The sequence below is a fragment of the Lepidothrix coronata genome, unplaced genomic scaffold, assembly GCF_001604755.1.
Source record: "Lepidothrix coronata isolate B3197 unplaced genomic scaffold, Lepidothrix_coronata-1.0 Scaffold1, whole genome shotgun sequence".
NCBI classification, from domain to species: Eukaryota; Metazoa; Chordata; class Aves; order Passeriformes; family Pipridae; genus Lepidothrix; species Lepidothrix coronata.
The window spans coordinates 395,937-539,285 of NW_016690181.1; the positions used below are offsets into that span (position 1 = coordinate 395,937).

General features: G+C 40.2%; 4 protein-coding genes across 15 annotated transcripts in view; 3 read left to right on the top strand and 1 right to left on the bottom strand.

Annotated features, from left to right (window-relative positions):
- ZFYVE1 (zinc finger FYVE-type containing 1) overlaps positions 1–26,117 on the bottom strand; it is a 28,032-nt gene extending 1,915 nt beyond the window's left edge. The window contains exons 1-12 of the mRNA XM_017808284.1: positions 26,047–26,117; positions 25,196–25,424; positions 24,521–25,057; positions 10,259–10,763; positions 7,030–7,244; positions 4,889–4,995; positions 3,811–3,919; positions 3,143–3,240; positions 2,909–3,026; positions 2,377–2,547; positions 1,413–1,593; positions 810–923 (exon numbers count right to left, since the gene is read on the bottom strand). Coding sequence (XP_017663773.1) covers positions 810–923; positions 1,413–1,593; positions 2,377–2,547; positions 2,909–3,026; positions 3,143–3,240; positions 3,811–3,919; positions 4,889–4,995; positions 7,030–7,244; positions 10,259–10,763; positions 24,521–25,018 — 2,116 coding nt within the window. The 5' untranslated portion in view covers positions 25,019–25,057; positions 25,196–25,424; positions 26,047–26,117. The remainder of the gene's footprint in view (positions 1–809; positions 924–1,412; positions 1,594–2,376; positions 2,548–2,908; positions 3,027–3,142; positions 3,241–3,810; positions 3,920–4,888; positions 4,996–7,029; positions 7,245–10,258; positions 10,764–24,520; positions 25,058–25,195; positions 25,425–26,046) is intronic.
- Positions 26,118–32,120: 6,003 nt separating this feature from the next.
- RBM25 (RNA binding motif protein 25) lies at positions 32,121–66,149 on the top strand. Of its 2 annotated transcripts, XM_017808261.1 has the most exons (19): positions 32,121–32,231; positions 39,177–39,297; positions 43,372–43,421; positions 44,866–45,036; positions 45,334–45,391; positions 46,560–46,720; positions 49,320–49,502; positions 51,688–51,741; positions 51,995–52,078; positions 55,613–55,890; positions 56,805–57,027; positions 57,317–57,406; positions 58,789–58,862; positions 59,571–59,721; positions 60,081–60,405; positions 61,421–61,695; positions 62,143–62,241; positions 63,521–63,568; positions 64,622–66,149. In XM_017808261.1, the coding sequence occupies exons 2-19, from the start codon at positions 39,192–39,194 to the stop codon at positions 64,712–64,714; spliced, it is 2,523 nt and encodes an 840-aa protein (XP_017663750.1). In that variant the 5' UTR covers positions 32,121–32,231; positions 39,177–39,191; the 3' UTR covers positions 64,715–66,149. The 2 variants fall into 2 exon arrangements, with proteins under 2 accessions (XP_017663750.1, XP_017663760.1); XM_017808271.1 differs by lacking the exon at positions 51,688–51,741.
- Positions 66,150–69,069: 2,920 nt separating this feature from the next.
- Positions 69,070–94,007, top strand: PSEN1 (presenilin 1). Of its 7 annotated transcripts, none has more exons than XM_017811635.1 (12): positions 69,070–69,128; positions 71,768–71,911; positions 73,632–73,756; positions 76,528–76,784; positions 78,097–78,238; positions 81,851–81,918; positions 83,297–83,517; positions 85,386–85,484; positions 86,778–86,864; positions 87,712–87,885; positions 89,362–89,480; positions 89,798–89,953. In XM_017811635.1, the coding sequence occupies exons 3-12, from the start codon at positions 73,673–73,675 to the stop codon at positions 89,951–89,953; spliced, it is 1,407 nt and encodes a 468-aa protein (XP_017667124.1). In that variant the 5' UTR covers positions 69,070–69,128; positions 71,768–71,911; positions 73,632–73,672. The 7 variants fall into 7 exon arrangements, 6 of the variants coding, with proteins under 6 accessions (XP_017667124.1, XP_017667166.1, XP_017667131.1 ...); XM_017811677.1 differs by having other exon boundaries at positions 69,072–69,128; positions 73,718–73,756; positions 89,798–94,007; XM_017811642.1 differs by lacking the exon at positions 73,632–73,756 and having other exon boundaries at positions 69,072–69,128; positions 89,798–90,468.
- Positions 94,008–108,385: 14,378 nt separating this feature from the next.
- The window catches only part of PAPLN (papilin, proteoglycan like sulfated glycoprotein), a 56,870-nt gene continuing 21,906 nt past the window's right edge, over positions 108,386–143,349 (top strand). For 2 of the 5 annotated variants that reach the window (XM_017808804.1, XM_017808819.1), the window contains exons 1-11: positions 111,907–112,250; positions 124,396–124,458; positions 134,718–134,833; positions 136,493–136,553; positions 136,842–136,944; positions 137,816–137,946; positions 138,285–138,408; positions 139,143–139,223; positions 140,199–140,371; positions 140,959–141,082; positions 142,176–142,302. In XM_017808804.1, coding sequence (XP_017664293.1) covers positions 112,242–112,250; positions 124,396–124,458; positions 134,718–134,833; positions 136,493–136,553; positions 136,842–136,944; positions 137,816–137,946; positions 138,285–138,408; positions 139,143–139,223; positions 140,199–140,371; positions 140,959–141,082; positions 142,176–142,302 — 1,112 coding nt within the window. In that variant the 5' untranslated portion in view covers positions 111,907–112,241. Of the gene's footprint in view, positions 108,705–111,905; positions 112,251–124,395; positions 124,459–134,717; positions 134,834–136,492; positions 136,554–136,841; positions 136,945–137,815; positions 137,947–138,284; positions 138,409–139,142; positions 139,224–140,198; positions 140,372–140,958; positions 141,083–142,175; positions 142,303–143,004; positions 143,071–143,349 lie in introns of those variants that run through there. The other 3 variants (XM_017808791.1, XR_001873827.1, XM_017808796.1) reach the window with 3 other exon arrangements.

Below are 143,349 nucleotides of genomic sequence, written 5' to 3' on the forward strand. Positions count from 1 at the left end.
GGCATCTTCCCTTATTCAGACTCTTCCAGAGGTTGAGACACTTGCTTTTCCCTATCTTCAGTTTCATGTGTGGCCAGAAAACCCCACAGAAACGCATGTACTGTCTAAACTGAGAAAGGGATTTATTCTGCCCTTCATGGACTCTGAGAGGAAACACCCATAAAAGTGATAGCAGGACATGCTGCAGGCAAAGCAGTTGAATGATGATCTGCATAATGAGCAGGAAATCAGGTCCAACAACAGAAGATTCAAATATGAAATGTTTGCTGACATACCTAACCACCACCCAGCACATGAAAGAACAGCAAACGTTCACTGTACAAGCTCACCATTAAAGATCACATTACTGATTACTTCCCCATCATTACCAACCTGGACAGCTTCAAATTCTCAGCCCTCCCCTACAGAAGTACCAAGTGCCAGCAGTATCTGAACACACTTAAAAGGCACTCAGCATCTCTGGAAGAAAACCAAACCTGATAAAATGTTTCCTAATTGGTCAGTCTTTAGGAGCTCCAAATGGCAGGTCACTGCAGTGAATGCATCAGGGGGGCATGAATTACTCACAGCTTGGTGCACACAGATTTGCACAATAGGGAGAAGAGAAAGTGTGAAAGTGTGCAGAAAAAACGCGTTGAAAACTAAGAGGAAACATTAGGCAGAAGAGGCAGAGAGGGCTGTAGAACTCTCACCCAACAGTGATAGCATAGCAGAGGTGCCAGCCTGTCACACAAACTCTTGAAGTTTAATCAGTTTGAGCACAAAAATGCCTTTAGGCAAAAAATCCATCAGAACAGAACAGAGCTCACCTAAGGGAATGTCCATGGCTGTCACCACTGCTCCAAGTGTGTTTTGCACAGCTTCCCCCACCTTCCTGGCAATAAGTGTCCCTCCTTCCTCATCTGAAGGCAGTTCAGCCACATCTGCACGACACAAGAGTGAAGGGCTCAACACCTACAACCACCACAATTTCTGCCTTACATTAACAAAAAACAGCAGCAAACCCAAAAAGGCATGTTGGAGTCCCTCCTCAGTCTTTATTTCCCACATCCCCAGTCTTGAATTGCAGAGTTTTCATTTTAGCAATAATGGACAAAATACTAGTCTGCTGAAACAGCAGCATCCCTGCTCTGATGTTAGTGCCAGACCATCAGCAGCTGCTGGAAAAACAAAGTAAAGATACAATTAGAAAGTAATTTTGTCAGGGGGTCAAATACCCGGTAGCTCTTTGAAAGGGTCATCTTTCTTCCAAAAGCATTGAGCTCTTGAGCTTCTCAACCAAAAACTGTATGGAAGCCCAGTTTGAACAACACTGTCTACACTCAGTGGGAATGGCTGTGATCCAGAAATCAGGGGCAAAGACTGCAGGCTGTTGCCCAGGGATAATTCTGTCACAATCCAGTCAAAATTACCTAACTGGATGCCCCTGTTTTCGTAGCAGTTGTCACACACACGCACTGGTGCTGGTCCCCAGCCTCGCTCAGGCACTGGACGGGTCTTGGAAGAACAGCCATCACAGAAGCCCTCTCCGCAGGCCCGGCAGTGATGCTTAGTGTCGTTATCTTTAAAAGGCGTGTTGCACTTATTACAACTCTAATCAGAACAACACAGAGAGGAAAACTGTTAGGTTCATGTTCCTTAAGTCAAAAATAGAGAGCAGAAGCCCAGGATGCCAAGTCTCAGATAAACTGTGAAAAATATAGTTACACACAAGACTTGGGTCCTACCAGCCCCATAACTTTACCCTGGGGAAGTGATTCAGACAGGTAGGTGTACAGTGGTTAAGCAAATATATTGCTATGATCCCTTCATTCACAATCACAAATAAACACAGCCACATGATGCAGGGCTGAATGGTGGTTGCTTGACCTTTGTGGGGGGTAAGAATTCAGAAGGCAGTTTTCACTGAAGATGAGTGAAAATGAGTCTGTTTCCTGCTAGACACAGAGAACCTTCTCCTATTTGAACTGCTTGATGCTTTTTGCATCTGGTATGAAACCAGAGTTTAACATCTGCACCCACAAAAATAGTACTATCAACTGCAATAGTCAGATTTAATATGTTCTTTCTTTGCTTTGAAAAGAAAGTTCATGCAAGCCAGGGGTTTCTGTGATATTGCTGGGAGAGGAGCTCACAAAGAGTAGGGAGAAACAGTCTCTCTAGCAGGGCTGGGCCAACTCTCTGTTCATACTTTCTCTGGATAAGTCAAGAATGGGAAGAGGAGAAAACATTTCAGTTTTCTCAGAATTGTAGAAGAAGGGATTGTTGCAGTAAAAGAAGAAGCATTTGGAATCTGCAAAGTCCTGTATTACTTAAAGGGTAAGGAAAAGGGGTTTTAGTTATACGAAGCCTTTCTCTATAGCAGCTGCTATTTACCAGGATCTGAGAATTGGGTCTCCAGTAAGCTGGGGCAATCTGGTCTGTCAACCAGGAGGTCACAGCTTTTGTGGGTCCCAGGCTAAGTTCAGATACTGATTGAGCCATGAAATTCATGCCATCCAACAAACGCTGAGCTGCATTGTTGTTGTCTTTCAGAAATCCATCAGTCTGGAAAGAAACGGATATTTACTTGAGAATAAAAAAAGGAAATCATTGGGGTTTTTTAGATGCAGATGGCTCTGCAACCCATTGCTCCTCTTAAACTGGAGGGCAATCAGAAGAAAAAAATTCACCAGCCATGCTTTGAAACAGTGGGGTAGGTCCATAAACACAAAGTGTTCATACAGTGGCATCTTAGGCATTTCAAGATAGCCAAAAGATGACTGGAGGCCTTGCAAAGGTTCTTTTGAAGAGCAGAGACAGGGAACAGCTGTAATGAAAGCCAATCCATTTTCTCCATCAACGTCCAGAAGAACCAAATTAACACGGCTGCCCACATGCACAAAGACTACCCAGCAACCAGACTTACCCCTGGCCAGACGTGCTCAATTTCTGTCCTCACCACAGTGTTCACAGGATCTTGGTTGCCAAACCAGTACTGCCGGCTGCGGTACACCACCCCACAGTTGGGGCACTCAATCACATATCTGCAGAAGAGGAAGACAGGTTACCTCAGTGGTAACCTGAAAGCACTGGAGGTCCAGTGTACCAGGTAGCTTAGAGGCAACAGGGAGCAGAGAGATATCTCAGCTGCAGTACTCACCCTGACCAGGCATACTTGGCAAGGCCCAGCCAAGGAGAGTCTGTGGAAGCAGAGGTTTTTGGCACCACACTGACCTCCATCCCTCGTTCATAACAGGCCTGTAAAATAAAGGCTCAACTAAAACTGCATTCTTGAGAATCCAAATGTGGATCTGGCAGCTGTTTGGACACCTAAAGCATATAATTAAGATACAGGGGTCTCCACAGCAAAGGAGCACTCATCATAACTGATTTATAACAAAGCAAAACTACAGTTAATAATGACATCAGGGAAATATTTCTATATCAATAAAGACCATGATGGTAGACAAAAATTTCCCTGTCTCCTGCACATATCCTTCAGAAAAATTGGCTAATACCAAGCAATGGGCATAAGGAAATAGGAAGAGTAGCCACATCAAATATGTAGAAGGTCAGCATTACCCAAGTTAAGAGCAGCTGGCTTCACGGTTTAGCTAGAAAAATGAGACACAGCACACAGAAGTGATAACCTCTCCCAGCAAACATACAAGTTGAATGAGGATCAATTTTTCTTGTCAAGGCCATGAGCACCTCTGACATTTTGAAAAAAAATGGAAGAAAACAGGTACATGCCTATGATATTCCTCATATACTGGGTCATACTTTCCTTTCTCACTCTTCAGATCTTGTCCTTGTATCGCTACTCACCTTGCAAGTGTAGACTCTGTTATCATACTGGTGAGAATATCTGCATCGACTTTTGGATTCATGAGGGACTCCTTCCTTTGCATGGTTCATGCTCCTCTTACAGCCACACCTGAGTATGCAAAAGCAAACCCTGAGTTGTCACTGTTAGATACAGGACAGATGTCACCAAGATTTCATTTCTATTACTATTCTTGCATTTATACAGATGCTGTACCCTCAAACCATTTCCACAACTGTACATACAGCAATGACAACATTTATCATTGAAAGGCAGGCTTTTCAGAAGGAGGTGTAGCAACTGTTTCACATACAAAGCAGCACTAACAACAGTTCACTGCAGAAAATGATCACTGTAGCAAATTTAAATTTCAGAGAGTATTTTGGGAAGGACTAAACAAGTTTGGAAATTGACCACAATGGACTTAACAGTGCAGCCTTTGCAAGGAATTGCTGGAAATTCTCTAATGGACATAAGAGAGCAGAAACATAGCACTATATCACATTTGAGAGGAAATGCTTCCAGAAGCATAACCAACCATAACGTCATGCTGCTATACACCTCACAGACTCAGACCACTGACTGCCATCTACTGCCCTTCCAGGTTCAATCTTAGGGCTCTTCCCAGAGAGCTACAAGCCAAGGTCTAATCAAATCTGGAGCTCCACTTAGACATGGTCACTGAACACAGTGGCCAGCCATGATGTATGCTTTAGGACTGTTTATACCATTTAGGTAACAAAAATGTCAGGAAAAAAACACAGGAAATTTTCAAGGGATTTATTTAGGCACTCCTTTCTTCCTGCCCTGCTTGCATTCGGGAAAAGATATGGGCAGCACAGGTTTGTAGCCATGCACAAAAATAGAGTAGGCAAAAACCATGCATCCAGTTGGGATGCAGCAATAACAGTCATCCAATTTACATAAGAGCTGAATTTCAAGATAATTCTGCCTGGAAGGACTAGGTGATGACAGGTGATGTCAGCTGTCAAGATGTCACAGAAACTTTACGTTCTGTGGCTGCAGACCAGAGCAGCACTATCCTCTAGAAGGATGGAGAAGCATTTCTCATCCACCTACCCACAGCTGAGGCACACAGAGGAGCATGTGAAATATTCATCTGGAAAGAAAGAGCTGTGAGCCATCTGGTCATCAGGGATCTCCCCACTGAACCGGTCACTTAGAGCCTGTCAAACAGAAAAGAATGAACTGGTAAGGGATGGAGAGCAACGAAGACATTTTATGCAAGCTTTTGCAAGCAAAAGCATGGATTCCTCTACTGGAGGGAGAGGCAAAGAGAGTACACAGCTAACAAATAATGTCTGTCTTACTAACCTGGAAACCAAGACAAGGATTGAAAACCAACAAAGAAGACAGTCTTGCACTTGTTGGAAAGTGACCTGATTACTTGTAAGATACTCTTCTCCTCTCCTCCTCTCCCTGCTTTGAATTTTGTAGCAGAAATGGGTGAATGAAGATTGCATTCACGTCTGTGCATACAGTCCGTGCCCAAAATAGTAGGGCTCTTGCTAAAAGGGCTTTGCATTCTGGAAATCTCACAAAGGAAACTCAGAGGATCATTTCTCACAGTACATGAGGACACATTCTTTGCCTCTCAGCTCAGAAAGTGCTGCCCTGAGCTTTCCTCTGCCCACTCAACAACTGCTCTTCTCTGGTGAAACTGCAAAACTGAGACAAAGGGATTTGTACCCTTTCCTGGAAACATCTATTCTCAGATTAAATCAGTCCTTAGCGTTGGCATAATTAGCTTTTCCAGTTCTTTTGGGTGTTATGATTAGGAAAAAAAAAAAAAGCAAGCACTGGAACAAAGCAAATGGTTAAAGCTTTTCTTGATGGACATCTCTGAAGGCATGAGGTCTAACTGAAACTCTTACTACAGGTGAGGTTAATATAGTGGCTGTCTGCCTTTCTCTTCCTTCCTCTCCCTCACAGGGTTGGGGGTGGGTGGAGTGGGTGCATCTCTGCTGTCCTAAAAAGGGTTGGCTGCAGCAGACGTGTGTGTATCTCTCTCATCATAACTTCCCTCAGATAAGATCTCTATGTAGACATTTGATTTCACATAATTTCAAGGAAATTGGCTTTACATTCTCTTTCAAGCTTGACTGATACTGGACAATGAATTCAAAAATTAGAGGAAGTGGACATAGATCTCTAGGAAGCCTTATGTCCTCAATAAGTGAAGCAAAAAAAGTTAATTTGTCAGTAGCGATCTGAACACAGCAAACACTCTATTGGACATGAATTTAAGTATATTAGCATCTATATCTGAAACCAGGTTACTTCACTATTGCAATAAAGTCCTAGAAATTAAACTGAAATTAACCACTCCAGCTGTTTTCCCCTTGCTGCCTGTCTGCTCCCTAATGCATACATGCCACCCTGATACTTCCAGTGCTTCAGCTACCACAAATACAGAGCAGACAGAATTATCTGTTCCAACAGCTGTGACTAACATCAGAAAAGACTGCTAGCACTACCTTCTTCTGCAGATATGCCCCAGCTCTGCCTGCCCCTCCCTGATGACAGCTGTGCTCTTCAGGCCAAAGAAAATACGATGTTAATCAGGTAGCGGTAGCAATACAAGTGGAAACTTGTAGAAAGACTGCAAATTTGAAGCCCCCAAAATCCCTCTGACACCCTAGCAAAGTGAACTGTCTAAGAAGATCACTCACTCTGAAGTAATACATCATTTGGCTTTATCCCATCCTGTTCCCTAGCTACCAGCACATCTCCTAGGCCTTGGGTTACGCTAAATTCAGTGCTAGGTTTGGCCAGCTATTAACTCCCTCCAAATATCTTGCATTTTCTCCTGTTGTGCTGAGGCCATCTTTAGGAATTTCATAAAAAAAAAAAACTCCTTCTGAGCCTTCTCTTTGTAAATCACTAAGTGCTTGTTACTCACAGCCCGTTACTTTATTCTTCCCAGCTCAGTTTTTTGATTTTGCTTACTTTTGCTCTACAACTTTTCTTGACCTTTCATGGTCTTTACTAAGGTGCTTGTTAGTTTTCAAGTAAAAAGAACAAAAACTACCCAGCCTCCTTGGCTGTTACACAAAATTATCATCTTCATGGAAGACTTGCTTTATCCAGACACCTGCTATCTGCATCAGTGGTTCATGTGCTCTACCTTTATGAGCTGCAATTGAGTTAGTAGCAACAGTGATACAAATAAAGACTGTGACAAACTCTTCTCCACTTACTTTTAGTGCTTTGTAGATAACCCCAGGCTGCCTAGGTGACCGAGTAGTATTGTTCTCCAGCTGCTGCTCCACAGCTCGCCTAAGCCCAGAGAAATCTGTTGGAGGATTGTATGTCCTTGTTCCCTTGTAGTGAATTGAGCTGAAAGCCTCAGGAAAACAGCTTAGCTTCCGAAACCGATCCTGAATGAGCTTCTCAGGAACCTCAGAAGGATGATCTATACATAAGAGTATCAGCAAGTACATAAACAACTGACTGTTCAAAATAATATTTAAATGGCATAGTGCTTTCATATGCAATATAGTTCTAGTTTCCTTAATCGAATCTTCTAATACATCTGGAATGCAGTTATCATTGTATTTTAAAATAAAGAAAAGAAACAAATTGTTTCCAAAAGCAGCCTCTGCTTTGTGACACAAAGCTTTAGATTCTAAGACCAAGTTCCTCAGGTAAAATCAGAGACATCTAAGTTTCCAGATATCCAGATTAAGGAGCAATTTAGGACATAATACAAGGCAACATCATGTCAGCACACTTATTAGTTCTTCTCACCAGATCATAATTTGGTATAGCCAGTACGAGCACCTGATAAGTGGAGGACATGAACCTTACATGGATTGCTTGTTCTCCATGCCAGTACTGTAGCAAGGAAGACCAAGCCTTTATCAACCATTTGTACGTGGAAAAGCACTTCAGAGCTGGTCACATCAGGTCAGACTCCACAGAGCCAACTGCATTCTTCTGCCTGCTTCCAAGTACCTGCTGTACATTTCAGAATAAGGCAGGCCCTTTCTTCCCTGCCCTAAAACTATATAAACACACTTATCTCAGTTATCCATTGAGACAGATGGTTACAGCTTTCTGCATATCCACATGCTAAGTGGTTTCTTTCCTATTCCTACTGTGACCAGCAGTGATCACAAAAATATAATTTTTTTACTACCCTGACTTTGCATACAGGTGCAAAGTGTCCTCACTAAAGGCTGACCTGTTGAAACAGTAAATGTCAACAACTATATGAAACTCTGAACTGCTAATCAGCAAACTGCTATGTAAGAAAAGGAACTGCCTTGTAAGTAAGTTAAAAGTTATTGAGAGGTTACTCTAATAATAACCAGAAAGAATGTCAAGTTCTTCTGCTAGCTCAAGACCTCACTGGTTAGAAAAGCCCAAATGAGACTGTGGGTCAGCCAGGACTGCTGTGGTATTACACAACAGAAGTCTCCTATATGTTCACAGACAGCAGGACTGAGCCTCAGCTGTTGCAGGCCAATTCATCATGGATCTTGTTTATCAGAACATCAGAAATGGACCAAATTAAGAAAGGTTTCATCATACCTTTTGAAACATGCAAAAAAAGAGAAGAAATTTAGATCCCTGTATAGTCAAAACCAAAACACGCCATGACTTCCACAGGACAGTGCATTTCACTCAGACATACAAATAAAATACAGAATTTAAATACAAATAGTCAAATGTTACATGAGCCAAGTTAAAAGTACTGGTGAAGAACACTGAAATTGGTGGGAATAATAGTGTGCCAGGTCTGCTCCTTTGGCCATATCAGATACCTGCACAGAGAGAAGTGGTGTCAAATCATCAGCTCTGTGCCAACACAAACTCAGTCCCGACCTCACGTCAGCCTCAGAATGATGTTGGTCCACAGAATTAAAAAAAGTAGAGTGACATTCATCGAAGTCATTATTCTTGCTCCTCCTAGTTTCTACACAGAATTTTATCCTTGTTTTATTTGCAACAGGGTAGTACATATCCTTGCCAAAATCCCAGGGTATCTCAGTTGTGCTGGGTTTGTGTGGCCAGGTTTTGGTAGCAAGGGGGCTACGGGGGTGGTTTCTGTGAGAAATTGCTGCCCCATGTCTGGCAGAGCCAATGTCAGGCAACTCCAGGACGGACCTGCTGCTGTCTAAGCCAGACTAATTAGGGATGATATTAACACCTCTGTGATAACATATTTAAGAAGGAAAAAAGTTATTGTGCAGATGTAATTGCAGCCAGAGAAGTGCAGAGTGAGAACATGTGAACAACTCTGCAGACACCAAGGTCAGTGGAGAAGGAGGGGCAGGAGGTGCTCCAGGCACCAGAGCTGAGGTTCCCCTGTAGCCTGTGGTGCAGACCACGGTGAAGCAGCTGTGCCTCTGCAGCCCACAGGGGACCATGGGGATGCAGAGATCTACCTGCAGCCTGTGGAGGAGACCCATGCTGGAGCAGGTGGATGCCTGAAGGAGGGCTGTGAACCTGTGGGAAACCCATGCTAGAGCAGGGTCCTGGCAAGGACCTGCTGACCCATGGACAGAAGAGCCCACACTGGAGCAAGTTTTCCTGGTAGGACTTACAACTCTGTGGGGAACCCATACTGGAGCAGCCTGTGCCTGAAGAACTGCATCCCCTGGAAGAGTGACCCACCCTAGAGCAGTTCATGGAGAACTGTTGCCCATGGGATGGACTCATGTTGGAGAAGTTCATGAAGGACTGTCTCTTACGGGAGGGACAGTCCCACGCTGGAGCAAGGGAAGGACTCTTCTCCCTGAGCAGCAGTGGGAACAACCTGGGATGGACTGACCCTAACCCCCATTCCTCATCTCCTTATGCTGCGGGGTGGGGGGAGAAGGTGGAACTTGGGAAGGAGAGAGGGGTGGGGAGAAGGCGTTTTCAAGATTTATTTTACTTCTCATTATCCTGTTCTAATTTTATTGGTAATAAATGCAATTAATATCTCCAAGCTGAGTCTGTTTTGCCCATGATAGTATTTGGTGAGTGATCTCTCCCTGTCCTTATCTCAACTCACGAACCTTTCATTATATTCTCTCCCCTGTCCAGTTGTGGAGAGGAGTGATAGAGCAGCTTTGGTGGGTGCCTAGAATCCACCCAGGGTCAACCCACCACATCACTTTTCGCCTCCCTCTGCTATATCACCCATATTCATGATTTTGTATGATGTCCCCTCCTATGGCTGGCAGAACTCATGACTAGTCAGTGCTGATGTACAGCTGGCTAAGAGGATTATTCTAGCTGATCTGGAATAGCCAGATCACCAACAGGAAATGCTCTGGTAGTTCCACAGCCTGGTTCCCAGACTTAAACAAGTGAGTGAGAGCAAAACGAAAATCACACCTTTACATGGTAGTAAAGAATGTTGAATATTCAATGCAACCTGATAATTTCTAGACAGTGTTTAGCACATTGTAATTCAGTTTCTTAGTGCCTACTCACCAGAGCCCAGTAGTTTGGTGTACACAGTCTCGTGAAAGATGATGACACCTGGACCCAAAGTTGAGAGAGGAACATCTAGGCCACAACGGGCCGTGGTAGCTTTTAGCTCCTTAGTGAAATGTTTTAAATAAGCCTCCGAGGCATCACCAAGGAATTTGAAGAGATCATTGTGGAGCCTGTCAGCACGAGTACGATAGATGACAAGGTCAGAGATGGCCAGAACCTTCAGCAGCAGCCGTGTTCTCTGGCTCAGGTTCACAGTGGCCCCCAGGAGGCCCTCTGTATCAATTACCACCACTTTGCGGACAGGGTCATAGGCTGCCCAGACACCAACTGTGCAAGACTCTTGGGCTGGAGACGTCTTGAAGACTTCCCGGCCATAGAAGAAAGTGTGGTTAAGGGTGTGAGACTTGCCATCCCCTGTGTTCCCAAAGATGGACACCACCTTTAGATGCTGGTCAGGACTGCAGTCTAGTTTCTTAATAAAGTCTTCTTCATTCCTTACCTTCCAAAACAAAAAGAGAAAAATATTATAACTATGCAATTGGAGTAGACAACACTGAAAACACAGCTGGTTTCAGGATTCACAAGTTTAAAAAGACCAATTATCTCCTCTTCAGATTTCATCATACGTTGCTGAAGCACCAAGAAGTACAAAGCAAAATATTAGAATGCAGTTTTGTAAAACATACACATCAATGTGATTTACTGTTCCATCATGTAGCTGTTTTAGAAGTGATGCCTCACTGTGATTACGTCTGGTCAAACCTCCTGTACTTCACCCCATTCCTTGAGGCAGTCCTTTCAGAGAAGGGAGCACAACTCTCTTCCAAGTCTGACAGAACAGCTACTTGGAGCATGGCAGACTTCTGTAGTAGCACTGGTCTCCTGGCAAGCATCCAAATTCAGGAGAGTGCTTTTGTCACTTTAACTTGCCTCATCCACTGAGGCTGAGCACCTGTTTAGGGAGAAAAATCTCTGCCATGCATCTGTGCTGCAGCCTGTCCTGCTCCCATTGCTCTCCAGCTGATCAATCCTTCAGCTGGAGAGGCAGAAGAGGAACAGAGAAGAAGCAAAGTTGTGCAGTGGAGTCAGGTGCTCAAAGCAAGTCAAACTGGCTCTCACAGAGGTGCCACAGCTATCTCAACAATCCATTTCATAATTTACTGTATTGTACTTCCATAAAAAAAAAAAAAACCCACAAAAGAACATGCAGATACAAAACCAAAAGGGAGTAGACAGCCTTCAGCAGTTAACTTCTCTTTGGCTTTGCATAGATTAAGTGACAAGATCATGCTATCTAGATTAAAGAACAGGGCATTTTTCAGATACTAGAACAACAGACACAGACAAACAAGCAATGAAATGGGGTTAGGGCTCTGTACAAGAGTTTGCCCTGATTTTGTTGCAGAACATGGCCTTGGCTTTCACGGGTTTTATGCTTCTGGCTACAGCTGTTTAGTTGTCCTAGTTAGAGCAGCCGGGAGCAGTTCACCACTGTGTGGGTTTAACTCAAACTGTGTATTCTATACCCCCTATGTCATTTCCCAGGAACTGTTAACAATAGACTATTTGCAGCAGCTGCCCAAAGCACACCTGACCCCCTCAGGCTATAGTTATAGCTGATGTTAACTCCCCTCCAGGGAGTCATTAGCACTTCCACACCCAGCCTGAGGGGTCATGTCTGCTAACTGGCCACCAAGGATTCAAAAAATATCTCGAGACTCAGAGCCAGCCGTTGTGGAACTCCCCGCCCTGGGGGAGGTACTGGGAATTCCCACTTGAACCTGAGTGTATATAATCTTGGGGTCTTGGGACTTCAGGTACCACTCATCGGATCCAGAGGATCCATCAGAACCTCAATTGGACTGCAACCACCACTCTCGACCAGACTGTGACCAGCACTCTCACCAACAGGTTTTCCCCCCTCCTTTTACTTTGGACTCAGGGACCATGTGGGGCTCAGCACGGGGGCCAACGAACACCACTCTGTTCGTGCCCCAGGGTGCTGGGTTATACATCTGGGTTTTGTGGGTTAAAACCAATTGCTTGTCCATTTAATTGTATTATTGTATTATTTTTTATTAAATTGTAATTCTGACTTGTGGTCTCTTTTGAGTTGGGTTCATTTCTCCTGCTGGTTTACCTTTAAACTAGCATACTAGTCCTTGCTTTTTCTTCTTCCAACAGGTTTTATCCATGTATTATGTGACATGGAAGAATATGACAGAAGCACTCTTTGTGAAGGATTGAATTCACTTTCTCCACCCCAATTCCCTCCTCAAGGAATCCCCATCAACTGAAACGACCAGGGCTTCTATCCCGTCTTGCCTACCTCTCAAGTTCTGAAGCTCTTAGCTATTTCCCTCCTGAAAGGACACTTGGAAGGTCTCACAATCCATGATCCAGAGAACCCATGAGGTAATAAATGTTTTCTTTGAACAAGTTCATTCTTAGATCAGTAAATTAGTTTAAAGCCTACCCAGCCTCATTTGCTTTGGTCAAATCTATCAGCAGCAGCTAGACTTTGAAGGAAAATAAAAGCCAGCCAGTGTACCAAAAACATAAAAAGTAATCAGTGTGCCAGATTGTGGCTGGGAACAGCATTCACAAAATAAAACTGTGGGCTGTGGGGCTGCAGTAGCTTCTCATGGACTCAAATCATTCAAGGCAGCCTCATAGAGTAGAAGAAAACAGGAAACAAAGAAATCAAAATGCCCTCAACAGAATATTTCCTGGTGTCTGTGGGAGAACATGAAGATACACTCAAGTTACAGGCGAACCAAAGAAAGGGTCTGCTTTTTTGGTAGCTGTTATTATTATTTTATTATCATTGTTATTATTATATTATTATCATCAGGAAGGTAGTTTAGATGATAGATGCAATTTCTCTTAGTGTCTCTGGAGACGTCTCTGTGGCTGAAAGGAAGCTCTTGGTTCATGAGATAACTCCTAAAAACATTTACAGATTTGACAATATGTTACATGTGCATAAGCAAAAAGGACATGATACTTTCTTCTTCAAAGGGTTTTGTTTTTAACTCCCACCTCCCAAACTTCTAACCATAATGGTGGCAGATCCTTTCTGCCAGAGTCAGTGGCTAGGCACTCCCTGGACAGCACAAGGAAATAGTTTTCAAACAGCTGCTTAAGTATCGGCAGGACAACTAATGACTAAAGTGTTTCAGGCAGCACTGGTTATTATTCTGGGAGCAGTTTGGGAGAGTTTGTGGAAGGGGCTGAGTCAGTAATGTCAGAAGACACAAAGGACAGTAGGGACCACAGGGATAAGGGTAGCTCTGTCATGCATTCCCACCAATAAGAGGCAGGAGTCAACTCATGTGGAAATTGTCCTAAGATGAGCTAATGCAAACATCCACACCAACAGCTTTCTTTTGCATTCAATGTACTTTAAAAACTGCTGATGCCAAGGCAACATATTGTGAAAAAAAAAAGGTGGATTGCTGAGCCAGACAGAAGAAAAGTTGGTTCCAGATCAATAATTCAGATTACTCCAGCAGAAAAAGTTATGCTACATATCAAATCATACATCCAAAGTACTGAATTGTTACCCCCTTCCAAGGTTCTAGGCTCTTTCAGGCCTCCTTTCAGGACAGAACCCAGGAGTGATTCAGACAAGCAAGTTACCCAGGAGCACAAGAATACACCAAAGTCTAGCTAGTCCAATGCTGTGTCCTACAGATCTTGGTAACGACTGAGAAAGAACTTAGACACAAAACAAGTAAATGTTTCCTAGCATGCTTTATCAATTCTCAGAAGTCATATAACAAAGGACTTCCTGAGCAGCAGTTGCATCCAGACACTCATGTTTGGTAGAGAACCAACAGACCTATCCTCTAGGAGGTGATCTAACCCCTTTTAGAACCTAGTCATAGTTTTGGATACTGCAACATCCTTACAATAAATTCCACGTTGGGGGAGAAGAAACAAAACCAAAAAACAAACTAATACAACCAAAAAAACACCTTCCCTTTGAAGTTGCATATCTTGTATGACATTGGGTGCTTCCTGCTCTTGTGCCCTAGTTGACTTTAACCAAGGCTGAACACAGGGATGATGCTCTCAAAAAACCATCCACAACAATCCCCATACCAGCAGTCAAATTTACTTCCCTTGAGCAAGTTTCTTTAAGACATTTAAAGTCAGAGTGGATGTGTACTAATCCCTACTAGGTCTATCAAGTCCCACTTCTCCATTTTGCTTCTCATCTCTAAAGAAATTTGTATGGTACCACCTTCTGCTGTATATGCAAAGGGATCATGTTTCCATAACTGTCCACTCCCACATTGCCCAAGAGCTCCAAATCTCTGATGTTAACAGCAGAGGGTAAATATGAAGCCTTCCTTAAATTGCTCAACAAAGTAAATTAAGAATGAAAACTATATGTCTAACCTAAGACAAGAGTCATATCTCTTCAGCCCCTTCCTATTTTGCCATTTCTAGTATCAGAGACTCATTTACACTTTTGTTACAGCTCTTAGAAGACTCTCTTCTAAAAAGAACAGTTTTTACTCTATCATATGGTAGAATCCTCGTTAGCTTTCTTTTATAGTTTTAGCTACATTGCTTTTAGCAACTGCCATCCAGCTCCCTATGCAGACCCTTTGCTGAGTCCCAAGCTCAGCTGAACTGAAGGTGAAGGTCTTCAACAAGAAAAAACCAGAACTTGATAGCTAAAGTCTTCCATAAGGAGGGCACAAAAACTCATACCATGTGGCTGTGGAGCATTTAGGACTGAAGCTTCTTTAAACACCCATATTTGGAAATCTATTATACCTAACATAACAAGTTTCCTAGATCTGAGCCCTAATAAAAAGTAGAACCATTTAGAAACAGAACTGCTAAAATGAAACAAGAACTGCTAAACAAGAGAGTTCTTGTTAAGAAACAAGAATTGCTAAAGTGACATTCCTGCCTATGAGTTTCTTAGTAACAATGTTATTAAAACAATAAAGTGTTAAAAACCTTAAGAAAAGAAAATCTAAAAAATAGAACAGTTTCCAATGACCTGTACTTGTACAACTTTAAATCTGCCTCTAGGCAAAACAAACACATTAAGAGCATCAGACATTTTTACCACAGTTTTCTCCTCTTAAAACTCTTTATGAACCCTTTAGGGCTTGCTAATATTCATGGAAGTGGTGCACAAAGCCAGAGTTGTGTCACGACACACAATAGCTCAAAACAAAAACCAAGAATGCTTGGCATAGTATTCATCAGAGCGCCTTCATTTGCTAGTCTTACACTGTCATTTTGACTCACATTGGTACTTTTGTTGTTGTGTTTTGAAAACTTACTCTTTGCCTGACCTCATTTTAACAAAGTATTTTTAATAACTAACATACACTTTCTGCAATCGAGAAAGATATCATCATATAAACAATTAAATTTCAGAATCCAGGATTATCAGGCATGGGAACAGGCAGCCCAGGGAAGTGGCAGTGTCACCATCCCTGGAGGTACTTAAAAGGTGTGTAGACATGGTGCTTAGGGACACGGTTTAGTGGTGGACTTGCCAGTGCTGAGTAAATGGTTGGACTCAATGATGTCAAAGTTCTTTTCCAACCTAAATGATTCTAAAATTATACAAGCAGCACATGACAATATCTTCTGATACACAACCATGACATCAATAAAGAGGATATAAATTTAACACTGTTTTCAATGAATGGAAGTATAAACTACAAGATTTGTAACAGCACATCCAAATGTATACCAGCATAAAATTGCAAACATCTGAAACAAATTAGTCTTTAAGTATAAGCAGTCAAAACAATCAAGTGGAAGAAAGTAAATACTATTTCCCCTAAAGGATTACTTAACACTGGCAATACAAGTAATTCTGCTCACAGTTCAGAAAATGCTTTAAAAAGATAATGCTTACAAGAATTCAAACTAACACCTGAAATCAAAGGGAGAAACAGCAAAACAAGCTAAAATAAAATCTGCAACCTTTTAAGCAGCCCTGAGCTTCTAAAACAAAAAACTGAGACAATATTAGGTAACTGATCTTAAGGACAGAGTATTATATCAATCATGAAACCTGGAAACAGAATAGATCTGTCAGATCTGCACAGCTCAGCACAGACCAGTTCTTTAATACGCTGCTTCTAAATCTGTGTTTTAACTTTAAAAAACTGAGCTTTATCCAGAGGTAGACTCACACAACAGTCTTATGGGTGCATACCTAAAGCCCCAGGTCCCACCCTTAGGTCATTAAGTCAAAATTTCAGTGTACATTGAAAACAAGAGAGAAACCTATAAAACAGATTTATTCCTTTAACTACAGCCTGTAAGACTAACCTGAGAAGAATAAGCTCCACCATAATACAGTGCTGCCACCAAAATTCACACCTCTGCAGGGCTCCTCACAATCACTCCTGAAAAGGCAGTGCATGAATGCAAAGAAGTGTAGCTGGCTTACCCCAGCAACTCAAGTGCAACAGGCTATTAAAAAAAGGAACTGGAAGCTCCCTGCTTTTGCCCCAGGAGAAATTTTTGTTGATATTCCCAAGTGTTTCTTGTTATCAAGTGAGAAAAAGAATTGGGTAGCTCCCTGTGAGGAAGAGAAACTCTGCTATGAAACCCATTACACCAATAGAGTTCTGAGACAGGCTCTAAACTATAGTAATTTAAATCCTGTTTCCTATAAGATCATAGACTTATTCCGGTTGAAAGGGACCTGAGGAGGGCATTACTCCCTCTCAGCTTTGAAGATTTTGATCATAAGCAGACGCTCAAGAAGAATCATGGCTGAATTTTAAGTCCAAGCAGCTACAGTTTTCTACCTCAGGTTGCCTCCTATACCTTTTGTTATGGATGACTTCCCCAAAAAAATTCCATAATGGAATTACATAGACATATTTGATACATAAATACATGCCTCTAAATTTCTTAGAAGTTTGATGAAAATAAACAGCAAAGTAGAAAAGAAAGACTCTAATAACGTTCCTGAGGAAACAGCATGTTTCATGTCCACCCCATGCAGCCTCCAAAATAAAACAGTAAGCTAACCAGTCATACCCCTAGTTGCTAGCTAGTAAGCATGCTGGCTGGTAAATGATAGCACACATACTGCTTCTTACCCAAAAGACAGAAAATGTGGATAAGCATTGGATAATGGGAGGCAGACCTCTCAGAAACTAGACTTCATTAATTCTGCGGGTCAAAGAGTTACTTGTTACTATGTAAATGTTTCACAGTAGCTTGGTAAACTTTCCCAAAAGGGCTGTGTCACCAGATTAGTTTATAAAATTGTGTATGTCATACCAGTAGTTACATTCTGGTATTCAGCAGTAAGTTATTAATCATTAATCCGGCAAACACTTAAATATATCAATCATTATTGCCCTCAGTAATCTCCTAGACCTAAGACAAACTGACAGCAGACACATCAGCATTTTCAGGACTGGAGTCCCACAGATTCTCAAGCCCAAACTGAGGGACCTGACGCCCGATGCAAGGAGGGCAAAACAGAGGAGAGGACAGACACACCACAAGGACCTAAGGTTAGATTACAACACCACAGTTCCAGCTGGGTTTGATCTTTTTCCCATGCTGGGTATAGGTCTGGCTCAAGCAAAGGAAAGCATTTGTGTTAGGAGTGTTTCCCAACCTGAAATTTTTTTCCTTCTTATTTGCCTTCACTGGGTTCTGTTGAGATTTGTTATTAGCCTGTGTACATACCCGTGACAATACTGTCCCTGAACAAAATGTCTTTTTCATCTCTTTATCCTGTTCTTTCCCACAGCTCTGGCAAAGGAATTCAGGTTCAGTATTTTCATGGGTTTGTACAGAGCTTAATAGCATGAGTCTCAACAGGACCTACAGGTGCCTGCAATGAAGGATGGAAGATGCCCATGTCTGAAGCCCATGTCTATCTCCTACAGGACTCTTTCAGAGGCAAGGAGAGAACAGTTAAATCCTGCTTAACAACTCTACCCAAAGAGAAAGATCCTATTTCAAAAGTTTTAAGACAGTGGTGGAAAAAAACTTTAGGGGATGGGAGGTAACCCAATTTCATTGGACTCCTTCCTAATCCAAGAGGCAATATTGGCTGAAATATTGCTATTACCAAATAAATTACCCTTGTAGATGATTGCTGAGATATATGATACTGCTGAAAGCAGAAATAAGACTAGAGATCCCACTAAACTGCTTGCTGAAAAACTACTTTTGCAAGAACTCAAAATCAATAGTCTTTGAGGTAAATGCAACTGCTGCTAAAATAACACTAACATAACAGTGTCATCTAACTCTCAGAGAACAGTAAACAATGATGCAGAAATCATTATTTTGTATCCTAAGTACCTTTCAAGTTCCCCATGGATGTTAATTTGGCTACAGAGCTACCAATCATCACCCCAATGTCATATCTGTAGCAGCAGACCACATCTAGGTGAAGAGACTTGTTCACAAGACAGCAAGTCAGTGAGCAAGTTCATTCTATAACTATTAGTCTTCCTCAGTACTAAGAATAGCTAGATTACCTGTGTGGACACTACTTTATACCACTGTCCTTGTTAAGAGGGCCATTTACAAACTTCCTTATATTACAGTTCCACTCTTCCTATAAAATAGGAACTCTGCTTATTTTCCCAGTTTCAGGTTGTTTTGACAGGCAGACCAAAGGACTCAAACTTCTGCCTTTATGTGATCCTACAGCAAGGCATTAACAACCCAGGTAAAAAAATCAAAAGTCTACTGCAACAACATCTGCAACAACTTCTAGTGACCCCTGCAGCAGTGAGAAAGTGGAAGAGAAGGGACAGAAGGGCTGGAGGACAGCAAACTGACAGCTCCCCTCTTCTTTCTTGAATGTACCCCAAAGCACTTACATTCTCCTCCTGGCAGCAACCAGGAGCCCAAAAGGATTCACTGGATAAGCGCAAAGAGGGGTACAGTGCAGGAAGCACTAAAACACACCATTTTCCCCACCAATACTATTTAGTTCAGGAAATGAACTAAGTTCAGGAACTCCTTGAATGAAACACTGCGTAATTCCAGACTAGCTTGTTACCAGCTTCTCTCACCTGTGAGATGCTCTCCTTGGCTTCCACACCTGCACTCATGTCAGCATATGGACAAAAGAGACAGGAAGCAAGCAAAATACTCGACTTTAATTACTGCCCAAGAGTACTGCATCATGAAGAAGGTGTAAGACTGGTTCCAGGGAAAAGCAATATTTGTATGTGGCTATGTTCAAATTAGCAAAGAGCCAGCCGGAAACTATTAAAGGAGCTGTGTATTTGTTAAAAGAATGGCTCCTCTCCTATCTTCTAAAAATACCCTTCAAAATACTGGTATATGTCCAGTGGAAGAAAGAACACTCCTAACCAGCAACTGCTAAGTAGTTTTTCTACTGCTTTATTCCAAGGACAGGAAAACAGTGCACTTTAATGTAAGTGAACTGATAACAGACTGGGATGGGAAGAATACTGAAAAATAACAAAGTATTAAGAGAAAAATTCCTAAAGCGTAGGACAGCAAACTCCCAAAAATACTTTGGGAAGGAAATTTCTCTAAAGCACAAAGAGGAAGAAAACTCATCAATAGCACAGCAACAGTATCAAGAGACAGAAATTACATATCCTGATACAACAGATCACACTGACCTAAAAAATTCAGATCCTTCAACATTTTTTCCTCCTCCTTTATATCCATAGCAAATATACTAGCTGTGACTCCTCAGTTTATAGAACATGGATTAAAATTCCCAGAAACTTACAACTGACTGTGCTACCCCAAAGCACAAAAAAAACCCCACCAAAAAACACAGTCTCCCAAAAACAGATCAGGCTACAAAGTCAGTACCTTTTATTTTTTGTTGAAACCCACAGATTAGGTAATTTCTTGTGACAGAGTTAGTTTCTGGTCAAAGATCTGTAAACTCTAAGGCAGATTGCTAAGAACCACAAGTCTCCTATCTTCTGGGGTAGATGAAAAACTTTCTCTACTTCTGTTAAGTGTATGGGCTGAGTCCTTAATTAGGGCTTTGGACAAAGTGTTATCGTAGAAGCCACTAGTGACACTACAACTAAGTTCTGATCCTGTGGTAAGAACTCCCAACTTCTGTTCCCCAAGATAAAAATATCAAGTTGTTGTTATGCATTGTTAAGCATTTCTCCCCTGCCTCAGAAGTAGTAGTAAATAAAGTTCATTGTACAACAGATACATAACTCTGTGCTTTATGCTAAAGAGCTCTATTGCAAGTGTGTTGTATAAATACAAAGCAAAAATGGATACTGTTCCAGAAACTGCATAAACATAAGTACAAGAGGCAAAGACAGATGCAGGTGACATGGGACAGTGAGACAGTATCAGCACTTGAACCAAGTATCCTAACCTGAGTCATGTTTTTATTGTTGTATTTCACTGTGTTTTTCTTAATAGATCCACAGATACAGGGGAGTTTTAAAAAATATCAGTTAATTGATTCTGTAAGTTCTTAAGGGAAGTGTCTCCTGTGTGCAAGGGGCAGCAATAGTGACAGCTGATAGTTTGAGAATCCAGCAAGTTAGAGACAAGAAAGAAAAGCTGACATCTTGACAGAGCAGATTAGGAGATTCAGTTGGGGGATTTACACACATAAAAAAAGAAGGCACACAGTTTGAGTCTAACAAAGCAAAGAGGAGATGTGGAAGATGTAAGGACAGCAGTGACAATACCAAAGCAATTGACTGAGGAAGTAATCTCCACAATATCATTCTCAGTAGAGTGAGGAAAGAAGATAGACTATGTCAAAGCCCATTAACAAACAGATGCTGCAGTTATCAAGAACAATTTGATTGAAGCCTCAACTTTCAATATGTGATAGATAAGGTCAAAAGTTTAATACTGTGTAAAGAGAAACTGCATAATACAGCTTGAGAAAAAGCACCTAGAATAGGGTCTAAACTGCAGATGATGCCAATTTGTAAAACAGTTTTGTTTTCTGATAGAAGTCAATAGGGTCTTATGAGGGGCAACAACCCCTGGAAGAATGAAGAAAAAATTTGTCACGTATGTCAAGATGACTGCGGTCTAACTCACAAGAGCCACAAAGCACTGCACTCACTGCGTGGTGTGTGAGACAGCTGGGGCAGGACTCCACGAGGAACAACCTCTCTCTCTGTTCTTCCACAGACTTGCAGTGCAAACTTGGATTTAACCCCTAACAGCATTTTCTTACCACGAGATAGTCAACCTCTTTTTGAGGAGCTCAGATATAGTGCTATTATGATGAACATGACAGAGAAGTTTGTATTTCACAGATACAAACTTTAGCTACCATCAGTTCTCTACAAACAAGTGGTGGTCTAAAATGGGACATTTCCTGACTAAATGGATTTGAACAAGCACAAGAAGTCCTCAGTTTTCTGAGCTTATAGTTATGTCTGCAAAGCACAAAAAGCTTTGAGCAGGCCAACACATCTGTGCAACATGGCACAAAGACAGTTATGCAGATCTCAGAATTATCATAGTTGTATCAGTGTAGTGCTGAGCCCAAGCTCAGAATTTCCACCTCTCAGCTAAATGAATTTGCTCAGGTACAACTCCTTATGGATTAATCCACAGTGCTTCTGGATCTAGAACCAGATCAGGTATTTGCTTACATGCTATAAATGTTCTTTGGTTTCAGAGCTACCACCTCCAAGAAGCCAACAGGAACAGTGAGGTGAAACATAACTGCTTGAGCTTAACTCCAAGTTCCAAAGAAAACTAAAAAAGAAATCTTTTGGCCTTTTGTCCCCATCTCACTGAACCACTGTCAAGTTAGAGGTTTGTAAACAAGTATACACCTGTAATTATCTCAATCCATCATGTTTGTTCAGCAGCATAACCAGTTCTGCCTAATTTTGTATTTTTGGTAGCTTTTAACATTGCTATGGCAGAATCTAACACTGATAGCAAATCAGCACTTTCCTCTCTTATTTCCTAACTAATGCAACAATTTTCAAGTTCCAAAGGTCATTACACAAGACAGTTAAAGATAACTAGACTCCATAATTCTGATAAATCCTTAGTTTTCTACTCAAGCTTAAAGAGACACATACCCTCAAACTCTGAACCTCCACATTTCAAGTTATTAATATTTTGGCATTTTTGGACAAAAAGTTGGTTTAAATAAAGAATATTTTAATTATTTCTCCCCAAATAATGACAAGCACAAAATAAGTTTTATATATATATATATGTAATATAGCTAAATTGGCTGATCAGTATTATCAAGAGCAAAAGATGCCACACAAGATGTCTTCAAAGCTAGCTAGTCATCTGACAGGCCTCTCTAAAAAAAGACCTTCATGTTCACTAACAGAAACATTACTATAATAGCAAGCACTCTTCAAATTCCAGCTGCCAGAAAATATTTTAATTGAAAACTCTCAAACTCCTTTGACACTGGCTGTGAGATGTCACATAAGTATTCAGCTGTGAGGAAGAGAAGATCACTCCAGATGGAAGAGCTCAGATTCAACATCTTGATAGTGATACAAGATCATTTTTAGAGGGCTTTTTCAACCCAACCCTGTTCTGACCAAATTGCTATGATCTGATAAAGGACCACTGCTGTCCAAATAAGGAAGTTGGCTTTATTGCCCATGACATTTAAATAGCAAATGCACTTGCTTGCAAGAGGCAGCCAAAGGTCTACCTCAATAAGGCTTACAGATTCATGAGTATAAATATAACTTAAACCGGTACAACCACAGTTGTCACAGTTTGTGAGCAGCTTTCCAAGACAGCCCTGTTCCAAGGCATTTCAGAGCTTTCTCTAGTGGCTAGATAAGGATTATTGAAAAGTCTGCATCTTAGAGTAATAGTTGCATCTGTCATACATTACAAGGAAATGTGTGTTTGCTCAGGGCTTAGAAATACACAAACTTAGGACTGCTACTACACCTAAAACTCAAGCACTCAGTTTACAGTCACTGGTGTCCCTCAAAGTGTGTTTTCTATGTCAGTGCACCACAAGGACTGTCATCCTTTCCTCCCTTCCCCCTTCAAAAGCCATGTGAGTTGGCAATCAGTACACCTGAATGGACAAAAAATGTGACACAAGTATTTTGCAACTATTCTATACTATGGTATAATTACTGTGTGTATATATATATATATACACACACACACATACACACACTATTCTATAGTATAGAATAGCTATGAGATACTTAAGTCATATTTCCTTGCAATGCATGATTGGCACATTGACTAAGATGGATACAAATAACTACAATACCAACAATCACAGTATCATCACAATTCTTTTTACTGATGTTAGCATGAATATGTTAAATTAGAGCAACCAGACATGGAATCTTCAGGTGTCTTCACATTTTCTTTCAGTGTCTCCTCAACAAGGTTTAACATAAAAAAACGCAAACTGGAAGCCAGAAGACAAAGTTGAACTTGTGTAATTAACCTGCTCCATGACTTTCACATGTTGCTGCTTTTATATTTATAAATTATTTTTACCTTGTAAAGTGCTTATGCTCACCAAATGTAGAGGCCAACAGAAGAGTTCTTTAACTGCATATATTGAACTCCAGACACTCTAAAATAGCGCCTCATGAGCAGCTGTTCCTAGTCAAATAGTTTCTATCATTTTTATCAGCAGGTCTATCCCAAATTGCTGGCAATTTCCCCCTCTTTCACCAAAAGGCTAACATGTAACAGTATTTGTGACAATCAATATAGCTTAACCATGTAGGACTTGGATGGCACACTTGGGACACTTATTTCTACATTGTTCTATTTCTAAAAATCAGATAGATTTACTGGTACTAAAGGAGGACAGCAAGGAGCTTTAGTCTTGCATTAGCACTGCTTGGTACAGTGCCCTCTCCTAGTTATACGGTAGGAGATTGGCTGCCAATGGCTGCCTGCCATTTGCAGGATATACTGTCATACTGTCTATACAATTCTGTTCAGGAATGATCAGCATCCTGCACAAACACCTCTTATCTTAATTGTGTGTGTCTCAGTACAGTCAATTCTTCCACCAGCTTTGCTTACCAAGCCTCTTAGAAGAGGCCCTTGCCACACCTAAGGTTAAACGAACTTGACCTTTTGAGGAACTCACGCTCACTCCAAGGTGCTATGTCTTTTTAGCCCAAGATGCTCCAAGGCACTTAACTGGCCATTGTTTTGCTACCACTGCTGCCAGTTACACTTCACATACTAATGATCCATCACAGCAGCCTGTTAGATTAAGATAGAAACTAAAGGATCTTGCCTGTTCAAACAAACCACAGTTCTTACCTGAATCTCCTCAGTTTCATCCACTAAGAGGAAACTCACTACTTTCTCTGTCATCTTCCTTCTCTTGGTCTCCTCATCCATCCCCTCCTCCTCTTCCTGTTCTTGGGCTTTGCCAGCATGGTACACAGTGACAGGGTGCTTCCTTCTGTTCCCCCCAGCATGTGTTCTCTTCTGACACTCCACACAGAGGTTGATTTTGCACACCTGGCACCTCACTGCTGCTACTTGCCTCGAGCCCGTCATACTGGCATGCATTATGTTCCCATTGGCACCTTTACAGGAGTCACAATATGGGACATGGCCGGGTCTTATACGGGTCCGTTCGTGGTTCCGTAACCTTTCTGGCTGATGCAGCTCTTCTTCACAACGCTGGCACTGTAGGCTCCTGCACTCGTCACACTCAAAGATTGCTTCATCTGTCCCACTGCAAACATAGCTTTCCTGGCACAGGAGTGTCGTGTTCTGTCCCTTCTCTGCAGTTTGCGTGTGGGCACTCATCTTCAGACTTCTTTAAAGCAATGTTTTTCCCTCCTGTTTCTGTTTCAAACAACGATATGTGTAAAAGTCAGTTGCAAATTTAGTATTTTCATAAAGGAAAGAAACACAAGAGGAGTGTTGTCTGTACTTAATTTTAAATAATTAATGTATATGTTTCTGTAAGCTTCAAACACTGACCTGCCTCACGGGAAGAGTCTTTTTAAGTGTTAATGAAGTTTTCTTTCTCCAAAATAAACTTAAACAGCATGGCTGGTTTCATGTATTACTATACCCAAATGCCAGTGTACATTCTTTCTCTGCTTAGCTGTCTCACATATTTTCAGCGATGAGAAAAACAAAGCCCAGCCTGGTGCACTTCAGCAGGTACAGCAAGTATTTCCCTGAAGCAGAGATCGGAGGGAAACAGCTGCTGACAGAGACAAAAAAGGCATCAGAAACACACAAGTGCATATACATACACATGTACACACACACGCACAAAAGGACCGTGTCAAGACTAGAAAATTCTCTGCTTTCACTCCACAGCTAAGCTCCTCCTTCAGAGAGTTCACAGTATTTATTTGCTGGGAATTTCCTGATGTGCTTCGCCGGATAAACAAAAATCCGCTCTCTTCGTGCGCTCCTTCTAGTAACGCTGGAGGACGACTGCTACCGCGGCCAGGCTTGTCAGAAGACGGATTTTCTCCCTCTTCCTCAGCGCCCCGAGTTGCCAGAGCCCCGAGCCCAGCGCCCGCCGAGGGCAGCCTGCGCACCCCGCCGCCGCCGCCTTTGTCTAGACCTGCTGCCTCCGGGCCGCGCGGGGCACCGGCCCTGGGCCGCCTCCCCTCCTCCAGCCAGCGCGGACGCCCCTCGCTCCAGGATGACCCCCTCTGCCGGCCGGCCCCGCAGCCCCGGCGCCGGGCGGGCGCTGCCCCGCGGCGGCCGCACTTGTGGCTCGGCCGCCCCCGGGGGCGCCGGGCGGACCCCGCGACCCGCCCGCGGTTACGTAACGGCGGTGCCGGCCGGCGCCTCCCCCCGCCCGCGCCTACCTGGGGCTGCGCTCGGCGCCGCGCCGGCCGGAGGGAGCGAGGGAGCCCCCGGGTTCCTCCCGCCGAGCGGCGGCAGCGGGCGGGGAGCCGCGGCGGGGCTGCGAACAAAGGCGGCGCGGCGCGGGGCGCCGCGAGCCGGGCTATTGTTTACAAGCCGGCGGCCACCTTTCTTCCCCTTCCTCCCGCCGGCACCCGGTGACTAAGGACTCGGGTCCCGGCCGCCGCTTCCTCCTCCCCCCCGTCCCCTCCGCGCCCGGGGGGGGTGTCCCGGTTCTCCTCCCCCAGGGGCCGACCATGCAGTCGGGGCGCCCGGGGGGACTGAGCAGGGCAGGGCCGGGCAGGACCCGCGCCCGCTCCGCCTGCTCCCCTCGTTGTCAGCCGGGATCAGCTGATCGCGGGGAACTTCGGGGTTATTTTCTCACCGCGGAGACGGGAAGGCGGCGGCAGGAGGCGGGGCGGCGCTGGCACGCCGGGAGCTGTAGTCGGGGGGCCGCAGCGCCCCGGCCCCGCCGCGGTTGCCGTCGGTGCAGTGCCCGCGGTGGGCAGGCGGTACCTCCGGCCCTTGCCATGATCCCAGGGTTTTCTGCTCCCCTCGTTTTGTTTTCCATCTCCGCCTCGCACCTGTCTGGGTCCCCCAGAGGACCAGGAGCTGCGCCGGAGGAGTGTAAATAGGCCCCAGCAGGGTTTGAGAGCGAAGCTCTTTACTGCCACTGCATGGAGAACAACCAAGCGGCTGCTCCCAGGCCTCCAGGTTTGGCAGATGAATAGATCACGGTGTCCACTTGGCGCCCAGCTCTCATGGGTTTAAACGAAGTCTTGACAAGGAGAGCCACCGGCCACTGCCATTGCGACCTTTTTTTATATCTTTTCATGACAGTAGCCTCAACCAACGGGTGAACTGCTGCCATTTATTTAGCTGGAAAAGAATGCACATCTGAAATAGAGGCACACACCTGCCAAAAAATGGCGGAATCACAATCACAAACTGGAGCTGTGGGAATGGGTTGTGGATGCCAGACAGAAATGGTCAATAGAACTGCACGGTGCGGAAATAACCTTGGCCAGTAATGGCTCCAGTGAGCTTTTGGCTCATGGTATTGGCTGGAATAGGTATGATGCTACAAGAAAAGGATGAGTTATTTTTTCATTGGCTGTATGTGTATATGAAAGTATATGATTTAGATAATATGCAACAGTATTTTTGTTGTAGTATAGCCAGTGCACAGGGAATTTCTCTTCTAAAGTAGCAGGAATTTTTGGCTGGATGCTTGGATCAAATGCTAATGGTTACCTCACCAGAGGAAGGACACAGGCTGTTTCCCTTCAGTGGACTTTTCATGTTGATAACCACTGACAGGCAGCTATAAAGTGCCCCTTCTTTGGTCCCCTGCTTTGGTTATAGACAAATAATTTCAAGAGGGAGCCAAATTACATAACTGGATATCCATGTAGAAGCCAGTGGTTGCAAGTTTACGTTTTCTAAGTTGAACTACTGTCATTTCACAAAACTAAGTCAGCAGGTCCAATTACCACAAAAATGAGGCATTGGTGAAGTTCCTAACACTGGGAGTGACTGACGCCCTCTCAGAATTCAAGTGTATCACAGAATATTCACAGAATATTCACAGAATATTCACAGAATATTCTGTATTCTGTGAATGTATTCACAGAATATTCTGAGTTGGAAGGGACCCAGAACTATTGAGTCCAACTCTGGCCCATACAGGGACCAAACCCACAACCTTGGCACAACCATATAAGCACCGTGCTCTAAGTACTTTTGTTCTACTAGATTCTACTATATATATTTGTGTAGGCATCTACATGATTTAACTATTTCTCTCCTATGCAGTTTAGTGATGATGAATGAATGAAGGTTGGCACAGTAACTCTCTTCTCTGTTCTCTTCCATACTGTTATGATAATGTATTTTCACTCAGTATTATGCATAAAAAAATAAACAAAAAGATTAACAAAATAGACTGACATCTATGGAATACAGTATTGCTGAACTAAATGTCTTTGGAGTGAAAAAAATCCTAAAAAGTGTATATAATGAATACATATGAGATAGAAACTTTTTAATCTCACAGTGCTATTCACAAGGAGCCAAGGATTGCAATCACTGAGTCTGGCATCTAAGGGATACTCCTCTAAGTGGCTCTATTTAGACTCGTAATGTGATAGAGGGAGTTATTAAAGAGTATGAGGAAGAAAAGAAGAATGTGATTATTAATTTTGTGGTGTTAAAAAAGTACACCTGAAGCCTGCTCTGTTGAAAATATTACAAAATGTACAAAGTAGTTATTACTTTCTGCATAAAGCCTAAACCTTCATCACCCAGTGTTTCCTACTTCTCTCTCTTAGTAAAACTGTGGCACTGCTCCTCCTGAAATAGGAAGAGTAGATTTAATTTCTCTTTTTAATTGCCCTCCTTATAACCATAGATTTGGTTTTGTTATACGTCAAAAATCAACTCAGTCTGTTCCTTGAAAACAAATTTTACTGATTTCCATTAGCGTGACATAGCATATGCTGAAGAGAGAGAAACCTGCACTGATTAAAGCACATAGGCAATAAAGATCCAAGTGATTAGTCACAGTGTTATAAAGACACTACCCTTCTCCACTGTGGCAGATCCTTTTCACACACCATTCTGGAACTGTGAACCGTTCACCCAGAAAACATTTATAATGTTGAAAGGCATATATAAAATGTTTAAAATGCATAGTCTAGAAACAACATGACCCCTGTACCCTGAGGTGCTGCTTACCGTGTTTGGGATGATCTCTGATGCTTGAAATGCAAAACTTTTTTTGTAGACATAAAAAGCACCTCTTTTCATTTTGGCCTCAATACTAAAAGCCATATACTGCACTCTTCTTCATTGGCTTGAGCATGAAACTCTGGAGTTTTGTCCTAGTTAGAACAGCTGGGACCAGTTCATGGGTGTATGGGTGTAACCCAGAACTGTGTATTCTATAGCCTTCCGTGCCATTTCCCAGAAACTGTTATCGATAGAGCATTTACACCCTCTGCCCAGAGCAGCCTGACTCCTCAGGCTATAAACTGGGTGTTAACAGACCTGGGAGAGAGGAGGGTGCCTCCTGTCCTCACACCCTTTGTGGAACTCCCCGCCCTAAGGCAAGTACTGGGCATTCCTGCCTGAACTGGAGAATATATAATCTTGGAGTCTTGGAACTTCTGGAACCACTCTTGGGATCCAGAGGAAGACTGCAGATCACCGCTCTCAACCAAACTGCAGACCACCACTCTTGACTGGACTGCAACCACCACCTTTCAACCAGGCTGCAACCATCACTCTTGACCGGACTGCAATCACCACACTTGACCAGACTGCAACAGCACTCTCACCAACTCCTTTTACTTTGGACTCAGGGGGCCCAAAGAACACCACTCTGTTCATGCCCCAGGATGCTGGGTTATACATTTAGGTTTTGTGTGTTAAAACCAGTTGTTTGTCTGTATAATTGTACTTATTATATTATTTTATTAAATTGTTATTCTGACTTATAATCTCTCTTTTGGGTTGAGTTCATTTCTCCTGCTGGTTTACCTTTAAACCAGCACAAGTTTGCAGCAAGGAACTGAATAAAGTAAAGTGCAGTCAATCTCTGGAAAGGGATCTCAGTTTCATAACTGAAGGGTAAAAAGATAACATGGATAGGTCTAGTGGTAGGTAATTCCAAAATTTTATAGCAGAAAGGGGAGAGATGTGAAAGTAGCTACATTTGGTGGGTGCTTCTGATGCTGTTCTTCCTTGATGAGGAAGGATCCTGGAGGCTATTTGGCTAAACAAAACAGATGAACATGTACACTAGGAAAGCCTTTGCAATGTTTCCTGTAAATACCAGCTTATTACAGCAGTGCAAGTGAGTTTGTGTTTCACATTTCTTTTTCAAGCAGGCAAAAGTTTCAGTCTGAGACAAGAGCATAGAAACAGAAGACTGAAGATTTTCGTTATGCCCTTTCTCTTTTCCTTGGTTTTTCTAGATATGCTTATAAATTATTTTCAATATTAATAGTAGTCAGTATTGCAGTTATTAAGTTTGTGTTAGTTAAAGGGAGATATGCAGGCTGCTTGGAATAAGCTGTAATTAATAGAAAGTAAAAAGGTTGTTTCTGATTGAAGGAAGGAATTGCATTCAAACTTGCAGTATTTCCTAAGTATGCTACTGCTAGAATATTTACCCTTACACATCATCATCTTGTAATGCAAGGTGATGAACAGGACCTCAGTTGTTGACTGTTCAGTAGTATGTATGACAGTAGCCAGATAGTTTTAATCTGCTTTGTACTGAAGAATTCAGTCTGCTTCAAATGTTTTTCTTGCCATTACAGGTGGAAGAGATTTTGTCATTCAACTCTAGTCTTCTGAGCACTTTTGAACAGGGTAAAATGTAATACAGATTTTTAAAAAAGCTTTATGCACATATGTTTATTTCATGGTCTACTTCATAATCATCTGTGAGATTGCCTTCCTTTCATTCACAGTCACTTCCTCTTTCCTTTTGCAAATCCTTGCCATCGTTGGTATGACTCCAGCAATTACTGTCTCACACATAATGTGGAGGGAAATTGTACATTTTAAATTGTCTTTTATTGTAATGCTGGAAGTAGGTCAAGGAAAACAACAGTTGTAGACCATGGCTAGGCCCAACAGCACAGTGACATCTTTCTGATGAGCTTACAGCTGCTTAAGACACTGGTGTTTGCTCCTCTTGCTCTGTAAATCCTTAGCTTTTTTCAGCAGATAGAGCCTTCCATGAAAGCCAACGATATCCTGAGCTGCACCAAAAGCAGTGTGGCCAGCAGGCTGAGGGAGGGGATTCTGCCCCTCTACTCTACTCTGGCTCCACCTGCAGGTCTGCATCCAGCTCTGGGGTCCCAGTACAAGAAAGACATTGACCTGTTGCAGCAAGTCCAGAGGAGGGCCACAAAAATGATCAGAAGGCTGGAGCACTTCTTCTATGAAGAAAGGCTAAGAAAACTGGGGCTGTTCAGCCTGGAGAAGAGAAGGATACAGAGAGAAGTTATTGCAGCCTTCCAGTACCTAAAGGGTGCAAGAAAGATGGGAACATGCTTTTTAGCAAGGCCTGCAGCAATAGGACAATGGTTTTAAAGGAGGGTACCTTTAGACTCATCATGGCTGGGCTTTGGGAACGAAGATTAGGGAAAGGTCTCTACCCACGTTTGTCACAAGCACACTGGTGGCTAAAAAGGCCAATACGAGACAGGCATGTCCGGTTGCAAAAGGCACAGCAGAAAAACTCCTTAGGTGGTAAATTCTGCAAGGCACGATTCTTCCTGCGTTGTCTTTTCACGGTGAGGGTGGTGAGACAGTGACCCAGGTTGTCCAGAGAGGTGGTGGATGCTGCATCCCTGGAAACATTCAAGGTCAGATTGGGATGGGGCTCTGAGTAATGTGATCTAGTTGAAAATGTCCCTGCTCATTGCAGAGGGGCTGGACTAGATGACCTTTAAGGTCCTTTTCAACCCAAGCTATTCTGTCATTCTGTATCTTTACATCTACTAGCTGTAAGACTTCTTTTCGTTGTAGCTTTCTAGGCCCTTAAAATTTGCTGAACGCGGCTAAAACACGTGTTCTCTCCGTATTAACAGCCTGCTTAAAAGCAAGAGGAGTATTTACCACGCGGCTGTGCCTGCGGTGCAGCCCGTCACAATCGGGTCGCAGCTCAGCCTGGCCAAGTGGTCCAGTAGGACGGGCAGAAAGGCGTGGAGTCGGTGACACCCACAGCCGGCGGCTTTCCCGAGGCTTTCCAGGGCCTCCAGCCGCTCCATCCCCGAGTGGCGCCGCTTGACCTCAACATGGATGAGCTCGGGGCCGAGTCACGGCCCCACTCCGCCTGGCCGCACCAAAGATGGCAGCCACCCGCCTGCCCTTTCCCTCCCCCATCCTTTTTTTCTCCGCCGCTCTATGGTCGACCGCGTTACAGCCTGGGCGCGCGGGAGGGCGCTCTGGCACAGCCGCCTCTGTGGTGGCGCGGCGCGGTGCATGCCGGACCGCTGGCGGAAGGGGCGGGTCACATGACCCCGCGCGGCGCGGCGGTAGCGGCTCGGCGCGGTGTGTTCGCGGCCTAGCGGGGCCTCAGCCGGCCCAGCGTCTCCCGCGCCATCCCGCGGATCCCGCTCCGCAGCGAGGGGTAAGAGGCGGCGGGATGCAGGGGCATGAGGGAGGGCCGGAGGGCACGCGGCCGTGGCGCCTCCGCCGCCCAGGGCGGAGGCGCGGCCGGGGCCGCTCGGCCGCGGCGGGCGCTCGCTGGGGAGGCGGCTCGGGCCTGGTCGGGGCGTGGAACGGGCGAGCGGCCTCGGGGCGGTGCCTGCGGGGCCCGTTCATTCCTCTGCCGCTGGGACGCGTGGGAGTTCCTTCCGCCGGCCCGGAGCCCGTCACAGCGGGCGGGGCGGGAGCGGCCCCGCGGGGGCCGGGGGGGAGCCCATCGCAGGCTCGGGATCAGGCCCTGCGCTGAGCTTTGCCGGCGCCCCACGCCGTTCCCTACTCCGGCCGGGCCGCCTTCGGCTGTGAGTGGGATTTTTACTTTTCCGCGGCGGGGAAACGGCTCACGCGATGGAAAGGTTTTCGACGGTATCGCGACAGAGAAGTTATTGTCCTTAGTGTGGACGCGGGGGGTGTTCTTAAAACACGTGTTAGCAGCTCGTGCATAAAGGAATCAATAGTGATTCAGCCATGTCAGTAACATTTGTACGTGCGCACTGCATGTTTTTCTCATTATGTGTTTTTCCACTGTAGAAGACCTTTGTCTACCTGAAGGAAAGTAGGGTTTTGTTTAAACCCGAGGAACGTCCTGAACACAGCTAACTTTTTTTTTTTTCCAATAGTAGTTCTTAAATGGGCTTACAGGAAGTGAAATTTCAAAGTTGGATAGTTCTCAGTCCATTCCAATTAAAATGCAGGCACATGGATTTTTACTGGTTTTTTTTTTTTTTTGTGGCAGAAAATCATTGCTTCAGGTATTGCATTAGCATTTATGGAGGTGGTCCACAGCAAATTAGAAGAAAGAACAGGACTGTTTCTTGCTCTCCCAGTAAAGGAGTGGCATTGTACAGAGTGCTTCCCATTTCTCTGCTTCTCTGCCTCTGAGTGCCCATTCACATAAACGTTGTAATGCCACAGCCGGGTTTGTGTTTTGGGAAGAGTTAATAGCCAAGTTAGAATGGAGAGTCACTTATTTGACTGAATGGGGCTTTATATGGGTGCAGAGACACAGAACTAGGACCTAAATCAAATATCTTAAAGTACTGATGACATACTTAATGGATCCTAGGTAAAGGGCTTTTGGACTGAGCCTTTGGTTTGGATAAACGTGTTGCTTCTTGTGTTGCTTCATAATAACAGTTTGGGATGCTACTATCCCGTGGCAGTTCCTGAATACTTTCTAGATCACCTCTGAAAAATGAGCTTGAGCAAATATAAGAGATTTTTTTTTCAGAAATATATATATACTTAGGAAATCTATGATATGTTTTATCTCTCCCTGTGTCTGTTGTGTTTAACATTTAATCCTTACTTAGCTTGCAGGCAATTTTGGAGAAAACTGTAGGGTCTGACAAAGCAATCATTTTCACTGGGAAAACCAGTTGGCTTGAAATAGATGATTTTTCTTTTAGGGAGCTTTTTTTTGGTGACAAGCAGTAATATAAACAGCACCTTCATTGACTGACAGACTAGGAGACTGTTTTTAAGTGGCTTAAATATCTGCATATCACATAGAGACTGATGCAAAAGTTTATTTGATAGTACCGACTGTAAAAGATTGGTTTATGGCAAATGCCAGTTGCTTCTGAAAATGCTTTTGTTGCTCAGCTGCACCTTTCATGACACAAAATGAGTAAAATACTTTGTCATACATTAGAGGAAGTGATTATTCACTCTCTGTTGCTGTCTGGTATTGACATTAGAATCAAATGTGAAAACATTGTACAATTCTTAATAGCAATTACTCTAATTCTTAAAAAGCATTATAAACATTTTTATGTGTGAAAGCCTTTCTGTAGGGACATTTCAATGAAACATAGTAATATGGACATACCAATCAAATGTCTTGGTGTAACAGCTCTTTAGTGTGTTACATAGTGTTACACAGTTACCATAGATGTGGATTTTAGCAGGCACTCTTGGAATAATGTAAATGTTAATAGCTTAATCAAAGCCGGACTGTAGTTCATTTAAAACAAACAAACAAACAAACAAACAACATTTTAAGTGAGTTTTGCTCTTACTGCTCCCTTATTTGTGGGGCCATCCTGCACAGATATTTTGTGAAAATATTGAAGTAAAATCAGATAAAGTGAAATCAAACTGTGTCAGCCATACTGTCACTGCTCTTATACTTTGTTATGTATTCTTATAACATATGAAGTTTGTTTAGGCATTAAGACTTGAGGGTTTTTACAGTTAATTTTAACTTTGTTTAGTATAACAGCAGTAAGTATTGTAACTGTGTTTCATGGGGAACTTAACTGTTTTGATAATGGTGAATATGTTTTGCAAGTTTTTAAGTAAGAATATCCTTAGAATATTAACCCTGTGACGCTGGTAGAATTATGCTGCCCTGAGATAAAGTTGTCAGTTTAAAATAAATTAGTTAGCAGTGATTTTTATTAAACTTACATTCTGTTTATGACATATCTCTTCACTCCTTTATTTAAAAAGTAAAGTCAGTCAATAAAACAGAAGACTTAAAGAATATTATGGTTTAAGAAGAAATTACTACATTAACAGTGCAGCCAGACCAGTACAATCTCAGTCCCCTTTTATTGGAACTTTTGGGAGTCAGAGATAATAAAGAAGAACAGGGCAGCAATGTCTGAATGATGTTGACCCTTGTTTCATAGTAATTGTGAGTTCTGTGTAGTCTCAGACAGTTGAGTCCAGCACTCAGGGCAGCCCTGCGCACTTGCTTTGCTGCGCGTCAGAGCCAGTGTGCTCCTAGTGGACAGAGCTCTGTCCCAACAGGGATTGCACCAAGACAGAATTAACAAGTCCCAGTGGATTTTACCAAACATTAGAACCATATGGATAGCCCTGTACTCTCTTCAAGTTTCAGAAGATAGGTGCAGCTGACTGCATGGTGCTTGGTTCCTCCAGGACTTATTAACTCAGAAGAGCAGTGTATGAAAGCAACTGAACTCCTTCTGGGGCAAAGTTGAACCTGGAATATTGTAGCTGTATTTATGTGGCACTTGCTTTAGTTAGTAGCTTCGGCTGTTTCTGAGCTGGGTCCATGGAGAGTAAGCTTACAAAAATGGCCCAAGGCTTAATAACATGTGCACCTACTTTACTGTGTTAACTCCGATCAAGGGTGTGCTCTTGAAGGAAGTCTCACAGTCATCATCATCACTTGGGAAACTTTTATTTCACATTGGTTTGCACTACTTCAGTGGATGAGCTAGATTCCTTTTGGAGGAAAATATATTACAAAATGCACCCTTACATGCAAATGGGTGAACCACCCCAAAACATGTAGTGTCGACATTAGGGTCTCAACTCCATTAGTTTTGTTTAACAGACTTGCTCCTGTTGCATTGCTCTGCTTGCTTGCACAGACATAGTCTAAATTGACTACGTGCAGAGACCTGACACAAATCCATCATTTTGGGGGCTAAAGATTTCAGTTTCAGTATTTTCACTGACATCAGGCCAGTTGATCACTGCTTTTCTTTCTCTGGTATTTTCGTGAGCACTGTAATATTCACTCAAATTACACTCTTGCTTAAAGAGCTGCTAGTTAAAATGCAGCTGTCAAGAATGCTGCTTGCATTCAGTTTCACTTGAGATAATACTTCCGCAAGCAACAGAAGTTTTAAAAATATCTCCGGAGTATTTAGTTCCCTACTTACACATTTGAATAAATTGGGGAAATCTGAAGTTCACCATATAGAATACTGAGACAGCAGTGAATGTATCAGACACTGATCAGTGAATTGTACTGCCATAGTAGTAGGACAATCTGTGGAGAAGTTCAAGATACTGTTCCCAAGATGTTTACAAGCATATTCTACCTTGATCCAGCTTAGCATCTTCCAGCTTTTCATGCCTAACCTTTGGTTTCTACTTGTTTAGAAATTGGATGTCAGAGGCCCCTCTGACTGTTGTAAGAGTATCTACATTTCTAGTGTGTTCTTTAGCTCCTGACAGAAAAGAATGTGCTATGCGGTTCCCTTCATTGTAGCATCTTGGGTGCATCTTCCTCTCTCATCCAGATCTCTCACTTCTCCAGTGAGCAGTTTTGGTCTTGGTATCTGTTGATCCTCAGAGCTTTCATAATGGAAATAGAATTAAACTGTTCTCTCTGCTGGTTTCACATTAGTAGTTACATATAGTAGGGAGAAAGAGACCAAGGCTTTCTTTAATTCTGGTGTTGATCTTCAGTGTCACAGAAGTAGAGGTGCGAGGATTGGTCCATGCAAGAATTAAGTTAGTAGCAGGGCAGCTTCCTACATATTTAAAATAAGTGTACAAATATAGGGGGCGGAGGGGAAAGAACAGTGTTTTAAGTGAAATGGATTGTTGAAGCCCTATGGATAATTGTGTTTCACGTCATCTAACTAGGAGATTGAAAGACTAAATTTGTTCTCTTCTTACTGCCTTGTCCCTTTTATGCAGTAAATAATAACTTTGTTGGCTGCTAAATCTTTGCTTTTTAAATTTAAACTAAAAAAACCCAACCAATTTCTCTTGTGTGCATATGTAACATCCACTGAGTACAGTATGTTTCAGCATCTTTTAATTCAATGAATTGTTTCACCTCTTAGTCCCTAGGCTTTTTTTCATTTGCTTCTCCAAAATGGTGGCTCAGATAAAGTGCTTATCAGAGTGAGAGAAGGGAGTGCACCTACAGGCAGCCTGGATAATTACTTCCCCAATTGTTCTTTGTTTTACAGACCACTCCTTAACATCTTGTGTACCTTTGATGGTGTAACACTGTGGTAGCCTATTTAGAACCACCTCGGACCCAGTAGCTTATTGCTGTACCATCTGCCCTAAAACACCTTTGAATCTTGTCTGTCTGTCAGCTTGCAATGTAGATTAGGACTGAGAGCCTTAAATATCTTAATTTTGTGCCTTTTCTGTTGGCTGTTTTTGTGCGTGTGTGTGAAAGTTTCAAATAGTGATACCAAGGCAGATAAGGGAGTTCTGGTCCTTTCCATACCATCCGAATTTCAGATTCTAGATGAATGTCAGCTGATGTGCAGATAGTCTGAAGAGACAATAAATAGTTTTTATAAAAATAAAATGGCATACATCTTTGCTGCCTTTCTTTGCCTATGCAGTTTTAAAAATTCAAGAATGACAGGAAGGAAATGTGTTCTTAGGCATATGGAGTCTAAGAGAAAGGGGAGGTTTTATGTTTATTATATTACATAAAATCTTTATTGAACTGTTGGAAGAATGCTTGCATTCACTCTCTTCTTTCTTCTACCATCTTAGATCTTTTGTCACAGGAGTGTTCATTGTTTTGCCTAATGAGGTGTTGATAAAAGCCCTTTGAGGCCAATTAATGAATGCCATCATCACACACCTCATGTAATGGATGTAGTTGTAAGTGTGGTTTTGAATTAATTATGTGATAGGATTATACATATGTTCTTAGACCAGAATAAATAAGTTCTGATATTCAAAGGTGTTATCAAGTACATTTGGGTTTCTTTTTCATCTTTTCCAGTCCACTATATACATTTATCTCTCATAGTTGTTTCCAGAGTCTGAGGGAATAAAGTTTTCCTACATAATTCTCTTGTAATTTTTTAGCTCTTTCAAAGTACCTACTATTATGGTAGAGTACTGATACTAGCTTTTACTTCTAGTATTTAAGACTGTCATTAGTGGCTTACTCTTGTACATGTATGGAAGGCACATCTGTCTTCTGCAAAACTTTTTTCCAGTTCCTTGTGTGTTCAGTGCTGCCATTGTGTTCATGCCTTGAGGAAAGCATGAACACAGTGATACAGATCTGTTGTACATATCAGAATTTTGCTTACTGTAACTCTCTTTCTCAAGACAGCCTGCTTAGTTTTTGACTCATGGTTGCCTTGTTGGAAAGCGTTTGCGGTGAAGATACAGGACTGTAGGTTGTAAGGTAGTCTGTACAGTCCAATGAGAAATGCAAATATTTGTGTGGACAGCTAACTGGATTCTTGTGATAATGTGTCTTTGTGATTCCTATCCACGTGATCCAGTGTGTTTGCAGTTCCTCTAGTGCTTCCTCACTGCAGTGTGAATGTACATGTATGCTCGGCAGCATTAACAGTAACCGAGTTTGGATTTTTTTTTACGACTGAGGGCCAATCTTTTTTGAAGACTTGACTGTGTAAGGTTGCCAAAATAATACTGGAAACAAGAATGCATGCCTCCTTAGTTACATTAAGGGTGATCTTGAGGTTTTTGCTATTGGGTGATGTCTGTTTCAGGGTCAGTAACATAATAATAACTATCTGAATAGCAAATGATGATGAAATGATCTTTACTCTCCATGGTAGCATGTTGACTTTTAGCTCATGGGCTAATGTCCAAGTTGTGCTCTAGAAGATTTGTGGACTGGGAAGTTAAAAATAGATCACAGAACTCTCTTCCAAGCTTTTAACTCTCTCTGTGCTAGAATTTGGGGAATCTCCCCAATGTCATCATAAATACAATTCCCATTAATGCTGAGCATTGGGATGTCTCAGTTCTCTGTCTCATCTTGTGCTTCAGTTGTATTGTCTGTGATCATTTCTTGTACAATAGCACTACTTCCTTTATTGAAAATATATTACAAGATTAATTTTGCTTTCAAATACTGCAAAGTTAACTTTATTTTAAAGAAACTTTACAAACTGTTAAATGCTCTTTATTGGTATGAGGAATCAGATACAGTTTTGTTTTTCTCTTCATTCTGAAACACTTCTCTAGAAGTGCTGTCTACTACATTTGTAGCTTAATGAATAGTTGGGGGAAAACAAGTTAAAAATTTGGAGTTGAATGTCTTAAAGATTGAAAATAGTTATGGACACTTATCATATGCCCTGCTTTTGTAATTCATGTTTGGGAACTGACTGGTACAAGTTTTCTTTTCTGTCTTTTTTGGCAGATTGTGACTGCAAGAATGTCTTTTCCACCTCATTTGAATCGCCCTCCTATGGGAATCCCAACACTTCCCCCTGGGATCCCCCCTCCACAGTTTCCTGGCTTTCCTCCACCTGTACCTCCTGGTAAGTTATATTAGTGTATGGAAGTGTTGTAGAAATAAATTTCCTTTTATTATTCTGAATTGTTTAAAAAGTTAATGGCTCTTAATGTATTTCAAAACTCTGATTTGTGTATGTTACAGTTGAGTTTCTGGTTTGCCCACTGATCATGTCATGTGAGCAAGCTCCTTTTGGTCTACCAAAAGCTGTTTACTTTTGACCAGAAATGAGACCATTAGAAACAATACTGGACTTTGTCTTGGACCTTCATCCAAGACTGAAGCTAAGTGGTGATTTTGGTTAGCATTAGGTGTTCTAAGAGCCACTGTTTTGGCAGTAGACTGTGATTTTCAATTCCTTTCACTTAAGCCATTGTAATAGCCTTTGGATACTCTTGGGTACGCTGAGTACATGTAATGTGAAAATACAGGAGTAACTTTCAGAGAAGGTCCAACTTGTTGCATTGTTTTTCTTTGCTTTTTTATGTCCCACTTTCTTTTATTCTGTTTCTTACATACTTTCCTCCACACATCTTGCAAACTTGCTGTTGTGTTCTTCATTGCTTCTAGTCTTCACAAAATTATTCCCATCTTTTTGTCTTTGTTCTGTAAGATCAACCTCTGCTTTTTGCATTGAGACTGTAATTTCTTGTTCTGGAACCACTTTTTTTCTGTATGTGGCTTATATGGATGACAGTGACTGGAGGCAGGAGGCCACGGAGCGAGTGGGAGAACGGAATGCATCAGATTTACCTCTTTAAAATTTGTCACAAGGGCTGCAGAAAATATCTTCTGTCTCTGTGGTCTTAAGTTGTGTTGTACACAAGTGTTTTGTAGACAATGAAGGCACTCAAAAACCAAATGGCTGAACTACGAAAAGATTCTGCACATCCATTTATCAAGCTAATCTTTACTTGCATTTATTTTTCTAAACTTTTTTCATCAGATCTATGAGCTGTTATCTATTTTCTGCTAAGGCAGAGTTCTTGTTCAGATAGCATCCTGCCATCAAAAATTTCAGGTTAAATTTTAAAACCATACCTCTTATCTTTATTAGCTCCAGTTTATATATACTAGTCTAAAACACCAGATACTTCAAAAAATAACTTTCTGACAAATATTTTTAAATGCCTGATAAATCCTGAACAGTTTTCTGCTTAACATGTGTGACATAGATCTTTTTGTTCTCTTGCTGTGTTTGACTTTTTATATAAATAGTCTTGTGTTAGGATTAGGAATCTGAAGAGTGGAGAAGCCTGGTATCAGGTGAGAATAAAATTTTTCTCCGCACACTAGAAACATGATTTGCTTACCTGTGCAGACAACATATTTTGACATATAGAGGATATGGATCTCTGTTCTTAGTGCATCAGTAGAGTTGAAAATGCTACAGAGATTTTATGAAAGTCTACTCTGAACTTATTCCATAGACATGATTACAGTTTAAGTGGCTTATAGTATTATTTTTCACTAGCTGTTTGGTCAAAATTTCATGTTTAGCCTATAATTTTTTGAAAAGTTTCAGCTGCAGTAGTTTGCTATTATAAGAATGAATTTAGGGAAGGTGTTTTGTTTTGCTTAAAAATATTGTTAAAAACAAGAAGTTCTAGCATTTCCACATCTCAGTGTGGAAGATTTGATAAGAAGCAGATCCTGACAACTCTTGTCATCTCTGAAGATTATTGAATACCATTAAGATGTAAAAAATTCCAGTTTGTATGTCAGAAATGCTGTAGTGGGTCAGACCTGCAGTCCGTATAGACTGATGCATTGTCTGGGCAGTGGGACTACAAAATGGTATTTTGGATGGGTTTGTAGACCTATCTGCTTTCTCAGTCTGTTCCCTCATACAACTGTAGCATGAAGGATCTTAGAATATGATCTTTCATTTGACCTTTATCTTTTTCTAGGCCTGTCATTCACAAACACTTTGGTGTTTTTTGACCTTGCTAATACTGTCCATTTCCACTATCACCTCTTACACCAAATTTGAGAAGTTCCTTAACTGCTGTGTAAAGTGCTACTCTATTAGTTTTGTCTTTAAACTCATTACCTACTTAGTGTCCCTCTCCTGCCCCAGTTCTGATGTGGGAGTTAGATGAACTGTGGTTTGTGCTTTTGTACACCTTAGCCACGTTCCATGTCTTGCTTCCAAACCTCCACACTTGAAGAGTCCCAGAGTGTACAGTGTTTCATAGTAAAGCAGCTGCTTTACCAGTTAATTTATGTAGTTGCTCTTCTCAGCCTAAGGCTGGGTGGTGTTCTTGTGTTGCACAGACCGGGTCTGTAGACTGTTGTCAAAGGTGTAGGTGCACCAAGCTTTTGTGTAGCAGTTAAATTATGCCTGTGGTCAGTATGTTTGGTGATGATGCCCAATATTTCAGTGGATTTTTTTGGCTTGTGCTGAGCATTGGGCTGATAGTTTCATAGAATTGTCAGTCGTAACACAAGTATCTTTACTAAGATGTAACTTTAAAATCATTGTGATAATCATAGTTGTAATAGTTATAGGGCTGTGGGGTCCCCTGGTGGTCTAGTGGTTAGGATGCAGCACTCTCACCGCTGCGGCCCGGGTTCGTATCCCAGTCAGGGAAAAAGACCCCCGGGCAGATGGAGCTCGTCAGCCCTGTGAGGCAATCCATCTAAGAGAAGGTCACTCTAAACAAACCTACGTCCTGGGGACCTCACTGCCACTGTCCAAGCTTGCTCGGCCCCGGCAGATGAACCTCAGGATTAAAGGGTGGGCTCAGTTCAGCGCACGCTGTGTCTCACCTAAAAAATCCATTGCGCAGGCTCGAAGGGTTAATGACCTTTCCCAAATCTTCGCTCGTGAAGACTGGCCATACTAGTTATAGGGCTGCACAATTAGTCTTGTCTGGGAGCAGTTGTTACCATCTGTGAGATGCCATGGTGCATTAAAACTGAGAGCATGAGAGAGCAATACACTTTTGATTCTCTGAGTGGCTTGGAGGGATAAGAGGTAGTATGATTTTCATATGAAGGGACTGAGGAAGAGGATTGAGTGCTAGAGACAATAAATTTAAAAAAAATAACATAAATAAAACAAAACAGGAGTGGATGAGAAAGCTGAAGAGGGAGGAGACTTCTCCTGTCTGAGGAGAAGTGCTGTTTCAGGACTACACATGAGAAAAAGTGGGGGAACAAGTCCAGGAACAGTAGGTTGCAGAAGTTTAGTTAGATATGAACAAATGGAGAAAGGAAGGATCAAAGGGAAGGATTGAGAGGGGAAAAAAGATGAAAGCTTTTTATAGAATAAAAAAAAAAAGATAGGATCTCTACAGGCTATTTTCTGTGAAGGACATGAGATTGACTTCATTGTTCTTGAGTCCCAGTGTCTTTACTGGCCAAAAAATAGTTTTGATGAAATCCATTCACTTAATATATTTAACCTCCTCTGGCAGCTGGCATGGAAAGATGAACAGCCTTTCTTACAATCAAGTATTGCCTCACATAATAGTACTTAGAGCTGCCATTGAACTTGGTGCTGTGAAAGAGGGGTATCACATGGTTTCATCTGATTATATATTGTTTTAAATTAAGTGTTAGAGACTGCCAGTCAAGTATTCAGCAGGTAGGGAGTTTCTCAGTGGAGGTTTTTTATGCTGCCTTAATTAAGCTATTCCATAAATAGTAGCATGAAGCTTGATGCCATTCTCTAGAGGACCTCATCCTTAAGCTATATGCAGAATTGACTGTGCTGTGTGAATTGTGTAAGTCAGGAATGGAATTATCATCTGTAGGATATCAACTGCTTTTGCTCTCTATTTATGGAATTCCCTGCCGGGTTCATTACACCGCTACCTTCTAGAACAATATTGTGGTTCGAATGTACTCTGAAAATAGATTTGTTTGTGACAAAGTTGAAATGGTATTATGAGAAAGCGACCTGGATGCCTGTGGTATGTCAGTGTACCTAGATGTTCTTTGAATGCTTAAGGAATTACTGGTGGTCAGTACTGTGAAATTCTCATTTGACCAAAATTGCTCTCTAGTTTGAGATTATATCTGCAATCAGTTAATTTGTATTCATTAGTTATCTCAACAGGGCAGACTAAAATTAATGTCTTGTCTTTCTCAGGGACCCCTATGATTCCTGTACCAATGGGCATTATGGCTCCTGCTCCAACTGTAAGTATTACAGTGGGGATGAGATTATAGCAAAATCAAATGGAGAATAAAACTTAGTAGATGTCAACAGTATTTTTGTTTTGCTCTGTTTCATCAGAATACTACTATGAAAGAAAATGCTTCATTTTAAATACAATTATAATGCAAATTTTATGCTAATTTCTGACCTAGACAAAGTTTGAAGTAATGTCTGAAGCTGCTAACTGCAAAGGTGAAGCGATTGTTGTTCTTGCAAGAAGGTGTACTTCTCTCAAATACATTCGTTGAGGCTTCGCCTTTGGATCATGTGTGTACGTGCAGTACAGCTAAATCAGTGACATTCCAGGTCTCTTGCCCTTGAGTTTGTTGCCCTAACATAGTACCCTGGGGCTATCACCTCATCCAGGTTTATAAGGCCATCACACAGCACTGCTGAGTTGCCCAAAAGTATGTGCTTTGACAAGCTTACACATAAGCTTGCTTTCTCCTTGTTGCAGGGAAGGAATAATTGCATGTTATACTCATCTATGGAAGAGCATAATGAAAGGTCTCCGTGTGTCTTAGTAATTTCTAGTTGGAAGGTTTTTGATTTTGGGGCGGAAAAAAGCACTCTCTAAAATTTGAAGGTTACTTCTTGGCTTCAAGGTAGATTACCATTTCTGCAGTTTTGCAGAATTGAAATCTCCCCAAAATACAGATTGTTTTGGGGTGTTTTTTGATAGCTTGTATTATCTCCTACTGGAGGATATATTCATGGTAACCAGTCTATATAAGACAAGGATACTGGAACAAATGAATTATTTAGTTTTGTGAATAGAGTAATTTTTATTAAGTGACACTTCTAGAAGGATATTTTGAGAAGAGAGACTCAGTGCATATGTACCGTTAAATCCTAGGGGAAAGGAGAGAAGCGCAGCAAAATGGAGCAGATGACATGCCTGTCTCTGTACAGTTATTTTACAGATGTTTGCTTCTTAACCCAAAGAGGCTTTGGGTAGAGTATTGATTAAATAAAGCAGTAGTGTTTATTCACTGTGTGAAAGCTTGAAGACCTGTTCCATGTCCATTGAAGCCTTTGAGTCAGAACTACTTTTATATTGGTAGCTTGCTTTTTACACAGTTAGGTAAGGTAATTCAACTTCCCAGTGACTCAAATGTTGCAAATTAGTTATTTGTATAAGAAATAATACCTAACATTACTGTATGCTCATCTTGAGACCTTCCAGTAGCCATGTTCAGGTACACCTTTTGTTTTCTGTCTTTGCCAGAAAATGGCAATCTTTTTTTGTGTTGTTTAAAGGCTGGAACTGCTTATTGGTGTCTTACTCTGTAAGCCTAACTAAGGTTCATATGAAAATTTAATTTTGAAATAAAGGTACATGCCCAAGTCTTTTGTGTTATGGATTTAAATAAAGAAACAAAGCAATCCAATGCATTAATTTACAACCTTTTCTCCTCTTTTTAGGTATTAGTTCCTACCACAGTGTCCATGGTTGGAAAGCATTTGGGAGTCAGAAAAGACCATCCTGGCTTAAAGAACAAAGAAAATGATGAAAACTGTGGTCCCACTACCACCGTTTTTGTAGGCAACATTTCTGAGAAGGCCTCAGACATGCTCATACGGCAGCTTCTAGCAGTAAGTACAGTGGACTGCTTGTTAGGCTGATGAATGAAGTAATGATCCTCAAGCAGTGTGTTGTATATGTACTAAAAGCAGAGCTATTCCCAGTCACTGGAATAGCAATCCACTATGCTCGAGTTGAAAGTCAGTAAGCGAAGAGTACAGATTTTTTATGCTGTAGATGTCTTTGAATATAGACCTTTTATATTTTTGGTAGTGTTTACCCTTTTTAATTTTGCCATATTTTGCAAAAAAGCTTTTGCGATGTTTTGAATATAAAATAATATTTAATAATATTTATCTTTAACGCAGAAATGTGGCTTGGTTTTGAGTTGGAAGAGAGTGCAAGGGGCATCTGGAAAACTTCAAGGTAACTGTTCATACTTTTCAAAATCTTTAGACAGACAGACTCTTGTTTTTACTACCTAGTGGCATTTTAAATATCTTGACACATTGCTATCCTTAATAATTTTACATTTTAAGATACTGTATATGATAGATAACTGCTAAATACTTTCTGTTAGTGAACTAGCATTTTCTGGAATTGAGAGAGAATGAAAAAAATAAAATTGAGAAAGATTAAATGGGAAAATGTTGAGAGCCTAATTTTGCTCACCTTTCTGTTCTGAGACTAAATGAGGAGGTTGTAAACCATCCCTGAAGGCTCGCCACTTTTGGCTTTGGAGGCTACTGTTGCAGCACTGTTACTAGTCACTTCCAATAATGTGTATTGTCCTTCTCTCTTAAGGAGGTTTTCCTGATGTAAAACTAACCTTCCCTCTTGTCAATTGAACTGATTTATTTTTTCTTGTGGCCTTTCTCCAGTGGATACAGGAAACAATTTTGGTTACTGTTTTTTGCTGTTAGTGTTTTAATATCTTCCTAGGGGTTTTTATTTTCCTTTTAAGGGTGTAATTCAGTTCCTTCAGCTTTTTTTAGTATATCAAACTTAGTTTATTTTGCTCTCATAAAATGCTTTTCTGATTTAAAATTTTCTGTAACTGTTGTGAAAAACCTAGTTTGAAATACCTGTCCCTCTAGGTTAGCAGTGAGCTGTTGATTAATGCCCTTGGTCTTCAGACAGTTGCAAATCCATCTAAAGTGCCTTATGTACATTATGTAAAATGCATTTCTGTGTCAAAGGACAATTGTATTTGATGTACAAACACAATCATAGAATAGTTTGAGTTGGAAGGGACCTTTCAAAGTTCATCTAGTCCAACTCCCCTTCAGTGAGCAAGAAGATCATCAACTACATCAGATTGCTCAGAGCCCCATCCAGCCTGACCTTGGAAGTTTCCAGGGACAAGGCATCTACAATGTGTGTATCATTTTCACCTTATTTACTGCACCATTAGTTACATCAAAGATTAATGCAGTAAGTGAACTTTCTGAGTTTTTATGATGTGTACTCCTGGCTTTTAAAAAGGGAGTGCCGATGTTCCAAGTTTATTATTTCAAAACACTTTTTTTTACACAGAGTAAATTACCTGAAGAGCTTTAACGCTTTTACTTTTCATTTTAATGATCCATTTCAGCCTTTGGATTTTGTGAGTACAAAGAACCAGATTCCACACTGCGAGCATTGAGACTACTCCATGACCTCCAGATTGGAGAGAAGAAGCTGCTAGTCAAAGTTGATGCAAAGACAAAGGCTCAGCTAGATGAATGGAAAGCAAAGAAAAAGGCATCTAATGGCGTATGTATATAAATGTGTGATTTGCATTCTTTTGGTGGAGTGTCAATGTAACATACTCACTGGATCAGATTTCAAGCATGTTTTTTAGTTTCTGCTCTTGTCTCTGCCCTTAATACATTTTAGGATTTTACCAGAATCACATTAATGAGTCTGAAGATATGTTGAAAGGCAGAGAAGTGTAAGCTCTTAATTCCACAGTATTCAGACTTATCCATAAGCTACAACTGCATCTCCAGAATTAATTCTGAAGTTCATTCCAAAGTGCTGTACCTTATGATTCCATTGCTTCATTTTTGTTTAGAAACTCTTGAAAGTGTATAAACTCTAGAAGTGATTGTTACTGTGTCAGTCTGTAAATTGGATGTCTGAAGAGAATTGAAGTTTCTTTTCCCCTTCACTGATGATCTTATAGAACAAATCATCGAAAAGGAAAAGAAGTAGATCATTCAGTTGAAGATGCAGTTATCAGACAGCATGTTTCAGACATTTAGTAGATGGAGAAATTGCTTTTGTACCATTCCTTTTTAGAGCTAAGGATCTCTCGGAATAATTACAGGTATTTGGTATTTTGAATTCTTGTAAGATACAAAGATAGTTAATTGACAAATTTGCATTAAAATTAATTATGTCTGTTTCTTTGCTAGAATAATACATTTCACACCACAATCAAGTTGTTGAATTTGGTCTATAACAGTTTTAAAATTTTGCATGTGCCTTAAGATAGCTCTTAAAACAATTTCTGCAAAATGAAAGTGAGAAGAGGCTCTTGTTTAGAAAACTTAAAAATACTAATCACACTATAGCAGGTAAAGTTTTAAAATTCCAGTTTGGAATATTTCTTAAATGTGTGTAGAATATAGTGGAAACACAAGTACTTTTATTTCATGTTACTTAACCAGAACTAGAGGCATAATGATGACTTGAGGTACCTGATGTATCTTTGACTGCATACCCAGTGTGTGGGATTGAATGCAGTGGCTTAGAAAAGCAGAGCGTGAACTTCATGGGCTTTGAATGGAGTACCGTACTAGCTGTTAGCCTGGGTCTGATTTGATTGCCCCTTTCATTCCATACTTCCTTGTTTCATGTTGGCATCACCTGTGATACTGTGCTTCACAGCTGATGTTGTAAACAAGCTTAAAATATCTGTGGAGTTCTTGTACATCTCCTTTGAATTTTGTTTTCTGTGAGCCCCCCTGTGGGTTACAATCAGTTCTGGGGATTGATTGTAATGAAGTGGAGGGTACTGTTTATGGCTTTTCTGAAGACAATGGTATGAACCCATTCTGTTGTAACTGTAGAATGAGATTAGCTCCATGTTTTTTGTTAGGTTTTGTTCAGTTTGTTCGGTTTTTTGCGCTTTTTTTTTTTGTGGTGGTGCAAAGAAAGTCTGTGAATTGCTGAGGAATACTGATGCAGTGTATTGTAATTGAACTGCTTGCAATACCTGCTTCATACCATCATTGCTGTGCTGGTGCCACTTGGATCCAAAAGTTGCAACTTTTTTCTTTAGTATTTTTAAGCAAGAAATCAAACATGTACACTACAACACAATTTCATGTAGACACACCCCAAGCAAACCTTTATCTAATTAGCTCCTCTCCCTGATCACTTCTTCTCCCTGGACCTCTTCAATTCCACTCCCTGTCACTGCCTTCTAGCTCTTTTCAGCCTGCTCCTCCTTGGCCTTGCAGCTTCTTCAGCTCCAACTGAATCCTCCCTTCCCCCTCATTCTTAGCTGCTGCTCCATCAGACCCTTCCCTCCCCCTCACTCCACCCACCACCTATCGCTTGACGGGATACGCAGCTGGATTCTCAGGTGAGATTCCATTTTTCTAAAAGATTCAGGGGATCAAGAGGCGGGCTACCTTGCTCAGTGTGCAGATCATCGTTCTACCGTTTCATGTAACGTTTAGTGAAAGGCACTTCTTTGTGTTCCTTTTCCTCCCTGCAAGGTTGAAAGGGGCAAAAAGATGAGGAACCACAAAGTACTTGATCAACAATAATTTAAAGAAAGAGTTTGCTGTGCAAGGAATGTTTTCCCTAATGATGTTTCTTTAATATAGTTCTGTTATAGGTTGTAGCTTGAAAGTTGTAGGTAGGCATTTGTATTGCATGGCACTTAAGTAGAAGGCTTTGAGGAACTGCTGTTGAAATGACGTGAAGTTCTAGAATATACAAGGCAAAACTTTTGATCAAGAGCTGCAACTATAGTGATTACCTTTCTGGGAGTGTGCGTGCTCACTCTTTTCCTGTCTATTGCCTTAATCACCATTTTTCTGTTCCGTTTTATTATGCGATCCTACACTCGCTCTCTGCAGCCATCCCACATGTAACACTGTGTGGTAAATATGGTATTCACACAGTCAGTGTGAAAAGATCTGACTGAAATTATGCAATTGACAACTACTTGTAGGTGGTTTGATTTTCGTATGGTGGTTTGTTTGGGGTTGTTTGTCTTTTTTTTGTTTGGGATTTTGTTTTTTTATAGTAAATACTGTAGGGGCGGCATGAATGTTGATGATCAAAGGTGAACTTCTGATAAAACTACTTTTATTCTTAGTTTCTTGATTCCTGTTACTTTGCCATTTTTCCTTAGAACTCCAGACCAGAGACGACAAATGACGATGATGAAGCACTGGATGAGGAAACAAAGAGAAGAGATCAGATAATTAAAGGGGCCATTGAAGTCTTAATACGAGAATATTCCAGCGAGCTCAATGCCCCCTCCCAGGAATCTGACTCTCACCCCAGGAAGAAGAAAAAGGAAAAGAAGGAGGACGTATGTGTTTTGATTTTGGACAAAACAGATTTTTTTTTTTCTTCAACTCACCTTTATATAATGGCCAAACCTTGTGCAAATACTTTAAACCTAAACTTCTGATGAGAAAACACATCAACAACCATTGATGTCAGCAGCAGTTTTTTGGTTTTGTTTTTTTTTTTTTGAGCTGAAAGCTAGTCAGTTATAGACACCATCCACTCAGGATGGTTTAGGCATCTAAGCACCTAGACTTCTTGGAACAACAGGTTTGAATCTGGGCAGGACTGAACCAACCTTTCATCCCTCTGAAGGTGGAAATACTGAATTTAGTGCAGCTTAATCTGTATGTGCATGTAGACGTTCAGATGAGAACTTTAAAAACAACTGTAAAGAGTTTCTGCATACCATCCATTTCCAATGAAAGATGCCAGGAATTTGGTAGTTTTTGACAAAATTCTTCTCTCTGCTTATATAGTATGCATTCTTGTAGTGTGCCTTGATCCAGCTGGTTGCAACTGTCTACCCAGGTGTGGAAGCACTTCATTAGTTGTATATGTGTATACCTTACAAACCTTGAAGGGATCCTTCAGGGATGAAAGGCACATTATAGTCTTCCTGCCTTACAAAATCACACATCTCAATTTGGCTGCATTTGATCAGCTGGCTTTCATATCTTGTGCAATGCAAAAAAAACCATGTTAAGCAGGAATGAATGTTCTGGTTTAGACCTGCCTCTGTCAATGACCTTTTTATGGATTAAAACAAACTGGAGAAGGGGGAACAAGAATAAGCAAACTCAGACTTAGCTTTTCCAGCAAAGTTTCTAACCATGGGAAAATGGGCTTTCACACCTACCATTTGGCACCTAATGTGAAAGAGATTGGAAGATGGTTTGACCAAGATTTTTATACATTTCAGTCTTCTGCAAAGTACCTATTCCAAGGCAATAAAGCAGTAATGCTTATGGAGTTTAAGCATGGTGCAAGAAGTAACATCTCCCACAGGGAGCAAGTATATCTTCCCACAACATTGTTAGTCATGGCCAACCTGAGGTATAAAAGTGCTGAGCTGAGAATTTGTTTTTCTTTCCTCTCCCTCCCTTTGGGAGAAGATGTTTTTTTGGATGAGAATTTGCAAATGAGTAATGAGTCATTGTTTAATGCTATCAGCTGTATTTTTTTGTTACAAGCACTGTTACAATGTCTGTTGTCCTGTGGGTAAATATATATATATGGCCATGAATAATGCCAGGCAGTTAAACATTGTAAGGGACCATTGCAGTTGTTGAAGAGCTGGATGCTGACTATGTCCCTGGGACAGAGTGATATTCTAGCTCTGTGTTGTGTAGAATTTTACCAATCTGAGCTAGTCAAGTAGGCAAATAAGTTCTTTTAAAATACACAGCACTTGTGGGTTGAAATGCATCCCATCATACCTCCCATATTGGGAAGGAGGAAAAGAAACTTGGAAATTGCCATCTTTGGCCTGTGTGGATAGAGGTGGGAGTGAAGAGACGGTACTAGCTTGTTGCTCTTGTCTTTAAAGGAGAGTGGAGAGAAAGACTGTTGAGGGGGGGGGGAAAGGGAAGATGGATGCAGATATATTGGGGGGGCAGAGGGAGGGTGTGGAAACTTGCCAGCCTTGGGGCTGTTGTCCCCTGAAGAACTTGGTATGAAGAAGATTGTGCTATTAATCCGCTGGTGTTAGCAGCAGAGGCTGTTAGTTCTCCTGGATGAAGGCATGACTGATGTGGGGGAGTTGAAAATGTGTGTGGGGAACTGAGAGTGAGTGGAATCTGGTTTTCAATTTCAAGCACGGGGGAACCTCGCTAATTCGCACTAATTATAAGTTAGCAGGTGCAATCTACCAAATTTTGCGAATTAGCGAGTAAATAAAATCAAGATATACAACATTTATTTTGGCAAGTGTAGCTTAGCCTTGTTTATGATGCTACCATAGCGTACTAATATCCTGTAGTACACTTGTAATTCAGTGAAGTCTTACTAACATGAGACATCACTACGTTTTAAAGTAGTTCAGCGAAGGGAGAATTAGCGAGGTTCTTCTGTAACTTTGTTGAATCAAAGAAATGAGATCACAGCAATACAATATTGCTTTGTAGTACAAACATACAAAACATTGTTTTTCAGAGTAGTGTGCAATCTATTTTTAAAAAAAAAAATCTCCGTGGATTTTTCCGCAGATTTTCCGCAGATTTCCAGTGGCCCCACTGATACCTTATCCACTCATCACCAAGGTTCGTTTACATTGTAGGCTTTGACAATGACTATGTTTACTGCTAGTTGCCAGATTTGTGACTCTTGTCCATCTGATTTTTTTTTTTTTTTTCACTCATTAACATCAGACTGTCAGGTTTGGTACTGCAGAAGGACTTTATTTATCTCTTGCAAGACTGGTTGAAAACTTCTAACCTGCGGCTTTTCTCTTTTTCTCCTGTGTCTGTACAGATGGCTCTTAATGCTTTTACTCCTGTCCCCCTTGTTTTTTAGGAGGATATAAATGCTATAGAAATGGAGGAAGACAAAAGAGACCTGATATCAAGAGAGATCAGTAAATTCAGAGATACACACAAGGTAGTATTCTTGTTTTTGCACTTGATAAAAATTAGGCTTTTTCAAAATCCAAAAAACCACTATTATAAAATTTAGCAGTACATTGCATTATCACTTAAAATGATGTTTATATTAGGTTTAATATACATATAGTTCTTTACAAGTCAAAAAAAGACAACGGCCACGTTAAAGTGGCCCTTGACATCTTTATGCTAAGACTTTGATTGCTACTGAGTATTTTGCAGTCTTCTCACTTTACCATGAATAAAGGCAGCTTAAGTTGCTACACATACATTAAGTCAAGATATTTATAACTAAGGCTAAACGGGGCTGCAGCGTAAGACATACACTTGAGTGTGTTTCTGTAGGTAGATTTGTAACATTATCCAAGATTTTATGAAGAGTTGAAACTTGAATTAAATTTAAGTCTTTTATTTTAATAGTTCTAAGTTAAGAGTGGGGGAAGATAAAAATAGGTCAGTGGTTACCAGACTTACCAAACTTTAGATGCATGGAAGAACTGTAAATTCCCATAAAGCTAATCTATTCATTGACCCCCACCATTATGATAGAGATCATATGGTGACTAATGCAAGATGAAACTCACAGCTTGGAAAGTAACATGGAATAGGATGTAAGTATGAGCTTCTGTTTTTATTATACTTATGGATGCCCCCTCAGAAAAATATGCAAAGGGGTAACTGGCTTGGAAATGTTTGTGCACATCAAGTCCCACCTCAGGGTTCCCACTTACAGAAGTTTCCACTAATGCTAGTGCATCTGTGAATGTTTCTGCTTTGGAAGGTGATACTTGCAGATAGTAAAGTGCAACTATGCATGTAACGTTCTTATTTTAATGTTTAGCTTAAAGTTGGTATTAATTTTTCCCCAACAAGATTGGAATAGTCCTTGGCCTAGAGAAGTATCAGCAAGCTCCTCTTTTGAGCACACACTTTTCTTTCAAAATACCCCCAAATCAACATTAAAGAAAAGGTGAAGTATGCCCGTGTTATTTAGCTTTACCACATGCAATCACTGGGGTTGGTATCATGTTTTCACACAACTGTATCAATATAAACACAGGTGACTACGTGTTATTGTAAGTACACATATTCAGTTTTGCTCTTGACTGAAGTTGTTGAAGATAAAAACCTGGGGAAAAATTCTAGAAAAAAATCATCTGGAGAAGCTCAGCAATTGAATGTGAAACTGGTCAGTGGTGAAACTTCAGTAGAATTATGTTCAGTTCCCAGCCCCAAGTTGTCACTGATACTAAGATGCAAAAAGTAATAATTTTTTTTTTAAAAATTACAAACAAAACAAACAAAAACCAAGCTTCATTGTTTCAGAAGCTGTTGGGCATTTTACTGCCTTTAATCTATTATTTGGGGGGCTGTTTTGGGTTTCTTAACATTAAAAATCAACTGGAAGTAGTCATTGTATATATTGGATATGTTTAAAAGGGGCTGTTGAATCCTTAGCAGCTGGCTAGTGAGCACAGTGAACCTTTGCATGTTTTTGGTATGAGTTTATAAAACAATAACGACAGACTGTCAGGGTGTCAGCATTGCAGGGGGCGTCCATTTACAGCACGGACGAGTCTGAAGAGAGCTCAAGGTAAGATTTATAATTCTTCTACCTGTTCATTTCTGTTCATTACTTCAATTTATCTGATACTGTTCCCATCCCATTACCCTTCCAGATCCTTTTATTTAGGCTTACAGAATTTAAAGGAGGTCAGATTTTGATTACAAAACAGACCAGTTGATTTTTTTCGATTGGATTTTAAGAAAGTGGACTTAGAAAATGGATCTTAATGTATCAAAATTTGTTTATGTGTATTTACACTTGTGTGAATATATTTATAAAAAAAAAAAAGAAAGAAATCCACTCTCTTGAGAAATGTCATCACAAACAAAGTTTTTGAGAGTGGCAAAACAGGAGTTCAACCAAAGATAACCTGTAAGTATCAACCACTTCAGTATGTAAAGTTTTCTTTAAAAGTATATGAAATTTGAGGTAAGTTGGATTTTTAAAAGTTGACAACCTAGCTTAATATCTGACCGTACTGAGGTTTAACACTGTAAAGCTCCTGGAAAATGCAGTCCTTAGAAATTAGTTTTCAGATTAGTGTATATTTCAGGATCTAAGTTTGATTTTTTTTTTCACATTAGTTTCCTACCAATTCCTGCCATTTTTAGTCCCTTTTTCCTTTTGTGATTTCAATGTATCCAACATCGGTTTGCCTGTATTGTGCTATCAATGCAGCATAGTTTCACTGGATACATTAATCACTAGTGAATTAGCTTTATTTATGTAATCCTTTGTCGGTTCTCTGGTCCCTGTGCCCATGGCAGAAGAACACTAATCAGGTAAGATTGCTTTTTAAAGTTGTCTTAAATGCTTTGTTTAAAAGAAAAGAAAAAAACAGAAACCAGAGAAAATGCTGTTTCATTGTTCCAGTTTTTAATTTCATTTCAGTGATGGTAAACGTGGAGCCAAAGGGGATAAACGTGTTTATTCTGCTCAATATTTGTTCAAAAAGTGGTATTCTGGCATCCGTCAGGATGAAATTTGGTATATTTGGTTGTTATTTGGTATATTTGTGAACCGTGTACTTGCTCTTCCTCCCAGAAACATAGCTTATAGGCAAGGTTAATCCAGTGTTGGCGGCCCATGTCCTAGCACAGCATCTGTAAGTTAACACATAACAATTGCTTCCAAGGATGGATTTATCTATCATTCTGTTGATGTATTTTCTAATGTCTTATAGGAATTCTGGTCACAAGTACTGTTTCTAATTGAAAAAAGGGGGCAATTTTGTACAGTTTTTAGTAAAACTGTAGCAGGTAACCTTTAGTTCCTGTGTTTCAAAAGAGCTATTTCCAACCTTTTGTTAACTGTCTCCATCTTGCAGTGGTGGAAGTTAAGAATTCCATTCTGCAGAGTCCAGTTCTTACCAATGAACAATTAGAACTTGTTTAGGGAGGGAAAAGGGGAAAGGTGTCAGTTTTCTTTACTGTTTAACCACATGCACCACATGTAAGTGGATGTATTTCTTTACCCAAGTTTTCATATAGGACGGTTTTGGTCTGCCAAGACTTTTTGGGAAACAACTCACTGTCCCAGTAAGCATTCCACTGAAATATATTGTCCTAGATGGACAGTTAATTTTATCAGCTAGAAGTTCACTTACTTGTACCTATGTGGCTTAGAGGGCAAATGGAATTTGAATCCCACCTGAATGATGACTGGTAATGCACTGTGTATGTGCACTTTAGTCAGTTTATAATCCAAGGCCAGCCCTACTCTGCTAAGGTTGGAGATTGCTGGTCCGTGTAGATCTATGCTTTTGCACGAAACTTAGTCTTGTGATTGCTGCATTTTGATTTCATACTTTTATGAGTTCCAAAAAATACCCACCAAACCCTATTTAATATTTCAAAATTAGTGGCGGTTTTGGTATTTCCATTACCAGCCTTGTGTGTTGCGCCGGGAATATCCAGTTCCTGTAACTGCAGAATTAACTATGAAAGTTCTCTTGTTGGTTTTTAGAAACTGGAGGAGGAAAAAGGCAAAAAGGAGAAAGAAAGACAGGAAATTGAAAAAGAACGCAGAGAAAGAGAAAGGGAGCGGGAGCGTGAACGAGAAAGGAGGGAGCGTGAAAGAGAGAGGGAGCGTGAACGAGAGAAGGAGAAGGAACGGGAGCGTGAACGGGAGCGAGATAGGGATCGTGACCGAACTAAGGACCGAGACAGAGACCGTGAACGAGACAGAGATCGTGACAGAGATCGTGAAAGGAGTTCAGATCGCAAGGATCGGAGCAGATCAAGGTAAATGTATCTGGATTGCTGTTCATTTCATTTTTTCCTAGTGATGTTTACTAAATGCATATAGTTCAGCAGATCAGCTGCCATTCAAAAGAGAATGGTCCCTGTGGAAGATCAGAGTAACAATAGGAAATTAAAATTTTGGAAAGTGTTGTATTTATAAAACATGGGAGAATACTTGATTCCCTCCACAGCACAAGAGTATAAGGACTGCAATATGCAGTAAGCAACCCCCAAACCATGGCTTAAAGATACTGGTTTTATCTCAAATCTCTCTTATTTTTCATTATTAGCTTTATTCCTACTTAAGGTTGTCTTACGTCTGTTGTATGCTTTAGCTTAAGTGGGTTTTACTTTTTCCTTTGTTATTTGGTGGGGTTTTTTGGTTGGTTGGTTGCCTTGGGGATTTTTTGTGGGTTTTTTTGTTTGTTTTGTGGATTTTTTAGTAAAAACATGGGGACTACTCGGTCTCAAACTGACTAATCATGTCATACTCTAAATGCTGCTTTTTCTCTCTTCACCATAGAGAAAATAGCTGTTTCACTTCAAATCATGTAGTCAGTAGTATTAAAATTGCCTGTAAGCCACGTAAACATGAAAGATTTATTAAGGATACCCTTTATTTGTGGTGGTTTTACCTTATTTATAGAGAACTACTACCAGAGTCTGATAAGAAATTGGCACATGCTTATGCTTGGTTTCTGTAGATACCGCTATTTAATGGTTAGTGCTCAAACAACTACTTTTAGGTAAATGGGTTTTTGAATACGTTAGTAGTATTGATTTCTGCCTATTGCTATACCAACTAATCATCTTGTAAATTGCAGAAGAAAAATAACCTGTAAGATGTTGTAAATCATTTGATTGAGTGGAGAGGAATGCTCTGTACTTAACTTGGTGGTTTTTCCTTCCTTCAGAGAAAAAAGCAGAGACAGGGAAAGAGAAAGAGAACGCGAGAGAGAAAGAGAAAGAGAACGCGAGAGAGAAAGAGAACGGGAGCGGGAACGGGAAAGAGAACGAGAGCGGGAAAGAGAGCGGGAAAAGGATAAGAAGAGAGACCGAGAGGAAGATGAAGAAGATGCCTACGAACGACGAAAACTAGAGAGGAAACTGCGTGAAAAAGAAGCTGCATATCAGGAGGTAGATTGGGATTTTTAAGGTTCTTTAAATAAAATAATGTTTCTGAGAGTTGATATTAAGTCTACTATAAAACACATAGTTCCTTCTCCTAAAAAAGCTTTTAATCTTTGAGTATGTGAATTGGGGCAGAATATGTAAGTCACTGTCAAAATAACTTTTGACTTCTTATTCTGATGTTTTAAAATAAAATTTTGCAAATTCTTTACAATGCAGTTGTTTTAAATCTGAAGTAGTATTACTGTTCTTAATGTTCTTGAGATTTGAGTGTGTGTATTTCCTTCTGTTGTAGCGTCTTAAAAACTGGGAAATCAGAGAACGAAAAAAAAGTCGAGAATATGAAAAAGAGGCTGAAAGGGAAGAAGAAAGACGAAGGGAAATGGTAAGGTTCATAGTTTTACATATCATTTTTCCTGCTTTGTTCTCTTGGTCTCATTTAGAATGGAACATTGTACTACTGTTTATCAATAGTAGTAGAACTCTCATTTTGTGAGAAGACCATGTGTGTTTTTATACAAAAACCCCCACACTTAAAAGACTTGAAACAGAAGATGCCTAATAAGTGTGAGTACTATTTAGAGTCTGGAAACAAAGCCTAGTGGCTTGGTCTTGTGAAGGCAGGGGTGAGAAGTGGGCAGCTGCAAAATACGGTGGTCTGATCATCATGAACTATTACATCAGTAACTTGTATTTGCGTCAGATTTGTGGCAAAACTTACTGTATGTTTTCCGTCATGCAGGTGGGACTAGGCCTGGTTTTTAATTTCCAACCTGCTTATGTGCCCAAACCTTCTGTGAGATATGATTTTAAGTTATAGGGGTGTTGTTTCCCTTCATAATTTTCCCAGAGGAGGAGAGGAGATATTGAGAGAGTTCTAAGTAGACGATGGGTTAGGAATTGCTTCAAAGCCAAATATGTAAAGAAACATGCAGGGGTGAGTGGATTATAAAATACACTGTTTCATGTGGAATCTAAGTTTTCCTTCTAAATGCATAAGGGGGAGAAATGTTTGAGAATGACTCAAGGATATTTTCTATTCATAATCCTCCTGGATGCTGGCTATGGATGGCAGCTGTAGAAAGCAGTATTAAATTTTGTGCTGAATTTACAACCATAATCGTAATTGGTTTCTCAAAGTCTTCAGCATAGCAATATCTTACTGTTGGTTTAAAGATATTGCTTAGATACAGGTTAGAATGTCCTAATTTAGATTTCTCTTTTGATATGATCAGAGGGAGAAAAAAATGTCTCCTTTCTATGCCCCTTGCCCTCTTCAATTTTAGGCCTGTACATTATTATAATGACACATGGTTTGGATTAGGAACAGGAGAGTGCTTATTCTAGAAGCAGCCATCTGATTTGTTTCTGTGCATAACTAAATCTTTTTTAAAAAGCTCTTGAAACAAAGCAGTACTGATAAAATACACTTAAGATGCCATTAGAAAATACCTAGTACTTGATTTATGGATTTGGAGAACAGGAACTTTTTATCCTCTTCATCTGTAATGAAAAAACAAACAAACAACCAGCAAACAAACACGTGTGTGTATATATGTGTGTATGCATATATATGCAAATCAGTGACACAATCCTAGTGAACCTGATGGAGGCAATTCTAAAACTTTTCCATTTTCTCTTTGAAAAACTCTGTATTTTTAGTTGAAAGTGCAGTAGATCTACAATTAACTTACTAATAATATTACTAAATTTTAAATTCTTGGAAAGAAAACCAGAAATCATTACTTAAGTTTCAATTCCTTGCAGACAAAGGAAGCTAAACGGTTAAAAGAATTCTTAGAAGATTATGATGATGACAGAGATGATCCAAAGTACTACAGGTATGTCTTTGTATTGATTCCTAACAATTAAGTCTTCATTGTTCATTTCAACATAATTGTGGGGTTTGTTGGCAGAGGCTTATGGAGTTTATATTTAACTGATTATGTGGCACTGTTGTAAGGGTTATAATGATCTAAATTTTTTCAGTGTCACTTGACAGAGGGAAAAGGGAAACTCCTTACTGCTACTTGTTAATGCTTGGGAGTAGCTGTTCATTCCTATCACTTAAGTTGTGGGTGAGGCAGGGTAGAGGTCAGTGAAATGTCAAAATAAGGTGGTGGGGGCAGGGAGAAGGGAACAAGCATGCCTCTAAATAATTCACTATGAGGAAGCTGTAAATAGTATGAAGAACAAGCTTGTTAATAGTAAAGCATTGGAAACATCCTTCAGCATGTGACTAACATTTGCATTAAACTAATTTAGCAGAAGTGGTTCTTGTCAAAAACCTATAAAATAATTTGATTCTTTCTCTAAAAAGATCAGCAGCCACATTCTACATCTGTTTGATGTGATGGAGTAGGTTCTGTATAGTAAAGTTGATACCTGGTATCTTATATTTTTCTGTTACAAAAATAGAGGACACCAGTGCTCTTATGAATCTTATTTTCATTTAGTGGAAGATGCATCTGTATGAAGTTTTTCTTGTATTGTGGTACAAGGTTCTCATTGAAATGTTCTTTGAAGTACAAAATGTGTATCTCTTGTAGGGGTAGTGCTCTTCAGAAGAGGCTACGAGACAGGGAGAAAGAGATGGAAGCAGATGAACGGGATAGGAAAAGGGAAAAGGAAGAATTAGAAGAAATTAGGCAGCGTCTTCTGGCAGAAGGACACCCAGATCCAGATGCAGAACTCCAGAGGGTGAGTAGCTGTTGGTCTGATAGGAAAAAAAGAGTCCTTGGTATTCTGGTTGCATTAAGCAAAATTGTGTAAGCAATCTGATATTTACTATTTCCTCTGTTCACTTTTTCTTAAAAAGAAGTCTTGATGAGCAGTAAGAACAATGAAAAAAAAAAAACCAACACGCTTTCCAGATTAACATCCAGATTGGATGGAGTTGGAAAACAAATCTGAATTAATCACTGTTTCTTATAATAACACCAGTAGTTGCATGTATTTCTTGACTAACAGTCTTCTAAAGGGGTGGATCTTTAGATTCTTTTCAAACAGTGCTGGTTTTGAGAGAGCTTCTATTTTGCTGATTGTTTCTTTCATTGTAGATGGAGCAGGAAGCTGAGCGGCGCAGGCAGCCACAAATTAAACAAGAGCCAGAGTCTGAGGAGGAAGAGGAAGACAAGGCAGAAAAAGAGGAAAAGAGAGAAGAGCCAGAGGAAGAGGAGGAGGAGCCCGAACAAAAGCCCTGCCTTAAACCAACATTACGACCCATCAGTTCTGCTCCATCTGTTTCTTCTGCTAGTGGAAATGCAACCCCTAACACACCCGGTGATGAATCTCCCTGTGGCATTATTATCCCTCATGAAAATTCACCTGAACAACAGCAGCTGGAGGAGCATCGGCCCAAAATAGGACTTAGCCTCAAACTGGGCAAGTTTACATTTTATTTTAATCTTTCATATGGGATCAAAGTGGAAAAAAAAAAGCCAAGCTGAGTAACCACATGGTTTTCCAAATGTTTTGATGTACTTATGTCACATTCTTGTTACCCAGATGCTGTGCTTCATTTGCCTTATCTAGAAGATACATTTTATAGAGCTCTCTTCTTCCAAAATTTAGAGGGGAAAAATAGAGGGAAGTTTTGGCATGTTCAAGGCTTAAATTTTTTAGGAATGTTCTGAGCTGGGATTGGTTATTTTCACATGCTTTTTCACCTTAATATATCTATAAATATCTCTTTTAAAACTCATTGCTTCTTTTCATTGGTGTAAGTATATGTTAAATTTAACACCTAGATAGTTCTTATATTTACTTAAAAAGGCCCTTTTAAAGAAAAATAAAATTAGATTTTTTTTTTCTTCCTCTTAGAGTATCACAATGAATGGATGACAACTGTGAGTGGAACTTGAGCATATAGTTCCTTAGTACTTTAGCAATTTCTGGGCGTTCTAAAAAAATTTAGTTCTGAGCAGCAGAACTAAAGATATTTGTATTCCACAAAGTTTGTGCATTTATTATTTACTATTTCAATTATACGGGGCTGAAGTTTGAGCTCACACTGTGTTAGATCTTCAATGAAGAGAGGCTCTATGGTATTAGGCTGATTAGTGCTTTTCCTACAGCAGGATTCATTGCAGCCTTTCACTTTTGTGCTCTGCTTCTGCTAAGGCTGAAACTCGGCTTTAGCCTTCCTTTCACTTAGAGTGCTAATTAGTTTCAGGGTAGAGAAAAAGATCCTATTTTTCAAAAATCTTGAACAAACTTCATCTGAGATTTTTACCTCTTTTGCCACTTTTATAACAGAGTTTGAGAGATTAAAAGCCGATGCCAGGCATTCACAGGCATTTATATAACATACAAACCAACATTCCTCAAGAAATGTTTGAAGAGCAAACTAGTTTCAGTTGAAGTTCATGAATATGTTATTCTGTCTTTTGGGTTCTAGGTGCCTGCAATAGTCCTAATCAGCCCAATGCTGTAAAAAGGAAGAAGCTTGCTGTGGATAGTGTTTTCAATAAATTTGATGATGAAGACAGTGATGATGTGCCCCGCAAAAGGAAACTTGTCCCCCTGGATTATGGAGATGAAGATAAAAGCAATATCAAAGGCAGTGTCAATACAGAAGAAAAACGCAAACATATTAAGAGTCTCATTGAGAAGATTCCCACAGCAAAACCAGAGCTCTTTGCTTATCCTCTTGATTGGTCAATTGTGGATTCAGTAAGTTGATTTCATTTAACCATTTACAAAAAGGCTTAATTTTTCCAAACCTTTAAATTGAATAGAAAAACAGTGTTACTGGGACCCCAGTGGATTGGAGCATTGCCATCAAATGGAGTCAAACATGAGTCCTCTATTTCTTGTTCATATATAATCCTTATTCTGAAGTATGCCTGCTTATTTTTGTTTGGTCTCTTTTGAATCGCTGCTACATATTGTCTAGCAGTTTTATGGAAGAGGGAGAAAACTTGTCCTGTAAAAACATGTTTGAGTGGATGTCCGAAATACTTGCAGATGCCAAATCTCTGAGGGTTGTCTCACTGACAGCAATATGTATCTTTTGCTAAATAGTTGTTTGAGTCTTCTAACTGCCTATCTGGCAGTTGTTACAAGACAGTGAAGTTTAAGGTAATTATTCATTTTGAGTTTGTGTTTTTCTTTTTCCAGACATTAATGGAACGTCGAATTAGACCATGGATCAACAAAAAAATAATAGAATATATTGGTGAAGAAGAAGCCACGCTAGTTGACTTTGTTTGTTCTAAGGTTAGTATCTTCTGCTTCCTTTGTGAAGTCTGGGGTTTGCCCCCTATTTAAACTGCACCAGTGACTGCCATATCTGTGTTTGGAGGCAGTTTGTTCTTAGCTTCTCAGTAATCTGTGATATTGGTCAGCAGAGACGGTGAACTTGGAATCAGTACCCTGATGCTTTACAATTTAACCTCTGTTAGTGCTTATGCACAATATGTACATGTTAGATGCTATGTTAGATAAACATGGAACTAGAGAAAGAAATAACCAGTTGTCAAGAACAGCTGTTATAACTGATAGTTTTACTATTAGATTTCAGACTTAATATCTCACTTGCCAGTAACATTTTTTAACTTAGAAATAGGCTTTGTGTGAATGTAGGGGGAAAAGAGCTAGTAGTTTGATTTTTACGTATGTTTCTGGATTAACTAGATGAATTTCTTAAAAAGTTGTTCCTTTAGTAGTAAGCAAATACTAAGGTTTTAGAGTTAGCATTAGAAATCATTCTAACGCTAATCATTTTAACCATTTGCATGACTTGTTGCATCTAAAGTCTGTGGAGCTTCTTCCATCAAATTACAAACTGAATTCTTACAACTTGCCTTTTTATTGTCTCTCAGGACAACTCTATGGCTTTTTATTAGGGAATTTGGAAAACTGTTCAGGTTCATGGTACTCATGTTCATAATGGCTTGTCTTGGTTTATCTTTTAGGGCTACTCTGTGAGAAGCAAAGCAAGTGTGATGGTTTTGTGACACAGTTGATTAGTACAAAGCGAAAAGCAGAAGTTGAATATTTGCCATGCTTATATTAGATATATGTGTATATATATATAAATAAATGAAATTTTATAGTATTGAAAGACAACTTATTTGGTTCTGAAAAAGATTTTAAATACTTAGCTGGATTTTGCATCTACCTGTTATGAGGATTGATACAGGGAGAATTTTGCCTTTACCTTCCATTATGAATGTATTGTTAAAGAAAGGGGAGCTTCTTCCTTGAATTAAGAAAGCTTAGTTGGAGATGCAAGAATAGCCAGCAAATGCCTGTGAATCTCGGGAGCTTCCTGAAACTTGTTCTTTAGTAATCGACCATAAACTTGCACTCACTATGATGGACTCTGATGCAGTTTAATACTAATTTTTGCCTTGGCTAATACTGGGACCTAATGAACTGCAAATACTTAGCGCATGTGCATAACAGTCAAAATCCAGACATAACTGGATTTTGTCCAAATATGTTTATAGGGTTTATTCTAAGTTTTCAGACTAAAAACATTTGTTTCTTTCAGGTTATGGCTCACAGCTCACCACAGAGCATACTGGATGATGTTGCCATGGTAAGCAAAAATTGTGTAACTGATATGCCTTCTACATTTTACTGAAGCTAATAGTCAGTTATACAAAATGGCAGGAGTCCATAACAGAAATACTTGGTGTTCACAGAACATGGACAGAAAACACACATTAGATATGAAAGCTGTTTTGATTAAAAAGATCGTGCTAGTGCAGGCATTATTTTGTGGTTACACCACCTAGGTACAAACTACTGACCCCTGTTCAGAATTTCTCAGTATTCGGAAACATAGAACAAAAATTTTGTCCCAAAGATGTAAGAATCAATAATAACAGACCTGTACCAGAAATCACACTTCTTCCTCCTTCTCATTCTTGTAACTAGATTTTTATTAGTGGTTTAGTGGGTCTTTTACTAATTAATGAGCAAAAGCGATGATTTTCTCTAGAAGAGTAAAGCTCTTTTTTGCCTGGTGTTGGAAAAGAGAAACTCTATGAAATAGTGCTACTGTTTCATCATATTTTATACACTGACAGGTGAATAAAAACTAATTGTCCACTCTTTTTTGGTAGGAGCCACATGCAAAGTAGAAGTTAGTAGATGGTTCTTGGTGTGACTAGTGAGGGACCTGGGGAACTTCCCAAGAGATGTTATGCATGCTAAAAGTTTGTATGGATTCAAGAAGAGCCTGAATAATGAGTTCAGGAAAGAGAAATTCATTGAGAGTTTACTTAATAAATATCCAAGGAAGTTCCAAGCTGAAAATGAGCAGAAACTAGCAGATAATTAAGGGAAAATACCGCATGTCAATGTCTTGTTCTTATATTCTTTCCAAGCCTGCCATTTCTATGCCTCTTCCCAAACCACTTTTGGAGACTAGTTTACTGATACTTTTATCTCTTAGTGCTCAACAGCTGTATAATACAAGTATATAATTAGTGATAAATGCAGGACAGAAGTTTTGTTCAGTCCCTCCCTCAAAGACTTAACTTGTATTACGCTACCTCCACTTTGTAGTGCTGATGTATCTACAATTAGTCTTTATAAGTGGAATGCCTAACCTAAAAGTAATCTATAAAATGTCTATTTCCTACAGGTACTAGATGAAGAAGCTGAAGTTTTCATAGTCAAAATGTGGAGGTTGTTGATATACGAGACAGAAGCAAAGAAGATTGGCCTAGTGAAATAAAGCACTCTCCTTGCTTCTAGGGCTCCATTTCAGTTTTAGGCTTTTTTTTCCTGATCATTCAAAGACTCTGAATTTTCTCTGTTCTCAGAGACTTGAGACCTGTATTTTTTTATGTAGAAAATGTGAATTTTTTTTGTCCTCTGCTCTGAGGCCTCTTTCACCTTCACAATTAGTTATCTGAATCCTGTATTTGGTTCTCTTTATAATACACAAGGTACAATTACCAGTATGTTTTATAAGCTGCAGCTACTGTACATGCTCTTTGGTAATTTTGTTATGTTACTCTTATTCTTGTAAATATTAAGGAAAAAAATCCCCTGTTTTGCAAAACATTTGCACTTAATGTGGAACTATATCACTGATAGGTGAAGACAAAGGATTTTACTGCAAGTGCTTTTTTGGGGGGCATACTTTCCCTCTTTTTATTTAAAAATCATCAAAATAAGATTTAAAAATAAGTGGCTTGAGCTGTTTTCACAGAACAGCTTTGTGTGTTCATGTGGACTCTTCATCTGACTCTGGAAAAGGAGTTCCTTCAGATTTTTCATTCTGATGTGAACCAGCGGTAGTCTTGGTACTTTGTTCCCCATTTAGAATTACTAGTGAAGCTGGGAAGTTAATCTCTTGCAGATGCTCTGCTTCTTTCCCAGAAAGTGCAAATGGCAGGAAGTTTTTTATTTGCTCAGTTAAAACAAGAGTAGGACCTCAGTAAGTGCTATCTAATGATTTTTTTTTTAACCTAGGACATCATCTCAATTTCATTTTAGCCCTTACCCACCATCCCCTCTGTCTCCAGAATAATCAGAGTACTTTTTTTAAAACAAATTATTTTTAAAAACAGTTCATAGAAACAAAACAAAAAACCTTGTTTCAATGTAACTGTCTCAAAAAAACCCAAACTAAACTGTAAGTTTTCAAACAAAGCTGAAATCTTGTTTTTATTCATACTGTTAAACTAGCCCTGAATTTTGTTTTCTACTGTACGCAGTCTATTGTCCACAAAAAGAGGGTAATATTTTCCTGCCTTGTTTGTATGGGTTTTTTTTATAAATAGTCTGATATGGTATAAATGATGACATGTACTGTAAACTGCATTTTTTTATCTCATACCTGGGTAAGAAGTCAAATCGATAATATGCTGTGAGCGGTTTTGATTGCAGGAGGACTGTATTCCAGGGAGCAAACTGTCTCAGAAATATTTTTAATTTTTAAAACACAGTTCTTAATAGCAAACAAAGTAAAGGTGTTCCAGTATCTCTATATTGTATTTAACTGAAGGATGCAGGTTGACCTGTTCAGAAAAGATAACTGTGACCTTGAGTTACTAGTTCTTTGTATCTGGAGAGGACACTTGGAAACACTGTTCTTAAAAAATGGGATCGTGTAAAGGTTCCACCATGTAAATATTTCAGATATTAAAAATGTATATATTTGATTCAAGGGCTGATATTCTTTTGGAGTCTTGTGCAGCATGCAATTATATTTAATACTGCTTACTGAATCAACAACTGTTCCCACATGAGGGGTGGGTTTTTTTTAAAACTACCTCCTGCTTTTTATTAGGTGACAAGAAGCCTGCAAATTTAGATGTGATCCCGATATGTTCTTTCTCATCCCTATGATACTACACAGTACAAAATGTTCTTTTTTAACTTGAAGTGTAATGCTCTGTTACTTTTATGTTTTGCTTGAGTTTGCATGAGAATGTTTTGTTTTACATGCTTATATGCTGCAATCTTCCTATTTTTTCTGCAACTTGATGTAACCCTGAGAAATCGCTTCCCCATTCTCCTCATACAGTTTTGCATCAGCATTTACCAGAAATTTTTCAGATTCTAAATAAATTCAAAACTTGCTCTGTAGTAAATACAGAGAAGAGGGAGAGTGAATTTCACGAGTGCCTTTTGACCTGGTTAATGGCATTCTCTCTCTCAGTAGTAGTAGTAAAATAATACAAACGTGACAAATGCATTGTGATGCCACTATGTGACAGATTGCCCAATGTCCTTATTGAGATTCTTCAGTGAAAGCTCAAGTTGTGAAACTTCAGTTTATTTTATTTCTGCCCTAAAGCTGTATGTGTACTGGACATAAGATTGTACTCTTCCTAAGGAGACTGAAGGTGCCTGGGTGAGAAAAAACATCTAGAATTTAAGCTGGAGTGTTAAATAGCTAAGTAAATAAGTATATAGAATCATTGTTGACATCTTGAAAAAATTAATTTTGTGGACGTTGAGGTTTCCTTCAGTAGTGGAAGAAGGAAGGAGTGTTCATTATAGCATCTCTCACTTGGCTTATGCAAGTACTTCAGCAAATTTTCTTCTTTCAGAATGCAAGTATGAAGTCACTTCTATTTTTACCTCTTACTCAAATTATTATGTCTCAGTGATGATATATTTTGTGTCTGTGATGCTGGGGAGTAGAATACAAATTATGTACTGCTGAGGTTCTTAATATAGAAAGTAACTTCTGTTTGTTAAGTTTTTCTTTTGAAATGCAGTAACAGAATTATTTCAAGATAAATCAGAATTATCTCAAGATAAATTTGGAAAATCTGGGGTAGAAAAAGCCTTTTTTGCCAATATTACAACACTTTCTGAATATATGATTTAATATCCACTAAATGTATTGTGTTAGTGAATGCACAGATCAAGAGTATGCTCAGAATGAGCTACGTTAGGAAACTGTGCAAGTTGCCACTGGATATTCAGTGCATCGTGCCACAGTGTGATCCATTCTGTGATGGAAAATGACTTCAAAACTTCCACATGCTGTGCAGTGAAGAAATACCAGTATTTACACAACAGAACTGCATATATTAGTTGTTGATCTGGACTTTACTGTAGAGTAAGGCTTTGCACCTTGACATAACACATGCCTTTATTCTCCTGCTAATCATTCTGTATAACTGCCATTCAGTGCTATTTGGAATATGTGAGTACAAAATATTAAATACCATTTTTGTCCATTAATATGCACTGAAAAGAAATGGGAAACAAGGAACAAGTAAGATGCATTACCAAAAATGACACATTTTTATATTACCTTTAAGTTGGTAAGAGACTTTTTTCTTAGAATATTTAACCTGGTCACATACCCATTTGGTCTTTCTAATCCTGGCTGTTTCCTTCCTCCATTCTCTTTAAGCAGGAACCTGTGCTAAAAATAACCATCTAACTAGTTGATCATAGCTCTAAATGTGGCCAGGGGGAAGGCCCTAAACAGAGTTAAGTTTCTTACCGAATTCCTGTATCTTACTACTAATGCTTTCCTATTATTGAAAGGGAAGCATTAGACCTTTCATGCCTTTATTAAACCGGGTTGCTTGATAGCTGCTAATTTGTAAGGTATTGTAAAAGAAAATAGTCTGGTGGAGCTGCATGCCCACATTTGGTTGGTTGAGGTTTGGGATTTTTTTTTTCTCCTTTTAAATTACAAGTAGTTTTATTTGATTAATGGTTAGACATCACTTTCAGTCTAAAAATGGCTTCTTTTAAATGCATTTCATATGCATAGGATCTACTGAAAGTTGATACTTGTGTTGCAATGCTTACATCAAACCTTTTAGGTGCAATCGTTCTATGCCACTTCAATTTATCATAGATCTTCCTGTAGTGTAGTCAAATACTGAAATACAGCATTGTTTTAAACATGCAGAATTACATAGTCCCTCAGATTTCACATTTTTTATATTCAGCATGATTACATTTATCATAGCACTTACTATATGTTAGTAACCCAACTAATTACGCACTTAAAAGGGAGTTGTGGATTACGCTCCGAATATGGATAGCAAGGTAAGTGTCAAGTATGAAATTGACTCTGTTTCTTCCACAGACAAGTCACAGGTCTACTTAGAGGCTTCTTGAAAAGATACCATGTTTACTTTTAATGTTTGTGTTTTGAAATATAAATATCCCTTCAAGTTATTTTCATAATGCTTTCTTGCAGGACCATTTTAAAACAGTTACTAGCATATATATGGCCTGAATTCAAAACAACTGAGAAGTGTATTTTCTCATAATACCCCTCTCTTTGTTTGGTACCAGGTTAAACAGGACAAATTAGATTTCCTTTGCGAGACTCCTCCGGCTGGAGTTTCAAAGTGTGCTCTCTCTCCATGCCCAGCCAGCCTCTCATCACCGGTACCTTTCTTCGGTCCCCGCCCACGTCTCTCGGCTCCATGCAGTCGGTGGCGGCAGAGTTTCCAGCGTGTGCTTTCAGCGGCGCTCCCGGGGGCCGGTGGGTGCCGTGCGTGCCGCAGTCCGTGCGGGGCCCGCCCCGGCCCGGGGCCGCTCCCGAGCCGCGCCGCCCGTGGGAAGTGAGGTGGCGGCGGGCCGGAAGCGGGCGGGGCCGGGCCGGGCTGCGGCGGCGCGGAGCCGGTGGCGGAACCCGGGGAAGGGGCGCCGGGCAGGTTCGTCTGTGCGCGGGGGGCCGGGGCAGCCCCGGGCCGGGCAGCGGGAGCAGCGGGCCGGGCGCGCTGCGCCCCCGCTAGGGCGGGCCGGGCCCGGTGTTGGGGCGAGCCCTGCGCGCTCTCCTGCGGGCCGGGGCGTTTCCCTGCCCGCCCTCCCGCTTGCGGAGTCGGTGGGGCTGCGCCAGGCCTGGGCAGCTTGTGACTCCGGGCAGGGTTGGGCAGGGCCTGACCCGGACCCCCAGCGCTGCGGGGGCCTCCCGGGGGCCTGGGATCCCGCGCCGGGCCGGCCCCGGCTGGAGGGAGACGGCTCCGGCCCGGGCAGCGCTAAGGGCGGGGGTGCCCCCAGAGCGGCCGCAGCTGTTCTCGCTGCTCAGTTGAGAGGTAAAGCACGGGTTAACCGTGCCGCGTTTGTGTCTGATCGATACTTGCTTTACTTTCTCTTGTAAGTGAAGAGGAGCTTACGTGAGTGTCGCCTCTGCTTATTATGTGTGTTAGCTCTGCTTATTAGGGTAAATGTAAGCGCATGACAGCGACAGTTGTAATTCCTGTTGTTACGACGTAGGAAAGCCAGAAGGAAGCAGGGAAGAACTTTTTTTAGACAAGCTATCTTAATATTCACAGCTTCATTAGAAAAAAATTTTTTTGGTGAGTCCCTTTTCAGGTAAAACAAGTAAAACTTTATTTTGCGTCTGTTTATGCACAGTTCATTTGTAGAATTCATTCATTCATGGTTACGTTTCAAACGTGAGAGTGTTCACTTATTTAGCAATATAAAATAAAGTTGTTTGGGAAGATGCCCTGAATCCATTTTCTGACTTCTTGAGTTTTCAACAGGAATTGTTTTAACAAACCATAAATTTTGAGGTCTGTGATTCAAGCTTTGATGCAATTCTTCTGTCAGTTACTCCTCCCTGTCTTCAAATTCTCTCTGCTTCTCAGTAGCTGAGGTTTTTATTGTTTGGTGAGTTTGTGTGGTTTTCTTTACCGACCTTTAAGTAGGATTTTGTGACTGGTGTTAAGTTTTGGTTTTCTTTCCTGTAATTTAATTAGAATTTTGACATGCTGCGATGTGAAAAATCTCATTCTTATATTCCACATATGGATAAAAATTCTCAACTTTTTCAGCTGTGGTTGCTCTGTCACTGAGAATTTCTACTGATAGCAGCCTTAAAAAAAACCATTGTTTATATTCTGTAACCCTACCAAAGAATTAGAGCAAAACTTTGAACAATGGAATTCTTATTTATTTTCATCTAATCTTACATTTAAATTATATTTTAAATGAGTTAAATTCCACATTTAATGGCAAATGTGGAAGGGAGCTATTCTAGTGAATACTACCTGGTCTTTCTTTTTCCAAACAGTTTGCACGTTCCCACTAGACTTTTTAAATTGATGTTGCTTCCTAATGGATCTTAAGTGGAAGCTACACTAAGTTAGCTGCTGAAGTTAGTAAGCACTGTGCCCTAGTCTTGTTAGATCTGTATTTATTTGTAAATTGAGAAACAGCTTCAATATGGTCACATGTATGAAAATAGGTTTAACTCTCTCTTTAAGTAAGATGCTGTCTTGCAGCACTTGTGTCTTGCTGCTGCCAAAAACGAGAGACTTTATTTTGTGATGTCCTCTATTGTAGGAGTTTTTCAAGGTCCCTCTATACATTAGCTGAGTATACTAAAACAGCAGAAAAAATTCTTGATTTTTTTTTTTCTTGGATTTGTTTTCTTCCATTTTAGTGAGTAAAATCTACTGTAAAGAGGACTGATGAGTGCTGGAGTTGGCACAAGGTAGGAGCAAGAGCCGCTTGGGATGGACTGGCACCCCACCCTTGAGGTTTATTCATTATTTATTATTTGTGTAACCAAGCTTGTGATTTATCTAGGCTTGCTCACTGTCTCTTAAAATTATGGGTTTTTTTCTAAAACTTAGGTCAGATTTCGTCTTTCTCCTTTATTACTTTATCCTCTTTTGTTATGGAACACATAGTTTATTAATGTTTGCATAGGAAAATGTTAGCATCTGACTTTTTTATGGAAGAATGTATAAAGCTGTTAGATATATGTGACATGTTTATGTAGATGTTGCTGGTACATAAAACCTATGGGGGACTGAATGCACATTAGTTCTTGAGGTTCAGCTAAAATACTGTCTTGTGTAGCACTAGGTCACTCTTAGGTCATTACAGTGTTATGGTTATATGTAGATTTTAAATGATTCAAGTGTAACTGAGTCATCCTTACTTGAAAATTACCCTTGAGCTTATCAGCAATACAAAACCAAACAGCTTGGAGCAATTGTACTCTGCTGAGGTAAAAATGTGGAAGTTGTGCTCTGAGCAAGTGTGCAGTGCTTTTTGCTTATTGCACAGGAAGCAGTGGAGAACTGTTCTGAATGATTAGTTTGTTGCTGGCTGATTTCTGTGGCTGATGAACTAATTTGATAATACGTAGAGGCTCTTATTTTTGTGCTGGAAAATCCCTATTATGAGCTCTTAGTAGATGCAATGCAGTTTGGTATCATCGTTGGATAAAAAAAAGTTGTCTTTGATTTGTGTGAACTCTAAAAATTGGGGTATAGAGAGGAGGGTGACCCTGGTCATGTTAAGAGCAAAGGCTTTTTACACATCCTTTTCCTTTCAGCGTCTGAAGAGGAAAGATCCGTTTTGTGTGGAAATAAGTGATTTCCAGAGGACTGCTCCAATGACAGAGCTGTCTGCGCATTTACCCCAGTTTCAGCATGGACAGCTGACAGAAAACTTCCCTGATACCCACCTCAGCAACACAGTATGTAACAAACAATTTTATTGTCTAGTAGCAGTTAAATAGAGGTGAAAAATTTGTTGGGATTAATTTTCTGTATCTGAACTGTTGTGGTGATAAGCAGTGCCAAAAGAAATATGTTGCAAAATATCTGAGGTTCTAAACTTATTTTTATGTACAGAGAAGACTTCCCCCAGTTTAAAGTGGTGTTGGAGCGACCAAGCCATCAATTAAAAAAAAAGAACTGGGTGGGACACTCTGGTCTCAAACATTAACCTTTAGAGGATTTAGTGAGTTCTCTTGATCTAGCCTGGCTATGATCTACTTGGTTCACAGGTTTCTCAGTCCCAGAGTTTATTTTAGTCTAGGTAGAGCTTCAAGCCTGGGTTTTGTTGTTATTACTGGAGGACTGTTCCTATGCAGGAAGAACAGCTCTGTCTTGTCTTACTCTAAATAATTGTCAAGGTGCTCTCAGAGTTCTTGAGGGTTTGGGGTGGGGGAGAGGGAGAGGAGAACTCAAACCATGCAGTTTTATATGACTGCTTTGTAAGACCTAAGCACATACTTGTTGCTAAAACTATACCCATTGTACTGTATCTGTTTTGGTAAAACCAAGTTCAGATGATCTGCCTGGGTGTGGTGCTCAGGCTCTTGGATTTGTCATGCTCTATTCTTTGTTCCTGCTATAGCTCTTGAATATCAGGTTTCCTTTTGACACAGAAATGCTCTTGAGAGTCTGGGCCACTTGTAACCATGTTTGTGGCAGAATATTCAAGAGAATATTCTGATCCCTGCTCCAACTCTTTTATACAATACAGCAATTTAAGCAGAATTTTGAAAAATCCTTTTCTTAATCTCAGATCAGCATCATGATATAGCAGTAAAAATATAAAACATTTGAAAAATAATTTTAAAATTAAGAAGTCAGTTTGACTTAAGATCTTACTGTTTATATAAACTGCCAATAAAAACAGAAAAGTGGGAAACTTTCCTACTGCATCCTTTCTGCTTTTACTTCAGAGGGAATGAAAAATATTTCTTTTCCTCTTGGACAGGTGAGAGATTAATTTTTATTGAACACTTCTGCCAGATTAAAAAGGCAGAGCTCAGCAATAAGCTGTGGCCTCACCGTCTTTACAGATAACTTGGTGATGCTCCTTACCAGCAATGGGTTCTATTTTCTTCTTACTAAGACTGTACTTATGAATAACTGCTACTTGTGCTTTTTCTTTCCATGTTTAAGTAATTCTGTAGTTTTGATACTTAGCTGTAATGATTTTTCTCCCCCATACACATGTACTTCGATTTCGACGTATGTACAAAAGTCCTCTCTTGCTTAAGTATATGTAGCTTTTATGGCTAACAGTCAGCATGTGAAATCACTAAGTGCTATAATTTACCATCTCTTCTTTTACTCACAGACGAAGAGTTCAGCCCAGTCTTAAGTATCTGTCACTGCATAGCGACCTTTAAACATCAGTGGTTGTATGTGAGAACTGATGAAGTCTGTGCCCACTGTCAGGCACAGTGGTCTGCTCCTGACATATAAATCTGGATATAATAAGTAAAAACTTCTTATCAAATACGCTAGGTTTTTATCTCTTGGTTCAGGGGCATTAGTCTGGGTTTGCTATTAACTATTTTCCTGATAGGAAAAAAAACCACTAGCATTTACTTTTGAAATTGTTTATTCACCTGAAAGCGCGTAGTTCGTAACTTACATTTGCTTACGGTGTTACAACAGGTGTTACTGACTTTTTAGCTTCAGAATTTTCACTTTTAACTATGTCTGAGGACAGCGAAGAGTCTGTTCCTTTGCTTCCACTTCAGCAAGAGTCCATGGCCTCTGCTCTGTTTAATACTGATCAGGTAGGATATAAGTGCACTTTGTTCTTTTAAGAAGTGGGGCACACGCATGTCACATTTAGCTAACTTTAGTAGCCTGAAAGGACAACTTATTTTCTAGCTTTAACTGCAAATGAGAGAATAACTCATATAACTCTTGATGCTGATGTGGTTTTCATGCACTGTGTTTCAGTATGTAAAGGCGTTTTGTGGTTGGGTCTTTGTTCCTAACTAGTGAAGGGAGTAAAATGGCACGTATTGGTCTAATTTCTTCAGGTTTTATGTTTGGTTTTGCAAGTTTGTTGTAGTGGTGCACTAGTTAATCAGGCTGTTAAATTGGCTGGTTTTGTGTTTGCTCTCCAAAGCTGTAGATTTTTATTTTATTTTTTAAATTTCTACTGCAAAGATGGGGTAAGTGGTGCCTCATGCAAGACTGCTAGTACAGCAAAGAAAGAGCGACACATTCTAAAAGTGTGCAGAAAGCTAGATACTCGGTTTGCTTTGCTTGTGCAGTGTTCCAGGGCTCTGTTCATCTCCGGTGCCGCGTTATGATCATCTTAGGCAGTTTATTTAGACAGTTAAGTTTATTGTTGTCTTGTAGACTGAGAGAAACAGAGTATTTTACTATCAAAGTGAAAAATTTTACATTTGGGCTATGATCTGTACAGAAAAAGGTTCAGTTGCAGCCACATTTTAGATTAATTAAACATGATCCCTTTATATGCATTCTCCCATATTCCCGTTTCTGACTTTCAATAATTGTATGTGAGGAGTTTACATAAAATGCCAAGTGATTTATAACAAATCTTTCATTTAGTAAGAAATGATATTGCATCCAAGATATTTTTCAGGACATATTTTAAGTTAATGATACTAAATTCAAATTAAGGTTAAAACTTTAACTCAAAAAATCTGGTTGCCTCCTAGTTTTAATTGTTTAATTTAGATAAATTTATTTTTTTTCTCCTCTTATATTCCGTTTCCTCTTTGAAAAATAAAACAGATTTTCTCAGAGGACAGATCTTGAAACTCTGCTGAGCTTGATTCTGAGGATACCACAAAAAATGAATAAATAGGCATAGTGTTTTGTGTACATTGTTACTTTGTACTGTTCTTTATAAGTAAATTTTTCATGACTTGGGGAAGTTGTAAAGCTTCAACTAGGGTTTTAGCAGTGTCAGCATTTGCAGTTCAAAGTCCAGGGACTTGTGTTCCTTAATCATTTAAGTGCTTTTAAAACCCCACTGTGAGTTCCTGAGTGTATACTTGAGATCTTATCTTTTCTGAGGTGGGGCTGGGAAAATTCTGTATAAAGAATTTACAAAATTACTATTGATTTATTGAAAGACTGCAGTGAATTAGTGAGATACAAGTCAGCAGTTACGTTTGGAAATGCTACTGAGAACAGGTAATTAAGCTTTAACACACTGCATGTTTAAGAAACAAACTACCTGAGTAGGAATATGTAAGGAGAAATTCATGAGGTTATTTTCAATGCCTTATCTTATGTCTAGATCAATTTTACTAAAACAAAGTGATATTTTAAAGGTATTGCAAAAGGTATCTTCCAGTGCACTTATTTAAACAGAACTGGTTTAGATTAAGTAATTCTGATGAAATGAGTTCAATTTTACAAGGAATCAAAAATCTTTGTGTTTTATCTCTTGTATTAAACCTCTTGAGTTTGAACAGTACAGCATTGACTTTGGACATGGTAATACACTGAAAAAATGGGTAGTCTGTATAAAGTGTTGCATTTAGTGCTTGTTTAGTGTGTCTGGTAATGGTTTTGTTTCTTTGTAGTCCAGAACAGGTGAAACATAGCTCACTCTCCTGTTGTGTTCTCTATGTGCACACAACATATGAAAGGTGAATTACCCCTGGTTGTAGGGCTTCTTGAAAAGGGTACAAAAGATTTGTGACACCAGGCCGGATCATTTACTTATAGGTTATGTTCCTAGTTTGTGCTTTTGCTTCCATTGAAAGTTTACCGCTGTCTTTGTGTTTGAATTTTATCCTTGATGTTTCATGTAGCGCTATTAGGAAGGGTAGGCAGCTCTTTCATATTTGTCGACAAGAGTGGTGGAATTTCTTCAGTGTCAGTGGAAGGATGTGGCAGTAGTATCCTTGGGAAAGGAGAGAAAGAATCTGTATGCTTAATTCATCACACTAAAACTTTGGGATCAAATCTCAGTATACAGACTGAGAATTACATGAGTTTGATCACCATTTATGTGTCATTCTTTTTATTAAAAAGGTGGGAACACGACACCTCTATGACACTCCATTTTAATATATATTCTACTTAGTATACTGTAGTGGGAGTAACATAATAAAGGAAGTCGACATTTTCTTAGAACTTCCATGGAGAGGGGATCATAAATGTCTGTTTGGCATTATTCTTAGGAATTGATACAGTTAATTCTTGTCAAGCTATGGGCATTCTACTGTCATGCACCCTTATCTCAACTATAGTTGAACCAAGGGAAAAAGCTGTCTGTCTCTATTCACCTTTAAAATTCTGTTTAAAGGAAAGGTGACATAGGCTGTTAAATGACACCAGCCTTCTTTTAATTGTTGATGGTTTTAATGTAGATGTTTTTAACCCTGTCCTCCCATTCTTTTGATAACTATGTGATGCAGTTAATTACTGATGGTTAAGTCCCTGCTGTGGCACGTGTTCTTGACAGTAAATTTAATTACCTTACGTGTTTCCTCCTCAAGGTCACATTTAGCTTAGTGTACAAGAATGATTGTGGAGAGTTGCTGAGGAAACTGGTTTTTATGTATTACAGAATGACAACAGTGAAAGACGTCGCCATGATCATAGTGAGCGCAGAAGAAATGACCATCCTGAGTCTGAGACCAATGGGCAGCCACAAAACAACATTCAGCAAGTGGTGGAGCAAGATGAAGAAGAAGATGAAGAGCTGACACTGAAATACGGGGCAAAACATGTGATTATGTTGTTTGTACCTGTCACGCTTTGCATGGTGGTCGTTGTGGCAACTATCAAGTCTGTCAGCTTTTATACACGCAAGGATGGACAGCTGTATGTATCAATTTTTTCCCATATCTTTTCAACAGACTCAGATAGTTTTCTTTAAACTCCATTTCTTCAAGAGTCTAATTCTTGCCTCCCTTTTCCCCTTCTCCAACCCAAAGATAATTTTGTTTTATTCCTTCCAGAGACCAGACTCTTATGCTCATAGTACTATTGACATTTGTTGTCTGTCTGGTGATCAGTGGGGATAATATCTTGATTGTCACTGCTTGATTCAGATCCTAGTCCTCATTTTAATACTTCATGTCCTGTGGTATTTATAAAATAATTCTAAGCCAAAGCCATTTCAGTTGTACTCTGCTAGAATACAAAAGTTTAAATGAAATAACATATGTGCCAAGTTCTGGTTTGCCCATGCTGTTTGATAAAAAAATTCAAATGCAAGGGGAATATAACTTTATGAGGTTCACTTTTGGTGTAGTTACAGAAACTTTCCTGGCAGTTGACTGTGTAAAATTTTGGGGGAATTTTGGTAAAATATTAATGTTGAGAAGGAAAAAAGACAATTTTAGTGAAAGCTGATGAGAGAAAGGAGATGAAGGAAGAACACTGAGCCTGTCAGAAACTGCAGCAAATCATAGAATGTTAAGGGGTTGGAATGCACCTTAAAAATCAGTCTAAATGTTCTACTGTGAAAACGTTTAGATAAAATGATTCAAAGTGTGTTTGGTTTTGAAATGTTTGTATAATATAAGTATGTCATAAGATGTTTCAATAAAACACAGTATTCTTTTTCACTTTAAAAGTTGTTGATCAAAGAAATTTTTTTTGAGATTTTATTTATGATAACTGTTTTCTTCCTGCCTTGCCTTCCCTTCTCGCAGTGAAGCAGTTTCCCCAGGGGTTTGTATTTCTTTAGGAAAGAGTGAGCTGAACTATTAACATGGTTTTGTTGAAGACTTGGGGGAGCCTTCCGTGGTGAATCTGTGGTGGCACGCTGTTGAAACTCCAGCTGCACTGACTGGAGCATGAGTGATGGCATGGGAGAGTGGGAAGGACACATGACATGGGAGTAGCCATATCAAACAGGGGGCAGTTCTGGGCTTTGTTTGCTTTACAAAGTAGAAAATAGTAGTAATCTAAGAATGTAGGAAAAGCAAGTCTTGTAAGGAATTATTTTTTTTTTTACTTAAAACTAGCCAAATATGATACTACGCCACTGTTCAAATTTTGCCTTAGTAGAAAATAGCTTTTACAGCTCTGAATTGAAACATTACTGCAATTTAGTTTGATGTTGGCCTCATATATCAAAAACATCTGTGCATTCAGTGTGATTTCAGTTGACTCTTTGTTGTTGTAGCATCTACACTCCTTTCACAGAAGAGACAGAGACAGTAGGACAGAGAGCCCTGAATTCAATTCTCAACGCAGCTATAATGATCAGCGTTATCATTGTCATGACCATACTCTTGGTTGTGCTTTACAAATACAGATGCTACAAGGTAAGTAGTTGTGCTAGTTTTATTTATTAGTACAGATTATTTAGAGAATGGAACAAAATGAAAGGTTATCAAGGATGACTGAGCAAAAGGAGCAGAATTGATGATTGGATTCACTGTTTCAGTTTTGTGGCTTCTGTTCCCTTGACACAAAGCTGGGCAAAGGCCCAGTGCTAACACTGCCATCTGTTTTGTCAGTTAGAATTAGGGTAACATTGCTTTCTATTCTTTTGAAATGTTCATGCACAAAAATCTTTTTGTGGTCAAGAAATACAAAGGACAGGCCTGGACCTGCAATTTAAAATCTCTTCAGGGGCTTTTTCAGGGCTGCCCTCTCCCCACCCTGTCCCCACTAGAGATGTCTTCCATCAGTGTGATGTGTGCGTGGCTGTACATGCCAGGCGATATTCTTATAGCAAACACAGAGACTCTAAGGCTTTTTGTGAAAGGCTGCAATCATATAATGATGTAATCTAGGCAAGTCCAGGCTTAGCATAAATAATTGCAATGTCACTTGTCTGGGAGGAGTTGTGTGTGAAAATTCCTGGGTTTTTTTGGTCTTAATGACCCATTTGATAAGGCTTGGCCTAATAAAACTCCCCAATATGCAGACAGGACCTTTAATCTGTATCATAGTTGTAAAACATGCAGTGGGATTCAAAGCTTTTCTTCACTCCATTTTGTTTTCAAGAGGGAACAGTGGTTTTGGTCTTCATGTCTGTGTGTGAAACCCCTTTACAAAGTATCTGTGGAGTGACTGGGGAAATTATTTTGCCTGAATCTGCATACATCTTAGAATAGTGATTTTTAAAGTATGGACCTTATCTTTTATCACAATGTGCTGTTAAATCTGAACCGACAAAGTTTTCCTGTTAAACTGCCAATTCTCTTCATTCTGTTGAAGTCAAATAACTGATGTGCTTTCATTAAGTTCCTTGGTAACCAGTTGCTTCTCTTCAGGTGCTGAAGGCATCAACAAGTGTTAACTAAGCTTTTGACATTTCTGGAATCCTTCTTGACCTTACAAAGCAGAGCACGTTCTCCTTGCAAAAATAATTGTTCTGCTAAAAAATTAGAATTATTAGATACCAGATATTTCCTGTAGTTATATTGTATACTAATTACATTAAATAATTTTTTATTTTTAGATTTTCTAACAGAGTATTTCTATGCTGCTATATTAGAATGCTGGAAAATGTAGTTATTTGTCCATTGAATTCTATATAACATGCAGTTCTATACGAAGAATATAGTCTAGATTATGGGGAACGAAATTCATAATGAAAGAACATTAGGTCTCCATCTGGTAGTCATGATTTGCTTATCTTCACAAGATTTTTATCTGAAAATTCCTTTGAAGAAAGGAAATACTTCATCTTTACTGCTGTTAGTTTCCTGTGTTTGTCCTGTATATTATATGTTAAGCATAATCCTGATTCTAGTCCCTAAATCTAACCAGAAACATCTTTGAAGGGGATTGTATTTGATTATCTTTTTTAATTTCTTATTCTTTACATTCTTCATTGGTTTAGTCTGCCTAGCCAAAGTCTGACTGCTGTAGTTCACTTTAATTATCTGCATTCTGCAGTTCATCCTTAGTTTTTATTCAAGTTATAGCAGGCAAAGCCAAATCTGTACCAGCAGTCTGTTAGTGTTGAAGTCAAATGAAGTTGTTGTCAAATGAAGAATGAAAATTCTTTAATGAGAAGGCAACAAACCTGTTCTGGTAACGTGCTAGGAAAACACTGACCAAAACTTACAAGAAATACTTTAGAAAAATCACGGGTATGAAAAGAAGCCAGTGATCTGGAAAATGCTGTAGTAAATGAGATGCATACTGAGGATAAAACAAATGTCTGTGTAAAATGTCAGCTCAGGTCAACTCCCTTTAGTACTGTTGACAGTAGTTATGCAAAGTGTGTGTAAAAGTTTGCTGGACTATGGCCTTGGTGTTTGACACTGTTAGCATTTTACTGTTTTTTAGGATGAAACATTAGTATTCATTTTATTTTCTTAACTGATAAGAAAGTTTAAGAGCTTATATTACAAATAGAAGAACTACAGATAGAAGTCATGACACAGCTTTCTTTGCCATTTTCTTTAAACATTTTCAACTAATTTTGCAGATAAATAAAATTATTATTCCTAGGTCACTACTTAGTAACTTCAGAAGTTGTTGGAAAATTGGGTTCTATTTCAGGTACATATCAATCTTCAGCTTTTGTATGGTTCTTTCTCCTACTTGCTCTGAGTGGTGACAATTTTCCATATTGAAAGCAATACTTTGGCAGCTTTCCTGCAGCATCTTTACAGGCACTATGCTTTATTACATATTGGAAATTCTTTAGTCTTTTTGAGAACACATTTGCAAAAGCCAGTCTGAGAGATTAGAAGTTAAATTACAGGTTTGTTAGATTGAAGGTTAAATTTGAACCTGTTTTGAAAGGCAGTGTGAAGGACGAGAATGAAAGTTTCAGAAATTGCTGAGAATTTTAAAACTGCTTATGAAATATTTAGCATTAGACTAAATGTACTAAATTACTAGCTATAATAGCCATATTCTTAATTTGGCAGAAAGTCCTGGTTGCATCACACAGGTGTGATTCTTTTAGTCTGTGTGCATATGGACTTTGCTTTTAAATTAGCTTTTGCAAAATATTTTAAGAACTATAACATAAGATCTATTCTATTACACATGTTTAAGAAGAGGACAAAGAGATAACACAGTTATTTATCAGTTTCTGAATACTTTGATCTGGTGTACATATATAGCTAATTTAACCAGTTAATTTTCCACTTAGCATGTCTGTTCAAAGCACAATTCCTTATCCAGCTTTAATTTCTAGATTATTGTTTCTGACTGGTTATCTGTTTGCAATGCTGGGTCAGGTTTTATATATGAGATTCTGTGCTGGGACTTTGAACATATATTTGTCATTCTCAGTTCAGAGATTACTGGAGTTAAAGGGCTCTTCAGTCTTACTTTTTAGTTTTGCATAGTAAATACCACAAGAGTGGTATGCATTTTTGTCAGTGCACAGTCTAAGCACCTGTCGTTTCCAGCTTTAAATCTTTGTCCCTGCTGAGTACGACGCTGAACTTTTTTTTATTAAATTGTTGGGCATGTATGTCTGCTCTCATATCAGAATTAGGGATTGTATGTATAGATGACTGATAGAGAATATAGAAATCCTTATGTAGTTGTTCACTGATGATAAGCACTGAGGGTTTCTCTGGGTTCCAGCTTTTAATTCTGTAACTGTATTCTGAAAATGGTTTGGAATCAGAGCAGCACAAAAATGAGTCATGTTTTTCATCTGTGTTAATTCTGGATATTTCTGCTACGTTATCATGCCACTGGTATCAAAATGGTCGAAAAATATGCAAACAGTAGTTTTCAGTAGAGCTGAAGAACCTCTATTGAAAGACCACAGGTCACCTAAAATTCATAAGTTTAAATTGAAATACAATAAATACGAATTTAGCAACAACCAAAGAGAGAAATCTCTGAAATCATTTGCTTGCTTTAATCAAAAGGTAAAATAACTTTAAAAGCATTTTTAATATATATTAACTTTAAAATAGCAAGTCTAAAAACATCTGTATCTTTTTCAGGTGATCCATGGCTGGCTTATCATTTCTTCTCTTTTGCTGCTTTTCTTTTTCTCATTCATCTACCTGGGGTAAGTGAACTAAAGCATTAATATACTGTTTTCATTTTATCATCTTACGTATGTATTTATTCTAGAACTAGGCTTTGAATCTTAAGAAGAATGATTGTGAGTAACCTATTGCAATAAACTGCTTTGATGCTGGGCTGTATATGCAAAGGCTGTTTGCATGGGAGTGATGGAAAAGAGCCGGCTGAAAAGAATCTACTATCTCACCAAAATATATTCAGTGCTTTTCTTTTCAAATTTAGAAGCATGCCTTTGTCCAGACATCAAGAAAAATTGTCCATAATATTTGGTATTGTCTAAAATGAACAACCTGATCTGGGTTTGTATCTAGAGTTATGTCATGAAATTACTATCCTGTGTATATTTTTTTCCCACTTGATGACAAATACACTTCTCTCTGAAGAAACTTACTTAATTTGGTCTTTGGGAGGAGAAAATGATGTTCCTTCAGTCACTGATTTTTGCTAAAAGTGATCTGTGATGCCTCTTTTGGTCAATAGTTTCTCTAACCTTAACAATAACTCGAAATGCGGGGCAATTCCTGTATCTGTCCCTGCTGCCTCACTTTTGTAGAAGTTCAGTGACTGAGGGGACTCAGTGAGTTCAGTGAGTGAGTTTGTAAGCCAATTATACATTATGACAGTAAGAGACATCTTGTTAACAGTGTACTTCTCTAAGGTCAACTGACAGCTACAGAAGTCAAATTTCCTGGGGGAAAGTATTATGCAAATTATAGGGTTCTTAGTGGCTTGATGATCTGATTGCAGCAGAATCTGCAAAAAGCCATCACAACCATTTCTTCCTTGCGTCAGTGAAGTCACCTGTGACTTGGTGACAACGTATTTGTCTATTTTGCTTTTACGTATTGAGGGTCATAATTAGTTTTTAATATTTGGTATGACAGTGACATGGCTCATCCAAAAATAAAGCTTTTCACTTTGTGGTGAGGAACAAAATAGAATAACCATGTATAATACTTTTAGCAAAGCATTCTCCACACAGCACATAAGTAGAGAGAGATCTGTTTGCATGCCTTTAAAGATCCATTATAACCTCACAGGTTCTGATTATTCTGATTTTTATAAATTATGAGCATAATCAAAATGACTGATTTTGCAATAATGTCCTTTCCTGTCAATTTGTGCTTTGGTTGAGAAGGAAATAGAACATTTAGGAAAAGTGAGAGGTGATGTGAAGAAAACACTGGTAAAATTATCCCAATTGTGAAGAATAGTTAAGTACTAATTGGAGGGAGAATTTTACATTTGTGCCATTACATTTAATCGGAAAATCTTTTAGAAGATATTCTGAGGCTTGCATCTGTATTTTGTTTCTGTTGTTTTAAGCAAATGCAGTCCATATTATTTTCATTTTTTTTTAGTGAAGTTTTTAAGACATATAACGTTGCCATGGATTACATTACGGTGGCACTCATGATCTGGAACTTTGGTGTTGTGGGAATGATTTGTATCCACTGGAAGGGTCCACTTCGGCTCCAGCAAGCATATCTCATTATGATAAGTGCTCTCATGGCCTTGGTGTTCATTAAGTACCTTCCTGAATGGACTGCGTGGCTTATCCTGGCTGTCATTTCAGTGTATGGTAAGTTTTGGGGCAAGGCATAGTAATGGGTACTATGGCAGGAATTTCTTTTATTCCATAACTTTTCCACTTGTCTGACTAGACCTTAAAAAAAGAAAAAGAGTGTGTGTGGACGTCGTCCACAGTAGCACATAAGGTGATTACAGACTTCAGAAGTAAGGTCATGATCTAAACTGAGATCAGATCCCTCCAGCTGAGGGCTTTTTGTGACTGTATGGTGCCATCTTTCTTCATGTTTCTTGGACTCATTAGAGTCTTTGGGAAGGAGAATTGAAGTGATTCAAGAGAGGAGGAGATGAGACCTACGTTTCTATTTTGATCTCTTCTATGAAGGGGGAGAACTTTCCGCTTCTCATTTTCCCCAAGAATCCTTAGAACCTCTTGTACATTCAGAGCTTATTGTTTGTGTACAACCCCATACAAGTAGAGATCTGCCCAACCTATGAATTGCTCAAATTTGTGGACATAGAAACAAAACCTGATCCTTGCCTGATAATATAATGAGAAGGAAGCAGGGAAGGATTAAGGACAGTTTGCATTGCTCAAAGTCATTTTGCATTTAGAAGGATATAGTTGTGAGACTTGTTTCCTTGGCTTCTTTTTTTTAATTAAAGAAAATTGTTAGAATTATCACATACTGCCCTTTTTCAGAAGGATGGCTGAGAAAAAAACAAGTGTAGTTTCTTCATAAAGCTGTAGGGGGCACTGGGTAGTTTTGGTAAGAAAATCACTATCCCAAATACTGATTTAATTCACAGGCAAGACTAAAATTCAATTACTTAGACATAATTAAAACATTACGTCTAAGTAAAGATATGCTCATAATTTGAATTTTCTTGGAAACATGTAGGTGTGATGGATGTGTACTCTCAAAGTCACTGATAATGATAAAGACTGAGAATCTGTTAAGTTGTAAGTGCAAGGGTTAATAAGATTTGCTTAGCTCTGATACCTCAGTGTACTCCTTAAGTGTCCTCTTTCTTCAGATGAAGGGAAGTTGTCCCTTGTGTGTATGCTTGTGGATCACAAGACACATTGAGAAAACCTTCCCATCCCCCATCCCCACTTCCACCCTTCATATGACTGGGACAAATCTGAGTATTTCAAGCATTCAGCCTTTATTCAGTGACAGCAAAACAGAATTACTTTTGAAATAAAGTTCCAAGACCATAATGCAGTTGTTGTGAGTAAAGGGATGTAAGTTTCAAAGCCTGTGACCCCACACCAAGAATTCTTTACTTGAGTGGGACCAGCAGTGGTGCCAGGGCAGTTAGCTCAGGTGCAGAAGGCCTACTCTGTGCAACATACAGCTCCTGACAAGTAAGCTCTTCCTTTCAGTGTCAGATTTAGTTTCAAATGAATTTAAAGACATATGGTGAGTGGGCAACTGCAAAGGGTAGTAGCAATGTTAGAGCTCTCTCTCCAAATATGCCTACTTTGTGGAAGTCATGTAGGCCTCGCCTGCTCTCTTAAAATTTGTTTTAGCATTAAACTTAGGTTACAAAAAGCTTTGATAATAGAAAGCAAGCTTGGGTATTTCCAAGGTGTTAGTTGAATAGTAGCTTTCTTGAATTACTTGCAATTACTTGCAAGTCAACAGATTCATTTCCAGTCAATATAATATCTCAAGTGAGAAATATTGTGTTTTTAAACTTGTATACATATTATAGTAATATGTAAAATAGATTGTATAACTGAGAATATTAAAAAGTATTACTGTAGAATGCTAAGCTCTGGCCAGTGACTGTCTTGGAAGCCTATGTCCAGGGTGCATTTTACTTTATTACAAGTCTCTGCAAGTGTTATAGAAAAAAGCTTCTTTTAAGTATGTCTGTGGTGATATAAGATCTGTTCACCCTTCCTTTCAGATTTGGTTGCTGTCCTATGTCCTAAAGGTCCTCTTCGTATGCTAGTTGAAACAGCTCAAGAGAGAAATGAAACTCTCTTTCCAGCACTTATTTACTCCTGTAAGTACATTAAACTTGCAATCACCCACTTAGCTGAAGTGATTTTCTCATTTTTCTGTGTTTTAATAAGATGTTTTTCAGCTGAAATTCTTGGTCCATTCACTTGGGTCTCAGTTTTCCTTTCACTGTTGACTCAGAAATTTGACTCATCATTTGACTAAGATGTTTCAAGATAAAACCCAGAAATATTTTGTTACAAAATGCAAACAGGAAGAATGGTAACAGATCTTGTTTTGGGCAAAGTAACATGTCACTAGGCTGTGTATTAAACCTATTCAAAGGCAGTACTTGTTTTCAGAAAATATCAGGTTTCAGTGCTTAAATAACCTGGCTATTACTATAATGAATGTGAGAAATTGGTAGGAAGAGATTTGTTTACAGGACTATTTTCTCCAGGGCTTGTCTTTTTTGATACGTTGTTTCTCCCTGCAGCTGTGAAAAATAACCTGAATTAAATTTGCTGTTATGACCTGTGTATCAGTTAGTTCATAATTCCACTGGTTTTGAAGTTCCGTATTGCTGGGTGGAATCATATGGATAAACAGTGGAGTAAGCTAATCATAAGTCATGATGCTACTGGTGCTCCCGACAGGCCTCTATTTGGAAGCAGGAAGTGTGCTGTAGACTGGCTACTTCAGGGACAAGCCTACAGTGGAGAAAAGAGAGGGGTTTCTCTATCTGTTACTCTTGCTGTGTTTTACTTGTACTGTGCATAGCTGCCTCTTACTCTCTTTTGTGAGAGGAGAGGTTCACGGTGAGAAACCACAAACCTGAATTGAAGTACACCATTTAAGTTTGACAATACATCGTTACCTCCAGACTGGAGAATATTTTATGATGGTGGAGGCAGAGAACAATTAACTTTGATGCAGATGCTGCCTCTGAGTTGACATAACTCAGTTCCAGTGTTAATAGACCTTTTTACTTGAGATAAAAGCACTGATTAATGAAAAAAAGGTAAAGAAATTGTTGATTCAGATTTTCAGAGTGAGCCTCATATACAGAAGTAATTTCTCTGGCAACAGCTGTTGCCATTTTTTTCAACATCTAGTAGGAATAAAATTTTATTCACCAAATTCTGTAAATGTGTGTTGTAGTTGGTACTGGCTGTGTTCCAGATATTACTGTGCTTTACTGAGAGTAAAAGTGCCTGTTGGAAAAGGATGTTGTATCGAAAAACCCCACGAAAAATGAGAAAGTGTTAGCATCAATCCGTTTTGTCTCAGAATTGCATACATCTGAAGATATGATAAGCTATGCTGTTGTGTTGTTTGGTTTTTTTTTTTTAAATAGCAACAATGATATGGCTAGTGAACATGGCTGAGGAAGATCCAGAAGCCCAACGTAAAGCTTCCAAAAACTCCACTTATGATAAACAAGGTGAGTTTTTCTTTGACAAGCCTTTATAGTTGTCACTTTATTGGAATACATGTTTATGGATATTTATCTTTTAGTTTGTTAAGTGTCCTGGTTGCTGTAGAGGAGTGAAAGCATGGAGACCTAATTAGGAATGATGAATCTGTCAGGACTTCAAAAATTGCTTATTTATTGTGCAGTTAATGTTATTGCATTTGTTTTCCTGAGTTCCATGGTGTTGATGTTGAAAATACTTCCAATAGCCAACTATTGACAGAGCTTAATTCTTTGTCAAATTGGGAAGATATGGGATAATACAAACCCATTTATATTAAGCAGAAATGTGTCTCGCCCTCTTGGCTATGCAGCTAGTGTTTAAAAACGTGGGGTTTGTTTATTTATGTGTGTTATTAAAGCAGAGTAGAGTTTCAGAATTGAACATGCTTGAAGGCATCTATATATATGTAACTTTCAGTAAAGTTTTGTATTCTACTGGAAAATTAAGCTGTCAGTACTGACTAAACAAGCTACTGAAATATTAGATGAGAGTTTATTCCTTAAATTGTGATCTTTAAGTTAGGTCACCACAGAACTTCCACTGTTACGTGGAAGTACTCCTGAATAGTAGGGCTTGAGTACAGCATGTAGATACTGTGACTGCAGAGTGGATATTGACTCCTGATTGTTTCAATAAGTATTAAAATCCTAAGTGAAGATGTCTTGTGATCGTGTGTGTCCGTGTTAGATGTTGCTAAATATTATGGCATACCTCTTTTTTCCTCGTTCTGCTATGACCTTACATGTGGAGAGATTTTCATGTTTTAGATGGCAAATTTTTGGAGGAGGTCTTAAATGCCTTTCTTCCTTTGAGCTCCGGCAAGCCAGACTCAGAATGAAGATGCTGAAGCAGATGATGGTGGCTTTAGTCAGGAATGGCAGCAACAAAGAGACAATAGAATAGGACCCATTGAATCAACGCCTGAATCGCGTGCTGCTGTTCAGGCTCTGCCCAGCAACTCTCAAACAAGTGAAGACCCTGAAGAACGTGAGTATGGAGTACTGTGTCTGAAAAACTTACTAAATCTGAATCTAGTCAGTCTTAGTCATCCTCACTGCACAGATACACCATGCTGTGAGCTAATAGCAAGCTGAAGATCATAACCATCCTCATTGCTCATGATCAATCCTGATATGCCTCATAAAAATAGATTGCATTGCTTTTTGGTAGCATTTGGGCTTGCTGCAGGAATGCGTGGTATTGGCCAAATTGCTCTTCAATTTGATTCACAGACTCAAAACTTTAATAGCATGAGCTGTTTTCAGACCATTATACAGTCAGTTGCATTAGCTTCTGTCTTCTTCATGCGGTGTTCTGCTGCGTATCACTTCTTTTGGATTACAGGCCATGTAAATGCAGTCATTACCCTTTTTTTTTTTTGTCTCAAGATTAAACTACTGTTATCCACCCTGTAGAAAGCAATGTTTCAGCAGTTAAAGGGTGTTTTAGTGCTTACAAGCTTTTCATGACTGCACTGTTCTAGACATTTATTGGAGGCCTGTTGAAAGAGAGTAGGGTTGCCATTTTTCTTTTATCCATTTTTTCTTTGTTTTTTTTCCTTTTTTTTTTTTCTTCTTTTTTTTTTCCCCCCAATATTTAAGCAGGCATATACCTCTGTTTTGATGTTCTGAGTTCCTCTTGGAACTCTGAAGTGAGTTTTGGGCTGGACTGTAGTCAGGTGACAAAGTAATCAATAGGCCAAATAAAAAGAGCTGATCACCTGGTGTTGGCCTTTCTTAGTTAATATCTTGTACTAAAAGCTCAGACAGTGAACTGACATTCAAGAAGTTTTGTGGTGCTTGCAGAAATAATTGAGTATTTTGCTTGCAGAGTTGTTGCTAAGATGGTAGTTACTGTTTAGAAGAATAAGATATTAAATCACGAATTTTCTTAACCTCACGTTTTAGACTAAGTATGTTGAGTTTTTGCCTCTGTTATATGCTTTGTAATTACACACAAGTGCTGTTAAGAGCTATCTTATTAAGAATTCTGTAGAAAAATTGGGAAAGCAGTGGAATATTTTGCTGTGTGTTGGTTTCTAACTGGCAAATTAAACATCATTGTAAGGGATTTATTTGTTTTTCCCCTCCCTCAGCCAGCTTAAAGGAATTGCACTTCAATATTCTGTTGAATATGACAAGACAACACGAAGTGGACACCCCTCCACAAATATAATTACAAATATCTGAGTTTGTATATATTGCATTTATATGTCCAGGAGACCAGGAATATATGAAAATTCAAATTATAGGATGAATTAATTAAGTAGTGGAGTATTTCTAATCCATCTTGTTTCACATGAGTTTATTGCTTGATTCAGGAGTGGTACTAATTTTGAAAATAAAATGTTATTTTTATCAAGGCTTGTTAATAGTTAATGTAAATCTGCATTTTTCTTTGACAGTTACTGATGTGTAATATTAGTAGATTGATACTTAATGCTGCCATGTGTTCAATTTGCAGGAGGGGTAAAACTAGGTTTAGGAGACTTCATTTTCTACAGTGTCCTTGTTGGCAAAGCCTCTGCAACAGCAAGTGGGGACTGGAATACAACTTTAGCGTGTTTTGTAGCCATATTAATTGTGAGTATAATGTAATATTATAATAGGAATAGTTTCTGTTGTTCATCAGGGACAAAGTCATAACTGCAACATTTTGTCTTCCATTTTGTTTATTGGGTGGCCAGACTGAAAACCAATGAGGACTTTAGCTGTGATTTTCAATGGTTGTATGTCTGTCACTTAAGCCTTTAGTTTAGGAAGGCATAAACTGTATCTTTTATTTCTGTGGCATTCATGTTTTTATATATATATATGTATATATATAATCTTTTGCTTGTCAGAGTTTCCTAATTTCTCTGTATGTTTTTTGTGTTTTGTTTTTTTTTCCTCCCCCTCAGGGTCTGTGCCTTACACTTCTGCTTCTTGCCATCTTTAAGAAGGCCTTACCAGCTCTTCCGATCTCCATAACCTTCGGGCTAGTTTTTTACTTTGCTACAGATAACCTGGTGCAACCCTTTATGGACCAGCTAGCATTCCATCAGTTTTATATCTAGCAGACTTGATGCTGGAATGGGTATTTGTAGCAAATCCAGGAGAAGAAAAAATGTTTTTCTCTCAGTTCTCAAGTGAGATGGAAGTTAATTACTCAAGATTCCAAGCCTGAATCATTACAACTTCTTCCGATGGTGGTTTTTGGTTTGGTTTTTTTCCTGAGACAGCTGCTGCACTGGGCACCAAATAAATTTTCCTGTGTGAAAGTGGCTCCTTCCTGATGGCCAGTCTAAACCAGGTGCTATTATATCAGAGGTTTTCTGATATACATATCTCTGGTAAGGACCACCTGTGTGAAAATTGCTAATGCTTCCACCAGCAGTATGATCTCTTACCACAGGTTGATTGTTTTCACAGCATTAAGGGTGCTCAGGACTTCCTTGATGTTAACAGAGGAAGCTGATGAATCACATGGAACATGTCCCTGTAACTGCTTGAAGAGAGAGAACCCAATCTGGACTTCTTCAACAGTGATTTTTTGACAGTAGAGTCCTGACTCTGCTTTATGTAACAAGAAAGGACTTTGTAGCAATTTGACAAAGGGAGAAAGTACTGTCACTCTAAGAGTGCTCCATGATTTCATAGCCTCTGTGCCTGAGCGTGTTTGGTTTAGTAAATTTAAAAGCTTTTTTTTTTTTCCACACTGGAACCAGAGCCTCTTCTCAGTTTTAATACTTGTATTCTCAAGCATGGAGTGCACCTTCTGTACACCTGCTCCAGTTTATGTAGCTGCTTGGACTTGGACTGAATTATTTGGCATTAGAAGATTATAAGGTCCTAATTTGGATCTTATATTTTAAAAGGTTAATAAACTACATTAAAAAACAATTTCAGGACTTATTCTTTGTGCTCTTGCAAATCATTTTGCTAGAACACCATTTCAAACCCTGCATTTGAAAGTAGTCTCTAACAGCACGGACTGCATTGTTGCTGTATGTTCCTTTTGTTGAAATTCTTCTGAAATAAGTAGACATTTGCAGCAATCCCAGATAAAGTTTAGCTTGCCAGATCTAGATATCAGAGTGCTATTAAAAGCACCTCTAATGCATCACTGAAATTCTTCATCGTCAAAAACATGGTTTAGAGTTCTGTTGACATGAAGTATTGGTCACTCAGCTGTCTTAACACCTGAGGCTGGACAGGGATTTTTTTGGTGCAGTATCTTTATCAGTGAGCATACTTAAGTTAGGGGAGACATTGCTAAAAGTTATGAAGGAGCAAAATTTGTGACCTTCTTCACTTTAATTACTTCTCCCATGAGGAACTGAAGATTGGAGAAATGAAAGACAATATCACTGAAAAGAAGATAGCGGATTTTGAACTTCTTACAAGGAGAAGAATCTATTGAAACCTTAAAAGTGATCAACTCTGTTGTCTTCTTCATTTGGAAGAACTTGTTTATGAATAATTGTGTGGAAATGAGACTTATGTGAGATGAAGTTGGTTTTGCCATAGACTCTTACTCTGTACAAGTAGTTTTTTCCTTGGGAAGCATAGGGAGTGGATGGGCATTCCATTTTACTTGCATCTTCATACTGGAGTCCTTGCCAAGTAGAACAACTGTCAAAATCCTGACACTAGCTCCTTTTACCTTTTTTTCCGGGGTTTTGTTTCAGTGCCTATAGATTCAAAGGACTGAAACGTCAAAGATGCTCACCAACCATTGCCCAAATAAAGGAAGAAAGGCTGTAATGTGTAAATCTGCTTTAAAACCAAGAAAGGCTTTCTTTGATTGTCCTTGATAATGTATGTTTCTTTTCTAATATGACTTGCTAACTATAGTGTTAGCACTTATATTTTCATAAAATGTATTGTCTTGTCTCATCTGAAGTACTCTTATTCATCTCATTTGTGTTCTGATTCATCTTGGATAGCATTAATAAACTAACCATATCAAAATTACTTACAGTGACTTTTCAAGTCAAACTTGTTTGTGTTTTCTAGCTTATATCACTGTTCCATATTTTGCTGCAATGAAGTCTGACTTAAAACAGGTTGGTTGTTTGGGGTTTTTTTGGGTTTTCTGTCATTTTTTGTTTGTTTGTTTTTTGTGGTGTTTTGGGTTTTTTTTTGGTGAGACTTTGAGTTGGTTTTATACCATTGTAACTTGTCCCTTTCCTGAGCATTATATCTAAAAAAATTCCCTTGTGTATTTTATTGGACATCCCAGCCATAGTTTCATTGTATAGAACAGGATTGCTAAGAGTTGGCATCAGTGACATTTCTTTGCATATTTGAGCCAGCTCTCAGTTAAGGGTTCTTACTTAAATGCAGCAGTCATCTCTCGTGTTTCTTTTTTGGCTTTATTATGCACCATGGGAGCACTAGCTCCATTAAGAGTTGCTTTAGAATCTATAGAAATACACAAAAGCCTTTTCATATATTTGAATGGGTGTTAGATGTACAACCCAAGGAAGAGCTCAGAACCTTCAAGCACTAAATTGCCAGTCTTCCACTCCCCAGAGGCGCTTCTGTTATCCTGCAATTTCTGAGCTAGTGTAGAGTGACAGTGGTGGAGAGTATTAAATTTGTATTCATAGAAACTGTTCAAGTTTATGTTTGAATCTCAAAATAAGTTCAGAAAGGAAATTGCTTTTCGAGCCTAGGCAACAGTATGTTAAAGTACACTGCTTATTATCAGGTCTTAATACACCTTCAGAAACCATATTAAATTTTCTAGATCCGCCCTCTTAGGCCAAGTCACGGTAGCTTATGTTTCAAATGAGATCTTGCAACTAAAGATTATCTCAGTACTTGGGTCCATATAAGGTTCAGTTGACAGTAGTTTTTGTTTGCATTTGGGTTGTTACTACACAAATGCAAAGGTTGTGTCACATTTCTCTTCTTTGTCTTGAAACACTGATCTGAGATCATGATTCATCTTGGTTAGATTGTTATAACTGAAAGACTTCTGATAAGTAGTCTGCACTTTTGAGAGAGTTTTTATTATTATTAAATTAGTATGTTAATGACTGCACATTAGACTGTAGCTCTGAAAGAACTATTGTGTAACCCTAGCAGCTGGATTCATCTCCTTTGTGCTCAAGCAGACTGGGGGTAACTGTTTTGTGACTGTTTCAGTGTTCATACTTTGAAACTGGGTATTATGGTAGCTTTCTCTCCCCTTTCAGCTTATGTCAATGATAAGTCTTCCTTTTTGGCTGAGCTCCAAATAAATATATAAATGAGAAAACATCATAACAAATTACAGATTTTCCTAAAATCCAGCCACATCCATTTCTCCTTTTTTTTCTTCTTTTTTTTTTTTTCTTTTTCTGTTGAGGGATTTAATCCAGGGCAAAGAAAAAGAGACCCATGGAAGCTGGTCTTACAGGAAAGCATATGATACTGTCATATCTATGTATGGCTACTATGACCACACTCAAATTCAATGCCATCTGTGTGAGGTGCATCTTGAAGGTGTAAGCACATGATACTGCAACACATTCAGGATAGTTCTGGCTAGGTAGATGATGACTTCTTTAAGCCAAATAATCAAGGGCTGTGCTCCACTAAAAATGGCTGATCTCCTAAATGTACAAAGCAGACACAGGCTATTTCAGGCATAGGAGACTGGTGCTTCTTGGATATATAGATATATATCTGTACCTATGGAGATATAGATACTTGTACTCCAGACCTGTAGATGACAACTCTTCTGCCACTAGTGCAGTCAAGGATTAAATATGCAGAAGTAAATTTTGGGTGGATGGTACTGTACAACAAAACTTATCAAAATGCTTTATTTCAAAAATTAGTTTTGGCAATGCTGTTGAAGCAAGTTTAGTAGACTGTGGAACATGTCTGCACTGTGATTGTATCTCAGTGGTAGCTTGGTCATTGGAAATGTTGAAACGTGAACTAGAATGGAATTCTTTTACATTCGAAGTATTTGCTGTTTTCTTTTTTACAGACACTGGTTTGTACATAACCTGAATTGAATGTGAATGTTTTTTAAACACCTTTCCGGTTCTTGATAAGATATGGTTTTGATAGATTATTGCAAATTTTCCTGTATTTGTCTAATCATTAAAATAAAAGTTGCATGGATCCTGACTCATCTTGCCTTTACTACATTATTTTAAAGCCATCACTTAAAGCACTTGGAGACATAAACGCTGTAGATGTTTTTATTCAACATTTAATGAGTAAGATTCCTTTCTTAAAACACTTAAGTAGCTGCTTTATTTCCCAGTAGAAGAGCTTCAACTGATTCCTGTAGTACTTTCTTCTAAAAGCTGCTTTTTGTGTTCCTTTAAAGAGTCAGTCAAAGCCTGTTGCAAAAGCATCCCATAAGGGAAAATTAAAGTATGAAAAATGGTACGAGATTATATTGAAACACCAACTGGCACAATGAAGATTAGCAGGAGAAAAATATAGCAAGTTCAGAAACAAAACACTTAATGAACAGTGTTGTGTATTGTTATTTTGATGTCAATTTTGTTATCAATATGATTGAAAAAGAACTTTTTCCGTAGCAGCACTTTTTGGTTGTTTTGAAGAAGTATTCACTGCAAAGTTCAAATTTGTTCGTGTTGATTATCTGCTATTGAAGATGTTTCTTTGGGGGATTACCTTGTCTCTACGTGAAAGATCTGCATGGAAGACCTAAAGAAAGGTCTGTCCTGACAAGTAGAAAGTAAAGTACAGGTGTTAGGAGGCTTGCATGGATGAGCAAGGAGCTCCTAACTAAATCCAAACAGAAAGTGAAGAAATGGTGTAAGCAGGGGCAGATAACCCAAACACAGCATAGAGTTGCTTTCCAATCTTGCAGGGATAGGGTTAAGGAAAGCCAAGGCCCCTCTGGAGTTACATCTGGCAAGGGATGTGAAGGGCAAGAAGAAGGGATTCTACAACTGCATAATGGCAAAAGGAAGACTAGGGAAATAAAGATGCTACCCCTGCTGAATGGGGCAGGGAAATATGTGACAAATGACATAGAGAAGGCTGAGGTACTTGTTGCCTTCCTTGCCTGAGTCTTTATTGTTAAGACTGGCCTTAAGGAGTCCCATACCACTGAGATAAGAGGGAAAGTCTGGAACAAGGTAGATAACCTTGGTGGAAGACGTCAGGTTAGGGAGCTTGCAAACAAACTGGAGGTATTTAAGTGTGTGAAGCCTGACAGGTTGCATCCATGAGTGCTAAGGGAGCTGGCTGGCATCATTGCAAGGCCACTCTGGAATTATCTTTGAGTGATCATGGCAGTTGGTGGAGCTTTCTGAAGATCAGAAGAGAGCAAATTTCAGTCCTATCCTCAGGAAGAGGAGTAAAAAAGAGTGGGGGAGATACAGGCCATTCAACCTCACCTCAGTCTGTGGGAAGCTGACATGGAAGATCATCCTGGAAAGAACTTCCAAGTACATGAAGGACAAGAGGATGACTGGGAGTACCTAGCTTGGATTTATGAAGTGAAAATCATGCTTGACCAACCTTCTTGCCCTCTACAATGAGCTGAGTGTCTTACTGAATGAGGGGAGAACCGTTGACAATCTCCCATAACCTCACTCTAGACAAGCAGACAAAGTGTGGGTTAGGTAAGTGGATACTGAAATGGACTGAAAATTGACCCACTGCTCAGGCCCAGAAGGTTGTGATCAGCAGCACAAGGTCCAGTCAGAGACAAGTCATAAGTGGTTTATCACAGGGCTCAATACTGGGATCAAGCTGCTCAACTTATTTATGATCTGGATGATGGAATGGAGTGTACCCTCAGCAAGTTTGTAGATTATGTGAGAAGTGGAAGCAGTGGCTGATAGACCAGATAACTATGCAGCATTTAGAGGGACCTCAATGGGCTGAAGAACTGGGCAGAGAGGAATCTCTTGAAGTTTAACAAGGGAAGCACAAAGCCATCCATGTGGGGAGGAGTAAAGCCAGGCACTAGTATATGCTGGGGTCTGACAAGCTGGAAAATAGTAGTATTTTATCTTACTGAGGATAAATACTCAACTTGGAGATGCAATCTAATATGCTAATTTGATTACCTATTTGTTTTCTTACTTAATTCCATTTTTTAATGTAATCTTTTGGGGATAGGTAAATAAATTTCCTTTATTGACAGCATCAACTCTCATGGAGAATTCAGCTAGGTCTGTAGCAGTTACTGCTAGGTATTTTTTAATTACCAGAAATCTCTATTAAAGTTATATTTAAGGCTTCTAAATTTCAGGAATTTGTGAACTCTATAGAGAAAAGAACAAGGCAGGAGCTAACAGAACAGGTTTGGAGAAGGCAACAGTCAATTGCTTCCTGAGTTTTACAACCTGTATCTGTTTCTCTTCTCTTTAAATCCTGATTTGCTGCAGGAAGGTCAAGAGACATTGATGTAAAATACCAATGTAATTGGATTAGATTTGATTTTTCTTTGTTTTGAAGTATGCTTTTAAACTAAACTGACTGAAGTAATGAATAGACCTCTGTGTTCATAATAATTTTCTGATTTCAGTAGTGTTAGATAAGGGTTACCCTCTTTTATCGGGGTAGTGCTGCTGTCAGAATTAAGGATTGTACTTCTTGCTGGTTTTGTTGTACAGGTCAGCATGAACATACTTGGAGAACGCCTCAGAGCACAGCTGGACATTCATCAAATGTAGCAGCTGCATATTTGATTGAATCAATGGTTTATTTGACCATCCTCAGCAATAAAATGCTAATCACTGATACAATAGGATACTCAAGTGAAGAATGTCCTGCTACCATTTAGTTATTGGCAGATTTATGCCCTGGGCACAAGCCTCACTGATACTGTTTGGTAATGAACTGTGTGACAAATTCTACTTCCAGAAGTGGATGTTACTATGAGGAAGGAATTAATTCAGACATAGACACTACAGAATACCTGTGAGCATCAAGGGAAAGATTTTTAAGGCCAAAAATGGCAGCATAGAGCGGGTAGAGGGCTGGTTAGACCCCACTGTGCACAGGGTGGGGTGATTACTGTTTGAGGGCAGTGCCTGTCCTGGTGCCTGCAGCCAGCTCCCAGCAATAATCACTTCTAAAGCTGTAATCACAGCCACATGGCAGCACTGTGCCTTTTTTACTGCTTTCTATTCTTAGTGCTCGTAACAAGGGATTAAAGAGCATGGTAAAAATACATGGTAAAAAAAAAGTAGACTGTTATGAAATGATTTCTTTTTGGAGGACTGTACTTAGTACATGATGAATCCTGTAGGGGAGGCATGTATGCAGTTCCAGTCACTGCTAAGGTTTCAAAACTATTTTAAGAACAGCAGAACCTAGCTGTTGTCATAGTAGCAATAAACCTTTTAATCTCACTTCCTCTGGAGATGAAGCTGTTGTGTACTTAATCTGCTTAAAGATTGTCAAGGCTGTTTATGTGACAGGCAGCTAAGGATACAGTATGGAGAAGATGCTACTTGTTGCGTTCAGAAAGTGCAGTGCTTTTTGTCTACTTTGATAGCATTTGAGATTTGCTGAGAGACAGACCTTATGACAAGCTAGCAGGAGAACAGTCACCTGGGATCGAGCCTTCATTTATGACAGTGTTTGTCATTGACAACTCGTCATGGTTAAATGACACTGTTCCTAGGTAGTTCTGGGCAAGGGCTTGCTGACATCATGGTTCTCCTATAGTTTAAAAGCATCCTTTTTGAGGAAGTCCTTTCATCCTCAATGCTTCCATTCCTTACAGTCAGAGGCTTCTCTATCAACCTTGAGTCATATTTCTATATTGCTAAATAGTAAATGCAATTAAAAATTCCTTGAAGTATTTGTATAATGCAGAGTGACTTGTTCTTAAAGGTACAACAGGTAGTCAAGAGAAATCCACAGAAAATTGACAGGTTCTTCAACTGTTTTTTGGAGATTGGGTTAGCTGGATAAAGTGAGTTTTAAATGCCATGTCAAAATAATCATTATAATAGAATTTGGCATTCTGAACCAAAAATGACATGAGTGTTCACATGTATCTAGAACTAAAAGAGGACTTTCTTCTCACCAGATCAAATTTCTCAATAATTGCTGACATCTGCGCCATTGCCAGTTTATTTGGTCTAGTCTGGTTACATTACTGGTTTACATAACCTCATGTCCTGCAAATAAACAGTGTGCATCTTTTCTTTGAACCAATATTTCAATTCATATGTGCTGAATAATAGCAGTTTGGGAATTTTTACTTCTTTGTTTTCCTGAAGTTTGCATGTTCTGTCAGGATGGACACTTAGTCTTTAGGAAAAAAATCATACTGCAGAATGAATGAAAGAATGTTTCTAAGGTTATTTATTTGCAAATTTTTAAAATATATATATATATTTATTTTTGCTTCTCTGTAAAGTTTTGCTTATGGATGATTGATTTTTGCTCGTGGATAATTGGTTTTTGCTCATTCCCCTCCTTTCCAGCAGCCCTTAATTCAACATGTTGTGGAAAGATATATTAGACAAACCATTGACTATTATGTTATCGTCAGATCTAATTACTCCTCAGGGTGCCTTGCTCACTGAGTTACTGGGACCATCATTTGAGTCCTGTGCATGTGATCTGCCCTTGCAGGCTCTGGAGGTGCTGGCTGGCCCCTTGTCTGCACTAAGGGGTGAGGAAGAGGTTTCCTTCTGCTTTCCCCTTCCTTCTCACAGTGTTGACTTCAGGTACCATGGAGAGGGAGCACCCCTCAAGATGGGGCACAGGCCAAGGAGGCTGGTGTGGGAGAGAAAGCCCCACGATCTCTTGTGGTCCCCAGGAGGTGTCCTGTATAGTCTCCTTACTAGAAGACTGGTTACGTGCAATAGGGGATGTCTTCCCAGCAGAATTGCTTGTGTTACTGTTTGGAGGGGCTTTGGAAACTTTCCAGTTTGACACTGAACAAAAGAAAAGTTCTTATTTTAGAACAGCTTCTGTTTTGAAACATTCTGAACATTTAAAAATAGTCATTAATACGTTCCACTGTTTTATTTAATCTGAAGTATTCAACATTGTCCCACTTTCAAAATTTTTTCACTTCAAATATTAATGAGGGAACTGTTTCTTCCCTTTCTTAGATGGTAGAAGTCCTAGTAGAGGGTTAGGGTTTTTTTCAGTTTATATAATCAACCTGTCACTGCTTGGTATTTTTGCTACCCAGTTGATTTCTTAAGGAGAAATCAACCCACTTTGGGGATAACTGTTAAAGGTATCAGTTTTTCTTTACTGAGCTGTATATGCTGAATTAATTGTTTTGATCTGGCTGCTGAGTAGCTGGAGGCAGAACGGAAAAAGGTACCTCTGTGTTCATTAATACCTCTCTAGATGCCTACAGTATTGAGACATTGAGACATTTGTGTGAAAGATTTTGATCATAGTTTTGGGTAGGCATCCTTTTGGTGCAGTATTTTAGATCAAAACCTGTAAATCACGTAGTTTTTTGTGCAGCTGAATTCAAGTTCTGCCAAATTGCATGAGATATGGTTAATGCTTATAATACTAGCTAAAATTAAATCTCATGTTTTAATAAGAGAGCAGACTTTATCAATAGTCTCTAAACTCTGCAGGATGAGATCATCATTATGTCTATGCCTTACACAGCGCTGAGGATTTTGACACATGTAACAATGGTGTTTGTCTTTTATTAGAAACAAATTGAATAGCTGGGGACAAATGTCTCCCACTCTGGTGCAAGAAAGGTCAGTGCCTTCAGGTGCTGCTTGGCCTGTAGTGGTTTTTTAGTTGGGTTTGTTTTTTGGGGGCTTTTTTGTTTGGTTGGGTTTTTTTTCAAGTGGTTTTAGTATAGAGATGAGAGCTCTTTATGCTTAATCTTGCAATAAATTTGTATAGAATGCCTTTACCCAAGTGGAATTCCTAGACTGTGAAACACAGAGCTTGCAAATGCTGCACTGGCTGCTAGATATGCCATTGAGGATAAACCAGGGATAAGTGAAAAGGCTGCAAGAAAAAACAGTGTTGAGGGCTCTAACACTTTCACTACAGTTAGTGATGCACTGTATGTCTTAAAAATAATAATTTGTTAAAATAATGACCATTGTTAACTGGAGATGATAACCTTAAACTAGCTACTCTGAGACATTAAAGTGCTGTCTCCCACTGCAGTTGTGTGAACATTGCACTGGACATTTGTGTCTGTGACTGATAAAACTAGGAGTAGATACAGCAATGTAAGTATGTGCCTGAGAAGATACGGTATGTGTAACTTTATTCTGCAGGGTTTGTACCAAATGGCATGCTTCATCAGCCTGAGCAGTCATTTAAAAACCATTCTTGTTGAGGTATGCAGTTTTTTCTTCCCATTTAAAATTCTAGGCCAGTGAATTGTCCCCCTTTTGTTGCTTAGAAAACTCCAGAGAGAGGGTGAGGTAGCTTAATGATTTTTTCCACAAATGTTCCCAGAACCTGTTTTAAATACACTAGAAACTGGAACGCCTTTAGTCTGCTTTCAGGTGGATACTTCAGGAGTATGATTTTTGTGTCTTCTCCTCAGACTCTCAGAGGTATACACATGATAGGAAAACTGCATTTTTGGCTTGTGTGTGCCTGTGGGTGAGAGGAATGGTTGATTCTCTTTGGCTCAGAGACCTATGAAGAAGGCACAAGTATGTATGAACCATCCTGAACTTGGCACCCTCATACTGTCATCTGCTTCAGTGCTAAAACCAGCATAGTTGATTTTGGTGTTACAGTCAGATGTGGCAGCTCCCATCCATTATGGGAAAGCATGAGAAGTTTCACTTCTACCTGTACCACTTTCTAAAATTTTCCCATCACCCAGAAAAGCAGGGGTGGGTGTTTCCAGTAGTTGCTCTCCTGTTTTGTTCCTAACTAGCTCTGTGTTTCCTTCTTTTATATATCTCAAACTCCTATGCAGAGTGAAAGGTGGAATAAAGAATGTGCACAACAGAGCTGATAGATTTAGCAATGGTGTCTATCAGTGTAGCATGTACTGTAGTGAGAGGTTTAACACCAATTTTTCTTGATTAGTGTGGCTATGAAATGACCAGAGAGGTACCATTTGCTGAGAGCACAGAAATCACTGATGTTTTCAAAAATACAATTGCACAGTCAGGCCCTTAATAATTACAGAAACATTCTTCCAGCTGAGCTGTCTTCCCTGAAATGTGCAGAGGACCCGGGCATGATTGCAACACAGTCCTAGAAATATCTTGCCATGCAGTTTTCAATCCTTCTTAAACCTGGTTCCTAGAGTTCAAATTTTTTTGATATCAGCATCTTCTCTGGACACTTGTCTAAGTTTCAAGGGGTTTTTTGGCCACTTTATGACAAGATGTCCAGAACAAAACATTACATTTTCTCTCCAATGGGGTGAAGAGAGAAGCTGGAGGTACTTCATCCCCTTATGGTACAATGCCTCTTTGTAATACAGCCTAGCAGTGCTTTATTATTTTCCCCTGCTATGCTGTGTCACTAATTTTTGTCTTAACATGCTATTTCCCCAACACTCCTAAAACTGCTGTTTGCTGTGTGTCCTTGTGCACTGAATTCTTGTGGTTTGACTTGTTTTTCTCAGGTATGCTGTTCTGCATGTTTCCCCAGCTGAATTCACTCTTCATGTTTGCCTCTTCCTCTGGTTTGTCTGCAACAGTGGAGTCCAGCAGTGATTAAGGTAAGAAACTACAGTTAGTCTCATTGCTGCATTTCTCTAGGTCTAGTGATTTTTGCATCATTCTCCTACTGCAGTTTCCATGAGCGCAATTTTAATTCCCATTTCTTCATCAAAGAATATTTTAAATCAAACCAAGCATAGTAATTATTACCATCTATCTTTATAGAAACTCTTCATGCTACTCCTTGTTTTCGTTTTACATTGTTATTTCAGTAGTGTCTCTTACCCCAATTCTGTTGCCAAGATTCTGTCTGTATCCAAGGCAACTTAAGTAATTTTGAGAGTAAGATAGTGAGAGGTGATGTATCAATTACTAATATCCAAGTAGATGACCTCTGTGGCACTCCCTTTATGCATCATTGTAATTCTGCTTTATTTAAACTGTTTGGGTGCAACGTGTACAGTTGTGGAGACAGGGAAGATTCCACACTAATGAAGACCTGCTGTTTTGTAATGCTGCAGCATGTTCCAGCCTATTCCAGTGCCATGTGCATCACGTGGGATCTGGGCTGACAGCCAGTGCAAATGTTTCTTCAAGGACTTTAGGACATATTCTAATTATGTTTAGATTCTCCCACTCTCTTTTCATCTGAAGGATGTCATTCTGCTCTTTTCAAAGTGTGGTGCAAAGCACTCCATCTGCCAGGATGAGAGGGCTCTGCTGGTGCATTTGTGTGAGAGGCAGTAGGATGGCTGGCTTTGTGAGCGACTCTTTAACCCCCAGCTGTGAGAAGTCCCAGGCCTTTGAACACTGTCAGAGCTTGGCCAGCATCCAGCAGTGTTTTCATCCAGTGCTGGAGGAGATGTAAAATTTCCTGGAAGAAAGAGCTTCATTTCTCTGAGCCTAGCAGGGGAGAAGGGGGAATGAGTTGTGGGAGGAAGCATCTGAAACTTTCCATAGTGAGAAAAAAGCAACAGTTTTGGGAGAAAAATTAAGAAAAAATGTATTTGGGGGAACTACACATGTGAACACGTATATTCTCTCTCAACCTGGTATTGAATGTATGTGATGGAACTACAGGATCTTACCTAGGGGTCTTTTAAGGGGAATTGGAATTGCAAAACAGCATGCAAGAGTAAAGGCCATTATGCAATACTGTGCACTGGAACATAATTCTGTGAGGTGAATACAGTGAGAACAGGTCTGTGTGCTGTATGGCAAATGAGACTCTGCATTTCTGTGGGTGAGTGGAATAGACTGAGGGCTTTTGAAAAGGCAGAGACTCAGCCTTAAGGAGATGTTCCTGATGTGGGGAGGAAGGAGAGACACGCTTTTCTGCCCTTAGTTTGCAAGTTACCCAAGGGCAAACCTGTATTCTTGTCTCTGCTATGGTCTGTGCCCTCTGGCCAGATGATCAGTGCTAAACTGCATGGGTTCTTTCCTGGAGAGCCACATGCAATAACACCTTCTCAGCCAAATTAATTTCTCAAGGGTGATATTGTTACATCAGATTGTTGGCTAATTAATGATTCTTATTGCCTAGGCAAGTGCATTAATTAACTGGATACATAAGAAAGTCTGGGTCAAACTTCAGAAAGTCGGCCAGACTCTCTTAATCCCTTGTGGCTGCTGGGATCACCCTGCTGTCTGGTGTGACCTGAGTAATCAGTGTATTGAGACTGGCATGTCTCAGTCTCGATTCTCAGAGGTTCAGTAGTGCTCAGCGGCCATTTGACACTTCGTTGTGTGTGGCAAGTGTGTACATGAATAAGTTTTTGTGTGAATTCTAGAGCCAACGTTACTGATGGAGCTGAAGTGAGAGACGGGGTACCAGGGTTTAAAATTTCTAGCCTGCATGTCCCTAACAGAATACAAGCCACCTTCAAGTGGTACATGGCTCGGTAGCTGTGGTTGCCACTGATTGTGACAACCATTGTGAATACCTTCAATAAAAGATGAGGTACAGGCTGTTGCAGTGTTTATTGTTGGATAGAGCTTCTGGAAAAAAACCTAGGAATTTTGGTTTGTTTCTTCCATCTTGCCAAAATATAAGATTAGGAGAGAGGAAGAGAAACTGAGGCCAATTCTTTTTGCCTGTACTTGACTTGTATTGCTGTAAGCTTGCTTACCTCAGTAAGATGAAAGTCAGGCTGTGCTCTTGGGACTGGGTGCACAAGACTGGAGTAGGCATCTGGCTTGAAGATGTTTCTTTGTACTTTAATGTGTACTGCAAGGGGTTCCCAAGAGAATTCTTCGGATGAAAGCTGTTTTTCTATGGATAGGCTGCACAGTCTCATTATTGCTCTGGCTTTTGCTGCACAGCACATATGTTACTGCAGGGTTGTCAGCCTCTCAGTCAGTTTCTACAGCGCAATAAAAATAAGTAGATTAACCAAGTAAAGAAGATTAGAGTCACTTTGGGGAAGGGAAGGAAAGGGAAGGGAGGAGGATGAGCAAGAGTGAGTATAAAAAGCGACCACAAGACTGTGATTGCCAGACTTCCTGGTGCATGTTGCACAGGGTGGCTTTCTTTGTCCCTTTTGGGTTTGGGTTGGGCATATTGAATAGAACTGATCCTGACACCATGTCCAAAGAGAAACTGGAGTCACTGGTCAAGAACATGGAGATCATGCTTTCTGAGGTAGAGCAGCTGAAGATCCACTGCACCAAGCAGACAGAGGAGGTGAACCAGGTGGTACAAGAACTGCGCCGAGAGAACAGAGAGCTGACAGAGAAGTATGAGCTCATCTGTCAGGACCTAAAGGAGGCCAAAGAGGCCATTGCCCAGCTGCAGGACACCAAGTTTGCCTTTGAGGCAAAGGAGCGGCAAGCACAGAAGCTCAACCGGCAATTGTGAAGCAGCAGGAAAGAGAAGCAAGAGATTTCTTACCCTGATCTAAGAGTAAACAGAAACCTTCAACCGCTGCAACTGAAAATCCCTGGATCGGTAAAAGCAACCCTTTCCCTTCCTCTTCAGACTGAACCTGTGTGCTGGAAAAAATCATCTCTTTGTGGAGCAAGATCTCAGGCGCAGCTGGAATTCTGCCCCAGAAGGCTCCTTTGTTAGTGACTAAAGACCTCATTATGCTGGAGGGAAATCTCCTCGTCGGAGATCTGAGCCATAGGCGTACAGATACGGCTGCCAGGATCTGGGCACCTTCTCATGCCCCGTACGGGCTGCACAGGGACAGAGCCTGGGAAAAGGACTGTCTCTGCCTTGAGCCATGGGAGAGAGCTGTGCCACGAGAGTCTGCTGAGATGGAGAGAAGGATCATCGTCTTGACAGCCCCTGTTGCTCCGTTTTGTTGCTAACTTTTCTGTGCTGTGCAGCGAGGCTGTAATGCTGTTCTTAGTACAGTGTCGGCTTCCTTGCTGCATGATGCTGGAAGATATCATCAAGAGCTTACGTTGTGCCTCAAGCTTCCAAGTACTTACTATCAACGGCATGTTGGTCCAGAGGATCTTTTAATGCTATTACAGTCAGTGTTGTTCTCTTCCAATTCCAAAGTGAAGTATAAGAACTGGAAAGGTTTCTGTCTCAATTTCCATTTCAATAGCGTTAAATCTTAATGACTCCATGTTTAGTATGCTAGAGATTAAACCACTGCCGAATATAACACTTTTTTGACCAAAGAGCTATATTTTGGCACTGGATTTACTTTTCTTTAGCAGAAGTAATGTGTATAAATGGACAGGGAATTACTAGGGATAAATGTATGTGGGGCATGGGGGTGAGAATTGCTTGTCAGAGGTTTGCTTTCAGCTTTTTTTCTCTTCTCCTGTCTCTCCTAAGCAGCATTTGGGGTAGTCAGTGCCAAGCCCAGCTAAGAGTCACTGTGGATTTTCGACTCCACAGTGAATAGTGTGAGATCTCTGGGGGGAGTGTGGAAAGAGTGCTGAGAGAAAAAGCCTGAATATTTCAACGGAGAATAGCTGGAATAGTTCCAGGGGGATCTTTCTTCATGTTCGCTGTGATGTAGCCAGCTTCCTTCTTCCCTCCAAAGCTTTTCTGTATTGTTATCTCTGCTTGGCAAAGCTCCCCATGCCCAGCAAAGGCTGATGTTTGGGAGAAGCAGAGAAGCTGTTTCCATCCCTGAGGGCCTCAGGGTGTGTGTGGCACCAGGAGCCCAGGTGCACTGTGTGGGGGTGAAGGGGACTATCCACACTGAGAGCAGGGAGTCAGCTCAGAGGAAAGGAGAACCTGGCTGCTTTGGTTCCCCATAGAGGTTCAGGCAGGACAGAACAGTTCAGCAAGACCTTCTCTTAGGACTCAGTCCAGCCCTGGTGGCAATAACTGTAGCTTTGTCAGTGACTATAAAAATACTGAGATCAGGCCTAGAATTAATTAGCTGGTTCCTTGTCTGCCCTCCCCTCTGCCACATCGGTCTATGCCTGGTCCAAAGCCTTTGGAAATAAAAATCTTCCCATTAATTTGACTGAGCTCTGGGCAAGACCTTCTGAGCAAAGAGCTGATGTTTGTGTGGCAAACAAAGCACTGGAACAGCCATGGGGAACAGGTTTTTCTGTTTTTCTTTCATGTGATAACATGTTTTGTTAAATTTGTGTGACCTAGACTTTTACTTTTTGCTATTTTGGGTGGAGCAGATTGGAATATTTGGAAAACATTTGGGAGATTAGAGAGTGTCCTTTATGTTTTAAAATGTAATCTGAATACAAATGGCCAGCCTTGACCCTTTGCTCCTTGCTCACCAGTGACAGCTTGGGGAGCATGAGAAATCAACATTAATCACTATATTTGTTTGTATAAGAACTAAAAATGTTTTCTCTTGAAATCAGTTCTCTAGCTCAAATCTGCTTACCACCTGTGATTTCTTCTACTTTTTATATATCATTAAAATGTAAAACTAACAATAAAAGGAAAACAAACAGCTGAGGGGAGTGTCTGTTCTGAATAAGGCATTGCCTCTTTTAATGAATATATATGTTATTTTTTGAGTGAGAGTGTGTGTGTGTATGCTTCCTGAATATAATTATTCCCATTTAAATCCTGTGCATCAAGGAATGGACTAATGGAGACCCTCCAGATCTATCTGTGTTCGGAGATTAATCTCTCTAAATGAGATTCTCTGTGTGGCTGCCAAGTTTGCCCCACGCAATATTTAAATCCATGAGACCGAAAAAGAAAATGGGATTGTAGAGTTCTTATGATCAGTTCCTTAATAGTTAACAGGATTCAAAGTGTCTGGTTTTAAGGAAAGCTCTAAGAATGATCTCATGTAAATAACCTGAGATTTGGGGTGGGACATTGGAAAAACTGGATGTGCTATCTGATGCTAGAAAAAGTTAATGTAACACCCCTTCCGTTCCAACTGACTCAGTCGTGTCCTTGTTTTGACTACATGGGTTAAACTCAGGAGTAGTTGGGTTGGTTTAAAAATGATGTACACTCCATTACATGTAGGTCCTCTGGTTTTTTATACACAAATCTTTGTGTATCCGAGTATAGTCTTAGCAATGGAATAGTGCCTTCACTTTGTATCCTACGATGCAGTGTATTGGACCGCCTTTCGCAACAGAGTTTGCATGGAATTGGTCACAGCACTTTGAAGTTGTTTTTGCTTTTTGAACACCAGCATTATCAATATATGCTGCTTTTCTTCTTTAAATGTCATAAGGACGAGGAGCTGATGTAGCGTTACCAGCTTGTTTAGAAAGTTGGCCTGAGTAAAAGTCCTACCTCATTTGAGTGAGAATCAAAATAAATATGAAGTGACAGGCTTGCTATTTCCCTCATCTTGGAAATGGATGAAGAGAGGTATCTACTGAATACAAGGAGTAAATTTATTTGAAGTAAATTTATTTATTTGAAGTAAATTTATTTATTTGAAGTAAATTTATTTGAAGTAAATTTATTTGAATTTATTTGAATTTATTTATTTGAAATTTATTTGAATTAATTTATTTGCTCTCTTTTGGAGAGCACAGCACAGGAATTGGCTCATCATTAAGAAGAGACTAAGAGAAGAGGACCCTGCTAGACCAAGTGCTTGTGAGTTGGTCCATTCCTGGAGCAGATTATAGCAAAATACTAATGATTGCATTGGTTTCCACTGTTCTGGGCTGCATTATATGGAAGTGTCCAAGAAGAGAGACTGGATAGGAACAAAGCTAATATCTCTTCGCTGTCTTCCATTGCCGACTTCAGTGGCTGCATGCTGGCAAACCACAATAAAATTGCCTCTGCTAGTAGCCATATCTATGCAAAAGTTGTACAGGGTCAACTCCTCTGCAACAGTCCTCAGTGCTTGAAGGAGTTCATAGGTGGACAGGTCTCTGGAGCAGATATGAACCAGTGCAAGAGTTACTGCAAGAGGATAACAGGCTTTGATGCAGTTAGGTTGTACAGCAGAGTTCATCAGTCTGTAATACACTTTCCACCTTTCCTCTAAGGACTTTGTAACATCTGGACATGAAATTGAGCTGCTTTTCCTGAAGGGTTGAGAAGGATACATTCTATATACTGAGAGGCTGTGATTCCAAGGGCTAAACCCTGTGCCCACCCTGCAATGGTGAGAGTGAGTGTGGGAAGAATGAAGTTATTGGTGCACTACGCAAGTTTGAAAAAAGTTCAGTTCAGGTTGAATCAAATTTTACTTTACTGTCATTTCTTTAAAAAATAATAAGAAAAAAACCAGTATATCAAAAGATTAATTCTTTGCAGAGTAAGCCAAAGCCTGCTATTTTCAGACCCTTGTGCAGTTGATGGAATGAGTGACATGCTGAAATGTCCCCAGTAGCAGTAGACTTGGTTTGACATCCCAGAGACCCTTATTTCTTTACTTCCTCATTCAGCCATCAACACACTTACCTGGGACGTCAGATTACTGTTCAGTATTATCCTATGCTCAGAAATATTTGAGCATATCCCCTGAATAAAATGCCTCAGGTAGTAGGCTAAAGTATGTAAATGGCTGTACATTTCCCTTGATTAGGCCACTGCACTTGTCTAAAAAACTGGATATTGTTCTGAAAACAAAGCAAGGTAAACATCCTATTTTTAAGCATGTGACCCCACCATAATCAAAACAGCCCAGATCCTTGCTCTTTGGCTAAATGACGAAGTGAGCGATCAAGAACAGCAGTTTGTAATGTGACTCTGTGCCATTGTTTCCTGGTCACAGAAGTGTCCTTGGAGGTCCAGATTTTGAAACCAAACTGAACGCAGATTCTTCCCTGAGTGAATGCTAAAGCTACAGAGACCAGCTCTTCTTCTGGAGGCTTTGTGAGTGTTGTCTGAATTTCTTGGTTGCTGCTTGCAGAGAGAGGAGAGGAGGTAGGAAAGTCAGGAGTTAAATTCCTCCCTAGGAAGAAGGAGGAGTGTTTTGGTTTTTTATTTCTCAGTAATTAATGCCCCTGCAGTCAAATCTGTTTTGCCCATGACAGTAACTGGTGAGTAATCTTCCTGTTTTTATCATGTTTGGCAAGTTTTTCCACCCATTTTTCTTCCTCTGTTGTGTTGAGGATGAGGGGTGATAGAGCATCTTGGTGGGCATCTGACATCTAGTTTAGGTCACCTCTCTACAATGCTGTAAGTATTAGACAGCCATAACTAGTTAGACTGGAGCTGCATCCAGTAAAGCATGCAAATCTTTAGACAGTCTTTGGAAAAAGCCTCTGGCAGTAAGGAATCCTGGTGGTTTGTTCCCAAGAAAAGTACTTCTGGAGTATAACAAAAGAGAAAGCAGAAGCCTTACTACTGACCTCTGACCATCTAACTGTTGAAATCCCAGTGCCACAGCTCCTGTAGAGGTTGCTTCTTGCCAAAAGCACTTCACTGATGCGGTTAGAAGGGATATCGTGTTCGTATCAATTCAGTATGGATTCACCTCAACTGTTCCTCCTTAGTCACATCTGTGACACCCAGATGCCATTGCCTCCAGGCTAACCACTGGATAGAACTAGTAGCAAGAGGCGAATTCCTCTGGTCCTGACTGTATTGACTCCATAATGACCCATCAATGTCTTATGAAGAGATGAGAATGGTCTTGAATCAGTGGGTTATCTTGCTTTCACTAAATGGGAAGTGTTGAAAACTATTTCAACGCAGGGATCTTGTCCTTTCTCACAGAGAAAAGGTACATGCGCCAAACTTTCTGTGGAACACAGGGCAAAGGTTAACTTCATATTTGCCTTGTCTTTTTCCTGGTAAGAACTGGCCTCGAGTCCAAATCCTGTACTAACAGGTTCTGATTTTGTCACATCTCTGCTGCAACCAGGAAGTATGAGCATATTTTTCTTTTCTTTGTTTAATAAAAGGAGTTTAATCAATGTTTCATGTTGCTTAGTTGTGGTAAAAGTCTGGTCACGTCTGTTTTTCATTTCAGCATCTGAGGAGCTTATCTATTAAGTCTCTATGGGGTTAAAAATTACTCCAGATGTGTTTACACAATAACTTCTTCAATGCAGCAGGCAAAGCTGTTTTTTGGATGTATGCTGTCTAGATTCCAACACGGGCAGTCATATTTTCCCCGTCTCTGAATTCCCTTGTAGTTTAAACTATCAACAAGAACACAAGAACTACAGGAACAGTCCTAAATTTTATATTTCAAAAAATCATTCATTGAAGGTCCTGCTGCCATAAGAGACATTTTAATAATTGCGCATTTATAACCTCATCTGAAGTTGTGGGGATTTTTGTCTTCTAGATTTTGAACCTTTGGGATGATTTCAAGCCTTTTCTTGCCAATGGTACTGGCTAAAAGCTTTAAACTGATCTGAAAGTTTGGTTTATTCATAGAAGGCCAGGAGGTCAGGTTGTGGTTTGATCAAATATCATGAAGCTTAGGATATAAAGTGACAGCTGGCAGGATGACATTAGCCAGTGGCCAGTTGAGAGTACAGGTGGATAAAAAAAAAGGATGTGCTGATGTAACTTCTTTCTGGTGGAAAAGGAGGAGCCACAGCTTGGCCCAAGGCCCAGATTTATTTTTCTTAAAAGAAAATTTGAATCTAAAGGGGCAGGACAATAATTTCTATATTCTTACTTAAGGCATTTCCAATGTCCAATCGTTGTCTCTCCTGGCAAGGATTACATAAGTAGCCACGTATCTGCACTACCACTAGATGTTCTGGGGTGCACTGTGTCTTTCAATCTTTTGGAATTCCCTTGCTGCTATGTGGAGGTGTTGATGTTTTGTGTTGGGTTTCCTGTTAGGGCTTATCCTTGTTTATTGTGGCAGATTTAGCTTTGACAGGAAAGTACAGGATTGCTTTTGCTTGTGGAAAAGATGTGACTTTTATTTGAACTCTGTCCCCTGTGGGATGTGTAACAGCAGGATTTGTACCTTTTGCAGCTAGCTTCCAGACAGGGATTGAACAGCAGGGATGAAAAGAGCTGTAGCCCTGGAATAAAATTGCTTCTGTGTCACCTGATACGTTTATGAGGCTGTTAGAAACTTTCTTTTCCATTTGGAACTGTGCGCATCTAGGCTTGTCAACAGTTGCCAAGGATATTGTCTCTTTTTATCATCTAAAGCAGTAGGGTGGCCAAGAAGACAGTAGTGATGTCAGTTCTGGAAATTTCATTGCACATTAATATCTTCCTTGGAAGACCCAACGTGTGGAGTTACCTGAAGGTAGAAGCTTCATCTTTCCTTTTGAAAGCAAGGTTCTGTTTCTCATGGTTACAAATGAACTACTGATGAAAAAAACTCTAAAACTGGAAGGCAAATATGAAAGATCAACCCAAACTTAAGACTTTAAAGCTATTCTCATAATCTTGGAGACCTCAGTCAAAAAAATATTATATAGGGTTGAAATGCTAGTAGCTATTGTAATTGCTGGACCAGAATCTATTTTTCTAGATCTGTGGTCTCTGTATTTCATTATTTATTTGGTTTGTACTAAGCAGAGGACAAAATCAAGGGGGGGAGGGGACAGAATTATCTCTTGCAAAATAAAACAACAGCAACACCTAAGTTGTTATGCAATGATTTCTCCAGTACCCTCATGGTTAATAACACAAGTTTTATCTTGTAATGCGTCCAACTAGATTCCTTTTCATTTAGCAGTTTTTATCTTCTTAAATTGTTCCTTCACGGGAATTTTCAGAGAGTTACTGAATTGCATGGCATTTGTTAGAGGAAAAAATAGAGAAACCTGTGCTGCTATCATCTTTGTTTAAATTCCGATCCATATCTAAAGTGCTGCTATTTTCAGACCTTAGGAATCTGCTTGACTTTGCCTACACACAAATCTAGCTGTGAATTGTATTTAAGTTCAAACTTTCTTTTGTCAAAAGCATATCTGTGAACTGTGATTCAGGCCATAATTTTAAAGTAAATATGAAGTTAATTTTTTTTTGCAGAGTTAGGAACTTACTGAAAAAGAATACCAAATGGATCCATGGATGGCTGTCTCTCTTTTGATATGCTGCCTACAGCTAAAATGAAACTAGTTTACAAAGTGCTCCGCCCCTTGAACAACTTTAGGCACAGTTTAGAGATCATTTGCGTGCTCACACACAGACTACAGAAGCTAGAAACAATTCCAAAGCAGGCGTGCCTGCGTGCATGCTTACGACTCTGGCCTTCCAAAGCAAAAGTGAAAACTCTTGTGAAGAAACTGAGAGGCTGAACGGGTTAAATGAAATACAACTCTCCTTTTCCTGTGCAGTAAGGATTAGTAACCAAACAGAAGCTGAAGAGAAGAGTACTGAAGTGCCACTGTTTGAACAAGAACTATAGGAAACTGGTTTTTGAAGCTTGGCTGCAGAGTGGTGCACGTATCTCCAATTTTTGTGCTCACCTTTCACAGGCACATGCAGAAGGTAAGAGTTGACTCTGTGTTCTGGGCTCTTTCCTGATCCCTCTACCTGGATATCTGTTCTCTATTAGTCTTTTCAGTGCTGTTTGTGCTCTTTAAACTATTTTTTATTTCCCACTATTTTTTTTCCTTTCAGTTAAAAGTGTACAGGGGAGAGGAGAGACCAAAGCCCTTATGACTGCAAAATTTTATTTCCCAGAAGGGAGGGAAGAAGATACTCTATGTATTTGGTGAACATTAATCCCTTTCACACACAGTTAATCACACTGAGACTTAATATAATCAAACCTGCTGTTCCTGATGTTGTGGCTGGGTGGAGCAGGGAGGTGGAAGGGGAAGGTACCCGTTTGATAGGATGCTGGTCGAGCCCACTGGCATCAGACATATACATGCTCTGTTAAAAAAGATGCAGAATGCAAGACAAATGTAGCAGGGGTATTGACTGGAGAAATGTAATTTTTGCACGTAGGAATAAAAGCCTGCCTAAGGTTCTAAGACTCTTGTACCCCCTCACTATTGCCCCTGGAGTCTCAGCTGCTTCTGTTCATGTGCCAGCAGGTGCTGAGGGGAGGGAGTGTCTCCGGATCAGTCTGGTGTTGCTTTCAGCCACGTGAGACAGGATCTGTGTGGGAGGCCCAGCCAAACAATGCTGTCAGAGCCAACAGACCTGTTTGTGAAAGGGAGATTTTCTGGACTAGATCTTCCATCCCTGAGAAAGTCTGATGTGTGAGGCCTGTCCTGGCATGGATGTGGTAATGGGCTGGTAGCAGTGTGGAATGGCAGCAGATTTACCTGGTGTACTGATGTTCCTTGTGGGTGGTCAGAGGAGCAGTTAATTTAAAACTGAGTTTCAAAGCTTTGATGAAGGTAGTGTTGGCTTTGAATGAAGTCCCTAGGACTAGGAATAACTACTGTTAGTTCAGGAGCTTAGTGAGATGGTATGTTTCTTTAGGTCTGTCTGTAGAGACCTTAAAGAGGGTTTGTAAACACCTTTACTTATTAATTTAGAAAGTGTCTTCACAACATTTGTTTGGTTTATCCCTTCTGCATCGTACTTATGAGGCCCTTCCAAAGCTTCTCTGTAACCTGGCTTGCAGTTTATATGTTTTTACCCTGGCTTCTTAGAGGTGTACCACACTCTTTAATCCCAGTCTCTATAGATAGAGCAGCCATGAAAAGCCATTCTTTCTGAGGTGCAGTGTGGGGATGAGCCAATGTGCTATACAGCCACGTGTGTATTGGACAACCTCATTCTGGACTTCCAGGACAAATGCTCTGCTGTTACAGGGAGCGAAGGGAGGTGTTTGTGGTGGGGAACAAGGGCACATAAGATTACATGTCTTTGTTATGGCACTAACTTAAACTAATACTTGTTTGTGACAGTGAATGAAATTATTAATAAAATGAAAAAAAATTAAAAAGAGCCAGTTTGCTATCTCTGAAAGTTTTTCTCTTTTTTTTTCTGTTCAGAGTGAGATAATTGAGACTTCTTTTTCTGGCCTATTTTTAGGTTCTCGTATACTGTGAAGTGTCCTGACACCTCACAGTGTTTTTTAAAATATTTCACTCCATGAATGTAAGTGCTTGATAGCATTGCAGAAGTGCTGGGATTGGGATAGTGTCTTTGTAGCATTTGCATATTCCAAATCTGTTTACTAATAAATAGTCCACTCTGAATGTAGCATTTGATACAAGATGTTCGATTAATGATTTTAGGTGATTTTCAAGCAAAGATGTAGAGCTTTGTTTGCTGGTCTCTCTATGTATATACGTTAAAAAGAATATTAAGTATTAAACAAAATTCTCTCGATGTTAAGGGAAAGTAGCAACCACTATGATATAGAGAACAGATGATCTTAAACATTGCTCTTCAGTACATGTAGTAACTTCTGATGCAGATAATTTAGCTTTGGCTTTGGGATGGGCTCTCTTTCAGATTCAGCTACTTACCAGCTTGGTAAAAGAGAATGCTGGTAGATCTCACCTGATCTAATTGCTTCGGGGATTAATTGCCTCTGAAATTAGGCACCAAGATTCACTTGGAGTCTGTGGGAATGGCTGTGCCCTGACTTGCTAAAAGAGTTTAGGAAACAGGAAAGGAGTTACGTTGCTGTAACTGGTTTTCTTGGTAGTACTTGAGTTTGAGTTAAAGGAACAAATTTTTACTCTATTTGCTCTGTTAAAATAGGAAACTTGGAGGAAAAAACCCTCTGATCTTGGTTGTGGGCCCCTTCTTCTGAATGTAATGTAAAGAAGACAAAATACTGTTCTGTGCCTCAGAACAGGTAGGGCTTAGGCACCAGAAGACTTTCTCTTTGTTCAGGGAAGACTTTAACTGTTAATAAAATATTAAGCATTTTATTAGTTCATGTATGTACCTAATGACTAATAATACACAGAAAAAAAATACCTCTTTTATAAGAGAATGGGAGCTGCTGTTTTGTATGAGAACAGCACCTAGAATACACAGGATGCAATTATAGTAGTCCTCACAATTAGTGTTATAGGTTCATCATTAGCTGAATGAAAGGGGAAGTGTTTTCCCAGTGACATATTGGCGCTCAGTAAACTCCGGAGGAAATAGATTGCTTTGCTCTTAGGTCTGTGGGAAGGATTATACAAAAGTGATGTAAATCTCTCAGTGCACCTAGCACAGCTGCTGAGCCTAGGCAGTGAGAGAGGATTGCTCAGATTCAGTACAGTCATTTGCACTTATGCCCAAATATGATGGACTTGTCAAAAGAACTTATTTCTCTCAAAATTATACTCTGCTGGATACAGTTTCTGTCTCATCTATTAGCACTCTTGGATCTGAACTGTGATTTGTTGTGGTCCAGTCCTGTCTTGGAGAATGAATAATAATGGTTGCTACATGTTTGAGAAGAAACTTTTATATTAAAGTATTTGAGTGGATTTCTACTCATATGCATAGTCTATGATCAAATCACTTGTTTAGGCTTCCTCACACCGGAAAGCTCACCTTCTTGGCATGCAGACATGATGTATAGAAAACAAGTGCCATCCACAGATTGTTTGTTTCTCTGCCTAGCCCTTAGAGCAGTAATTGGATTCTGGTTTCTGTGGGAGAAACCAGCTTCAGAGCAAAGAACCAATTTATTTTTAGATCAGACTGTTGTCATTTTGCTGTGATCACACCACTGAGCATGTGCTTCCTTTGGGAGCTCTCCAGGCAGTGCAGTGTGATCGCACCCTCCTAGGATCATTTTTTATGAAGTTAATTTTTAGTGACAGATGAAAGATGCTAGAGCCAGTGTTCTTGGAGACAGCAGCCCTAATTCCACTAGCACACATTCTGCCTCCTAAGTTTGTTAGTCTAAAGTTCTGGTTTAGGTTGCGGGTTTTTTTTTCATTTCTGTTTCTTTTAGTTCATCTCATGTTAGTCATCTCTCCCTTGCACAGTAATGTAAGCAAACCCACAGACTTCTCTGGGGAAATTCCTGGTTCATGCCACTGAAGCTATGTCTGCATCACAGTAACAGTAAGAGTGATTCCTTAGGGAAGAGATGTACCTGTACAAGTGTGGTGTGTTTGACATGTTTACGTACACACACACACACACATATATATATAAAACTGAGTTAACTTTAAAAAAGTAACTTAGGTTCCAGAAATGTAGAGGCAGCAGCAATCAAAACCCACATGAGGTTCAGGGTAAATACTCTCATATTTTCCTGTCTATTATTAGTCCCCAAGCAAATTTATTTAAATTATTATACGGGTGTTCCCTATGTATATATACTACAAGCATACTGTTGAATGTAGCACTAATATCCTCTCAGTGAACAGATGTAGATCTTGCAAAGAGAGGCAGAAAAAATTTGCATTGTTTTGAAATCTCAGCTTGAGGTAACGCTTGTTTTGTAACCCATTGCATAGCACAGAAGTAGCCTTATTTATATTAGGACAGAATCAAGTTAAATAAAATTTGAAGCAATTTTCTAGCATTAAAATCCTTTTTTTTCCTAAAGAGTACTTCAAAATTTGAACTGTAAGGGATTAGTCTCAGCTGGCTAACATGCTTGCCCAGGTGTTAGAGAGTGAAGTCCCTCCCACTGTAAGCGAAGAGCAGATTTGATACCTACCTGATGAAACTAAATAGGCACAAGTCTGTGGTGCCTGAGCAGATGCATCCCAGGCTGATGTGGTTGCCAAGCCACTCTCCATGATACTTGAAAAGTCATGGCAGTTTGGCAAACTCCCCAGTGATTTGAAAAAGGGAAACGTTGCTCCTATTTCTAAAAAGAGGATGCAGGAAGACACAGAAAACTGAAGGCTTGTGAGCCTCCCCTCTGTGCCTCGGAAGATCATGGAAGCAATGTTAAGATGCATACAAGAAAAGGAGATGATCCAAGACAGGCCAGCATGGCTTCACTAAGGCAAATCATATCTGACCAGTCTGGTGCCCTTCTGTGATGGAGTGACTGCAGCAGTTGACAAGGGAAGACCAACCAACGTCATCTACATAGAATTCTGTAAGGCTTTTGACACAGTCCCACACAACACCCTTATCTCCAAATTGGAGAGAGGTGGATTTGAAGGGTGGACTTGAAGGGTGGACTATTCTGTGAATAAGGCATTGGATGGTGGATGCAGCCATAGAGCTGTGGTCAATGGCTCTATGTCCAAGTGGAAGCTGGGGACAAGTGGTGTCCTCAAAGCTCTGTCTTGGGACCGGTGCTCTTTAATATCTTTATCAATGGCATAGACAGTGAGATCAAGTGCACCCTCAGCAAGTTTGCAGGTGACACAAAGCTGAGCAGTGCAGTTGACACAACAGAAGGACAGAATATCATCCAGAGGGGCCTGGACAGGCTTGAGAAGTGGGCCCATGGAAACGTCACCAAGTTCACCATGTCCATGTGTAAGGTCCTGCACCTGGGTTGGGGCAATCCCAGACCTGAGCACAGACTCAGGTGGATGCATTGGGAGCAGCCCTGCAGAGAAGGACTGGGGAGTTCTTGTGGATGAAGAGCTGGACATGAACCAGCAATGTGTCCTTGCAGCCCAGAAGACCAACTGTATCCTGGGCTGCATCAAAAGCAGCGTGGCCAGCAGGTTGCAGGATGGGTGTCTCTCCCTCTGCTCTGCCCTTGTGAGACCCCACTTAGAGTGCTGCATATAGGTCTGGGGTTCTCAGCATAAGAAATGTATGTGGACCTGCTGGAACAAGTCCAGAGGAAGGCCTCAAAGACTATCAGAGGGCTGGAGCACATCTGCTATGAAGACAGGGTGAGAGAGCTGAGGTTTTTCAGTCTGAGAAGAGAAGGCTGTGAGGAGACCTCATTGCTGCCTGCTGGTATTTAAAGGGGCCTTGGAAAAGAAATGGAGAGTGACTTTTTGTATGGGTGGGTACTGATAAGACAAGGGACAATGGTTCTAGAGTAAAAGAGGGGAGATTTAGATTAGATATTAGGAGGAGATTCTTTACTCAGAAAGTGGTGAGGCACTGGAACAGGTTGCCCAGAGAAGTTGTGGATGCCCCATTCCTGGAGGTGTTCAAGGCCAAGTTAGATGGGGCTTTGAACAACCTGGTCTAGCAGAAGCTGTCCCTGCCCATAACAGGAAGGTTGAACTAGATGATCTTTAAGGCCCTTTCCAACCCAATCCATTCTATGATTTAAAAACAGCAGCAGTGCTCAGTGTCAGGTGATATTTCTGGTCAGGCTAAATATTTCATAAAAATGAAGCTTAAGCTGTGACAAGACAGTAGTAGATGTAAAAGACTGTTAGCCATTCCTCTTCAATTATGCTAGTATTTGGGAGACTATATCCTTTTCATGTATTTTCCATAGGCAGTGTGTGGCTTCTTGTTGCAGTGTCTAAATTAGTCTGTGTGTGTTTGTCATTATCCCTACATGCTCCCAGATTTAATTAACAGCTAAGCACTGTGAGACTACCAAAATAGAAGGCGGAATCCTATCTTTACTCCTTATAATAAATCTCTTGCTGCAAACCTAATAGTGGGAGGCTAGTTGCATAAAATTGACTCTCAGCTGATATTAATAGGTAGACAGAAAATTGCCCTTATGAAATACTGTATTAGCTCCTGTAAAGAGCTGGCATAGTGAACAGATTTACTTGGAAGATGCTGCTTCACTGACTTAAGCCTTAGATGCTTCATTGTAGATTTTGGAGAGTGGGGGAAAAAGTAGGTCTGCTTCTTCCACACTCACTAATAGGGTATTGTGTGAGGCCTTACTAGAACCTCTGTGTGTCGATCTTCCTCTTGAGCCTGATGATTTTTCAACTACTGTTCTGCGTGATTTCAGTATTCAGATTAAAACTCTATGTCAGAGGCTGCTATAGCTTCCCCAGGTGTTGCTGACCTTGACATTGCTGTAGAAGTCCTCTGTAAAAACACAGTCTGTGTCAGCCACATGAAGCAATGGCCTGGTGCAGATTCATGTGCCTGTTAGGAATCAGGCTGAAGGCTTAGTTGAAAGGCTATTGATAGAGCAGGGTAGAATATTCTTCTATGTTACTACTACTCCTCCAGCTGCTGTGCTTGTTAGTAAGTTTTTGTAATTTTTTTTTTAATTTAACAAGGTGAATTTTAAAGTTATTCCAGCTGAAAATTTATCTTTCATAATATGCATAACACAGCTGAAAGTATATCTCAGTGGGTTTGCTTTCTTGATGAGGATTCTTCAGTTCCTAGCATGTATTTAGAATGAATTACTAAATCTGGGTACCAGTGGTAAAGATATGGCTGTAAAACTTTTACTCGGACAACTTGTGTTGTTTTATTTTGATTTTGTCTCCATTTCCAATAAGCCCTTTCAAACAGTCTTTATTTAAACTCATTTATAAACATTTATCCCTTGCTTTGTTTACAAACAGCTCTCTATGACTGTGGCTCATCACATGGTCAAGGCAAAGGAAATTCAGCATCCTCCTGCTTTAATGGGCACATGCACGTTAATTGACTTATCTGCCCTAAGCCAAAGGACACCAGGCCCAGGATTTTCTTTGGGAATTTTTTTAAAAAAAAGGATGGCTTACTGTAGTTGGGGAAGAAAACAGGTGTATTAAGAAGTATCTTGAATGTGATATCCTCTGCCTAAAGTGATGATTGGTATCCTGGTTCCTCTGGGCTGTGTGATGCGGTCCTCATGCTCTCCCAACTCAGCACACAGGTTAAGTAAGTGGAAGTTTTTCTCTATCCTTCATCCCTGCTCCATGGAACCCCTTTCTCTCCCCACCTTCATCTTACCTTCTTGCAGTATATGTTTATTTTCCCTTTTCTAATTCTTCCAGCAAAAACTTAAAGGTCCTTCTCAGTTGTCAAGCAAACAAAAGCAAGCTGGAACCAAGATATCCTGGAAGATTTTTAGAGCAAAGCAAAAATCATAATGTCTTCAGGAAATGTAGTGAGTCTGAAAGCTCAAATACTTTGCTCTGAGTCAATGACTAAAAAAATTCATGTCAGTGAATAACTGGGCAACATATCATCCTTTCTGACTTCCCACCACTGTCAACCAAACCTCTAAACATAAAACATCAAAATGAGATCTCGTGTGTTAAAGGGGAGTGGAGGAAAGGTGAGAGAATTCTGAAAAGGTGTGAGTAGTGGGATCACTGGGGCAACTTCTGCTTTAGTGCTGGATGTGCTATACTCTGTTGATATTGCAACAGGCAAAGATTTATTGCTGCAGTGGTCAATCTGTACCTCACAAGCCATGCAAAGACAGCTTTTGTGTCAGGGCTACCTCAGATGGGAATAACAGATCCATGTGGGGTAATTCAAATTCCCATCTGGGAGATAAAATGAGCTATAAATACCTGCCAAAGTCAGTAATACTGGATGGCTTTGCCACTTACCTGCATGTCCGGATAAGTCTTGTCTAGGGAACCCTGAAGGGGTCTTTTTATCTTCTGCCTATGAACCACTCCTAGAGCAGTCCCTGGACCACATATGTGATATGTATCTTTGGCCAAAGATGATTTAGAAATGTGGCTCACAGGCCAAAGAAGACTGGTCTGTCTTATGTGCTAAACAGAGAAGAACCATGTAACACCGACTATCCAATTATTTTCCAAAAGAATAGAGAAAAACTGATAAATCTGTGAGCAGTGGAACTTGTGAAACCTGTTTTATTCTGACTTTATGATCTGATTCTGTAGTGCCCAAACAGCTTAGGTTCTTGTTTATGCAAGGCTGAATTATTCATAACATTTCTTTCGAGTCTGAATTTCCTTCCTATTGAAAAGAAAAAGTTGTCATCTAAATGGATTAAAAGTCCAACACTTCTCTTCATCCTGGCCTAGTATCTTTTCCCTCAAAATGTAATTTTATTGCTTTTGAGACCCTAAAATTACCTAGGTGATTCAGTATTATTTTTACATATATATACAGGCAAAATAGGTCTTGTTTCCCTAGGAACATGGATGTTAAGAGGTTATTTGGAAAAGTGGCCAACTTTAAGTAAGCAATCTTATTTGTGTATTGGAAGGTGAGATTTACACACATAAAGTAAATATAGGAGTCATTAAAACTGTCCTTGATTCTGAAACATACTCCTGGTTTTAATGAAGATTTGATTGATCTTGCTAAGCCTGCCTGGGCCTGGATAAGAGTTTCTAACTAAATAAAATAGTTTTACAGCAGTTTACTGCTGGCTCCACTGTAGAGAAGTCTCCAAGTCTGCCTGTCTTTTCTAGAATTTCTATTTGTTAAGGCAAAAGATTCTTTCCTAAGTGGGTTCAGTGTTAAGCCCTGAAATAAGGGTACTTACCTCAGTTTCCAGTTGTAGTGGAGTTCTTGTGTTCTGTCCAGAGTTACAAAATTGCAGTCATCTCCTCCATAGCCCTCTCACCCACCTGTTTTGGAATAGAAGTAAGGTTCCTGAGCTGTTAAAATTAGATTTAAGTTTGAACTTCCCCAGTGTTTGGAGGAGCTTGGGTCAGCATCTCTTAAAGAAAACAGTCCAGAGCTGAACTACAAAGCAGATTCCTTTTGACCAAGGTTACAGATGGCTGGGACTAGTCACCACTTCAACCTTTTTATTCATCTAACCTGAGCAGTTAATGCCAGATTGTGGTAAGACAGACAATTTGAATCTTTTCTGGTGTATGGGGCAGAGCTTTCAGCTGCATACACATCTAGTTCTGGTTGAAGATTCTGGTGGTTCCTTAGTTGTTGTGAACTTATTCTTGTCTTGTAAATCCTCTCCCTGAGATAACTTCATATTTTAGTACTATGGCAGGAATCCCTCTGTGAGCTTTTCAGCAGCTGTTCCATATCTTACACATGGAGTCACCATTTCCCTTCAGGCCCTGCTGCTGTTTCTGGGTGGAGGAGGGGTGGAGATGCTGTTCTAGCACACAGTGAGAAAAGGGAGCTGGGAAGGGTTGAAGAAAATTGGAGAAGGGCAGGAGGCACAGGGAACAGCAGCTGCTGTTGTTACAAGTGAAAGCACTGCAAGACACTGTCATTTTCATTCCTTCCCCTGCGTACTCAGCCTTCAGTGAGAAGAATGGCAAACAATCAGAATAAACATATGCTGCTGTACCCCAGGTTTTACAAGGAGTTAGAGCCATTAAATCCAGAAACAGAACTTGAGGGTTTTTTTAAGCTTTTGGACAGATTCCCCAGTTCCATCTGTTGTGGTTGAAACTAAGGTGAAAGGGATAAATGCTGAATTCTATATCTGAGGAAGCTTTTAAAATAACAAGTTTATTGAAGCTCACATAATCAAATACAAGATTTGTTTTGCAATGAGAGATTTAATAGGATACAGACAGCCCTGTTCTTCCTTCTGACAATCCTTCCTGGAATCTGTTGACTAATTTATTAGGGCTGGATGGTCTAAACTTTTTAATGCCAAATTTGAGACATATGATAGCAATTACCATACAAGTGCAATGACACAAAAATACAAGCAAGCACCAGGGCTGTAACCTCTTGCTGCTTTGATGCCTGGGATTGCCCCATACATTGGGTTCTGACTCTAGTTGTCTCCTCAGAGACTCTTTTTATCCTATCTGACTAAAATCATCCAAAATACTAATTGCTTGGGGAGTGGGAACACTGGTGAGCCACTCCTCTAGCCTCTGCTCCAGGAGCCTCACGTGGTTTGGTCCCAGCTTCCTGTCTGCTTCTTGGCTCAGATGTTAGAAAGGGCTGAGTGGGCATTAGCAGCAGAACAAGCATTTGATTTTCAAGGCCATCTCCGAAAACCCAGAGTGGTGCCTGGAATGGAATATATGAGAGAGGAATGATGGAGAAGAGATTTTTTTTTCCCCCTGAGTAGTAGGAAGAGGAGGTGATCTCAAATACTTACCTCTGATACCAAGATGATTCAAGGAAGAGGCTGCTTTCACAGTGACCTTTGCTAGTGGTGTGAACTACTTCAGGACAGCTTTAGTGTTTGTGTGCATGGAACTTGTAGTAAAAGGGTCTCCTCTTGCCTGTCCTTCCACTGGGAAAAGATTTGCAGTTGGATAGGGTTTTGACAAAGGTCTAGCCTATGTTTTGGTTGTACACAAGTAACAGAGAGTGTACTTGACCTCTTGTGGAGGTATATCTGGGTTATTTCTTCCTTGATCTGAACGGGAAGAGTAGTAGTAGCATGTGTGGGTAATAGGGTGTACATAGACTTCCCTCAGTTTCTTAAGAATGACTAATACAAAATTAATGAAAGTCTATTCATATGAAAAGCTCCTATAGCTCCATTTTCTTATGAATCTTATGTTTGGCATGCAGTAGTTAGGGAGAGACGCTTGTTTTTCCAGTTACGTTTTCCCTGTTCATGGCTATTTTGCACACAGAATTTGGTGCAACTGGATTTTTCAGAAGTTATTAGCCTTTACATATGAAAGGGAAAAACATTTAAGAACATGCTTTTTTATCCCCAGAACAGGTAATGTTGGAAATGTCAAAATCCATGATATATATGGACTTGGAGAGTCGTAATGAGCTGTGATTCAGTGAGACCTAGGATTAGGAGAAAAATGGTTGCCCATGACAAAATAATGTGAAATGCGTGAATACTAGATCAAGTAGGTTTCATTTTGAGTATTTCTTGGTTCTGATTTGATATTCTCATGCAACAGTGATTTTATATAAACGTTATCACTGTTAATAGTGATGCATGTTCTGTATTTTAGCTGGATTTAATAGGCTAGGCTAACGGAGCTATATGTGAAGTTTTAATATTAAAACAGATGTTGTTACAAGGACTGATGAGATAAGCATTTCTTCCTTGATTCTTTCATGCATAGAGAAAGGAAAATTTATCCTTCTGTCCTTTTACCTTTCCTTTCCCAAGTTAGAAAGAAGCCCAAACTAGATAAAACTATACTAGGAATATCAAGTCTATCTCCTTGTTTTTTCTGGGATTAATCAACTTGTCATGAGGTCATGAGGAAATGATCATGAGAAAGTCGGTCTCTAGTGGCTGAAGTGTCCATGGTCACAGCTGTGAATGCTGGTGAGTGGTGGTTGTTGTGGGCTACAACTCAAAAGAGGAAGGATTAAGTAGCAGCAGGCAATGTACCAATGAGGTATTGTGGTCACAAACATGCACAATGCCCCAAATTTAGGAACTGTTGTATGCTGCCATACCAATCTGTGTGACCTGATCTCCCTTCTAGCTCTGCAGAAGGGATATAACTACTCATTGTTGAGTGTAGCTATAGCTGTCCGTGATGAACTGTAGGATTTTAAACAAGTGAGACCACACAAAGACAGACATGAAGCTTCACCAGTCCGCGCAAGATGACTACAGGGTACAGAAATGTTAACTGTGGAATTTCTTACCTTGGGTTGGTGGAAGTCATTGCAATCTTCAAGTATTTTATCATGTGTATATGTAAACGGGTGGGATGGCAGACATGCAACAGCATGCACCTTCCACTGTGCCTGGGGATGATGTTCTCATAATATCAGAGGAAAGTTCAGGGAAATATTTACAGTCAGTAATTACATTCCGACTTTCTGTACAGGGTAATTTCAGTCTTTGCAGTTGCCTTCATCTATCCAGGGAGTGTAGTGATAAAACTGCTTTTCTTCTCTCACCTTCATTTTAGTTCCTCCTCCGTTTTTAGTGTGTGGTATTGTAGTTCTTCCACCAAACAAGCAGCAAAGAAGCAAGCAATTCTGATCAGTAATCTTTCTGTTCCCACAGGCGGAGATGAAGAACTTGTTCCTTCTGCTCATGCTAACAGTAGTGCCACCTTCTGTATTTTCAGTAAGTAAATGCTCTTCTATGCACTGTCACAAGATATGAAAGATACTTCTCTTAAGAACTGTCAGCATTTGTAACTCAAGTGTTTCGTAGAAAGTATTTTCTGAAAGAGCCAATGGGTTTAAGTCCTCAGTCCTGCTGTGGTACATCATAAAAAATCTAACGTGGCGATTAAATAACAGAATTCTGGTAGTCCGTTTGTCTCTAAGGATGTTATCTGCAAAGCAGTAATTGCTGTCTCCTGCTTCAAAGCTAGAAAGAATTGTCACTTGAAGTAAAGAGAATGAATTTTTGGTTAGCTCATTTACTCTTTTCTTTGATCTTAGAATTCTCAGCCATGTGATTTAGCTTTACTGGGAGAGGTAATCTTTATGTTATGCCAATTTGATATTATCAGAAAAAGAATACAGCTGTTAAGAACCGGGATCCCTCTTCCTTTCTGAGAGAGACATAGGATCTTTCTGAGAACAGTTTCTCTGAGTTTAAGTCCAACTTTATTAGTGAGTTGGACATCGAAGGTAAAAGATGGCCTGCTGAGTAGAGTGGAAGTGTTAGCAAAGGAAGAAGTTATATGTTTGTTAGGTGTAAAGGAGCAGAGATGGGAGGGGAAAAAAAAGATGCAATTATCACTTGGAATAAGTGTTTTGCTTTCTAGGCCACCTTTGAAGATCAGGGATGAGAGACCAGAAATCAGGCAGAGTTTGTTAGTTGTCATATGTTCTGTCTTACAGATGGAAATATGCTTAAATGAGCTCTTTCTATCTAAGATCTAGTAGAAGACCATACGGTATGTTTAAAGAACCAGAATGGAATACATTTTATTCTGTTCATCTCTTCACCTGCTTATCTCCAACCTGGTGATTTTTGGGAAGGGGTATGACTGAAACACGCTGCAACTGTGAAGGCTTACATTTCTCTGTAGCATTAGACTCTATCCCTGCATGCCATCAGTAGCATTCTTGAAACCTTGCTGAATGAAGGGAGAAGGTTTTGCTTAGTCATCACTAAACTTCAGTTTCCTTGACATGCTGGATCTGTCCAAATCATGAGGAAAGAAGAAGATCCATCAGCCCTGAGGCACTCTGCTGTGGCAATTCTCCATTTTGTTTCTAGTAAGGAAGAGAGAAGTGGCATTTGTTTGATATGGGCCGTTCCTTACCAGATGTAATGCAAGCAGGCTGAACCATAGCAAGAGATGGTCGGCTTGCGCAGGGTGGAGCTGGCAGGACTGATTGTAGCAATGGCAACTCAATTCTGTGCTAGATCACGCTAAGCACCCAAAGAGTGGTGGAGAGGCCTGAACACCCGCAGCTGGGACAGCTCTGAAAAAGCAGAGCACTCATCTAACTGCTGCAGAAGAGGAGTGGTAGCTCTGCTGCTATAAATGCAAATGGTTAGAGAAAGGAAGGGAAGCGGAGGGTGAGTTTGAAAACTGAGGTAAGGAATACTGCATGGTGGGGGCATAAGCTGGAGAATTGATTGCTCTTCTAGATCCCTCTCCACTCCTTTAGGACTTTACCTGAGGTGGCAGGGTTTTTTAAAAATAACTTTAATCCATATTGCATAGCATTGAAAAGCTGCCTTCCCTGTGCTGTTCTTTTGTAATTCCCAATGGCAGAAGTATAAGAGATTGTCAATGACGTGGTGCATTTCTCCACACTGAAGGAGAAACAGTTCATTTAATTTATAGTAGCACATATCTAAGAAGTTGAGGCTCTGCCTCTTTATTGGATATTAGATCCAGAGCAGCCTTGCAGCTAAGACAGCAGCAATTGTTTTGATTTTGGTGTCAAATGAGCTGCCAGTATAACAGCACATTGGTAGAAAGGATCACCTCCAGCTATACAGTGAATCGTGCATACCTCAGGAAGAACGGGATGGTGGTGGTAGAACTAAAATCAGCATGTGTGGGTTTTATTCCAGAATTAATTACTTGCCTCTTAGATCCCTTCTGTCTACCAATGCACACAGTGATTGCTTCTTGGACACCTTTTCTTTGACCCAGGTGCAGGAGAGAGTGAACTTGCATGCAGAGAGACTCATAGTGCAAATGGGAGTACAGCTATAAATGTGTGAACTGCAGGCTTACACAAGAGTAGGGAAGTGGTTCTACAGATCTGCATGTGATTAAAGGGTATAGATTGATGCCTAGTGGTTTTCATCTGGTTTTGGAGGGGAATAGCTGAACTTGTTTTTACTTTATTGTTAGGCTAGGGAAAGCAGCAAGCAGAATAAGGGCAGAAATGACATCTTCTCTCTGCTTGCAGTGAGTGTGGTGGTTTGTCTGCCAGACATAGCAGGCAGAGTTAAGCAGAAAGAGAGGGACTCCTGCTTGTCAAAGCCACTCGCTGCAGGAAATTTCCTGCCCAGTGCTCCATCCTTGGTGGGACCCACTGTACTTTTCAATCCTTCTTTCATGCTAGAATATGGAGAGAGGCTTGCCACACAGTACCTGTGGTGTGTGTTCCTTTTCACCAGGCTTTGAAGGATCTGGAAAGGGAGGTCACCCATTACTTGTAGCTCCTTTATTGTTTGTGTTGAAGTAGCACTAGAAACTACAGCTGGGTGAGCAGGAGGAATGTATGTATTGTATGCTTGGTGGTGCAAATTTTTGCATCTGGAAGTCCTTCTTTCCAGATGAGAAATATCATATCTGCCCATACCATGGGACAAATTCAAGGGAAAGCTGCTTATCTGAGAAAGAGTTTTATTTCATCTTTTATGATCTTTAGGCATTAGCTGATCATTAGATCATGTCCAGTACTTACATTTGCTCCTAGATTGTACTGCAGCTGTGCTTAAAGTGAAGGCTGGCCTGAGGCTTGGCTGACAGCATGTTCAGATACATTTCATCTAAACACCATTGTTTTCTATGGATCTGCAGTTCTAGGTTAAAATGCTAGTTTTAATTTATTCTAAAGAAATTAGCATTGTTATTGTTTAAACAGTGTTAATGTATTGAATAAACTTCTAAATGCCTTAACCAGATTTGACAGAAAGGGCAGAAAGTGCACAAGGACCTCAAAGTTAAGGTAATATAGAAATAGTAAAAATTACTGTGAGGAGTGAGAAAGAGAAGGAGATTTTACTAGTATTCTTATGGAGTGAAAGGTAGAAAACATGCACAAGAATAATTGTACTGGGTAGGACCAGTTTGTTTTTCTATATCCTGTTTCCAACTATGTCACAAACGCACATCCAGAAAAAACTATTGAAAGATTGGCAAGTACAATTTCTCCCAATACACTTCCAGTGTATGGACCCTTTGAGCTAGAGATGTCTCTATTTCGCTTCCCTGAATTTAGTCAGCATCTCTTAGAAGCCATGTAGAGTTCTAGCAACACAGCATTTCTATCATAACACCAGGGTCCTGATGCTCTTGAGGGCTAAAGATCAATTCATATGTAATAATTTTATTTGTTAGGATAGGACTTGTGTTTTGTCATGTGCATCACTTAAGTTGCCTACATGAAATCTCCACTGTCATTTTAGTGACAAGTCACTTATATTATAATGTCTTTCCATAATTCTTTGCGGTATGTCTGGTTCTCTGTTGTCCTTTATTACCCTGAATTACCCTTACCAGCTGCCTTCACTACTTCTGTGGTTTTGGCATAATTGATAATAAGCATATAACTAATAAAAAACTAAGTAATAAGTGTGTTGAGCAGTTCAGGTTCTTTATGGAATTCTGCTGCTAATGTCAATTCTTGCAGTAGATGGAGATTTCACTCCTGCCTTTGTCTGTGGGTGACCTGCTCATCATCCACTGCAGGACTGTCCTCTGGCTGCTTAACTTCCTTCAGAGCTTTAAGTGAAGGATTTTTTTTTGAAATATGAGTGTATCTGACAGGTTACCCTTGTTGACATGTTTGTGAATCTCTCAAAAAACAGCAATAATCTTAGAAGGATTAGCTTTTAAAAAAGTCTTACTGGCTTTTTTTCCTGAAACATCCTGTATTTATGCAGGTGCCTGCTCATTCTGTTCTTTGTTATAATTTCTATTAATTTATCGGTTGACATCAGTTTTACACTATGTGAGTGTAGAGTTCCCCTGGGATCCTTTTGCAAACTGGTGCCAGATTTTGCGCTTTCCAATAATCAGATACTGAGACAGTTGTCTGCTAGTATGCAACAGTTTATCCATTTCAACCTTGAGTTCCTGTTAGGCCCCTTGGATAAACAACTTGTGGTGACTTCATACTGTGTGTATTGTCCACTTTTCCAAATAAGTTTGGGGTAATAAAGTTTCCTCACAATCGTCCTCTTTGTAGAGTTTTCTAACTGTCCTTCATTTCTTCCACAAGGATTCCAAGAATTAGTTTGACTTCTCTGCAGTGGCATTATCATTTTAGAGAGTTCTTTAAATACTCTAGTCATCTCTAGGCCACCCAGAGTTTCTGGGAGTCTTTCCATTTCTGAAAAGTAACTAGCATCTGCTCTGCCCACTAACCAGCAAGCCAGCGTAGTCCCATGGGGCAGCATGTACCTAGTTGTGCAGTGGGCGAGGCATACACCATATCCTGCCCAACTGACAGGAAATCAGTGGATGTGGAAGGAACCAAGTGTATGGTAGGACAGACCAGAGAGAGGTAGCAGAGTGAGGGTTGTTGGAGAGGTGAACAAAGGGAACATGGAAGAGACCTGAGAATCATGAGGGAGTGGGTACAATCATGTAGGGACAATCTCAAGTGTTTTGAGAAAATGGAGGTGCTGGGGAACTGCTGGATTTTAGTCGATTTGACAGGATATGCTGACAAGCCGTGGCTAGCGTGGTAGAGAGGAATGAAAGGAGACATACACGAGTGTAAACCACAAGCCATTAAAGCTAATGAAGCCTGGATTTTTTCCTGTTTTTTGTAAAGCAGCATGTCTTAATGAGATACTCTCTTCTTCTGTACCATTTTGTATTTCGCTTCCTGCTGTCACCATCTTATTCACTTTCATTCCTGTTTTTCTAGTTTTTCTCGAATACAATTCTTTCATTATTTATTCATTATTCATAAAAATGGTACTTGGCATTATTCACCTTCAAAGCTCTTTGCAAGCCTGCTGTGTTTGAGCCAAGATCAGTGGTTAAGACAGAATTATAAAAAATGCCTTGCTGATGTGGTTTGGATTAATTAGCTTATTTTTGGTTGCATTTTTGGCTAGTATCCTAGGTTGTCATAGATGGATTTTCTTGAAAATGCATCTTGAAAAAGCATCTATTAGAACAGTAGCATGTATCTAAATTATAAACATGTAAGATATACTGAATGTTTTCAGCTCCCTTTCGATTATGTTTGAGTGTGGAATGCCACATGTCATGCAGAGCTTAACTATATGAAAATATTATCGATGGTCATCACTGTAGTACCAGGTAGGTCTTCTGGATATAGAAAGGAGAAGGAAATGATTCACCTCCTGAAGAGCACATGGTCTAAGGATTGTGGGTTGTTTTTGTTAGGGTCCTGAGGGCACTGACCGGACTCCCCCCACCCTGCCCACTGCCCAGGACCCCACTGTAGGTTCCAGGGACTGTTAGTTCCTGCCCCAGTGATGCTGTACTGATGATGCATCCTGCATCATCCTGATGCTACATCTGCACAACCCTTCCTGGCCCAGCCGTGGACCCTGATAAGCTAGGCTCACCTGCAGTCCCGTGTCCAGCCTGTCTTTGGCTGGAGGTGCCCAATTCCCAGGGCTGGGTCTGTGCCCTGGCTTGCCCTGCTGCTCCAGGACAGCCTCCTGCTACTGGCCTCCAGCCCACAGGGAGCAGCCGGCCCTTGGGGCACCTGGACACTTTCTCTCTCCCCTTCCCTTATTAACTTTTCTCTAAGCAATTAACTTTTCTCTAAGCAGTCACTATTCAAACTTAACAAAGCTGTATTTTTTCACTGGAGACTTCTTAATTGCCAAGACTTTGCCAATTAAACCATTACAGAAATTATTGTGGTGATAATTTTCTTTTGTAAAGTCTTTGGTTCGTATCCTTTTTTCTTGTTTCATAAATGAGGCTACAGTTCGGGGTGTGTCAAAATAAACATTAATCTTATTTCAAAAACTATAAACCCTAGAAAGTAGATATTTTTCAAATAAAAGGATGCAGTATTATTTCAGAAATACTAAGAAAGGTTAAAGAGAGAGAGAGTCTGATTTTTAATGTAGTTTTAAGCCACAGAAACACTGCGTAACATAACAGTAATACCACATTACTCATTTTTTTCATTATGAGCAATATCAGTTTTCAGCGGGTAACAGTTGTGCAGGGCCTTGTCATCAACCTCCAACATCAAAGATTCCCCACCATGTTCTCACTGTCAGCACAGATTTATATCTGATCTGAATGGAATCTAGTAACTGTGAAGCAACCCCAGAAGTCACAGTAACAACTTTTCAGTGTCCAAAATGATGCTTCAGTTGCAGCTCAATGGACCAAAGCTATGCAACCTGCTGGACTAAAAGCAAACACTAGCCTTGTCCAAAATCTCTGGGGCATAGCGTGGTTATCAGTAACCATATGCTTTGAGCAATGACTGGTGGAGTGGTGCAACATGATATTTTGTTGCTGCTTGTCAGTTTGGAAAGGCAGCACAAAAAAATTCACGAAGCAGTTCAGGTTGGTTATCTCTAGACTCTTAAAGATGTCCAAGGAGTAAGGGAAATACTAAGGGTAAGAACTTAACTGGAATGTAGGTTGTTTGGACATGTGACTGCAAAACTTCACTACTCACTTGTGACTCTAAAGTAAATTGATGTTTGCTTTGATAGCTTGGTAGTATGTGAGTTGCAGCAAGGCACTAGGAGATTATTCACACTGAATCGCTAGTCCCCATTTGGGTATATGAACTTTGTGGACCACTGCATGCCTGCAATGCGTTTGTCTGAGAAGCACAGTCCTCTTCCCATGCATATTTTCCTATTCATCTTATCAGACTGACTGAAAAGTCTTTCAAGGGCCCCTTCTAAAGTGTTCCTACATACTGATGGCATTTTATGTCTTTCCAAGTCATGTCCCATTCATAACTTCTCTTCCAGTGCATGTTTCATACATAAAAATAAACATTATGTAGTATATAATATGCTATCTAGGACTCTTTTCCAGAATTCTTTTGTTTGTATCTGATGCATACTGGAATTCTTTGCAGATGGAGTCTGGAACTCTAGAGGCGTAGCTTTTTTACTTGCTGGTTATATCAGTTGTAGTTGGCCTGGTAACAGCAGATGCTGCAACTACATCAGCAGTTCATCCATAGGAACTGATAAAACCAATGCAGTGTTCATAAAAGTGGAATCCCTGGCATTCTAAACTTTTATACCACAGCAGCCTGTGTGCAAATGAGCACTGAGAGCATGTGGTGCCAGGGTCACAGGCAACATCAGTATTCCCAGAAGGTATGCATTTCTGGTGTCTTAACTGGCAATAAAACTAGACAGAGCAGTTGGACATTAACTGACAGTTCTTTCTGGAGTTTTTAGAAATCAAGTAAGATGGTTATATGCATTTTCTCACTTTTCTTGAAACATTAAAATATATTCATAATGCAGATAAAGAAGCTACATTCTTGTACACATGTTAGACTGAAGCAAGGGAAGAATGGAACCAAATGAATTTGTAACAGTGATGAAGATCGTAGGTTATTAGTTCTGGAATCCAGGAGGGAATGGAATTTAGTTGTCCTGGCTGACAACAGATAAAAGCATTCCAGAGTCTGAAGAGAGCAAAAAGAGGCTTTTGGAACAGAAACTATCTGACAACATCTAAAAACATACTGTTATCAGATTATGTAACATATTTATTATTTATTATAAATATCCAGCTTTGTAGTTGCCTGTATACATGTGTGCAGTTACTAAAGTAATGAGGACTGTGCACAGATTTCCAAATATGGGAGTTGGGCCCGTATTAAAATGTTTCTCTAACACTCTGCAGCTTTGGGAGGATTCTTTGGGCTGATGCTCCTTTTGGGGTGTATGTAAATGGAGTGATACTGAGAAAAATTACTGTTCCTGAACTCTGCGGGTGATTAAGCCTTACAACAAACAGTCCCTGCAGATTTTCCTCTCTGCGAAAGGAATAAAGAATGCTAGTTCTGTAGGAGGGATACTGGAATATTTATCGGGGGGGGGGTAGGGGGGTGTGCGCTCACACACACGTGTGTATCGAGGAAGGGCTTTCTATCCTAATTGCCTTCCAGTAATCTGACTTTCAAATGCTCTTCCTTTGGATTTTTATCTACATGTTTCCTTCTCCCTTATGCTGACTGAAAGGTCCCTTGTTTCCAAGGTGAGATAATACTGTTCCTAAATCAGTCAGTTGATACAGAAGAATAAGATTGTAGAGAAAAAAAGTGTAGAGGTAGCATATTTTATTCTTTTGAGAGTAAAAGAGAAGGGTTTACAGAGGGAGAAATTAGATGTCTGAAAGAAAAACTTGGGAAAATAAAATGCCTTGCTGAAAGTTGAAACTCTGTTGTTGGGATTACTCCCAGAAAGGCAAATGGGAATGCAAAAGATAAATACTGAACTCAATATCTGGAATGAAAGAATGGAAAAGGGGTTTGGCACGAGGTCAGGGAGATGTTGACTTGGCCAAGAGAAGGTATGTAGAAGCGGCTGTAACCTGGGTAGTGCCATTGAGTGAGTGGTGAAGGCAAACAGAGTTAGTCTGAACCAGAGGTATTAGAAAGAATTGCACAGAACTTGTGTGAAGAAAACTAAATAGCATGGGCTAGGAAGAAAGTGTTTCACATTAGAGCAATGTAGATAATAATTTGGGGTGACTCTGCAGCAAGATAGTTGTAAGTAATGGTAAATGCATAGATATGATTGGCTAATATCTCTGCCTATTACTCTGCCAGTAGCAGGGAATTATTCTTTAAAAGAGGGTGAAGAAAAGAAACAAGACTGTAATTTGGAAATACAGTCAGGCAGCGAGTATGTGTAGAAAATCATTAAACCTGTCTAAATGACAAGGGAGGATTCACCTATGCATCTCGCCTGAGTTGGATTCACTGGATGATTTATTAGACTAGCTCCTATTTCTAGCAGAGACTTGGATGTCTTGTGTAAAAGCAGTTATCAGTTAACAGAAGTGAAAATTATGCTCTTAAATTGAGGAGCTTTCTCCTGAGTGCCATCCTTTTCTGTAGACCATGGAAAGTGACCTGTGTGGGTGGAAATTGCTTGCTGATCAGGGTTCATATTCCTGCCGTGGTGAAATCTCCACTTCTAGGATATTCCTTCGCTCCTGCAGAAAACCCTTATGATGGCACTTACTAGCTGGGGTGATCATCAGAAAATAGCTTACGTGAGGGTACCAGGGGGACAACAGGAAGGAATGGACACAGAGCATGAGCAGGGAAATGTAGAGTATGGGAGTGTGGGGTTCTGTGTTCAAGTGAACAGGGACCTAGACCAGGGGGTTATGTAAATTTGGTGGGATACAGTGTGTATGGAAGTGAATTATATTACCTCACAATAATTTTTTACCTTTTGTTTCTCTGCCTGCTGCATCTTGCAAATATTCTTTTTTTTCTTCAGGATATTGCCATTCTTCCCACTAACCACCCATGTCCTACTGTGTGTAGATCCCATGAGCTGCAGTAGGCCTTTTTTTCCTGAAAATATGATATTTAATATATTTCTAAGACAATGTGTTTTGGTTGGTTGCGTTGCACTTGTAACTTCTTGTCTATATTGTTGTGGTTATTTCTCTTAATGTCAGTATCCATTCAGACTTTCTACATACAAAATTAATTAAGGGTGTAGCTAATGGTGGCCTTGGCATCATCATTGGACACAGTTGGGTAAAGGGAAAAAGGGTCCATGTATGGAATTTTGTTGCAGTAAAAAGTGTTCCAGGGCTTTCCTTTCTGCTTCTTTTATTTCTCCTAAGTATTGGGCTTGGAGCCAAGGATTTGGGATTAAGTGGCTCTATTGATCTGGTGTGTAGTGACAGTGCTCATAGTCCCTGAAGTAATGATTTGCCTTTGCTGCCTTGCTGAGAGGAAGATGTTATCCTCTTTTAGATGGTTATTCAAAACTGCTGAGATTCTATGAATAGACAAAGAGTAGCAGTTAAGGGAGATTAAAAAGCTGGATGTGCTATATGTCTTCAGGAAGCTAATACTCCTGGATATTAGAGGCCTGATGTTTCTGATTTATTATTCTGTGCCACTTCTCATACTAGGAATACAGCACAGCAGGAACATTTCCATTTGGTTTTTTTCCTGTGTTGCTAGCTCTGTCTGATATGTCTGTGGGTTTTTTATTTACAGGGCCACCGTATGAAACGGCAGGTTGATGTCTGGGGGAGCTGGGGTGAATGGAGCAAGTGCAGTCGGAGCTGTGGCGGTGGAGTCAGCTTTCGGCAGCGGCACTGCTATTCCCAAAGGTGAGGGCTAACCTCCTTTTTTGATTCTTTAAATGTATTTTTCTGTTACTGAGCTCCTGCAGTTATGTTCCAATATACATCCAGAACAAAAATGACCTAGTGTTTGATCCCAGGGGAATGAGACCCCTTTGAGATGAACCTCACTTTTAGTCTTATATGATATGATATGATATGGCCAGTCTTCGCGAGCGAAGATTTGGGAAAGGTCATTAACCCTTCGAGCCTGGGCAGTGGATTTTTTAGGTGAGACACAGCGTGCGCTGAACTGAGCCCACCCTTTAATCCTGAGGTTCATCTGCCGGGGCCAAGCAAGCTTGGACAGTGGCAGTGAGGGTCTCAGGACATTGGTTTGTTTAGAGTGACCTTCTCTTAGATGGATTGCCTTACAGGGCTGACGAGCTCCATCTGCCCGGGGGGCCGGGAATCAAACCCGGGTCACAGCAGTAAGAGTGCTGCACCCTAACCACTAGACCACCAGGGGCCCCAACTACTTTTTTGAATAGTGCCCTCTTCAACACGTCCTTGCTTTGGCTCCTCTGATAGAGCACAGCAGTTTCTCTGTTGATCCAAGGCTATGCAATCAGGTGATTGGCATGGCAGCAGCTGTTCATTGAGGTCTAGTGTGGCAAGCCCTGGGGCATGGAAAACAGTCCAGAGCAAGTTGGTTCCTCTCCTGAGAGCTGGTGACTGTGCCAGGATTTTCTCAGGCTCGTAAATCTCGGGAAGGTAAGTTGCCCCAGAGGAAAGGAAGAGCAGAGTTGGCTTAAGAAGTGTGCCACCTCACTGTTCCACCTCACTTGCAACTGGCTTAGCTGCATTCTAATGAGGATGGTGACTGGTATTGCACCTCTTGGGAATGATGCACCTTAGAGATCCTGTTGTGGATCAAAACAAAGAAAAGGGGAAAAAAAAGCCAGACTCTCAATAATATCTTAAAAACCAGCCTCTCTGTGTTTAGAGAAATGACAGGGGGGTTTGTAATAGAAGAATCCAGATTTGTGAAGAGCTGCTGCTTCCCACACAGAATAAAGAAGGATCTCTTTGAAAGTGGCCCATTATGGTATACACCTGCCAGAATCCCTGGAGGCCTGTCTCTCCATTTCAGGAATATTGAGGTATTAGACACTGGTTGACTTTCCAGATCAATTTCCTCCACAACTGTTACTCTCCATATTTCTCAGCCAGAGTCATTTGACTGGAATATGGGTGTTGCACACTTTCCATGGACATGTTTAGTCTTCTTACTAATGGGCCTAGTCTGCCTGTAAAAAGCAAGATAGATGATGTATATACCTCTTCTGAATTGGCCACTACCCTCCTGCTGCTCGTAACATGTTTCTCTCAAATATTTGCTGGTGGAGAATGGACTAAAAGCTCTGCTTCCGTTATTTAGTTGAAACATGACACCAAAGAGCTGTACTGCTATTGTTCATGGTCTGTGTCTCATTCATGCCAGAACACGAACCATAGCAGAAAACAGAACTAGAAGATACCAGCTTGCTTTAGTGGTGCAGAAGTGCATTTTAGTTATTTTGCTGTTTCAGGAGACTCTGTGAGGGTGATACGCTTGATGTGAAGGTGATTTGTAATGTCTGCCATGAGATGACTTTTTACATGTGTATTCTTCAGAGAACTTCATGTAATTTTTCTGACTTTCAGGACAGAAGGTCCTTCCAGTTGTGTTGGCCCGACACGAAGCTATCGGTCATGTAATGTTCAGGTATGTAATGTCATGTAATGTTCAGTTCTTTGTTTTTGTTTTTTCTTGCCTGTTGCTGCTTTTCCCCAGAAAAATGTAATTCTTGTTGAGAAATAATGTGTCATTATTAATTTCTGTTTCTCTGGCATCACTGGTGAATGCAGTTCATTTACAGTACCCCTTCAAAAGTATATTGAAATTATGCCCCTGATTTGATATGGGAGGAATAACAATAAAACCCAAATTTTTATTGCACACTCAATTTTCCTCCTTTTTATAAAGACCCAATACATTTTCTCCTCCAAACAGAGCTGCCCGGAAGGCTCCCGGGATTTTCGGGCAGAGCAGTGTGCTGCGTTTGATGGGACAGAATTCCAAGGAAAGAAGTACAAGTGGCTTCCGTATTATGGAGGTAATGATGAACACGTAGGGTTACATTTCATCCCTACTTATGAACAGTATGTTTTGAAGTGACCCTGATGTTTTTTACTGTAGCGACCTCACAGGATACTTTCTCAGTTGGAGTGTGGGGCAGGGGGTGGCATGGAAAAAATCTTTTTGCCAGCAGCAAGGCATTGCTGTCACAAAGGCACTGGATGCATGGGCCAGGAGGCAGCATTGCAGCAATATATACTTGTCTCTTGTAACAGCCATTCTTTCAGAAACATTGCTAAAGAAATCTGGAACTGCTTGCAGTATGTTCTGAAGTATTAGAGGAGCAGAAGTTCTGCTGTATTTTCCAATATTGGCAAAAGAATATTAGTAGGGCACAGAAGAAACAAATGCATATAATTAATGAGTGCTTCAGAAAATATGACATCTCTTCAATTGCTTTCTTGAGGAACTAACTCAGAAGGCGGGTGTGAGAACCAGGGGGTCCTTGCTCTGAGCTTTGATATGCCATCATTCACAGTTTGTTAACAAATTATGAGGGATTTTAAGATGGATTTAAAGGAGGGTTTTGTTGGTTGTTAAGTTAACAGTTCTGTATCAGCACTTGTTCTCATTCTAGAAAGCCTTGTACTCCAGGGGAGCATAAGAACAATCTTACTAAGAGTAACCAAATATCTGCCTGAACCCATGTCCCCTGAGGAAATGGTTGCATACAGTGGGACTTTACCAGGGTATTTTTGCAGCCTCCAGCGGTTTGTGACCCAGAAATTTGTTCAGTATCTGCCACTTTATATCAGTCCACCCCTCTGTTTCTGCTCCTGTGATCTAAAACTAGGCTTCTGATGTGTTATCAAGCTATAATATAATGTTTGTTTTTTGTCTCCTGCCAGCACCCAATAAGTGTGAGTTAAACTGTATTCCCAAGGGAGAGAACTTCTACTACAGGCACAAGGAAACTGTGGTTGATGGGACTACCTGTGAACCTGGCAAACGGGACATCTGTGTAGAGGGAGTTTGTCAGGTTAGTCATCTTGCTGCTTCCTTCATTCATCATTGGGTCTGTCAGTCTTTCTGTTGCTTCCCTTTGTTCTACTTGACCTTTCATAATAGCATGAGAAAAGGTGAATCATTCAGCTTTCAAGGTACTGAGGAGCATGTGGACAGCATTTATCTGTCTCTGGATGTGAAATAGTAGATATCAGCCCTGTCCTTTCTCTGTCAATTCTTTCTCTGCCCTATCTTGACTTCACAGACTTCATACATTCAGGCTTTCTTATTAGATCTGTCCAACATTTGGCCATTTTTTTATTTTCTCTGTCATTATGGTTTGTTCATATTAATGCTCCTGTGCTCTGACAGGCTGTTGGCTGTGATAATATGCTGGAATCTGACAAGAAGGAGGACAAGTGCCTGCAGTGTGGAGGAGATGGCAGCACCTGCTATGGTGTGAAGGGCACTTTTGATGTAACCAGCCTCCCCAAAGGTACAGATGATCCTAGGTGGTTTGGGCAGGTGAGAAGGAGAGATTTAAACTGAAAGTCAACTGCTACAAGGGCTGGTGGGGACGCCTGTTCATGTGATAGTTGTAGGCATGCTTGGATGTTCACTTGAAATGTCTGTATGTTGTGTGGCCTTAGCATCAGAAAATGTACTGATGGCCTTATCCTGGGAATCATGTCCTTAATCTCTGTACACACGGAAGCTCTTGCCGTGATGCTGGTGTCTTTCCCTGCTCCCTCTCAAGCAGGTGCTATAAATGTACCATAAGAACACAGCTATATACTGCCTTTGTAAGACTGTCTAGTATCTTGAGAACCCCACCAGGATTAGTGCAAGGCTAGAAATGGGACTGCATCTGCTGCATTTGGCCAATTTTGAAAGATTTCAAGATAACAAGTACATTTGTGGTCACATCTCTCTGTGTTGAACTCCAATATGATGCTTGCCGACATTCCAAAGATTTTAAAATCTAAAACAGAATATGCACTGACCCCTGTGCTTACTTTTCTGAGGAATTTTTTACACACATGACCTGTGGATAATGTAGGGTGAAACTACCCAGAATGCAGTCAAAATGACAGTGGAAATGCTTCAAGCCACCTGCAAAAAGCTCATGCTTTCCAGGCACCAACGAAACTGTGAGCATCTTTGGCATAGAAGAGTGGTTGTGTGGCATCCACAGACAGATATTGAATAATTCCCTTTTTTTTTTTTCAGGTTACAATCAAATCTTTATCATCCCTATGGGAGCCACAAGTATCCAAGTTAAGGAGGTTATGCCCAGCAGGAACTTTCTAGGTAAGACTTACGTCAGAATCTGTGTCAGTCCGTTTGGATTCCAGCCATTATATTAAAATCTGGTTTTGAGGTATGGACTTTGGGATGTTTGTCTCGAGGGCATGATATGGCAGAGGGGAAAACTCTCTGGACATCAGGATCTGAATATTGAGTAATCTTGAACTGTTACTGAAGCACAACTCAGAGCTTCACATTTATCTCTTTAATGTCCTGTGGAGATCTTGCTGTTAAGTGGGGAATAAAAATACCAACACTGAGACTTCCTGCCTGGAAACTTACAAGGAGTCTAGTTGATATAACAAAATTTCGCTATGAGTTCTGTTGTTTGGTGAATGTAAACCCTAACTACTTCTGCCATCCAAAAGTTTGGAGTGGGATTCTTTTCTCCATAGATTTCTTTTGGGCATTTGTACAACCTCAGGTTCTGGTCATGTGAGGGCAAAAAGGAGAGAGAAATGTCCTCGCCTAGCTTTCTGGACAGGGCTAAGGAAATTCCAGTGGAGAAAGCAAATACTCGTTTGCATTCTGACTCTTCCATCACCCAGTGCTTTGGACAAATCAGTCTGGTGATGTTTTCCTTTGTAGAAAACTGGATGCAGCACCCATCTTTGTTTTTTTGAAGAGAATAACTGATGAACTAGTTAGTGGTGTAGAGGCAGTGGGATTTGAATCCCACATCTTAACGGCAAGCAGGACAAAGACTGTACCCTAGCACAGTGGGGAATGCAGAGGCCGGGCAGGAACATGCTGGAGGCATTTGTCTGTTCAGCAAAAAAGTGCTTGGTCTGCAGCAAAGCTGGCAAGAACCACTGTCTGAATGTGGAGCAGCTTCTGGCAAGAGAGCCATATGGGAGGACAGCATTGTTGGTGGACGATGGTCACCTTCATTTGCTTGTGACACAGGGTTGAGTGAAAGCATGAGCCTCCCGGTGGAATTCTTATGATCCTCTCTCTCTGGGGTGTGGGTTTGCCCAGCTGTTAAGAACGTGCGAGGGGAGTATTACCTGAACGGGCACTGGACAATCGACTTCAGCCGGGCGCTGCAGGTGGCCAGCACGGTTCTGCACTACGACCGGGGCTTGGAGGGTGATCTGGCCCCAGAGCTCCTCCATGCCCGTGGTCCCACCACAGAACCCCTCATCATTGAGGTAAGCAGCTGTGCCTGCTCCCTGCTGATGCTCTGCTCTCTTCGCATAGCAGCGCTCGATTTGTGCAGTGGAAGTGCACTGGTGGATACCACGTGGGAAAAACTGATGAAGTGATGGGGCTCCTGGGAATCTTACAAGGCTGTAGGCCCTCAAGCTAGACCAAGGTGGTCTTCTTTCAGAAACAGCACAAATTGCTGCTCTGGTTCTATTGCCCACAAATGAGCAAGGCAAGGCTCAGTGTTGGTTTCCTGCCTATTCCCCTAGACTCTGACTTTAAGGGGGGTGAGAGTCAGGACCAAGCAGTGTTGGGGCAGGGACAGGCTCCAGGACACTGCTTGTTAAACTGTGCTGTAGAGCAGGAAAGGTACTCACTGTTACAAGAGCAGCTGGATCTTCTGAAGCCAAGAGGGATGAAGACACTCTTCTCTGAAAAATAGTGCTCTCTAGAGTATGATAGAAGCCAAGAAGAAAATACAGTGCTTCTTGAATGGGAGGGGTGCAAGTCAGCTCAAACCCTCAGACATGGTGGAGAAATTCTGTGGAGAGGAAAAGTGTTATTCCCCTGACTTCCTCCCATGCTTTCACAGCTCATCAGCCAGGAGCCAAACACGGGGATACAGTACGAGTATTACCTGCCCCTGCAAGGACAGGCCACGAGTTACAGCTGGAGCTACAGTTCCTGGAGTGAATGCAGCTCTGAATGTGGAGGAGGTAAGAAGAGAGGACCTGGTCGCTGGCAGCTAGTGTGGAGTTTATATCCACACCCTGCAGACAGTGTGCTGCCCTCTGCAGCTGCTTCCCAGCAGTCTTCTGCTGGAAGGCAGCATAGGTATCTGCAGGGGACAGCTAAGGTTTTGTCAAGGGAGGGTCATGCATGGAGTCACAACAGGACTGTGCCCCATGCCTTGTCTTGTATTATTTTCCATGCCCTAGTCCTTAGACGTATTACTACAACCTGTTAAGAATCTCAATAGATAGCCTTTGTTTTGTTTTGCTTTGGCTCTTCGTGGTCTTTTCAACCACTTTAGAGGTCCTGTCCAAACTGATCTGACCTACATTACTAAATCACATCATTCTTCTTGACCACAGCCTGGAAGATTCCCTCTCTCCAGGAGGACTGTCAGACACTGGAGTGTCATGTCATGTTCAGTTTACAGATTGTTCCATGAACATTATGGATTTCAAGTTTAAAAGAAAAAACAAAAAAAAATCACCAATCAAACAAAAAAATCCCTCTCCAGCTGATTAGTATATGGAGTTCTTATCAGCCTATTCTGGGCTTCTGTGCTGATGGCCACTTCGGTAACTTTTGCCATATTTTGGCTGTAGGTGCTGAGACTGTATTTGCCTGGGCACTCATATCCTGTAGGAAGCATGAAGAGCTGCAAGTTTTATTCCCATATCCAGTCTTCACAAGACTGGCCTTTTAAGTCTAACAGAAGGACCTCCCCCTCCCAGTTCTTCAGCTGTATACTGCATGCATCTTGCGGGGTTCCTTCATGAGCAACATATGGGTATGGCACTTCCCTTGTGAGTCTCAATCCATAATATAACAGGAAAATTCCCTCAGCTACACAGAATTATATTGTTTCCCTTGCCCTTCCAGTGGATTCCTATACCGTGGGAAGGCATCATTTGTACATATTGTCAGAGACAAAGAACTACACCTGGTTCTTTTCCAAAATGGCTGGGACAGGCGCAGATTCTACACAAGTTTAGAAACTTGTCTTGCCTATCCTAATGCATTGTAAACCTAGTTCTGGGTAGCTTGTGTTGATCAGATATGCTCTTGCTTGTACTGTAGGTTTCCAATCCCGGCTGGTGTTTTGTACCATAGACAATGAAATTTATCCGGACTATATGTGCAGGAATAAACCACAACCAGACAATAACCGGACATGTGGTCATCAGGCTTGTCCCCAGACAAAACGGTACGATTTCTTTCCTTCTTCTGAACTCTGACTTCTTCCTGAGGTGCTTTGGAACTGAGAAAAGGAATGACATGCTCACTTCTACCCTCCAGCATGGTTCTCTCCAAAGAAGTGTTTCGCTTCTTAGAGAAAGCCCAAGACAAAGGATGGGGGTGATAGCACTGTGATGAGCATTTCTGTGTGCACAAGAAGAGGTCTTAATATATTCTGTGTTCATTTTATAGACTAAATTAAATCTGTTTTCCAAAGTATGGAAAGTCTTCTAGCCCACGTAGGAGATATGAAACAAATTCTCTGGGTTTTGTTTTCTTGAGCTGGAGCCTGCAAAGACACAGTAGAAGGTCAGAGCTGGTGTCATTTTAAGTAATTTCTGCATTCCCAGTGTCCTTGCTCTTGGAAGGGGATGAATCCTGGAGTTTTTTCATTCTCTAGCATTTTCAAACCCCTTCACTCAGCCATTTCCACCTTGTCCCTTGTTGGCATAGCCTTACAGTTGGCTTCACTTGGCTCTTACGTGGGCATCCAGAGCTATAACCAGAGCCTTAGCTGTGGATCTCTCTGTGTATCTGGTGGGTGCAGCGGAGGCCTCTGAGAGCGCTTGTGTGTGTGAGAGGGCACCTTGGAGCATTTCTGAATACATTAATATGTTAACCTGTAGTTACTTGTTTTAAGTTCTTTAAATCCTTTGTTCTGTGTATAAAGGACTTCTTACATCTATCTGCCGCAAGCCTGGAGTCAGAGTGGAGCACGGAGCTCTCAGATGAAGAGGTAACGAGGAGAAGGAAGTTACAGAAAGCACAGGAAGGCAGCTGCTCTCTTCTGCTCTCCACTTAATTGCCCAATGAATCCATGGGGGCTTTCCTCTTTGGCACTGGTGGTAGCAGTGGGTGTTGTTTCGCTTTTGATTCTTGCCAGTGAAAACGATGGTGGAGGGTGCTGGCTGGCAGCTTTGCTTAGGTGGTTGCACATGCCTCTGGTAACTTTATTCTTATGGGACTGAAAAGGGGACAAGTTCTTCATATCTGGCTGCTTATTCTGATAACTTGT

Excerpts from the sequence above, each read along its gene's own strand:
- RBM25 (XM_017808261.1), top strand. The coding sequence starts at position 39,192 with ATGTCTTTTCCACCTCATTTGAATCGCCCTCCTATGGGAATCCCAACA. Across the intron at positions 39,298-43,371 it reads TCCTCCACCTGTACCTCCTG|GGACCCCTATGATTCCTGTA; the intron begins GTAAGTTATATT and ends TGTCTTTCTCAG. Across the intron at positions 52,079-55,612 it reads AATTCAGAGATACACACAAG|AAACTGGAGGAGGAAAAAGG; the intron begins GTAGTATTCTTG and ends GTTGGTTTTTAG.
- PSEN1 (XM_017811677.1), top strand. The coding sequence starts at position 71,828 with ATGACAGAGCTGTCTGCGCATTTACCCCAGTTTCAGCATGGACAGCTG. Across the intron at positions 71,912-73,717 it reads ATACCCACCTCAGCAACACA|CAAGAGTCCATGGCCTCTGC; the intron begins GTATGTAACAAA and ends CTTCCACTTCAG. Across the intron at positions 89,481-89,797 it reads GTTTTGTAGCCATATTAATT|GGTCTGTGCCTTACACTTCT; the intron begins GTGAGTATAATG and ends CCTCCCCCTCAG.